This window comes from Bactrocera dorsalis, chromosome 1 (assembly GCF_023373825.1).
Source record: "Bactrocera dorsalis isolate Fly_Bdor chromosome 1, ASM2337382v1, whole genome shotgun sequence".
In the NCBI taxonomy this organism is placed as follows: Eukaryota; Metazoa; Arthropoda; class Insecta; order Diptera; family Tephritidae; genus Bactrocera; species Bactrocera dorsalis.
This window is the reverse complement of record NC_064303.1, coordinates 19,895,988-20,040,166: the sequence shown is the minus strand read 5'-3', so window position 1 is coordinate 20,040,166 and position 144,179 is coordinate 19,895,988. Positions and strand designations below refer to the sequence as shown.

Sequence of the window (144,179 nt, the reverse complement as noted above, 5' to 3'; positions counted from 1 at the left end):
TATGAATTCGCTGGTGAAACCGGGTCATTCGTATAGGAGATGATGCTCCAGTGAAAAGCTCCATCGATTTCAGACCCATAGGTGGACGACATAGGCCAGGTCTGCAGTTAGGATGCACAACTGGTTTGACCTCGTAAAGCATAGAGACCCTCTGTTGTATTTACTTTTGCCCACTCTGATTGAGATATCTTCAATCATGTTTTGAGTGCTCAAAAATGCAGTTGTTTCAGTCGATCTGTGCGAGCTAGTATTATCGTGAGAAAGAGTGATCCATCTTATGCGGTTAGTTATCCTGATTTCTTGAAATATAACTGGCAAACAAGTGATTGTGTACCACTCAAAAATTACTTTACCGAAATTCGGTTTCAAGTGATTTACTTCCTCGAATGAATTCACCATACCATCGATAAATCCTGGTAATTGATGGAGCTTCATCGTCGAAAATTAAACAGAAAAAACAAAAATCGTGAAAAGTGTTCGGAATTTAGTTTCATTTTTTAGCCGATAAGAATATGTTAAATTAGTTTAAACCATACAAATAGTGCTTGACTGTCAAAACTTTCTCAGTATGCATAATACCCAAAAAGTCAAACTTCCCACAAAAATTATGAGTTTCCAGATAGCAACACTAAGGTTGCCAAAAACCAATCCACGTATTTTAATCAGATAACCACGGCTGTCAAGAACACCAAAAATTGAACACATTTCTTTTTGGTATATAAAGTTTTTTTTCATTTATTTACACACTAGTGATTTTCACCTATCGCAGCGTACAATTTTCCAAATTTCTGTTCTGGGAATATCAAACACCCCATTTAGCGCTATGCCAGTCAACTTCTTGTGTAAGTGAAAACCCAAAGTAAGCAACAATTTACCTTCCGGATAAACTTAACATAGTAGCAAACGCCATTCTAACGCCTGTTGACCGTCATTTTCTGTTGCTTGCATTGGCTACCCACTGTGACTGGGTTGCCTTTCATTACTTATAATAATTACTGCTTGGGCTATAATAATTAGCAGTCTGCTTTAACTTGTTGTTGTTTGCTTACCCTGTTTGTGCACTTCTCGCTCGTGATTTAACAAATCACAACCTCAATGTGTTTTTACTAGAAACACAGATTTGTCAAGTTTAATGATTTAGCAAAAAGAATATTAATAGCAAGCAGACCACTCAGAGATTAACAGAAGAATAAAGGTTTATGAAAATGGTTCGTTTAATCTTTAACTATGCATGATTATTAAACGTAACCACTTGTATAGTCCAACGTAAAAGGACATCAAGTTTGGATAAGAAAGTGTGAATGTAGGAAAGTACTAAATTATAAGTATACAATATCCAAATGGTTCAATAAATTTACGGGCTTAGTGATAAGCGATTTTGCCGACCATTTCGAATTTTTGTTCTCAATATTAGGGTGTAAAAAAATTTTTAATGTCTCATTTTCAATTTTAGAAATTACCGTATGAAAAGCAAGCTTGATTATGTAATTGTTGCTTACAATTCATCTTACACTTTTAATAAGTTAAAAGTGCGTAGGACCGTACACTACAACTATCGGAAGCCGTATTGGTAGAATGAAATAGCTTGGAAAGCTCAGCAATTCTGATAGACGCCGCCTACAACGTAATTAATGTGGAAAAAATGCAAACAGTCTCTTTTTTAAAAGTCAGAAAATACTTATGAAGTTTGCCATGTGCCGCAGTAAAAAAAAATTATTTTTAAAAATTCTGTAAGGAAACAAACGGAGACCCTTGGCGCACGGCATATAAAATCTCTTTGTCATGTTTCAAAAATAAGGCACCCAAAAACATGACAAACCAAAAGCGCATCTTTTATGATGAATTTCGTCGAAATTTTGTTTCCAAAACATCACCTGCTTCTTATGCTAAGCCATGAACCGAAGTCGTAGAGCCGCCACTGCTAGTTAGGGAAGAATAAACAGTCATGACTTTGAAACCCAAACTATTCGCAGAAATGTACAATGTGAAAGTCCAGCAATTGGTTCTATTTGCCAAACTAAAAAAGCTTCTGTAGGAATTTTCATCATATCGAGCTCTGTGATTGCTTGACACAAACGGCAAAGTGCACGAAAGCATAGTAAGAAACCTGCTTGGAGTGTATCTTCTTCTTCTTTATGTAGACATTACGCGATGTATATGGAGAATGTTAAACACAGCCCGCTAAACAAGTCGTTTCTTCTATTTCGCTACGCAGTAAATGACGCCAATTGGAACAAAAAAATTATTCCAGCTTGAAATGTGAGGAAGCCAGGTCCTTCTCACTCAATTGGGCCCTTTCCCAAGGAGTGGAGGTCTTCCATCTGCTTCCCCCGACGGGTACCAGCGTCGAAGATATACTTTCAGAGCTGTGAGTGTTTTCGTCCATTCCAAACAAAATTAATATGACCTAGCCAGCGTAGCCGCTGTATTTTATTACGCCTGAACTATGTCAATGTCGTCTTATATCTCTATATCAAGATTCATCGTGTGCCATCGAATGCGGATATTCGCCGCGGCCAAAGCGCAAAGGACCATAAATCTTTCGCAGAACTTTTCTCTCAAAACTCGCAACATCGACGTCATCAGTTGTTGTCATCTACCAGGCCTCTGCACAATATAGCAGGACAGGAATTATGAGTGACTTATAGTAGTTGTTGGCTTTTGTTCGTCGGAGAGAGAGACTTTTCAATTGCTACTCAGTCCGAAGTAGCACCTCGGCGAGAGTAATCCTTTTGGGATTTCCAGGCTGAGATTTGTTGGTGGTGTTTATGCTGGTTCCTCAAATACGGAAACTATATACTAGTCTTGCTCATAAGTACTAGAAAATTGGAAGGAAAGTATATCTCTCACTATAGGGGAGTGTGATATTCATTCACAGCCCCAACTAAAGTATCTGGGAGTAATATAGAGGCAAGGCTGAAATCTAAGGATCACCAAATACACTGCAGGTAAAGCGAATTAATAAAATCCTTAACGCCTTATTAAGAATGATAGCAAATAAAGACTTCGATTTCTTTTTTACTCACAATGGTAATGAGATCCGTTGCGACTATATTCGGCTTCAATATGATCCCGCAGGCCATTAATGCATATGCCAGACAAATGGGATGCCAGGACTGTCGGCATTAAGATTTATTAGCGCTTTTCGAACAATTTCAAGTGACACTGCTGAAGTTAATAGCCAGTATGATGGCCCATTGAACATCTAAAGGTAATGAATACAGCGAGTATACAAGTTAATAGAGCCCGTCTATAAGATCCAAAAGAAAAGACACAATCAAAATCTTAACAATATGGCCGCAGCGGTGTGAAACCTTACTCAAAGGATGTCGAATCCACAGACGGATACCGAAAATCCATTAGTGAATAAATGGATGACATGGGGACTTGGATTTTCACCTATAACACAATAACAAATATTAGGTACAAATTCCAGCGCGACTTTAGTCCGAATTGTCCGACGTGTTCAGATTGCTTTGAAGACTCTGATTATGTATTTTTTATTCCCTTGTTTTATAGGTAGAAGGGAAAAACTTAAAACTACAGTCATTAGTGGTTTTACAGTCGAAAATTTGACGAAACTCATATGTCAGTCCACTGAGAACTGAAAAGCTCTCAGCGAAGCGGCAGCCTCAAACATGACAAAACTGGTCTGACTGAGCACAGATACATAAAAATTTGACAAAAAAGTACTCGGTTCATGGCTGGAACCGCGTAGGTTTAAGGGTTAACAAAAAGTTGCGAAAACCATTTTGAATATAATTAGGAAACCAAAGTATGCAGCTGTTTTCTCCGCAGTCTTCGAACTCGGTAGTTGATTTAGAAATGTACCTTTGACTTTGTAAAGTAAATATATTTGTCTACAAGAAACCTTTCAGTTATTTCATACTTTCATATTTCCTGCACAATCTCATTTTCTGTAAGGTATGCAGAGCGCGTATCTCATATTATAGTTCAAGTTGTCAGCAACATGATATTGTTTTGATAACCCAAAGTATTTGCCTAAATATACGAGGTTTGTTGCAATTATTTAATGGACTTGATCTTTATTGCCGCGCCTTGTGGTAAACCTGTGACCCTGAAATTTCTTCTTTTCTCCCCTCCCCTCTCCAATGACTGCTAATGTACTCGCCGCGTCTTGCTTGCAATTGCAAAGTTCACCTGCTGCGTCACATTAGTTGAGCAAAATACGGGTGTTTGCCAATATATCCGACACGAAAATCGGAACCAAAAACGAAATCAAGAGCAATGCGTCCTCGATAAAATTTTACGCGCAGATTTGGGCGAACCATGCTTCAAAAAACGTACGTTAGCAATGCGGTTGTCTACGCGCGCCTCCACCCGAAGTAGCAGGGAAAAAGTTCGCACTTCTTGAGCAAGAGTGTAGCCACGCTAGAAAAACATTTTAATAGCACCAACCGGTTTTTTATGGAAACAGTTCATTACTTAATTGTCATCGAAAACCTCGTATGCCCTGCTGGTTTAGTATGTTTATCTCAAGTACTTTGTGAGTTTTTCTGAGCGCTTACGAAAAAGTTTTAAAATGCCGAACGTTTTTCTACAACAGACAAAAAACTAGAATTTTATACTTCTTCAGTTATTCTCCATCCAAAATTTCTAATTCTTTATGTTAAAAATTTTAGCTCGTTCTTACCCGAAACAAGATATTCTGTACAAAGTATTTAATTTCCTCTTAGAACTGATTTAATTTTGAGAATAAAATTTTTTAATCTAAATCCTTAAAATGTTCTGTGTAAATTAAAAGATCTTTCAGTAGCCTGATGCATATGAATAATATGTTCGCTGTATTCACGATATCATAGAGATATATTTGACTTTCATTTAGCAAATACATAGATTTTTTTTATAAAATTGGCTAAATTAATTTGCATTTGATATAATGCCTACATTTATAAGTATACACATATATATCATTCCAGTACTATATTTTTTAGTAATTTTCTTAATTATTTTTCTTTTCCTTTGAGTGTAATTCTAAAAAATTTTAATGATACATCGAATTTTCAGGACTTTTACAAACACAGCGTAATTGCTTTTGAATTTGATTAAAACAAAGACTCTATTGAATTCGACAACATAATATCAACTGTGCTCATAACGTAGTGATTAAATAATTCAAAATATGAAAAATACAGGTTAATGTGTAACTAAGTGCATGTTTGATGGCGTGTCAACCTTAAGTGTTACCAACTCTCAAAAAATGTGTTTTATATCGAATGGCAAACTAATAAGTGCTATGCGAAGTTCCATTTTTTTTTTCCATAGATTTACAGACTTTTTGCTGCGCTCCTACTTTAAAATCCTTGGTTTTGTCATCTCATGTTAAAAAAAAGAAACATTTAATTGGAGAAATACTGAAATATTGCTAAAAGTGATTTTCTTCTCGCTGCTTACAATGCCGCGGAAAAGAAAACAACCTGACATAGGTCGTCGAAGTCGTGTAAATGTGCAACGAGCTACTTTACGCTCCAACCGCACTAATGACCAGCGAGAGGCTGATAATGATAACAGTCGTACAAGTATGGGAGAATTACATTCAAGAGTAAATAACTATGAAGTGGATAGGCAGAGAATGGAACGAGTTCGTGCACATTGATCACAACGGCAGCGAGCACGGGATAATGAATTTAATCGATTCCGCATACGCAATGCTCCTTTAAACCTCGAACGAGGTTTTATCAATTTTCCTAATTCAAATCAACTGTGACGATTGGATACCAGAATAGAAATAGACGCCTTCCTTAAATGTATAGATGGTATAGTTAGTTGCTGCTTATTATCTATGTATCAGCCACAAGGCAAAAATGCGTTGCACGTCAGGGTCCTCTTAGTATATAGATGAATTGATTTTTTTTCAAAAATTCGTTTGTACTATATTTAAGACCAATGATATAACCAATTCACAATATATAATATACTCACAATATGCTAAAAACGTAAGTATTTTTTTTAAACATAACAGTAAAATAATTTATACAGCAACGTTATTGCCATATGCAATTACCATCAAAATTCCACCCATAGCGTTTCGCCCCATGGGCGCGCAAGAAAATAAATTTATTTATGAAACTGCTGACTCTATTTGCTGATTCGCGTAAATATTGTTCACAGCCGATCAAAGAATAATAATATAAAAATACAACCCAGACAGGTGAGAACCTCACAGGGGGTAACTAAGTGTAGGGATACGTGCAAAAAGTCACACAAGCGTACATAATTTTGTAGAAAACAATGAGGCAGATGGTAAAAAATCGACTGTCGAGGGCAAACAATAAAGGCTATGCGGATATTTTTTGTGATTACTAATTTCTTAGCAACTTCGCGTTTGCCGGCTTTGTAGAAGTCGTGCTGCGAATTGTAAGTGAAACATATGAATTTTTAAAAGTATATGGCCAAGACGTTTTCTGTTTAAACACGAACTGGTTATGTGGTTAGTATCAACATATGTGTACAAAACGAGCTCGTGTGGTGATAATGAGGAACAAAACTGTTTATTGAAGTTTCTTTAAAAACAACTCTACGCTTTTGTTTGGAAATGTCCGACTTTCAACGTTAGTATTAGTCTGGATTTACACGCGAAGAATACGAAATTTAACGATGTTTTACAGAAATTATTAATTGTTTGACTATATGGATTGCTGAACAACGGAGCGTCTAAAGTTTTTGGAACAAAAACAGTATTACTAGTGAAATAACTTATCATTAGGACTTCAACATTTAAGAATACTTATCAAAGTTTCGTGAGACTACTAGTAGCAGAAGACTGATGCTCGTGACCAGGTGACTTTATAACTAATTCTTAATCAGTTTTATCAAGATGTTTATTTCAAAAAACGACTGAATGGTTTGCATACAAATTATCAATCAGAAATAGTCGCTCCCTAGTAACAGTGTATCGTCGTGCCTTAATTGAATAAAATCAAGGCGATACTTCCTCTAGTCTTTATATACTAAAAAATGTTCAATATGTTAAGAATATTAACACAAGTAAAAACACAAAATCAAATACATCTACTGCTTATAGTAAGTCCGAATATTCACTAAGAAAGTCCCAGCAATCAAAACTGATAAAAGTTGATATTGATAATAAATATGTGAGAATTTCAAACAAACGGTTAGCTTTATACCGTGTATATCGGTCAATATTTAAGATGACTTAACAAAATATAGTGATTTTGGATATACTATAGTCATAGCTTAATGCCGAAAAAAATCTGTGATAAATATGAGCGCGATCTGTCAATCTGTTTGTTTACTGCGGCGCGGTACACCTCAGTAGTGGACTGCGATTTTTACAAAAAGTTTAAATATCGACGAACAATCCTATGCGGAAGCGTTGAGAATTTTTGGAAAAGACTTACGGTGATTCAGTTTTATCGAAAATACAAGCCCACGAGTGGTATAAAGCTTTCAAAAACGGTCGTGTGAGCGAAAACACTGCGTGTCTTTCTAGACGACCTTCACCTCTTTATAATGATCAAGAAATATTAAAAAATTGAAGGAATGGTGTTTGGAATCATCATAAAAAGACCATTAGACAGAGGAGATGGTCAAGAGAGCTTGCCATTTTCGGCAGACCGTTCGAAAGATTTTGATGTATATTACGCGTGCACAATGCGTTCTTGCTCGACTAGTCGCCATAAAGCTGAACTTTTTTCAAGAAGAATGCCGTAAGCAGATCCCTTAGGACATTCTAAGGATATATGTTTGACATGCAAATAAGTCAACAGTTATTGGACGACTGTTTCGACGACTGTAAAAATCGTTCACTTAAGTTACGTCTGCATTTAATGGGGATTACTTTCAGGGCACAATACAAAAACATAAAATATTGATAACTAATTAAATATTTGTGTTAATTTTTTTTGTTTTTAAAATGATTTCGGGTTACTCTTTGTCACTTTGGCGACCGAAACACTCCACTTCGATCGTATCTGGGCAATACCCCCGGAGGAAAGCAGACGAAGAGGAAAAGCTACAAGGTCCGATGTTTTGGTATAAAAATGGCAAAATCATGCTTTCGTCAATGAGGCCTATGTCAAGTTTTAGAACTCTTTTAATTTAAGATACATTTACAGTTCAGCCATTGTGGCAGTGTACATATAAGGCACTCATCTTCGAGCAATACAAATTTTTGCTTTTCGATTAAAATCATATTTAATTCTGGATGTCCTGCCCGGCTTCTACAGCACAATTGGCTTTGTTACACGCTTTCTCTCAATTGTTTCATGTTTTTTGTGCTTGCCGTTCGTTTACCCGAACTTTGCTACCGATATTTCCAACTGTGGTCTGCCAAACGCCTGCATTGAAATAGATAGATTTCATACGCACTAGTCAACTACTGTCCTCTTGCCATTCTCGTGTGCGCGTTTGTTTCAGTAGATGTGCTGTTTTGTGTGCTTGTTTTGTGTCGAAATAGCTAGTTATTTCATTATTCAAAAATTTATAAACGAACTTTCTTCTTCATTGGGGGGGGGGGGGAATACGGGGGAAAAGGGGTTTTTTCACTAATGTGACAGACAGACAACACCAAAGCTGGATGCAATATAATCCTGTTATCCAGTCTTTCGAAGGGCAAGGAGAGACTAATAATGTCAACAAATTTAAAAACATTCTCAATACTAATTTAAATGTAGCAAACCCTTTTTGAGAAATACTGGTAATGAGTTGAAGAATTCTTAGTGATTTAGATGAATAAATGCGAAATAGGATTTGTATTGTGGATCCCTGACTAGATTTCAGATAATTTTGTCGCTATATGTACAATCCTCGAGAGAGACATGGTTAGTGTAGCATTTCTAAACTTTGCTGCCATAAATAGAATTTATTATTTCGTCAAATCGTCTGAAATAATACAGGGTGGTAGCAATGTACAAAAGTATATTTACAAACTCCTATCAGAAGATGCTATGAAATCATTTTCATTTACATATGGACCTCTAATGCAATCACGACCTCCGTTTTCCATTTGCGTAGTTAAACACATGCAAAATAACACGTAAGGCCAATCACAATGGTACGCTAGATAAAAGCTCCAGAACGCGGGTATTTTGGAACTATTTGTTTGACCAACTAACCGGTCGGGGTGACTTTGATACGACATCAAACGTTATTCAGGATTGATTTCTGTCGCATGCATTTCCTAGGCCGTCTACGGAAGTGCGCCTACTGGTGAAACACTGCGACGTTTAGCGCGGCAGGTAGCAGGTTCTTACGAAGGATATATTGCTGCTGTTGCCGAAAGATGTCATGAACCAGTACTCCCCCGTCGAACGATGTCAAAAATCATGCTTGGCGATTAACACCAGGGTGCGCATGAACGTCTCACGCAAATGGCTATCAGTCGACCGGTGGTTATATACGAATTAGTAAATAGATTAAAGATTTGAACGATATGGTTTCCCGTAAATGCAAAGTCGGACGGTGCATCAGCTGTAGCTGTCTGGACGGAAGAACGTCAATCGCGTCTAATATACGCTCAAGCCATCCTTAATCACCAGCCAAGAGTCGCACCCGCCTCTGTGCCAAGCAAGGAAGGTTCAATGGTGTAACAACATACCGCCCGAACGATTTTTTCATGAGTGATGAGGGTACGTAATTGAAAGCAAAATTCTACTGTTTTGCCCCAATGAAATCCACGTGCTACCCACGAGAGTAGCAATTCCACTCGACTCAAAGTCACGGTAAATGGGTAATCCATAGAATTTCACAGAAGGAGTCATCGACATTTTTTCTTCGAAGACGTTGCCGCCAACGGTTCCTGTGACTGGAGCGCTACAGAGCATGATAAACCTTTTGCATTTTATTTCAATTGCTGCAACTTGATGAATCGGGATTGGAAGCGCCTAACATCGAAATGGTTCCAACAGGAGGCGCCCCTAGGATAGTTGATAGCAAACGGGAAGCGGGGAGGAGGCAGATACCCCGACTGCCTTTTCGGGTGCGTTGAGGGTGGTTTTCGCGGTTGATTTGTTTTTTGTTAGCATAACACGAGGGGTCCAGTGGGGCAGAAAATGAGTTGTGTGTAGGAGATATTTGCTGCTGTTGTCACAGATGCAACGGAATGCCGCCACTTCCCAAGCTTCGCATCAGTCAAAGAATTTACGACGTGACTTTAACTCAGTCGCTTTCGATGTCTGTCCAACTTGACAATCAACGATCGTGTGATTTCATATAACAAAGTAGAAATGATATAAAGTATAAAGTCTTAGTGGACAATTCCCGCTTCGATTCAGATCTTCAAAAATAATCTGCTCACCAAATTTCGTGAATAATCCTTGTCAAATGTGATTCCCATCATAGTGACATTCCAATATTCACGATTACGGCTATATGTTATGTGTCCGATTATAGTTCGACAAATGAGAGCTTATCGAAACATTTGCAAGTTTTAAAACGCGATATCTTAAAACTGAGGGTTTAGAATTAGAACTCGTGACACTGATCATATATCTATATACTTTTAGGGTCTCCGACGCTTCTTCTGGGTTTTACAAAACTTTGGGACCAAACTAAATATACCCTATTCCGTATAAAAATGCAAAATCTTTGCTAGAACTCTTTTAATTTAACGATGACAGCGCCTCAAATTATAGGCACTCATCTTCGAGCAATACAAGTTTTTGCTTTTCGATTAAAATCATATTTAATTCTGGATGTCCTACCCGGCTTCTACATCACAATTGGCTTTGTTACACTGTTTCTCTCAATTGTTTCATGTTTTTTATGTTTGCCGTTCGTTTACCCGAACTTTGCTACCGTTTTTCACTGTGGCTGCACGCCTGCATTGAAAATATATTTTCATATTTACTGTCTCCTGCATTCTCGTTGCGCGTTGTTCAGTAGATGTGTTTTTGTGTGCGTGTTTTGAGAAAATTAGATAGTATGCATTATTATAAAAATTTATGAAGAACTTTCCACTTCATTAAATACAGCACTAAGTGACAGCAACAACAAAGCAGGCAATATAATCCTGTTCATCCAGTTCGAAGGGCAAGGAGAGCTAATAATGTCAACAAATTTAAAAACATTCTCAATACTTTAAATGTAGCAAATCCGTGAGAATAGTGGTAATTGAAAAGTTCTTAGGATTTAGATAGATATAAAGTGTAGGATTTGTATGTGGTCCCTGACTAGATTTAGTTTGTCGCATATGATACAAGCCCGAGAGGAATCGTGAATATTTAACATTAGAATTTATATGCGTCATCGTCTGAAAATAATCAGGGGAGCAAAAAATAATCCTCCCATCAGAAGTGTTATAATTTGCAATTGAATCTTAATGTCAGTTCTGTTTGGAACATTTGTAAACACGCTAAATCCAGAACACGGGTTAAAAAAAAAAAAATGGTGGATGTTTATTTGACCCATAATTGATCGGCGACATTTAATAGAGCGTTGAGGACCTCGGAGTAGCGTTCTGCAGAGAATATTGCTGGCTGGTTGCCGAAAATGTCATGAAAGCGCGTAACATATTTGACACCAATTGCGTCTAACATACGCTTAAGCCACTTATCACACCAAGAGGAAGAGATTTTTCACAAAAATAATCATGAGGATGAGGTCCAACGCTCCTTTTCAGCGCAACAACTTGAGTACCAATTTAATTAGAAATATGCTGACGCAGCAGAACTTAATATTTATCAATACATATAACCCACATACATACTTTAACAAAACGAATTAAAATGCACAGGAAGCGGTGTAATTAATATTTAAAATGTATATATTTATGATTCAGCTTTTTTGTATGAGAGTACATCATAACTAAACCAACACTTTCTCTCATCATTTTTACTATGTTACTCGGCCAGCAGTACTGCATTGGGTACGCCGATAAATCACTTATACGCATTGTATGCTATAAATAAGCCAGTAGACACATAGTTAGTGAGTTGTTGCCAGATATTTTTCCATTACCGTGTGTTTGTACAAGATGTTTCATATTATGTTGAAATATTTTATGGCTTATATGCATGATATTGAAATGGAAATTTACACCAAATATGAAAATTGAACATAGAAGTATTAGTATGTATAAACAAGTATAAGTAAAAAGCAACTACAATTTTAGTTTCAAAAACATAAAATTCTATTTTAAGTAAAATATGCCAATTATAAATTATGTTAGGCCGGTATTTTATCAATTTAGTCAAATTAAGGTTTCATGAATTCAGTTACAAATGCAATCAAATAATGTTTGAATAAATATGTATACGAGTCTAACAACTTCCAAATTATCACAACCTCTTGTGTATTTTATATTTCAAATATTTTATCTATAAATTAGTTTACAAGCTCATATGCACAAATGAAAACAAATTAGAGAAATATTTATTATTTAATTTATTTACGACGTAAAATAAATATTTCTAAACTATTGTATATTAGTTTCATGAATAAAATATATACATGTTCTGCTTATACTCAATGTTTTTTGATTTTTATGATTTTTAATGTATTCCCAAGGGAAGCTGTACCCAATATGAAAGTAATCAAATATTTACCCGTAGTTATTAGTTAGTAATTGGCTAGCTAGACAGCTTATATTCTATGGAAACACGCGGGCGTCGATATACATAACTAAAAAATGTGAGTGGTAGTTCGTTAGAACTATATTTTCTGTATATAAATGGATGACTTTTAAAAATAGTTAAATTAAATTAGTAAAAATAGTTATCTTTTATACTCTTGTTTATTAAAATTAATGATATCTTGTATATAGTCGACCAATTCTTCGAAGTATAGAAATTTGCTGGAAATATTGCACATATTTAGGTAGCAGCGTTACACAGATACTTATTTTAGGTTAATTCGTATGCTCTTCAAAAACTGTATTCTTAATTATCAGTGCCTAGTTGAGGATCAAACAAACTTATTTCTCATAACTCTACTAAACAAAAGATGAAAAATTATGTTCATCATACGCCGTGTGTTACTTTGCAGCGGTTTGCTGAGCATCGAGCTTCCACATACATATGTACCATTTGATGCAAATAGAATTCAGTTAATACAAGTATTTATATTAACAATGATCTTAAAAGTTCTAAAAACTGGAGAATGTCAGACGAAAACAATATTACTTAAAGATACTCTTGGGAAAAGGTTACATGGGTTAAGGTGTCTTACATACTACAAAACAAACAAACGTAAAAACCATTCACGAAATTTTTTTCTAGGTTTTTATAACTGTCAGAGTGTCAGTATAGTATATGAACGCTTGTATTTTTGAAGTAAATAAAATGCATTCGGCGATTTTTACGATGAGTGAAATTATTTAAGAAACAAGTTCTATTAAACTTTGTGTGCGGAATGAAATTTCTACTGCCGAAGCGCTCATAATGTTAAAAAAGGCCTCCGGCGATAATTATTTATCACGAGTAATTGTTTTTGATTGGTACAAATTATTCAAAAAGGGTCGAGACCGTGATGAACCACATCCAGGACTACCATCACCCACGACCTTATTAGCATCGTTGGAATATCGGAAGGATCAATAAAAACAATTTTGAAAAATCATTTGGGCCTAAGAAAAGTGAAAATACGCTGTGTTCCAAATTTGTTTAATTTTTTCCAAAAACAGCATCGTGTTAACGTCTGTGAAACAATGCTTTTCGACTACAAGGATGTCATGAAACGAATTATTACCGGCGATCGGAAACAAAAGATCAATCAGCAGAATATCGTGGCAAAGGTGACCGAAGTCTAAAGAACCACGTAAAAGCAGATAAAAAATCCAAGATTAGTTGACAGTTTTTTTCAATTATCAAGGTGTGGTGAACTCTGAATTCCTTCCGTATGGCCAAATGCAAAGCTATTCGTGAAAAGAGACCGGAATTATGGGCCGACAACTCTTGGTTATTGCTCCACGATAACATACCGTTGCATACTACTTTGATTCTTCGTAAGTTTTTCCCCAAATTTTCAACCGATGTCGTGTCGCAAGCACATTCCGAGCTGCATGTTGGTGACCTTTATTCCTTTAGGAGCATTGGACATTTTTTGGTTCTGCAAGATTTTTACTGGTGCGATTCAAAAGGTGATGGTGAAAGGTTCACATGTTCGTCTTTTATGTACGGAAAACCCAAACTTGTTATGCCAAAAAATCAGTTTGGTCAAAGGCAATGCTGCAGCAACAATATCAAAGCTTCATCATAATAACCCAATTAATGTTTAATTGGGAATAATTATTATTAAGGTGGCCGTTTTTTTCCAAGATGTTGGTGTTTTTGCAAACATCGACTGCATTTCTGTTTTTTGTTCTAAAACAAAGGATTTTTGTTTACCTGAGCATTTATATGCAATCTATGTTGATTATACGACATGGTATACCCTGTGAGTACCGCACATTTGAGGCACAGTTTTAAATGCGTATAATTTTTAAAGGAATGAAAAAAAAATCACTAACGCTTTTTTAACAGACCGAAAAATTTGGTGTTAAAGTATCAATTTTTTAAATAGCTGATTAATTATCTTCAATAAAGATTCCAAAAAATCAAAAAAACTAAGTGTAATCAATTTTTGACCAAAATTTCGGCATTAAAATGTTCAGAAAGAAATATTTATTGGTCAGAAAAAATCTTCGATTACTTGCTAAAAAAATATTCTAAGGAAGGTCATGTTAAAATTTTTGAGTAATGTTGGTCAACGACTTTCAAAACATCATATTGAGAAAAACCCGTTTATACCGGCACTGAGGTTCCCCATAATATTACCAGCGTAAGTGCAAATATTTATTTGAAATATATTATATATTTCGTCGCCATATATATGTACATAGGTAACGATATGCTAAGAAATATGGTGGAAAATTAGACCAAATAAAATACTTCTTCCAATGGTTATATTAAAATATGCATTGTATATGTTTTACTTTCGTTTATTACTACTTAGTTCCATCAATATCTTTAATATGAGCGGAAAAATAACTTTTAAGTACAAAATATTATTACTATATATTGAAGGTTGGAATACTGCATGAAATGACATATCCAGCAATTTCATTACCATACGTTTTAATGTTAAAATTTTACCTGTCGCGTTTTACACAGCAGGGGCGCTAGAAAAAAAATTTATTTACAAAATTGCTTATTTTTCTTTTTGCTGATTTTTACATTTTAAGGTTGTTTACGGACTACCAACGAATAATAATGAAAAATGCTACATAACCAGGTGAGCATTCAATGGGGAGAAACCTGCATATAGTCATGTACACAAGCAAAAAGGCATCCACTGTAACGCGAGCAGAGCCCACGAAAAATCACATTTCACTATTTACGGTCATAAGCAAGCAAACAAAGATGCGATGTACTTTGTGAATACTAATTTTCTGCCATTTTGCTTTCCGCAGACTTTTGCAGCGATGTAAAGTACACACATAAATAAAAAGTTAAGCGGCAAAAAAAAAAATATCTCAATTATCTCAAAAAGCTAACAAATGAAGTCGTGTGTCGTGGTGTTTATTTGACGCCTACATTCATTAAAAAATTTTAAGGCAACCTCGTACTGTCCTTTATATGCTAAGAAAGTTTATACATATTTTAAAAGTCATTGCGTATTTTACTCTAGCCTTTAATGCCACTCGGAAGTGAGCTATTATCGAATTGTTTGGAACCCGTCAAAGTCTTTGTGGAGAGCTGCCTATACTAGAGTTATATTTAGAAATAATTTGGCTCGCAAATGAATAATATTGTGCTTATAACCGGAATGAAGAACGTAAAAACCAGTACCCTGCAGGCTGCTGTTGCAATAAAACGATCTCAAGTTTATAAAGTGGCGACGACTGCACACATTTAATACATACATATATAAGAAGCACCCGGATATTATAATTAAATTCCGCTGTTTCCATTGGCGTCGCCAATCGTCATTTATATATACTCTCTCTCACGAGAGCTTACTTAAATTCCAAAATTTCAATCATGCGACTTCTCGATCTTCTTCTTTGCCTTCTATTTTCACTCTCTCCTCCTAGAATAGCTTCTTGCTCTGGTGATTTTGACTTCCTTAGCTGCCACAATTCGTCAAGCGAAGTTATGCTACGGCAATTAAGAAGCAACAGGCGACAAAACTGTCAAGCTTTATCGCTACGTCTACGACACATCAGTAAAAAAAAAAAACAAAACAGAGTAAGCAACATGTGCAGCCGAAGAGACTTTATTTTACTCCATGGTAAAGAGCAGCGTTTGGTAACGAAAAATAAAACAATTTTGCCTCATACGTAGTGCGTGTTTAGTTTTTCGCTGATATTTTCCTTTTTTCATTTTGTAGTGTAGTGACGAAGCTATGCACTTAAGTGAAAATATCTGTTATAAGAACTTTAAACAATTTTTTCACTATACATCATATATACAGCAGATGTTCCAACTGCTAACAATGTATTAAATACAACTGTTGCGGATGACACAGCTACAGTGAGCCGTAACAAATGCCACAGTTTAGCATCAAAAATATTAGCGGAGCATTTAAGTTCTGTCGAAGAATAGCTAGCGAACTGGCGAATAAATGTGAATGAACAGAAGTGTAAGCATATTACATTTTCGCAAAGACCAAAGATGTGCCCGGCAGTAAAAATAAATAATATTTTAGTACCCTAAGCGAACGAAGTAACATATCTTGGTATTCACCTACGTGTGCACCATGGTACATGCGTAATGAAAATATCCATAAAGACCTTGGTATTTCTATGGTAAGGAAAGAAGTAGAAGACAGCAGAATAAAATATATATCTGAACTCCGAGATCTCCCAAGCTCTTTGGCTAATGATTTGGTATATTCCAGCTTAAACACGACTTAAAAGTAGAGATATGCCTGCGTATTAAAGATCGACGTCTCACCAAAACAGCTCAATCACTTGCTTGAGCCTGTCTAGTTTTTTAATAGATTTCTGATTTTATTACTTATTGTTAAGCTTTAAGAAAAAGCAGATCCAATAAATAAAATAATTTTGAAAAAAAAAAATTTTCGGAGATTACACCATTATCTTAAATAATAACATACTCATAATTTCCTTTTCGGAATTGAAAAAGCTTTCTATACGAGCATTTTATCGCTCCGATTGCATCACAATTAGATGCTATAGTGGTACAATATCGACCGTTCGGACATATGAGCAACTATTTGGGGTATGAGTCTTAACACCCAATTTTTTTGCATGGCCGCCACGGACAGGCTTTGAGAAGTCCAAACGCAGAACCCAATTTTCGACGGTTTTCAAGCATAAATCGGCCGATACTACTGCAATTTCACAATCGATCTTCATATAAAATTTAGCTATCGTCGCTTGCTTTTTGGCATAGATAATAGATTGACGCAGCCACACATTAAATAATCTAACGGCGAGCCGAAAATATTCGGTTATCATTGAGTGGTAGCGATTCCTATTCACAATAACTTCGGCTTGATTATCACTGAAAAAGTACAGCCGGTACAATGACGCCGTCGTCACATAAACCGCACCAAACCATATTTTTTCGCTATCCAAGGGTGACTTGTGGAGTACGTGTGGATTGCTGCCTGACCAATAACGCATTCTTTGCTTATTGACAAAGCTATTCAGCCAGAAAGCGATGAAGCTATCGCTGAAGATGATTTTTCGTTGAATATCCGGATCGTTTTCAAGTTGTTGGTCAGCCTAATTCACGAACTTACGACGATTCTGGTGATCAGTTCTTGTGTTAATTTGATCTTGTAAGGATGTAGGCCAAGATCTTTTCGCAAAATTCTCCACAACGACTTTACAGCGATGCTCTATCCGCAGCGATGTTCTCGACACTACTGGCATTTCTTTGTCACACTGGCTCGGGAATATTTCGTACTGTGCCTGTAGATTAAAATTGATTCACTTGACGCTCAATTGTTGATCTGACAGAACCATTATGACGATTATAAATTGGGCATAGCGCTCTTAAAGTTGAGGCCGTTGACAACGAATTTCGTTAGTAAATTTTTATAATTTCGGCTGAATCATATATTCTTTGTATCTTATTGAAGAGAAATTTCAAATGAGCGGGAAAGAATAAAATAAAAATGTCTCTAACGGTCCGCTTTTGTGTCGTGCCTATTGAAAAACCTGATAGTTGTGTGCACTCATGTCTCCAAAACCACATTTCACAAATGTGTGTTTCAACGAAATCACTTAGCATAACCTTAGAAACATATTCGAAAGCAATGGGTGTGGTAAAAAGGTCAAACCAAAATGCATGTATAAAAAGTATAAACATTTTGCTGCGTGACCTTTTACAAAATATTTCTCTAAAATATCTTCGCTTCTATTATTACATCTAAACACATATGTATGCAAATGTATTGTATTATATATGTATGTGCCTTATATTTGTATACGTATGTGTGAGATATTTACTATTCGCCAATGAAGCTTCACTAAATTGTTGGCTTAAGTGACTTTACCAATAAATTTAGACGTGAGAATGTATTTTCTGCATGCTTTGCGTTTTTGCTGAACGAACACTGAATCTTTTTCTTCTTTCTTTACTGAGGTAGACAACGCTTACGCGGTTACAGCTGAGTTAACAACAACGCGCAAGTCGTTTCTTCTTTTTTACTGTTTGGCGTCAATTCTGGATACCAAGTGCAGCTAGCTCCTTCTTCACTTGATGTCTCCAGCAGTGCCTTCGCAGCATATAACAGAACGGGAATAATGATTGACTTATAAAGTTTGGTCTTTGTTCGTCGAGAGAAGACTTTACTACTCGTCAATTGCCTGCTCAGTCCGAAGTAGTAGTATTCTTTCCAGGCTAACAATGTCGGTGGTGTTGATACTGGTCTCAAGATAAACGAAATTATCTACGGCGTCAAAGATATGACTGTCAACAGTGACGTAAGAGCCAAGTGACGACTGTTTGTTTGATGACAGGGGAGTGACCACTATGTGTCTGAACTGGATCTTCTGAAATTAAAAACCCAAACAGATTTCGTTAAAGTAATGCCAACTCTAGTAAAGCACGTTTTCCATTAGAGCTGTCTCTCTTACCATTGCCATTTGCAATAATTTGCTTTCATTATACGGATACTAAAGAAGCAAAAAAAGAACTAGAATACCTAGAAAATGGTTCGCATTCCATTTCACATTCCGTTTCGCATTTTTCCCTTCATCGTTTACAACATTTTTGCGTGCTTTCCTTTCTCCACGCAGTTTGCAAAAGATAGTAGAGTATTTAGGTACTCTATTTTCTAATTTGCACCACTGAATAATTTAACTCAATGTTTTGCGTGCAAATGACATCGGACCTAAGTGTAGTACTATTTAAAGGCGCCCAGATGTAAAAAAGTATAAAGGAAATATAAATGTGTTAGTTAAGCAGCGGGATATTCATATTAACAACTTCAAGCAACTTCTATTAATACTTTTTTGTAAGTCACAAGTTATAGTTTATCGTCGGGTAAAACTGAGGTAATGCAGAGTTGCACGCCAGTGAATAGTTATTTAAAATATTTTATTTAATCAACAGTGTGACAGTATCAACTTAGTTTGACAGTTGGGAAGAACCTTTTAAATTTATTTGTAATTACTCCGATTTTAAAACTGACTAAAGAAGCATAAATACAATGGTCACCGGCATTTAAACGTTCTTGTTCGAAATAATAGGCGAGCAAGGAAATATTGTTTATATGTACTTACACATATATTCGTATTGTGATTAACTCTTTAATCCCTGAATCAATAACGAATATCGCCAGAGACGTTAAAAGTTATCTCCGAAATGATATGACAATGCTTTATAGGAGTTGATGTAAAAATTGAATGATGAGCTTGGCACTGCCCACTTATTCATGAAATCACATATCTCGGGACCTGACCAACCGTTTTCTACCACCAAATTTAGTACGTGACATTTTAATTACATTGCTATGTCCCAATGCAGAATCTGACTACAACTGCACCTACTTCCCATACAACAGAAATTTAAATTCTATTTGATTCTTTCACTTTCCAGTGTACAAATCAAGAAATAATTAAAATAACGCGATAAAAATTTGCACTAATAATTCTTTTAAAGTATTAAAACTGTTCAAGACCTCAAATACCGGAAATATGGAATCCAGTATCTATTGGTGATATTTGTCAGTATCTATTGTCGATATCGGACAACGTATGGGATATACAATTGAAATTCAGAGAGAATTCTTTCCAGGCAATAGTGTCTCTGTACATCAAAAATGGGTTGAAATGGATCAATATTTCCCTGAGCCGACATATACCTAATATAAATATTTTCGAAGTTCCAAGTGACTTTAAGCTGGGTATCTCGGCCAATATTTGAATTATATCAATGAAAATTAGAGAGCGTATTTTACTCATAAAAACTTGATCTTGCCCCTACATAACTATTATAAGGATTTTCGAACATTCCGTTGACTTTACTCCATGTGATAGGTGATAGTATTTAACGAACCTTAATGAAACCCAGGGAACTTATTTTTAGTATGTGGCATGATAATAATTAATAGATAATATCGAGTCAATACTGCCCCAACTCCCATATAATGCATATAATCATTTTTGTTTTTCTAACAAATCTTATGCCGAATATGTCGGCCAGCGTATGAGTTATATATGGTATATGTGTGTATATATTAAATTGTTTGTATTTCGATTCGACTATGTCTTAACATATTTTCTACAACTTCAAGCATTAATTAATTAATTAAAATGACTTTAAGCAAATCTATAAGTATGCCTACGATTCTAAGACTACATTTTAATGTTGCAAGTATTAATGACTCTGAATAAATGAGATTCTTTAAGAGGCTATATTTTTTTATTTGCTTTTTCGATAGCTTATATTTCCATAAATATCCTGTGAAGTCGGGAAGGTCGTATCTTGAATAGTTTTTGGATCGCAGCGTTCTAAAGAGCGACCGCTCGGAGGCGCAAGTGAAACTTTAAACTCATTTTTCTCGAAACGACATTTTTCAAAATTGCTGACATCATAACTCAACGAGAAATTGACCGATCGACTTCAAATTAAAACTGAGTATCGTTGAATACATTTGCAATACAATGGACTACGATCTTTTTGATTGATTGAAAATCGTAAATTTGGCATTAAAAAAAAAACCTTTTTTTTGTAAAAAAACGATTTTTTTTTTCAAAATTACGCCATTTTCTTTATTTTTGATATTTTTCAAAGTTCGTAATTCTTTTTATAGAAAATATATTGAAGTTTAATAAACATTTTGAATTTTTTTGTTTCAGCTACTCATTCCACCGGAATCTTTTTTTTCGGCACTTCCGTAGACAGCACATAATTCAATATTTTTGTAAAAAAAAAAAAATTTCATGCGTCACACTGTTATAGCCCCTTAAAAAATGATTTAAAAAATTTCCTGCAGTGTGTTTTCGAAAGCAATTTAGGTTATTTGCAAAAATTCACTTGGAAGGCAAGACGCTTTTTTAATACGGAATGCTAATATGAAAGCAGGCCGTGCAAAAATATAGTTACATAGATATTGAGGATATATTTATACTCTATCTAAGAACTGAATAGTGGTTTTAGGCGTATCAAGATAGTAGCAAACTTAATAATAATGACTTTTTCAATGTTATTGAATTTCTCAAGGAAAATATTTCTTAAAGAAATTCTTTAAAATTTCATGAGTTCTGAGAATTTACTATTTTTATAGACTTCTTTATAAAAGTTCCTTTGAATGCTTATTCATCATATTCTTTGAGCTTCAAGATCTACGACAGACTAGTACGATAATAATAAATTTTTGGTTACATTGTTGCCAACACGAAAACCAAACAACAAACTCCGCGCAAAAATGTGTCACCAGTGTCGACTTCACTTACTCAACTCAACTTAAGAGGTTAATAGCCTATTCATAGTGGCATTTCATACTTCATTTGTTGCAATTACATTGCGGCAAAAATGTTTTATTAGCCAATAAAATATATTATGTTATATGTTTATATGGTATATGGTACTTATTAATGGCACTTTTTTCACATTTTTTTCAAAAACGGCTTGGGATATTAATGATATTCTTTATCCCTGTGAAAGTACATTCAATGCCATTATGTATGCAACTCGATTTATTTTTCATAGCCACAACGGGCGCGCTTGCAGAAGTCCAGATACTGCTGCAATTTTGCGTTCGATATTCATACGAAGTTCATTAATCGGCGCTGGTTTGTTGGTACAGACCATAGACTTGACGTAGCCCCATAAGAAATAGTTTAGTGGCGTTTGAATCGCACGACTGAAGCGGCCAATCGAATGAGCCATTTCGTGAGATAACACGTTCATCAAACTTGGTTTTCAATAAATCGTTGTGTGGCTTGTGGCCTGATGGAACCACATATGGACATATTGTCCAAGTCCATATCATCCAATCCGGTCGGAAATTATTCTGTTATCATTGAGAGGCAGCGATTCACATTCACAGTAACGTGCCGGTCTAGGCCATCATGGAAGAAGTACGGCCCAATAACGCCGCACCAAACCATAATTTTTTCGGACTGCAATGGTTACTCATGGAATACGTGTGGTTTGCTGCCTGACCAATGACGTACATATATTTAGCTTATTGACGAAGCAATTCAGTCAGAAATGAGCCTCATCCCTGAAAGTGATTTTTCGATGAAAAACAGAATCATTTTCAAGTTATTACTCAGCCCAATTCATGAATATACGACCATTCTGGGTCTTTCTCAATTGATGCGCTAGCAGCAAAAAAAAATCTTGACACTATGGGCACTTCTTTATCTCACTGGCACGGGAACGTTTTGTATTGTGCTTGTGGATTCAAATGTTTCCACTACACGCTCAATTGTTGATCTGACAGGACGGTTGTGACAACCACAAATTGTACTTTGCGCTGTTAAAGTTGAGGTCACTGACTACTACTAACTTCGGTAGTATATTTTGATAAGTTTGGCCTGTTGTTGGATCGTATGTTTCTGCATTATAAAATGACAAACCTTACTGAAAAGAAATATCAAAAGAGCGGAAAAAGTATGGCGTCGTTTGCTATCCCTATCGATCTGCTTTGTAGCTCCCTATTGAAAAGCTTTGAGAATTCTATTTTATCTTACTGAAAAACATATATGTATATAGAAATGACAATTTCAGTAACTACATATCTGTGGGTAGTGTTTCGCATCATGCTTTTGCGAAATGTGAAATTTTCACAATCCTATTTTCAGAGGCAGACTAGCGAAAGTGGTTGTCTAGCTAATGGAACCGACGGAGGTGTTGCAAAGTTGCGTTTAAAGTTGTTAATGCATTTACACCGCAGTTTGGTGTTCGTTTTACTTCACTCGGTTCACTTCGAAGTGGTTACGGCGCAGCAAGTTTGTCGTACATCGACACTATATTTATAAATTTTGTTGTGCGCGTATATATGTGAGTTTTCATGCATACACATGTGCATATTTGCAAATGTTTTTGTTGAGTTTGTGTTTTAATGAGCGCAAAATTAGGTATTTTACACTCGTTGGTAATTTATTTGCCAACAGCGAGGAGGTGTGTTTATGTCGCTTGACAGTTTTAGCACTTTTCGACGTGCCACCAAATATGTATACATATGTGTTTTCGTAAACTCGTTTGTATCTTTTTTGTACATAAAACTCTAAAAAGTACGCTGGAAAATGTTCTTTCTTTCTTTTGTTTTGCTTTAAACTTATTCTCTAGCGCTGTCAGTTGTTTATCAATTTTAATGATTTTTGATGAAGTTATGCAATGGCAGCGTAGCCTAGCAGCAACAGCCTTTAAATCATGGTAATTATCACCACATCTGTACCAACCGCCACCGCAGTAACGAGTACAACTTGAGAGCATGTATTTTATTCGCTGGTATGGGAGAGGCGCTTGGCGATGACAAATTATAGAACCTTGCTCCATACGAGTACGTGGTGTTTTTTGCCTTGTCGCGGCTGTCTTCCGTTTGTCACATAGCATTTGATTAATTAAGTTACATGGAAGATTGTGTACCCGGTTTATATTTTAGGTATAACAGATATATATTTATCACGGCCAACTTAATTTTAATTTCTAGTAACCAGTGATCTTAAGCATGACAATGGGGAAAATTGGCTTGCTGAAAATAGTCAACATTACGCAAAGCGATAATATTAGCAATGGTAGCACATTACTCATACTTACTGGTAAACAAAACAAGTAAGGAAGGGCTAAGTTCGGGTGTCACCGAACATTTTATACTCTCGCATGATAAAGTGATAATCGAGATTTCATTATCCGTCATTTACATATTTTTTTATTTTGCTGTAAAATTAATTAGAATTAAATTCTGAGAGATTTACCGATATTTTCGGTGAAAAATTAGGTTAGGTTAGGTTAGGCACTGAGTTTTTCGTGTTCGATACCAGGGACCTCGAAAAGTTATAGTCCGATCACCACACTTTTACCACAAGGGACACCTCAGCTCAAATACCTTATTTGTGTAAAGTTTTATTCCGCTATCATCATTGGTTCCTAATGTATATATTATACAGAGAAGGCATCAGATGGAATTCAAAATAGCGTTATATTGGAAGAAGGCGTGGTTGTGAACCGATTTCACCCATATTTCGTTCATGTCATCAGTGTGTTAAGAAAATATTATATACCGAATTTCATTGAAATCGGTAGAGTTGTTCCTGAGATATGGTTTTTGGTCTACAAGTGGGCGGCGCCACACCCATTTTCAATTTTTAAAAAAAAAACCTGGGTGCAACTTCTTTCTGCCATTTCCTCCGTAAAATTTAGTGTTTCTGACGTTTTTTGTTAGTCGGTTAACGCACTTTTAGTGATTTTCAACATAACCTTTGTATGGGAGGTGGGCGTGGTTATTATCCGATTTCTTCCATTTTTGAACTGTATATGGAAATGCCTGAAGGAAACAACTCTATAGAGTTTGGTTGACATAGCTATAGTAGTTTCCGAGATATGTACAAAAAACTTAGTAGGAGGCGGGGCCACGCCCACTTTTCCAAACAAATTACGTCCAAATATGCCTCTCGCTAATGCGATCCTTTGTGCCAAATTCCACTTTAATATATATATTTATGGCTTAGTTATGACCCTTTTTATGTTTTCGGTTTCCGCCATTTTGTGGGCGTGGCAGTGGGCCGATTTTGCCCATCTTCGAACTTAATCTTCTTATGGAGCCAAGAACCACGTGTACATCATTATATCTCAATTTTTACTCAAGTTACAGCTTGCACGGACGGACGGACGGACAGACAGACATCCGGATTTCAACTCTACTCGTCACCCTGATCACTTTGGTATACCCTATATCTGACTCTTTTAGTTTTAGGACTTACAAACAACCGTTATGTGAACAAAACTATAATACTCTCCTTAGCAACTTTGTTCGAGAGTATAAAAATGGAGACATTTTTTTGGCCTACATATACCTGATAGAAATATTTTCGAACCTACAGCTGACTTTAGGAGGAAAAATTAATTAAGAATTTTAAAATTATGGAGAAAGTCTTAATATTGTTTGCTTGTGATAGTATAAGACATATAAGAAAAAGACAAATCTTAGACTAAGAATATACGCTACAGATTTGATTTGCTTCTGATTATCGAACGCAAAACTATTCCACTTCCTTCTTTCTTTTCTCTGACATTCATACTACCTGTTGACTTCAGCTTTGCGTAATGATTCCAGTCAAAACGCCACTCACGAATAGAGAATTTCATTTGTTTGATTTGAGTTATTAACATTTATGCAATATGACTGACAGTTCGCGAACAGCTGTCATTCAAAACTGCGTTGAAATGTTTGTGTATTATTCCAAGCAAACAAACTGCAGTGCGCGAAGATGTAAGTTAAAGCGAGTGGAGACGGGCTAGCAAGTTTGAGTAGCAACATGGTATAAGTTTTGCCAGAATGGAGAAAGCGAAATTTGGCATATAGGTTCATATTATGGTAAGAACTACCCCAGATTTAAGATTTTGGCATTTTTGATACTTGTTTCTGAAAACAAAAGTCTTAAATTTATGGTTTTGCTATGGCCAACTAAGGGTCCTAAAAAAAATTATAAAATTTTCCAAAACTATCTATATATTTTCCCTATATAGTGCTTTCGAAATCAATTTAGGCTATCTGTAGAAATTAAGCAGTTTTTTTTTAATACGGTATGCTACTAAGAAAGCAGTGTGTTAAAAAATATAGTTCCATAGACTATGAAAAGGAGTAAACTTATTTAATTTTTGGAAGCAAATCTTTTTCAAACAAATTTATTACAATTTCCTTGTGTTGTGAGAATTTACTCCTTTCTTAGACGAGTTTTCAAAAGTTCACTAAATGCATGTTTATTATTTGAACTTCAAGATCTATGACAGTCTATTATGAGCACACAAAGCTTTCGGTCAAAAAATAAGCCAACAAACGCCTCGCCACAATTTATCATCACTGCAATTTATTTCCTGCATTTCAACATTTACTTAGTTAAATTTCAGCCTTCAGCCATAAAATCGGCCAATGAGCTGTAATTGAAAAATGTTATGCCAATTCGTTGTGGCACTTAGTACTTACTTGATATCTAAAATTCCTTCAAGGGTTTGTCAGAATCTTTCTACGTCCACAAATGTTTGCAATAAATGCAGGAAATAACGGCATCGTAAATCGAAAATCCTCAATAAAATTGTTCATTTATACTCGTAGATATGTAAAATCAAATTAATGAAAGCAATAAGAGGAAAAATGCGTTCGATGGTTATATGTCTAGTCGGATGTGAGTTGGATGTGACTTTCAGATATTTTTATGCAAGGACAACCCTAACTTACTTTTTGAAAACATTTCTACTAAAAAGTATTAGTAGAAGAGATATAGCAATCGCATCTTTAGTTCTTTATTGCCTCATATTTTTACAGCTCACTTCTCTTTAGTGTATTTCACAGCTCCATCGAGCAAGAAATAAAACTCAAATATTTATTTGATTAACCTTTTTTTCTCAATCTCAATTTCTCACTCAGTTACTCATTTCTACTGATGAGGGTGTTAAGTGAAAGAGTACAAGTTATGCATTCAAGCTCTCAGCAACTGAATACCTAAAAGTACATGATTTACGCTGAGTGTGGCTTTCGAAATATAGCGCTCATCTCAGTTACGGCGAATTCATGCAGTCGTTCTCTCATTAAATATATTTCACTCAAACAATTTTTGTAAACAAAACTGACCTACATTAAGCTTATTTCATTAACTTTGTTGAGTCCATTTTATATAAACTTAACAGAGGCTTTGCAGAACCGGCATGTGTTAAATTTCTATTGCTTTATGTACACTTTTAGAAGCTTGTTTGATGGTAGATGCGATGCTCTTTGAAATTCGCTGTAATTTATCGAATTGAAGAGTCCAGTTACAACAGTAATGTACAAGTATTAATGGAGCTATTACAGTATAAATATTAGTTCATAACAGTAGCAATAGACGAGAGTTCCATATATGTACGACTATTAATCAACAGTGATAATTTTATGTTATACGGTAGACTTGGAAGTAGCGATTAAATTGCAAGATACTTTGTATGGGTACAAATTATAAGTCTTCCAAAGTTTGTTTAGTGAGTAACTATAAGTGGTACTTAGCTGATAGTTGAGATTATCCAACTAAAATTCTCTAAAGAATTATAAATATTACTAACCAAAATTATTAAAAAAAAGCATATTGAGCTTCTTAAGATGCAAGTACTGGACGCTGAAAGTAAAATCTCTAAAGTACAGAAGAATGTATTTTCTGGAGGTAGTCAGAAAATAATATCTTATAATTCGCAATTGTTTCGATTTGGAAAACTTTCACCTGTTGAACAATATTAATATTTTAGCAGAGAAGAGAAGAAATGCGGTTTAGGTTTATCCTCAGTTATGTTAAAAATATTTTTATGTTCGTGCACCTTACTTACAGTATGCGAGACCATTTCGAAAATACTCCTCATACATGTATTTACTGATAGTAACTTTTATACTCATACAGCACCAGTATAGGCTTATTATGAGTGCTGTTGATACTCTCTGCACGCTCATGCTGTTGAAGACTTTCGAAATAACGGTCTATATATTTAATATAGCAAGAAACATTCACTCTTCTACAAAACCGACTCATGTTTAATACACTTGTCCAAAAAATCTCTCCAAATTCTCTGTAAACATATGCTGTTAATTTACAAGATTTGAGTGACTTTCGAAATTACTCTCCAGACATTTATTTATTGCAAATAACATTTACTCTTAAACAGAATCGGTTCCAGTTTAACTCACTTCTGTTTAAAATGTGTACAAACTCTCTGCATGTTCATACTGTTAAAATTCAAAATTTTAGAATCTTTCGAAATTACTCGTATATATATTTATATATTGCAAGGGTCCAATATTCGAACATGTTTCGAAATTACTTCCTTTATATTTACATACGGAAGGTAACCCTTGCTCTTATACAAAATCGGTTAAAGCTTAATTCGTTTCTGTTAAAAATTTCTACAAACTCTCTGCACACTCATTATATTTACACTAAAAATGTTATCATCTTTCGCAATTACTCGTATACATTTATATATTGCAAATAATATTTACGCTGACACTGAAGCGGTTCAGGTTTAACTCACTTCTGTTTAGAGTATCTACAATGTTAAAAATCTCTCTAATGTTAAATATACATATGTACAAGTTCTCATATTTCGAAAATATTCCTATATATTTATATATTGATGGTACTCTTATACAGAATCGGTTCAAGTTTGACTCGCTTCTCTTATAAGTATCAATAATTCTCTCCAAGCTCATTCTGTTAGAATTTAACATGTTTCGAAATTATTTCCTATATATTTATATATTCGACGAAACATTTACTCTTATACAGACCGGTTTAAATAGAATACACTTATGTTAAAAATCTCTCCACACTCTCTGCCGGCTCATACTGTTAAAATTCCAATGTTAGCATCTTTCGAAATTACTCTAACCTTTACTCTTATACAGAGTCGGTTTAGGTATAATACACTTATGTGAAAAATCTCTACAATTTCTCCACACTTTCATTCTGTTAAAACTAAAAATATTAGCACGTTTCGAAATTACTTTCTATAAATTTATTTATTACAAGTAACATTTTATATTAGACAGAATCGGTTTAAGTTCAATTCACTTCTGTTAAAAGCCTTAAAAACTCTCTGCACGCTCACACTGCTAATATTAAAAATGTTAGCATCTTTAGAAATTACTCTTATACATTTATACATATATTGCAAGTAATATTTACTCTGACACAGAAGCGGTTCTAGTTTAACACGCATATGTTAAAATCTCTACACACTCTTCGTAAGCTCATGCTATTAAAATTAATACAGAATAGGTTCAAGTCTCACTACTCACTCACTAATGTTAAAAATCTGTACAAGTTCTCATCTTTCGAAATGATTCCTATGCAAATTTAACTCACTTTTGTTAAACTCTCTACACACTCATGCTGTTGAAACTAAAAAAGCTGGAATTTTTCGAAAACTCCTTGCTCGCTCATTTCATAACACAATTCGAAATTATTCGCTATATATTTATATAATGCTAGTAACATTCTCGCTTACATTACAACGGTTCATGCTGAACTCACTTCTGTTAAAATTTCTATAGAAACTCTCTACCCTCACATTGGTCTTAACATCAATGTTTAAGCATATTTCGAAATTAGTCTTTATACATTTATTTATTGCTTGAATCCTTAGCTCTTCATACATTCATTTACTACCAGTAAGCATTAGTTTTTGACTATATCGGAATAAATTTAATTCGCTGACGTTAAAAACAAGGTAATGTTATACATTTCTGCATACTGTCTAGTTTTTTGAAATATATCCTCTGATCTCAAACAATGACACTCACTGTAACTGCCATTAGCAAACCAACTAAACAAAATGTCATTGTTTTTAGTCCACTGAGCGGTTGCTAAATGCTGAGAAAGTGCCGACGTACAGCGCCGATTTCCTAATTCGGATTTGCTAAACGTTTTTCCGACAAATTTCATTCGCCGTTGGTTAGCTGCCGAAATAGAACTGTTATCGCACACATTTAACTGCACAGTTGTAAATACCGTTCAGACTTCGTACGCTCAAATTTATGCTTCGTTTAAGCTTTTCGGGTTTCGTTAAGCAGCGCCGTCGCTACTACATAGCTTCCGCACTTCGTTGGTTGGCCGATAGGACGACTTCGCCAATGCAATTTGGTCGTTTCATCAGTCGGTGTCGTTAGCAATTTAGTTTAGTTTCACTTTGGACTTCGGCGTTAAAGGTTGTATAACGGTGCTGAATTTTTAACCGAACGCGCGCTCAACTTTGTGTTAGTGTACTATATGTATATAAGACTTTTATTTGTAATACATACATATATGAAAGCATAAAGCCGGTGGCATTAACGCAGTTCAAAGTTGAAGGTGGAAATGAGTTTGTGGTGGAATTTAAAGCTGAATTCAATATTACTGCACGAATATGTACGCCTGAGCAGCTGTGCTGTAAGCGTGTTAGCTTGTTATTGTTAAGTTAAGTGAAGTAAGAAAGTAATATAAATAATTGTGATGTTATTTTTGTAAAAAATATGAAATGTTAAAAAATACAATTATAAACTGCAAAGGAATTGAAAAATATCTAAAGGTAATACGAAGGTGAATTGAAATTTGTGAAGTGTAAATAGCTTCAAGAAGTAGTATTAATGTAATTAGTAACTAAAAATTCGTATTATTTTAGGAAAAGCGAAATGAAATATGTTATAAAAAAATAAAATAAAAAGAAATAAAATAAATAATGCAATTAAATTAAAATGCGTAATATAATAATTAAAAATAAAAAAAATAAAAATTAAAAAATATATACAAAATAAAAAAATTGAATATATATAGTAAATAAAAAAAAAAATAAAAAACATATAAAAAACAAACAAAAATTTAATATTTATATTCGAAAGTTAAAAAAATTACTAACATATTATACAGTTAAATTAAAATGAGTAATATAAAAATGAAAAAAATAAGCAAAATAAAATAAAATAAAGATAAATTTAAAGTACAAAATTGTTAAACAGAAATAAAATTAAATTAAACAAACCAAAATAAATAAGTAAAAATAAAAATTAAAAATAACAAAGATAATTATTTATATATCCAATAAATAACCGCATAAAATTTTAATTTATTTATTAAAATGATGAAGAATTTGTTATATTTTAAGAATTGAAATAAAAATCCATGATATTAAAATTATATGTTAAATAAAAAGGCAAGAATTTAAAAAATCAAGTAAGACACTTTTTATTCCGAAAATAATTGAAAACATATAAGCAAATATTTTCGGAAGATAAAATAACGCAACTTAACTGATAGTATTTTTTATAAGACCAAAATACAATTTATGTCAATTTGCTAGTCAGAGCAAAAGACATTCTGTAGTCTTAACTAGCATAATGAAAATAAAAATATGTGGCATCGCTTAACAAACCCAACCTAATAATAAGTATTTTTCCTATTGAAATATAAAACTGAGCTGCTCAAAATACGACAACATAAGCGTTGGGGCCCCTATATAAACATTTTCATTAACAGTTAGCCAAAAATGAGTTTAACAAATTTAAAAAAATTATTTGCCCGAATAAATTTCTTTAACTAATTTATCATTTTTAAATGCAGTTTATCAAACTGATGACAACTGCTCAGCAGAGTGTGGCTTTTTAGCAACAAAAAAATATTTAAATTGTCAATATACTATAAATTTATATTTATAAACGTGAATATAACAACTGTGCGAATGCTACGCAAATAACGGGTGATTTTTTTGAGGTTAGGATTTTCATGCATTAGTATTTGACAGATCACGTGGGATTTCAGACATGGTGTCAAAGAGAAAGATGCTCAGTATGCTTTGACATTTCATCATGAATAGACTTACTAACGAGCAACGCTTGCAAATCATTGAATTTTATTACCAAAATCAGTGTTCGGTTCTTTTCTTTTTTATCGACAAATTTTGTTCAGCGATGAGGCTCATTTCTGGTTGAATGGCTACGTAAATAAGCAAAATTGCCGCATTTGGGGTGAAGAGCAACCAGAAGCCGTTCAAGAACTGCCCATGCATCCCGAAAAATGCACTGTTTTGGTGTGGTTTGTACGCTGGTGGAATCATTGGACCGTATTTTTTCAAAGATGCTGTTGGACGCAACGTTACGGTGAATGGCGATCGCTATCGTTCGATGCTAACAAACTTTTTGTTGCCAAAAATGGAAGAACTGAACTTGGTTGACATGTGGTTTCAACAAGATGGCGCTACATGCCACACAGCTCGCGATTCTATGGCCATTTTGAGGGAAAACTTCGGACAACAATTCATCTCAAGAAATGGACCCGTAAGTTGGCCACCAAGATCATGCGATTTAACGCCTTTAGACTATTTTTTGTGGGGCTACGTCAAGTCTAAAGTCTACAGAAATAAGCCAGCAACTATTCCAGCTTTGGAAGACAACATTTCCGAAGAAATTCGGGCTATTCCGGCCGAAATGCTCGAAAAAGTTGCCCAAAATTGGACTTTCCGAATGGACCACCTAAGACGCAGCCGCGGTCAACATTTAAATGAAATTATCTTCAAAAAGTAAATGTCATGAACCAATCTAACGTTTCAAATAAAGAACCGATGAGATTTTGCAAATTTTATGCGTTTTTTTTTTTAAAAAAAGTTATCAAGCTCTTAAAAAATCACCCTTTACTTTCATCAATGAAAATAAAAATTTTCTTAACAGAATAATATATTAATTAACTAACAATTCCATGTTGATATAAATAAAATTTTTTTATTCGACAAATTTAAAATACGTTATTAAAATTTAATCAATTAACTTGAAAGAGAATTGTGTTCTGAGCTCAAATATACTAGATGCATGTAGCACTGCCTTAATTCTGTGGGATAATCTTATACAAATATATTTGCGTACACAGTAAAGTGTGCTGTTTTTTCGTGATCAATATTTTTAATTAATTTAATACTGTTTTCAAATATTTCTCCACAATTAAAATAATAAATTGCTGAAAGTGAAGACTTACTAGAATGGAATGCGTACTTCTTATAAAAAATTAAATTGTGCTCAAATCCACGGATCAAAGTGAAAATGTTAGGAAAAGCAAAATGAAGTTAATCAAGAAGCCTACTATAAGTATATAAATTGCTAAAAAGGTAAATCAAAATAAAATAAAATAATAAGAAATAATAAACAAAAATTCAATAAAAAAATGAAGTAAAAAAATAATAATTTTAATTATTAAAAATAAATAAAATTCAATAAAAAAAGTATAGCAAAAAAATAGAAATTGCATTACCTTAAATGAAGTTTATTGAAATACGAGGTGTGTTCAAAAAGTATCGCGAATTTTAAACCTTCGCGGATTACGTATGTATATTCGAATTTTTTGTGGCGTTATGTTGGTACTCATGTCTCTCACTTATGCCGACAAGCTTGTAAATCTGATTCATTGACCACTAATTTGGGTAGACAGTCAATTTTGGTGCTGGCTTCCAAATAATCGGTACCGAGGCATTTGAACAGATTTGTTGGATTTGGACTATTTTTGGCCATAAGGTGGCAGATATAAAGGCGCAATTCGTGCAAAAGTTTAACCCATTATATTAATTGCTCCCAAAGTCGAAAAATTTATTAATTTATCAAAGTCCGAAGTTGCAAATAAATAAATTTCCGGTCATATTAAGCAGAAAAAAAGAACGAAGTTACATAAATTTACAACAAGCTGAAAGTTAGTTAGTGCATGTGTTCAAAAGAAATATTGTCCTAAATAACATATTATTGCCACTTATTTGCTAGACTGAGACTGAAATATCTCGATATTTGGCGAATGTAAGCAAATTGCTGGAATTAATATTTTTCATATTGTAAATAAAAATGCTCATTTAATTTGTACACATAAACTTGATTAAATTATTAAGTGCTAACTCTAAGTTTTAAATTAAATTATTAAAAAATAAAAATAAATGCGTTCGGAAAACGCAGTGGAAGCGTGAGTTTAGAAGTAGAATAAAGAACTTTCACGAAATCATCGTATAGTGCTATTGAATCTTATTGGATTGTGAAAAAAATACCCGTTATTAAAATTTAAATTCTCCGTGAAAATGATATTTGGCAAAAAAAAAAAATATTTTGTTAAGTTGGCAGGTCTGTAATTTCTATGCCAAATAAGAGCGCGATCTGTCACCAGTTTGTTTACGGCAGCTGCTTAAATCAGTACACCTCAGTAGTGCGTTGCGATTTTTACAATGGATAAAAATATCGTATAAAGAATTTGTCTCAAATTTTGTATTTATAACCAAATTTCGTGTGCGGAATCATTTCGAACGATAGAGAAAGCTTACGGGGATTTAAAAACTCATCCCTACAAGTTGTTCAAAGCCTTCAACGACGGTCGAAAGATCGTCTGGATAATCTTCGACCTCTTCAACTGATGAAAATTTAAAAAACTTAGGAAAACTATGTTTGAAAACCGACAGGAAAGTGTTAAAAAGGTAGTAAGAGAGCTTGACATATCTCGCAAGCCCGTTCAAATGATTTTGGTGGATATTTTGGGTATGAAACCTGTTCTTAGTGGACTCTTCCCGATAAAGTTGAATTTTTTTTTTTAAAATAGTACAGTAAACAGGTCTCTTCGGACATACTTGATGGTACGAATTGAGATTTCAAATGAATAGCATTATATGTAACTGCCAATGAGACATGTGTTTATGAGTTTGACATGCAAACAAGTAAGCAACCATCAGAATGGAGGGAAAAAAGCGAGCCGAAACCAAAAAAATCACGTCAAAGCCATTCAAAAATCAAAGTGATGCTCATTGTGTTGTTTTGATATCCGTGGTTTGGTGCATCACGAATTTGTGTCGGAGGGACAGACAGTCAAAAAGGAGATCTATTTGTCCGTATTGAGGCATTTTCGTGAAAACATCCGTCGAAAATGGCGGGAATTGTGAAAAAACAGTTCATTGATTTTACACGATGATAATGCACCACGACTTAAATTTGAAGCAAAAAATGCAACGAATACCATCGATCAAGCTCCGTGTTCACCAGATTTGGGTGCGTGCATTTTATTACTGTTTCAAAAAGTGAAATTGCCGGCATATGGAATATTGATAAATATCTAAATATTTTGCGTTTTATTTACAATTTCCGGCAACTTTATTGTCACAATATATGTATGTTGGAGTGTTGTGTGATTCAATTGAAAAGTATGTAGTGCAAAGCGCGAATATCTGTACAAGTGAGATATATCAAATTTGGTTCAATCCTAGGGTATGATCTTACCTAAAGTTTTGTTCAAAATCGCTGGAAAATTCCTTTACGTTTGACCTCGAATATTTCTTCCAGATATTGGCACGACCATGACTTTATGGCAAGTTCAGCTTGCTATAAATTTATATAGCTAATTCAATATATATAAAAAATAATGACATTGCTTACCATAGTGAGATATTTAAACCAAAAAAAAAACTAAAAATTGAATTGTATTGAATATTATTTACAAATCTCTATATGTATAAAGTGAGTGTATAATTCCATAAAAAAATAAAAATGTGCATTAAAAGTTGTCTAGCAGATTATATACTCCGTGATTAAATAGTAAATTGAATTATTTTATAAAAATTTTATATTTTACTAAATGTTAACTCTTTATTTATTCTTCAAAATCAACTATCAACGAGGTCTCTTCTCTTGGATTTTACATATGGTTCTCTTCGGTAGAGTTTCTTAGTCGGTTAGAGCGCACTTGGTTTTAACACGTTCTTGAACCACTTTGAACTCGTGGTTATAAACGTCTTTTTGAGCCATAGTTGGACTACCAATTGGCTTTCGCCCGATTTTCAACGTCTCCGCATAACAATATTCCTTATTTCCTTATCGAAAAGTTTACGAACGTGGTTTGCTCAACAAAACCAATCATTTAAAAAATCGAAAAATTCATTTTTGTTAGTGCAACTCAAAGATAATTAAACCGTTTCACAGAACCAGAAGCTTGGCACATATTATAGACAGTTCTAACAACCTAAGAAAAGGAAAATGTTAACTATGCTACTATTCTAATGCCCGGGAGTTTTAAATGACACTTTCACCTTTCAACACAATAGTATAAATTTAACAAAACAAAATCGTGCCCGCAATTAATAAGAAATTTATAATTAAAATTTAATGAACTAACTTCAAAGAATTGTGCTGTCAATTTAAAGAGATTCGATGTACGTAACTCTGAGCGCATTCAATCGCATAATCTTAGACAGCTGGGTGCTGGAAATTCCTGTTAATTAAGTTTAATTAATTTCATTGCTACTGGAACATTTTTCTTCCACGAAAATAACAATTTTTTGAAAATAATGACTGTCAAAAAGCAATAAATATCAAAGAACAAAAGAAATAAAACAATTAAATTGTGTGCAAACCCAAGGATCAAAGTGAATGTGCTTAAAAAACGACCAACAACAACATTAGATGAAGTGGCATATAATATTTAAGCCCGGCTTGTTCAATAATACGGTGTTTTAATGCGCCACATTAGCTATTAGCACTTGCGGAAGCACCATGGCGTATACGTAATCAACTGCATTCCAGTGTATAAAACGCACACCAATCCCAGTGGTGCAGTGTCTGTACTATCTGTCTCGCTACAATTTCCCTGTTTTGTTTACTCTTCCTATTCATTAGCAGAAAAAAAGCCTTGCGCGTTAGAAAAACAGTGTTCGCTTTAATATGCCTTGCAAGCTGAGTGTTTTGCTAACGCTAACTCTCAATTAGCTCGTTAAGCGTACTTCCGTTGCAAACTTACGTACCTACTTTGAAGTTACTATCTGTAGGAAGTAGTTTTCAGTGTTTTGTTGTTATTCTGCTTTTCTTGAGTTTACGTATGTGCTTGAGTTTCTTATGCGTTCACTATAAAGTCTAAGACTTCACTATCTATTGTAAACTATACTGTGAACGTGGATTTAACTATAGCCGAAATATAGTATATAGTGATTCACAGAGTGTCTTCTCCTTGAAAAAAATTACGCAAAAATCTATTTTGTGGAACCGCAGGCACGACCATATGTGTTTAAATAATTACTAATTAACCCGCTGATAACTGAAGAAGTTTTTAGCTCTAATATGCGTATCGTCCAGTTGTCACCCCGTAACCAGATATTCGCTCAAGATCTAGTCCTGTTTGCTTTCAACGATATCTAACGTATCTTGTCTGACAAGCTTGTTGCACTTTCTCTTACCCAGAAAAATTAAGTGTGCTTAATTGTGCTAACTTAAATACTGAATTAATTTTGAGCTATCCCGAGAGGTCAGGCACTTCTGCTCTGTATTAATTGTAGCTGCCTCTTAGTGCAAAGCAAAGACGGGAACAACTTACCATATGTGTTTGCAACACCAAGATGTATTAAACAAGTTTCGCTGAAATTGTGCAGTTAGCTCTCTTCCGACAAATCGTGAAACGTACAACTTTTCAAACTGAGAACTAACTTTGAAGTTGAAGCGAGTTTATTCGAATGAAAAATATTTTTCGCTCTTCGGTATATAGTACTATATAGTACATATGTATGTATGTATGTGCGTTTTAGCAGATCTTTCCATATAAATTCTTTCTTCTATATAAAAACAAGAAAAAAACGTAAACTTCGGTTGCAGCGAAGCTATTATATCCCTGACAAATTCAAAATATTTCTTAAAGAACATGAACTTTTCCGGTCAGTTTATATGCAGCTATATGCAATAATGATACAAACTGAACTATTTCTTCGAAGATTTCACAGCTGTCTTGGAAAATAACACATGCCAAAATTCTTGAAGGCATCTCGTCAAGCAAAAATTTGTTTATAACAGCTGTATGCTATAGTGATCTGATATAGGTGATTCCGAAAAATTAACAGCTTTTTGTGAAGAAAAGAACATTCGCAAAATATCGGATCGATAGCTCAAAACCTGAAACTAGTTTGCATGCAGACAGGCAGACAACAAACAGGCAGACAACAGACAGGCACACAGCCAAACATGGCTTGTTCGACTCAGCTTGTCATGGTGATCATTTATATACATGTCTTACTTGCATAAGGTCCTCGATTTTTCTTTCTGGGTTTTACTAACTTCGTGACAAACTTAAGGAACATGGCCAGTGTAATTAAAACTAGTACAAAAAAATATTTTGATTAATGCGAAATTTTTCGTTTAATTCCCTTCATCAAATTCTGCTCACCTTCTTCTTTTGTTAACGGCACGACTTGCTAAGCTCAAGCTAGTTTTTTTTTTAATCATCGACATTTTCGGTAACTCGATTGATAATTTTTCAAATTCAAATTGACGTTGTTGTCCTTTAACAAAGCCAATGTGGAATGATTGTTATGTAATGTGACTAAATCGAACCAAAATAATGTTGACGTGATGTGTTTCTAATAAAATGATATAAGGCGACAGTTTAAACACTCTTTCTTATAATTATCGGCCGATAAAGTACCCTTTGTGAAAAATAGAGTGGTCTTAAGGGCGCAAGAGCAAATAGCCTGCCAGATTAGTATTTTCTCACTAAATTTTACTGTTTCAATAGTTGACACTGACTGGTCGACAGTACCTTTAGTTTCGTATAAAATTGGGGACCTGGTAATGTTCTTGAGTCGATTTTTACATATGTTCATCGTTCATTATAATGCACTCAACAGAATCTTTACGTAGCCTTGTTTTCGCTATTGTTACTTGTCGTTCACTTCATTGGGAAAAACAAATGAAAGCTTGGCAGTGCTTCATGCGTGAAAAACTTTTGCTTGATTCGGCTCATTTTGAACGACTGATCTTAATTACAACACAAAAAATTTCCTAGCTTCAAATAAAATAAAACTTGTTTTTATTACTATAAAAGCTATATAAATCACAAAGGTTTTTTGAAAACTCTACAAATTCAAAAGTGACTATGCCTCCCAACATACTCCGTTCCTGGTATAATAATAAATGAGAATGAGTGAATGCCGTTTGAAGTTTTTGACGTTTCCGTTTAAACTTTTGCACCTGCCTCCTCGTATGTGGTATTGAAATCTCAATGGAAAACGCTGTCAAACTTCTAACAAACTAATTGCCAATTTCCATTTTGCTTGCCGCCACCAAAGTGTTGCATCATACTGACGTCTCGTCTGATGGAATTTGTGACTTCAATTTGGTTTTCATAAATTCGAGGTGACACTTTATTGTTAACAGTTGCTCAACTCATGGATTGAATAATTGATTAATGAATAGATCAATATTAATTTGCAATACTACTATGGACAGCAGTAACATTTTTTGATTTAAATTTTGCATTTGTTGAAATATTTTATTCCTAGCAAGCTGACATTGACATCAGTGCCAAATGTCACGTCATAATAATTATTATTGATTAGTATGCGCTTATCTTTCTGAAGCACGTAAAGTATATTCGGAGACTTTTCCGATGAGTGTAATCATCCAGAAAGAAGTTTCATTAAAATTGTGTGCAGAATTAAATTTCTGGTGCTAAAAATGTACAGAATGCTGGAAAAGGCCTTCGGTGATAACTGTTTGTCGCGAGCAAGTGTGTTTGATTAGTACAAGTTTATCACAAAGAGGTTACGAACCATGTCCACGACAGCCATGAACATCAACTGATGTTCAACATGTCAATAAAATAAAGAAATTGGTGCTTGAGAATCGATGTTTAACAGTTAGGGACCTTACTGGCATCATTAGAGTATTGCAAGGATCAGTGAAAACCACTTTGAAAGATCACTTGGACCTAAGAAAAGTGAAACCAAGATCGGCTCCAAAATCACAAGATTTTTTTCGAAAAACAGCGTCGCGCTAACGTCTGTGAAACAATGCTTTCCGAATACCAGAATGTTATAAAACGTATTATTACTGGATATGAGTCTTGGATCTATGCTAGCAACCCAGAAACAGCCGATTAATCGGCCGAATAGCGTAGCAAAGTTGAACTGAAGTCGAAAAAAACAGGTTAAATGACAAGGTATGTTGAAAGTTACCTTCGATTATCAGGTGTGGTGCACACAAACTCCGACCGGTTAATCTGTCAGCAAGGAGTACTACTCGAGTGTTATATTCGTAAAGAGAAGCCGGAATTATGAGCCGACAGCTCTTGACTTGCATTGATTCCTTAAGATTTTTTCGCCAAATTTTCAAACAATATCGTGTCACAACCACCGTATTCACCTGAGTTAGCTTCGTATGACTTCTGGCTATTCAGCAAGTTAAAACGACTGCTCCGGAAAAACGATTTTGAGTCAATTGAAGACATTAAACGCGAATTTCTCCAATTGAAGACAATTCCGGAAATTGACTTTAACAACTGTTTCGAGAATTGAAAAACAGCGTGCACAAGTGTATTGGAACCAAGAGGATTGTTTGAGGGGGACGACATAGATTTTGAATAATAAATTAGTAGCTTTAAAATTATGAACAAATTCTTACTATTTTTGCTCATAGTAGTATTTATGTAATAGGGCGCAAAGCTTTGTATATAACCGCAATTATCGCACGCGAGGGCCTTCTAAAGGCCTAGTTGCGTTGCCAGAACCTACCTACCTACCTAAAAGTTTGTAAAAAATAAATTTTGTTATACATTAATAATACAAAATTTTACTAATTATCCGATTCATAATTAAATGTACACCAAATATTTTATTATTTTATTAAAACAATAGTATTTGCTCCGCATTCATTTTATATATAAATTATATTAGTTCAGTGCAACAGGCAGGAAGGAAATAGCAACCAAAATAGTTGCAATTTTTATGACAGAAATGTTAAATGCACAGAGCGGAAGCAAACACATTTAATTAACGCTAAATGGCAGCGTTTAGTTCGAGAGGCAGACATACTATGTGCACAGGTATAAGTGCACCCACACATATATATAAGCAAATAGAGTAGAAGTTTAAATAGTGAAATGCTAATTTGCATAGCATTGTATGCGCTCAAATTCAGACCGCTAATAGGTACCGCAATCGAATGCGCTTTGATAGCATTAAATGCATGTGTGGTTTTGCATTCATAAAAACTTTCTATTCACGATATGTGCGCTTATGTGTGTGCAGAAAATCTGGTTGGAAGTTGGGAGCGTGTAGACGATGATCAGCGATGCGTATGAGTAACATTTTCGACGAAATTAACTAAACATTTGAGTTTTCATTCTAATTTGTCGCTAAATATTGCATTTTATAAGCATATACTTACTATATAATTTGAAGATAGTAATAAAGTGGATTCAGTGTTCTTATGTAACGAAATAGTATAAAGTTATAGAGCTTGTAGCTTTCAATAAAGCGCAACAAGTTCTCGATAGTCGTTGTTCCCAGCCGCCTTTTGCCTGTTCTTTTCTCTCTCTTGATTTGCAAGCCTATGGCAGTTAATAATTTTCCATCGTAAATACATATGTAGGTATTGTGCCCAAGTGCCTCAATAGTAGTTTTGGTTGAAGTCTTTTCGCATTGACTTTTATATCTTGAACCGCCTATATTAAGGTTTCCACGAAGTTTGTAGTCACCAAAGGAAAGTTTTGCACATTTATGTACTTTTTTGTTTAAAAAGCAGTTCATTTGTCGAAACCACTGATATTACAACACTATAGTGTATAGCTGCTATATATATATATTTTCCCGTAGTTCCTGGGTGGAATATAGGGCCACTTCGGTTTTGGTAATCAGAGGGTTTAAGATGGGTAGGTGATTAGCCTTCTGCATCCGAGCCTAGTTCCTGGTCTGCCGGTTTCGCCTCTAGGCAGGCAATGGCGTAGGAATTTCCTTCTCGCAGGTGCTAAGGCTATACCGTCATTACTCGGTCATCAGAGCCTCGTTCGTAGTGAACAGGAGGTACCGCACGAAGGTGAGGTTGACGTTTGGGAGGGATGCGCTACATATTCGCATCACCAACCCCATTTGCCTATTTTTGGTATTAGCTGAGGGGGGCCCATTCATTCATGCTATATAAACTGAAAAACTTTTTTGTTTGTAGAAAATTGGCATAGAAACTTGTTCAGATCAGATTACTATAGCATAGTTGCCATACAAAATCAAAACGTAGTTCTTCTTTCAGTGCAAGCGTAGTTAATATTGTTTTTCATATTTTAATTTCAATATAATTCTGTCACTAAAACAATTTTTCAAAATAATTCTGGTCATTATAATACCACTTTGTTATAAACAACATTTTATTCAATTACCAGTTTCTTCTCAAAAGTTTTCGTCCGTCTTTGAAAGCTGTGTCTTCGTTAAGTTTTTCAGAGCTTTCATAAAATGGCGCATCCGCTATGTATGGACTTTTTTCCACAGCTTCCACTTTCAGATACATATATCTCCCATAAAACCCCTCATTCAGGTTGTTTAACGTCGTCTTAAAGATCGCTGGATAGAGTCCGGATTCAGATCCATAGCGTCTTTGGCTAAGTTGTTGAGATTTATCCGTAGAACATTTCCTGCATAGACGATTTTATATAAAAACAAGTGAGGAAGGAAGTTTGGGTGCAACCGAACATATTATACTCTTGCAACTCACAAGAACCAAAGCTGGGGAAATACTTTAAGGTGTAAACACCACAGATGCCCTTGGCTACTGCGATCCTGTTTGTCAATCTATTTATTTTTATATCTTAATTTGATTCGTAGTTATGGCACTTGATTATAATTATATTTAACAGCATACAAAGTTTCATCAAAATATCTCAGTTTTTACTCAAGTTACAAATAATTGATTAAAGCGAAATTTCTAAGATTTATAGTTATATATTTAAACATCATTCAAAAATTTTTTGGAAACGAATCCTTTGAAATTCTGCCTTTGGGAAGCAATTGTCCGATGCATCTCGCATGTGCATTTGTCAGACGGCGGGCAGAATGCAGCTCGCAATTTCTATTGGAAACAAAAAATTCATATTTTCTAATAATTTATCTTCTAGTTGAATTAAAAAAAATAAAAAAAAGTGCAAAATTAAAAATTGAAAAACAAGTGACAAAGTGTTTTGGCCAAAAAAATGTAATCTAATGTTGTTTAAAAATATTTTCAAACTTGACTTCTCCTAGTTTTTTTTTAGTTAAAAAAATTCAAAGTTTTCGCTTTCTGCCCAACCGCTCACATACTATGTATATCCGCTAGACGCTCGGTCACTATTTCCCTTCTAGCTTCGCAAATACTTCGAATTCCACTTTAAAACTTTGGAGGCATATTCTTAGATTATTTTTAAAGAGATTTAAGCAAAAAAAATAATCGATTTTTTGAAAATTCTAAAGCAGGCTCCCCCCTTAAGCCATTACTTTCCTTATCTAATTTATTAGTTCATAAAAAGACAATACCACTCCATAGCTCATTATAAATGTCAGCAGCTCATGAGTTAAATTTATATTTGCATATGCAAATCTAATTTTAAAAACCCCAGTCTAATAAATTTTGTAATCTTAAAGGTGATAATATGACAAATTACCTAACTAATTCGGCAATCATTTATCATAAAAGCCGCACCCAGGCAACCTAAAAGTCACACAAGTAAGACAATTGGCATGTAGCCAAAGAATAGCTTCCGCAAAAAGTAGCGTTAATGAATTTAGCACAACATCGTCTCATACATGCATGCTTTGTGAATAAATTGTTGTAGAAATGGGTATTCGAGTGCCAACACCTGCGCAATAATGAATGCAACTAACAAAGTAGCGGATTAAGCGAAGAAGTGTTCGTGAAGGAAAATGACAAAGAATTGCGTGTCACACCACATTCCAAATGTCAGTCGGTTACCGTATCGCGTGTGATTTATTTCTTGTGGAAATTCGCTGAAATGAATTAGTTATCTTTGGCTGCCTGGTTTATTTACATATCAGTCGACAGCAAATCTGCTGTTTTTATTGTAATGTGTCAGTTTTATCTTTGTAGCAAAAAATTATTATTGAGTTATTTTCTTTCTTCACATTAAGTGACTGAAATTGTAAAGAGGAGTGTGATCATGATTTCATTTCCTGCATTTTCTGTATTTATATGCCCTTCAAAGTTTTAACGGATATTTCAAAGATTATCTAATTTCACTGATCTATTGGGTTTTTACATATTTGAAAGTCAAGTCAAGTCAATATTGAGAGAATATATTTAAGTTTTAAATTCATGACCTTAAAAAAGCAAGACCAAACTTTGATACATAAATATTGCTCGGAAAAGGCCAATCATCTGTTCATTTATATGACGAGTTTTTATAACTACACACACATTCTTTTCAGAATATGAAAAAATACCAAGCAAAAAATATAGTAATAACAAACGTCACGCAAACTACTACAAAAACTCTTAAACGATCCTTAAAGCGCCCACTATTACAACCATCACTTAGCAACAAAAATGTCACGCCAATAACTTCTCTGCACTAATGATGTTTCGTCAGGCAACAAGCCGCCTAGCCGATATGCTTTTATATGCGTTTCCAGTTTTCCCCATTTTTTGTGTATATAAACTACCGACTGTGAATACTTTAACATTTATTGCTCGCTGTGTGGGTCTTAAGCACCGTTTAAGTCGGAAAGTGAAGGTGTGAAATGCCAACACGCTGTCACACCCACCCACTGTTTTGTTTGAATGAATCAATCGTCTTACAAAGCTACGCCCAGACATTTGTATGCTTACGTTTTGTTTTGTAAATACATTTTATTCGTTTTGTTTACTTTATATTTTTCTGAATTCTGCATCAAATTGCATGACATAGATTTGGTAACTACCTGTCATGTAAAATTAATGATGCTTGGAATAGGACAGTTTGATCGCATTAGAAATAAAGGCATTGAAGAAAAATATAAAAGATATATAAACTTAGTTTTAACGTTGAATATTTTATAAACAAATGCACATATAAAGTCGATTTGGTTTGCGGAAACGACGAAGCAGAGTGTACGCTATAAGAGCTCTTACCAAAATTACTGAAAAAGCATTGGTGGCGTTGGGGTGACAAACAATACTGTGTAGTCATTATCCTGGACATTAAAAATGCCTTCAACTCAGCAAACGGGACTCTAACTATTAGAGCTGTGACAGAGTTAAAGGTTCCTGACTATCTTATTTGGATTGTGGCAAACTATTTCGAAAACAGAGTTCTAGTTTATGACAGAGAATTTGGACCTGAAATTACACAGTTACAGACGGTGTTCCACAAGGGTCAGTTCTCGGCCTTGTACTCTGGAACGTATTCTGAGAATCGCGATGCAGGAAGCGGTTAATATGGTAGAATATGCGGATGAATTTAGGATCGTAAGTACATCTCTTTACGAGATGGCGAAAAAGTGTAGTGAAAGCACCAGTGATGTTAAAAAATGTCTCGAAACTATTGGCTTACAACTAACTGTTCGCAAAACGAAAGCGGCATTAATGAGTATCGAGATGAGAGAAATGAAGCTATTGAGATTTTTATTGATGGCCATATCATAAAATCGAGCACTCATTTCAGATATCTAGGAGTAAACCTGAATCACAGACTTTCATTCATGCAGCCACACATAGCCACACATACCAAAGCAGTGAGGTCTGTATCGGACAACTACAGGGTCCGGCACACGAAGTGCTCACTGTTCGCGCAACTGTCGCACTGGAGTCAGCTGTTTATAAATTTGCCGAATGACAGTTCGGAGTATTGTTCACAAGTGTACAAAAGCGTTTTGCAAAAAGTGATCAGCGATGGAATTCAAACGTAATAGTGTGACTGCTTTATATTTAGCTGGAAAATCACAGCCAATAAACTTTTTGTTTATCGCACCATCACTCGTTACAATGATATTTGTGCTCGTAGCATCGCAAAACGCCATGGAGGTGGTCATCAAAGACTGCAAAGTCACGTGAGAGGGTTCGGAAAGTGAAGAAGCGACTTGAAGCGAAAGCCATTCATACGAGAATCTAAGTCATTGGTTGGCCACAAGTAGGTAGCACCCGCGACAAATAATGGTTTGGACCACTGTCTCCGCAGCTCAAGCTCAAAGTAAATGCGACATATTATCGGGTAAGTGTTCTGGAGGCTGCTTTGAAGCCGTGGGCAAACAAACATTTTGGTCGCAAGCCATGGACGTTTCAACAAGACAAAGCGCGACTGAACCAAGAATGGCTGAAAAAACAACGTTCTGAACTTCATTAAGACCACACAATGGTTCTCGAATTCACCAGATGCGAATCCAGTGGATTATTCCCTCTGGGCCATTTTGGAGAACAAGGTCTGAAGTAAAAAATAAACCAGTCTCGAGATGGTGAAGATAGCCATTGTCCGTGAGTAAGCCAAAATACCGGCAAGTCATATTCGGGCAGATTGCGATTCGATTCGATGGTCATATCGAGTGAAAGTGAATTGATCCTGAATTTATGATTATTGTCACACATCTTGTACTTTAAAATAAATGAAAATAATTTTCCAAACTGAATTTATGGCCTTTTTAATTGGTTACGCTCGAGTGTACTGCTATCGAGTGCTGGACCCTGCAACATATTACAACATCAACGCATCAGTGAACTAACTTAACGCTACTTTTTAACTCTCACAATAGTGCGAAGCGTAGTTAGAAGTAGAAGAGGAAGTATTTTTTAAAGTAACTAACTAATTGAGCGTCGATGCCTTTTTACCACTTTTACGCGCATGTCGCTCGCTGTGATGCTCGCTTGAATCTAAGACTAAGCATTCAGGCTTTAAATTAACTCTTTGAGCAAACCAGCAAAGCTGTTCTGAGAAACAGCTGGGAAAGTGGTGAAATATAAGTAGCCGCAAAGTTAGTCGCTAAGCAGCTTTCTCAACTTAAATTCCGCCTTTTAGTGAGTTAAAACACTAATGAATATGAAAATCTATTAACAAATATATATTGTAAGTTTGTAAAATGAGTTTCTTCTTTTTCTTCTCTTCTTGGAAGCTACTTAACTGCTTGTAATGTTTTTTCTAGTTAAATAAACCTTTCGCTGTTATCTCTCACTCTAATATTGCATTGAACTCAATCGTTAAACAGCTGAAAACTATCGATACACAAGCGAGGATATACTCGTATACTTTGTCAGGTATATACTAGAAGAAATAAAAAACTTATATAATCTTAATTTCCTTATTGATGTTTTTTGAGGGCGAGAAGATAATAATACTTCTTGGCTACTTACCAAGTATTTTTGTTTATGAAACTAAATTAGTATTAAGTTTTTAAGTCTAATGTCATGCTGATTGCTACAAATACGAGGTTTGACAATTAAGTGATGAGACTGATTTTATTCCCGCGCTTCTGATAAACGTGTGACCTTGAAACTCCCTTTCTCTTTTTTCGGCATCCCTCCCCTTTCCATTGATATATCTACCATCGCTCTAGCTTGTGTAGTTCGCCTGCTGCATCAAGTTGAGTAGACGTGTGTTTGTAGTGTCGTCACGAAAATGGAAAGACGAACGCGTCGGGATAAAATTTTGCGCCAGATTGGGCGAAACAGCTTCGGAAACGTACGTTAAAATTGGAAAACGCGCTGGAATCGCTGTATAGCTGCCCAAGGGGCCTACTTTAAAGGGAATGGCAGAGTTGTAGAATAATTTTCAAATATACGGTTTTTATGGAATCAGTCTCATTACTTAATTGTCATACCTCGTATTACCATTTACCATACCATTTTTCAATATGACTTGCCTTTGCTTGAAAACAGCTCTCAGTTTCGGCGACCATCGCTTCATTCGACGAAAATTTTTTTCCAGTGAGCGTTCGTTTGAGATCTGTGTAAGAAACATAATCGACGGGTACCAGATCTGGAGAATACGGTGGACGCGGAAGCAATTCGAAGCACCATTTATGGATTTTTGCCAACGTTTTCACTGACTTGTAACGTGGTGCATTCGCTTGGTGAAAGAGCACATTTTTTTTTTTTTTTTTTGAAATTTGGTTGTTTTTCGGCGATTTCGTCCTTCAAACGGCCTATTACGCTATGTAATAGCTGTTGTTTATGGTTTTCTATTTTCAAGGTGGTGAATAAAATTATTTCATGCCTATTTCAAAACACAGACACCATAATCTGGCCAGTCGGCTGTCGCGTTTTTCTCCGCTTGGGAGCGCGTTCATAGTGTACAGTCCACTCAGTTGACTTTCGAATGGACTTTGAAGTGAAATTATGGAGCCTTTACAAGGGGTTTGTTACTCTAGAAAACCTCCATATAATTCTTCAACTCGTCGTTCTTTTTGGTCAAAAGTAAGCGGCCCCCATTTTGCACAGAGCTTTCTCATGCTCAAATATTCATGAATGATATGATGTACATCTTTATTGATATCTATTGAGTGCCTACTATTTCTATCAACTTCACTTTAGAGTCATTCAAAATTATTTTGGGGACTTCTTTGATATTTTCGTCGGCATCAATCAGATTTGAGCGTCCACTATGTTAACCTTCTTCGGTGCTCATTTTACCCCGTCGAAAGTTCTTGGGACAGTGTCTGGTAACGCGTCATCAATGTAAGTTTTTGCCTCAACTGTATTTGTGCTCTTAAAAAAGCAACATTATACCAACAAGCGAGATTTCTTTTTATCCTTTTTTCATAATAACAAAAGTTGCTCCATTTAACATGTTATACCTCACAAACTAATAATCCGGCAGCAGCTAAATTCGTGCCCGCGTCTTTTGAAGTTGAGCGCTAACTAAAAATCATATGGATTTGATGCTAGTGGCGTCATCTTTTGCGACTTTTCAATTAGCCTCTTAATTTTCCCAAATCTTTTATCTTTAATTTAAATCTCTATAATTTTTTTGCATATCCACATTTTCCTGAAATTTAGTCTCCAAGATAACTTATCATTTGCTTCTTCTTCGTGTTGGAATTTATCTGACATTCTCACATTTTCCCGTTTATACTGATGAACATACATACTCGCTTTTTACTCTTTCATTGACATCAATTACCACTTTTAATGGTCCACTCTCGCACCTTCTTCGTCTTGCTTATACCTGTTCTTTCTCTATTGGATTCTACTTTCTCGTTAGCACCTGTGAAATGACGATAAAACGTAAATACCAAAACAATGTCATGCAATTTCACCTTTTCATGTCTTGTCAGGAATATTTTGCTTTCACTTTTTATCTTATTATACGCTAATTTTGTTTATGAGGTATATTTAAATATTTGTTAATGTGCTTGTCACGATTCTCTCATCGTGGTGTTTCTGTTTAGCAGCAACCAACTCTTTCCAAATTTAATACATTTTCTTTTGTCTACTTTTCATTTAACCATTGTAACTTTTGGCGTTGTACATTCCTTATCGCTATGACTTCTATTTATTTGTTCTTTTTGTCACTGTTTGGCTTTTGTAGCTTTTAGTTTGGAGTGGCATTCATTGTCCATTGTTAACTGTTCCACAGTTATATCGTCTGCTTAAATGTTCATTTCGTGTCCATTTGATTGTGGTTTTCTTTGTTCCTTTTTTGTGACGTGATTATATTATCTTGATTGTCCAAACTGAGCAGTGTAGTTTACTTAGGCAGAGACAGCAAAAAAGTGATGACAACTGTCGATATAACTGTTCGTTTTGGCTACATAAATTTAACTAGGACCACTGTCATGATTAGTAATATAGAAATAATTATTCACTTTTACCTGTCAAAATGCCTTGAAAATGAAATAGCAGAAATCAAAAAAATTAACCATATAACAGAGACAAAAGAATTCGTTACCGATTAAACTCTAAGTTACATAGAATGATCCAGTTTACAGTAGATAAGAATAACAATAGCTTTATTTACAACAAAGTGGAAAAAAGTCAAGCAAAGTTTGTGTTCCTTGGAACTAACTACTTTCAGAAAAGCTCTTCAGTGATATAAAACAACACACGTTTTTGAAGATTTTTCGTATAGATATTTTTGAAAAATAAAAAAGTGTGAACAGTTCTGTTTGCCACACAAGGTTACCACACGCTCGATATGCAAAACATCTGGCACAAAACAGCTCACGTTTTTCTCACAACAATACAGTCTTTGCAAGACTTTGGTTGAAACTCTCGGCAGTCTTAACCGTATTAACCTCGGCGAACCAGGAACATAGCCGACCTTGCATTTCTGATAACATTAAAGGACTTTGTTGTATTTTGAGAGTTTTATTGATCATAATATAATGCGAATTTTAGGAACCACAGCGGACCGGCGTTCTAAGCTGTCCAAGCGAGATCTCTGTTAGGAACTGTCTCTTAACCTAACGTGATAGCATAGATATTTGACACTTCTAGCTGCGCGTTGTATTGCTTTAATGACTTTTTTTTTGGAGTGCCTCTCAAACTGTTCAAATTGATAGTTTTGTCAGAGTGCCACTCAAATACATCTACTGGTGTTTCAGTGGCACTGCAAAAAGTTATATACACACAAACGTTTAGATGAAGCTAAAAAATATATATAATGATTACATAAGTCTACAGTGGTTTTGTTGCCGTCGATATACAAGGTGCTTTCCAAAGTACAGAGGACTTTTTGAATCTAGCGCCCCAGGTGGCGCCATCTATATATCGACTGGTGCGTTAGAATCTGTTATCTTTATCGATTGTCCAGTGATTGTCATGACATTTCATAGATTGGAAGTGAAGTTATTGCATTTTAATTGTCAGTATGTTTGTGTTATCGGTGCGAAAATGAGCTTCGAACAAAGAGCTAACATTAAATTTTGTTTTAAAATTGGTAAAACTTTTACCGAAACATTTCAATTGCTGAAACAAGTTTATAGCGATGATTGCCTATCCCTTAGCAGAATGCACGAGTGGTTTCAACGTTTTCAGAGTGATCGTGAGGACATAAATGACGATCAACATGTGGGCCAATCAAAATCCATGATTACCGAAAATTCCATCGAAACTGTGCGTAAATTATTCAAAAATCTTCCGAAATCATTTATGGAAATGGAATTGAAAATCTCCAAAACATCGATTTATCGTATTTTGGCGGAACATTCGGGCTTACGAAAGATGTGTGCACGGTTTGTTCCGCACAAATGGATTGACGACCACGAATTGCTCAGAACCCAATATTTGATCGACGCTTGTGACCGATTATTTGACCAAAAATCACATTTCAACCATTAACCACTCCCCATATTCACCTGATATGGCACCGGGCGACTTCTTCCTTTTCGGAAAAATGCATTTGCCAATGAAAGGAAAGCGTTATGCAGACGTAGAGGTCATTCAAAAGGCTTGCACCGGCATACTGGCGGCGATTAATATCTTATGACCAAAAATTGTTTAAATCCAATAAAAACTGTTTAAGCCTCTAGGTACCGATCATTTTGACCCCGGTACTTATAGTTGATTTTTGGTCAAAAAAAGTAGGTCAATGTGTATAAAACTGAAATAGGGGGTAAATCCTACTCTTATAATGGTATGTCAAAAATGGGTTGAATCGGAGCAATACCTCCCTTATTCCCCATATATTTTATATAAAGATTTTCGAAATTCCAGGTGACTTTATACTGGATATATCGGTTAATATTTAAGTTATCTCAATGAAAATTACACAGCGTATTTTACTAACAACGTTGTATCCTTGTGCCAAAAATAGATAAAATTTGGAGAAAACTTGATTTACGCCTATATGTATATCTAATATTAGGATTTTCGAACATCCGGCTGAATTTACTCCAAATGATTGGTGGTGTTGTATGTGGGGTACCTTAATGAGTCTCAAGAAACATTAAATTAGTATGTGGGATATTATTAGTATGTTATTGGAAAAAATAAATAAAATAGGCTCGATACTACCCAACCTCCGTATACCACATATATATGTATGTTATAATGATTTTCGTTTTTCTAAGAAACCATATGACGAATAGTGGGTCAGTGTGTGAGTTATAAGTAGTATAAATGTATATAGTACATAACTGTTTGGATTCCGATCCTTTGGTTGACGTTTGACACCTTAAGGTACTTTCCTGGCTTTGAATTCTGCAAGTTGCAAAAGTATAAAATGTTCGGTTGCACTCTACTTTACTTGTTATTTTTGTTGAAACAATTAAAATTTATTTTTAAAACTAATATTCTGTGAAACTTTCAGGTATATGTAGGTATTAAAAATGCACCAAATGCAACGAGTTTCTAGAGCCTTTTCAAAAAAAAAAAAATCAATTGCAGTGCGCATTATAAATTGGTGCTGGATCATATGAAATCAAGAAATGAAGTTTATATATTTAGCAAATAGCTTTGTATAGGTTTGTTCTAGGGGTTTTTCGAAATCTAATTTATTCACTTTTACGAAAAATAATCGGTTACCTGCAACTGAAAAAGTTAAGTGTTTGAAACGATGGAAATCATTCCGACTTGGGAACTTTAAATAAAAAAATTTTAACACTCTCATCATCCTTAATTCAAAAAATTTGTAACTGCTATGTATCGGCATGGCTTGAGTTCACTTACTGTTTAACAGCTACTGAAAGAAGCAGCAATTGGCGCCTGATTGTGAGCTTAATAAAAAACGTTCACACGGCGATGACAACTAAGATCTGAACCATAAAATTCTTTAAACGTTCAAACGCTTTCAAATTTTAATTATATAATTAATTACATAATGATTTTAATATAGTATAAAGTTTATATATGTAGTATACAAATATTTAGAATGTAATTATTAAACAAAATTTTTTGTACAAATTTTCATCATATTTTTCTCTATTCTCTTGCAGATTTTGAGAGATATCATCAAAAAGTTAAATAATATTCTTTAAATGTGAAAGTGAAAGATAACTTCTATAACAAATATGTAGTCCAAAAATTTTTGGAACAAAAGGCAACAAGGCAATGAAGCATAACAACAAATAAAAAAACGCCGCCGAATCCATTTACATAATAAATTTTTAACATTTCGTAAAAGTTTTGCAAAATCTAAAATTAAAATAGGATATTTGTCTATTAATTTCTAATGATTAGAAAATTAAACCCTAAAGTATACAAGCCAAGCAAACACCATAGATGCTTTACCATAACATCTTCGTCAACAACGAAGCTTTGGACAAGTGAGTTGCCATACGAGTACAATGGATGCAAATAAATGAATATAATTGTAACAATTGCGGCAAAAATAATATTAACGCGCCAAATATCATGAAAATATTTTAAAGTCGGCAAATGCGTAACGTAACAAACGCTAAAATGGTGCCTGCCACGCGAACAACAAAAGCGCGAACATGATTGCCTTTGCACAGCTTAGAAAACGAAAGATGCTTACTAAAGTGGCGAGAACGATAGTGAAAACAAGAATAACAATAACGACAAATACTACCAATATACAACCGCAGCAAACGTGTGTAATGAAAATGAAACGAAAAAGTAAAATACCAAAATTTTTGTTGTTTATTACCGCAATTTGTATTAACAACTTCCGGCCCTGGCATGGCGATGGCGGAGATGCAGGTGGTGGTTTACTGCCGCTTGTCTATGGCACACATATGACCGTCACAGCTGGTGATGCCATCGCACATACGTTCACCATCGAAATGCGTGGTCAAAATCACTATCACGATGGTGGTGGAGGAGGCGGAGGCGAGAGTAGTGGCAGTTTGGAAAATATGGATTTGGAGAATATGGATATGCATGCCTTTGATCATGATGCTGGCATTGGAGCTGAACCAGAGGAATCAGAGGAGCGCGATCATATCGCACATCATTTTGGTAAGTTAGTTTCTCCACAACTAAAATTATACATTTTTTACAAACTCTATTCATAAAGTTTTCCTTAATTTGATATTCAAATTAGCATACTCATACTTAGCTTCTACTATTTGTATGTAGTTATATAAGTCTGGATTGAGACCAATACAAATCTACTTAGACATTTAATTTCTATTACCACCAGCTCGTTGCGTTTCCTGAGTGACCTCACAAGAGTTGAAGACTTAATCTCGCAAAGGCTAGGCAATGAAGAAGTTAATGTTGAGATGTTTCTACCTCGTATTCCTCCTAATGGTTTCTACAGTTGAGATACCAAAATTGTCGACCATACAAGGTGGCCGCCTATAGGGGAATGATGTATTATGACGGCCAATACTAGGGAGAGAGAAAGGCTCACTGAAATTGCGACAAAGCAGGAACCGATTATAACAACTGGTTTCTAAGCGCAGCGCTGACAAGATCCCTCCTCCAGTAGATATACTACGTCTTTCTTGCATGTAAACGCGCAGAGAAAATGCCAGCAGCACTCGGTTTGGTAACTCCATAATGAGTTCCAATATGAAATCAAAGTGTGCTAAGATTACCGCCTATTCAAACTTGCAGAAACCCATATTCTCTGAATCTGACAGCAACTTTCATGTCTAAACACTTTTCGGATATATCTATGGACAGTAACTACTCTCGCGTTTTCAAGTGTGCTCTTTTTTATGGTCTCCAACCACTTAAAAATCCATAAAGCATAATGGGCTTGACTGTGGTGTCATAGTGGTAAAGAACTACTTTTGGTGATAGACCCCACTTTTTACCAAAGATTTTCTGCAATAGTACAAAATGACTATCATGATGGATAGTTATCAATCAATAGATTCCTAGCTTTGCCCTCGATATTGGAAATGAAAGACTGCAGACAAATGCTTCCGATCTATTCAGGAACATTCGCCTGACCTTAAGTGCAACAGCCTTTACAAAGCAGAACGGCAGTGAAAACCGTGAAATTTTTTCAGCATTGACGCTCCATACGAAAGGAGAAGGAACATCACCTTGAGTAGTAACCGCATTTCTTCAGTGGGTACGCTTATTGCTCGGGAGTAAACATTACGAATCTTCAGTAAACTTGCTGCTCAGGGCCTACTTTTCACTTGTGTCCTTAAGATAACGAATTTGAGTTCTTTCTGGGGATGTCCCTGAATCTAGAGGCTTCATAACTGCTCTGCAATTTTTGGTAGAAGCCCTTCCTTATCTAGCAATTGTATATTGCAAGTTTCGCTTTATATTAATTCATTTCAGCGGGCTTTACTGAACAACCTTCTGCAAGATGTCCTAAGTTTCGAAAGCACTATATAGACAAAAATGATTCGTCCAACACTTTTTTTATCGTATTCACTAAATAAATACTCTTTCACGTAACTCTTTCTAAATTTACATTATATTATTCCGGTTTTGCTATCTCCAAACGCCACTGTAACCTAATTACAATTAATCCACTTGACCGCACAGGCATGTGTTAGTTGACCAAAAGCAAAAAGTGTGATAATGAAATGATTACAATGATACAAATTATGCTACTCAGATGACACTGTGGTCTGCATACCTGTATTTATATACACATAGTGTTTTCTATACATACAGTCGTGTTCATGAATAGTGCAACAGCTTCTTATTCTTAAAGATCTTTTCTAAATATACTGGCTTGGCAAGCGTGATTCTTTTGCTAGAATAGACACCTCAAATATGTAGTAATACGGTTACTTTTACTCCAACGTATTCCTTCATGACGCATTTTTTTTTAGAGGTCGATAAATCTAAAAAGTACCAAATAGTTGAGATAACTATGTGTACTATTTAAGGAATTTAATATTTCCAGATGAATAAATCTCAGTGTTCTTTCCTTTTTAGTGGGTGAAAGAAGACATTGGCCTATCAAGAATCTTGGTAGTGAAGATAAGTAACAAAATTTTCATTTTACGTTAGAAAAATCAGAAAACACGATAGAAAGTAGTAGATATACAAGTATGTAACATTAATTTCGGTTTGGAAAACAGGAATGCATTGAAGTAAACAAAAATTAAAAGCCTCTTGCAAATTTCTCTTTCGTAATTTTCCAGTTGGCAATCTTATTTTTATTCCATCTACCTTGATACCTTCCTCTCTGTTTTAGATCCTAACGGAACTGTTTCTTACCATAATTATATAAATTATCCAAAAATGTAAAAAAGTTAGACTTTACGAGGTATGACAATTAAGTAATGAGACTGATTCCATAAAACCGTATATTTATCCGTAGTCGACTCAAAATAGGTTCCTTTGACCACCGATTTTGTTTTGGGAAACAAAAAAAAGTCACAGGGTGACATGTTGGGCGAATAAGGCGGCTGTTGCAACACGGCGATCCCTTTTGAGGCCAAATACTGGGACACGAGGGCAGTGTGGCATGGCGCGTTGTCGTGATGAAGGATCCAGTTGCGAGCGATGTCTGGGCGCACCCTGTTGACTCGTTTTCGCAATCTTTCGAGTACTTGGCAATAGTAGACTTGATTCACAGTTTTCCCCGGTGGAACGAATTCTTTGTAGACGATTCCACGGCTATTAAAACAGGCAATAATCATCGTTTTCACCTTCGACTTGCTGATGCGAGCTTTTTTTGGGCTGGGGGCGCGCGGAGACCACCATTGTCGAAATCGAAACACCTGGACACGACTAAGAGCACTATCACCATACACTCTTACAATTTTAGCGTACGTTTCCGAAGCTGTTTCGCCCAATCTGGCGCAAAATTTTATCGCGACACGTTGCTCTTGATTTCGTTTTTCCATTTTCGCGACGAGCACAATAAACACACGTCTACTCAACTTGACGCAGCAGGCGAACTAAACAAGCTAAAGTGATGGTACATTTATCAATGGAAAGGGGAGGAATGCTGGAAAAAGAGGTCACAGGTTTACCACAAGCGCGGCAATAAAATCAGTCTCATTACTGAATTGTCAAACCTCGTATACTTTAATTTTCAAAATTCAAATTTGGACTATCAACAAAAACTGTTCAAATTACACATTTCGAAATAGTCATAACTTTAAATAAAAGCTATATTAAGCGGAAAACTGCATTGGTGATGAATTGCCGTATTTATGGACCAACAAATAGATCATCTTTAAATTTTTCCATACAAAAATTCGGAAATGTTCTACAAATGCAACTAAAATAATATCCATCTACATTCAAGGTTTTGACAAATTTATATATTATATCATTTGCAAATGGATAACGTATAAAATTTGTTATTTAAATTTGACAAAAAAATCTTGGCTTAGCTGTTACATACTCCCTTTCACTTCCCCTTATAAATTGTTGAGATTTCCGGGAATTTGGTGACATTATTGCCTAATTTTGCAGACGAATTACTTTTGGAACATAAAGAGAGATTGCAATTGGTCATTCAGCAGACTGTAGATATTTGTTCGATTTTTATAAAGATTTTAAACTTTTTGCATAACTTTTCTCATATTTTCTGTAAAGAGTCTGGGAGTGGAGACAACGTAAAGTTTTTATACGTGAAAAGGGAGCGCGGAATTCTGGAACTGATTAGAAAACTTAATTTTTTAACTAATAAACTTGTTTAAAAATAAAAGAAACGCAAATATCAAAATAAAGAATAAATTCGTAATCTGGAAGCTTGAAATTTAATAATCTATTAAGGGCAATAAAAAAATATTTTTGTAGATCTTTAAGATAATTTAGACTGATCTATTACAACCCTAACAAATCGTATGAGACTATTTGAATATTTAAAGATAAGTAGCCAACGGAAAGTCCCTCTTTTGACGAAGAAACAAGTGGCTGCATGCAACAAGTTTCGCAAAAGAATAACATTCCAGGTACACTACGAAAACTGTTAGATCACCATGGTCTGAACACTATGGAATGGGTTTGGTTTTCGTACTAAGGTGGCTGTCCCTAAGACGAAGTTTGCATCAGTAAGAATCGACGTAATATTCTTGGCCAGCGCAAGTACGAACCTGAATTCAATTGAAAATTTATGGAAATATGCTTAGTGAGTTGTGGTGACATCAAATCCATCAAGTCAAATACTACTTTGTTTAGTGGTATTGAAGGTATAGACAACATCGTTGTATGTATATGAAAAAAATAACGACAAACAATTACTAGTTAATCGAAAAGATTTATTGTATGCAATTGTATTTTTTTTATCTGAGTATTTTTTCTGTTTTTCTTTGAACAAAATAAGAAAACTATTTTCGTGAACAGACTACTCTCTATATTTTTTTTTAAATAAATCCTATTGAATCCGTGTATGTACTTTTAACTTATTTTATTGTCGTATAGTTAAAACTCACCAACACTACTATTTTCATGAACATAGCTGTACATCTGTGTAGGTTTATACGCATTAAAGGATTGCTGCAAAAAAAATTTAACCGCGAAATATGCCAGTGTCTAACTGTTTGCATTTAGCTTTTGTCTGCGCGCGTGTAAACATTTACTGAGCGGCGGTTGAATAAAATTTAAATTTTTTTAATCGTTTGTTTTACATTGTTTCACAGCATTTTCAATGACCTGTAAAAACGGCTAGTCGGCTGGTCGCTTCACAATGGCATTAATGTAATCACCTGACCACAGTAATGTATTTATAGACGGGTGTTGGTATATGACGCTATATGTCACTGTAGTATTTCAAGGCTTAAAAAATGCAAATAAAGACATTATTTGTGTGTGGAACAATTCAAAATATAAAATTTTCAAAATTTATTCGAATATAAGGAATGTTCCATTTTTATGCCGCATAAGTCGATTTAGTCATGTCCATCCCTCTGCCCGTCTGTCTATATATACTCGACCTAGTCCCTTAGTTCTTAGTTTTTGATGGATGGATTTATGGAAATTTTATATACGTCCTTTTCTCCCCAAAAAGCTGCTGATTTGTTGGAACGCCGGTATCGGATCACTATAGCGTATAGTTGCCATACAAAAGGAATGATAAAACTCAAGTTCTTAGTAGGAATATTTTCTACGGGGTTTGTGCGGAAAGTAATAGGACTGAGTCGATTAAAAAAAAATTATTGAATCAATCGTTACAAATATTTAAAAGATTTCAAAATAGGCTCCACTCTGTCGTCTCAAAATGCTTGCCTTTCATCGGCATTATCAAGCAAGGAAACAAAAAGGTCCACGACTCGTCACCTGTGATTGTGTTATTCAAAACTTGGTCGTCGCGAATACTTAGTCGACGGTCTGAGTTCAAAACTTTGTCCGCATTTGTCAAAGTCGAAAGTGCATATTTTTCTAGCAAACACAGTTTCACAGTTCTAAAGTGAATGCAATAGCAAGTGTTAAGTGAAAATGCTTTATTTGGCTGAATATGGTACATAAGTGAATAAACAAGTGACTGCACAAGTGATATGTGGACATTGAAAACAAGTGATGAAAATAAACACATCATACATCATATCTTTATATATATAAATCTTCTGACCGTGTGTTTGCCTAGGAATTGCTCCTAAACGGATGGACCGATTTTGATGAAATTTTGTGTGTACGTTCAAGGAGATTCGGGAAAGGTTTATATTTACAATTTGGTCCACTGGAAAATGTTTTTTAAATTATTTTTTCATTTTTAATCAATTTTTAATTTTGGAATGTTTGATCGATAGATGGCGCTACCATCGCAGTATCCAATATTCAAACCTTAAATTGGCGTAAACGTGTATGAAACAAAACGATGCCAAAGTAAAAGGCGACATCTGTGGATCAAGTTTTTATCACATCGCTTAATATCTATAAAAGAAAGTGATGTTAGTTACTACGCTTATAACTAGAGAACGCCTGGACCGATTTCGGTGATTACCACCAATTCGGATAGGTCTCCGCCCAAACAAGGAGAATACTTTTTTTTTAGGAGAATACTTAAGAAAATTATGGAAATGTTTTTTTTTTTGGATAATTCCAAAAAGTATCTTTTTTCCATAAACATTTTTTTTCAATTTTTGTTTGTTTTGTTTTTCAATATTTTGATTTGTAAATTATTTGATTCGTTCAATTTCGGTCGCTTGCTTTTTTATTTCGTCTATTCAAAAGAAAAATTATTGAAAATTATTCAGTGAAAACTTTACATGTGTTTCACACAAAGAGGTCAATTGCAGATTGAAATTTGTTACGAAGCCACCAAGAGGTCGACCTAATATCGGTCGGTGTTCTTTTTGCCAACAAAGTATGGCAGGTCAAGGCAAGGCAAGGCAAGAAGTACTCCCAGGATGCGGAGACATACGTTCGGAATTATAATTCGCGGTCAATCAGCAAGTGATCGTCACGATGTTACAGCACGACTTTTCCTACAACAGTTACGATGTTTGATTGTCTTTATCTTGAAGCAACGTATATGTGGTGCTGTTAGATGAGATGTACTTTGTTGAGTGGCAAAAACCTCTATTTTGCATGCACACATTCTTCTTTGGATGATGGTTACACCAGATCAAATTGATGAAACAATTTCTGCGGAAATTCCTGATGTAGATAAAGATCCAGTATTATAGGAAGTAGTGGAAACCAATATGATTCATGGACCTTGCGGACATTACAATCCCACTTCGGTTTGTATGTCTGACAATAAATGCACGAAACACTATCCACGTGCTTTTCTTTCGGAAGCACAAACTAGAAATGGTAGATATCAACTCTATCGGCGTCGCTCACCAGATAACAGAACGTTCAGCATTCAACTTAGAAGAGTGAATATCGAAGTTGACAACACATGGATCGTACTGTATTCACCATTATTGTCTAATTCACATTCAAAACTCATATCAGTGTTTAGTATTGCAGTTTGGTGAAATCGATAAAATACTTTTGGAAGTACGTGACCAAAGGAAGCACAACTTTCGTCAGTGATCCATTTGCAAGGACATTCGGAAATACTTTGATATTATACATGGAATGCATCGTCGAAGAAATAGTTACGCAGAAAGCAAGGCCAACCAGTAGATTGACATCCAGGTGTCTTATTAACTAATGCATAAGGACGAATTTACACAATCCACCCGAAAAACGACGATTGTTTCTACCTTCGGTTGCTATTGATAAATGTACGCGGTTCAACTTCATTTGAGTCATTGCGTACTGTGAATGGTTCGGTGTGTGCAAGTTTTGGAGAAGTAAGCCAGCAATAACAATTGCTGGAACATATTAATCACTGGAATGAAAATGAAGTTCGCACACTTTTCGATATAAACATCGACATTGCTGAAGACGTTTTACATCGTCTTCGCTACAAATTAGAAATGGGTCAATTCTGGTTGATACTTCCGATGGTTTGATATCAATTCCATTCGCCGCTTATCAATTCACGAAAGATGAACTCATCACGAATGTTCGGACATTGGCCAAATTATCGTAACTACGATTCCTTAAGTGCACGCGCAATGTTAGCTGCCAAAAATACCGATGTTGATGACTTAAACTGGAAGATTCAAAGTCAAATTCCGGGAGACTTGCGTTCATACAAATCGATCGATCATCTTGACAATGACGACGACGCCGTCAATTATCCAGTGAAATTTCTAAATTCTTTGAAGAGGCTTGGTATGCCACCGCATCCTGTTCGTCTCAAAGTTGGACCTGTCATTATTATGTTTCGCAATCTTCATGCACCGAAACTGTGTAATGAAACCCGACTGATTGTGAAGCACCCATCGAAAACAAGGGCGCAGAATGCTTGATTGTACGAATTCCTTTGAGTTCTAACGATTTGCCATTTCAGCTCAAATGTATTCCGTTTCCAGTGAAAATTGAATTTGAGATGACGATCAACAGGATAGTCGCATAGTGGGTGGCATAAATTTGGAAATGCTATGTTTTTCACACGGCCAGATATAAGTGGTGTGCACACGAGTTGGAAAACCATCTTCTCTGTACATTAACGCACCGGGACAGAAACCAAAAAATGTTGTTTATCAAGCTGCGTTACATTGAAAAAAATGTAGAAAAATCTCAATTAAATGATTATCAACACAATATGAATTTTCATTTCAAATTTCTTTTCATTTCAAAACACATAATTTCACGCAGGACAACGGCTGCGGGGTCAGCTAGTGTACATATATTTATTCATACATTTTTTTTTTTTACAAAAGTGCAGTGTATTTAACAAATACCGCTCTAATAAGTATTGAACAACATCTCTGTAATATAAACGCAGTGACTACAACTGCGAGTTACGTATACGCCATGTATTACAACATCGTGAAAAATTTTGTATAGTTCATTTACAGTAGCTTTTTTGATTATTTGCTACATACTCCAATAGCATATGTATATATAAAATTGCTTGAATTCCTATCCCCTGGTTGGCGGTTTGTATCTTAAGGTATTTCCCTGGCTTTGATTCATGCAAGTTGCAAGAGTATAAAATGTTCGGTTGCACCACAACTTAGCCTTACCTTACATTTTATATTTGCAGTTTAATATAAACAATTTAAGCCACTTAACTGACCAAAATATTTGGTGAACATTTTATCTCCGTAACGTACACGCACACCGGCAAAGCAAATATTTATTCTTCATGCCTGAATTGCATCTAACCGATTATAAACCAACATGTGGACACAAATGAACACATTTATAGTGTATATAAACATATTTTGTGTTCGTTATTTCCCAAGTTTAATTTGTTTTTGCAAAACCTTCGGATATCTCTGTTTTTACTCTCTTAGCTTTCAATTTAAGCCATGTTCTAATATAAGCAAGTGAATGAAATATTGGAATTTAGAAGCATTCAGCACCTCTCGCATTCGTATATCTGTGTTAGTATAGGTATACTGGTATGCATTTAAATAAATGTATGCTTCTCTTCAATAAAATATGTGTTTATGTTTATAAGAGCACAGGATATTTCACTTCGCATATGTCGTGAGGAGATGCAGATATTTCAACTGGAAGCAAAATTCTATTAAAACTGACAAAGACGAATTACATTTGTGGGGGTAATATGTACAATGAATGCACAAAATAGATTTCTACAATTAATATATCTGCCATCATATGCATGGACTTAAATATTAACAGGGTTTTTCAATAAAAAGGGTGAGCCATCTAACCTTTTATATTTGAACTATCTAATTTCGATATTGGAAACGTCAAATACATTCGAAGTGACAGATCAGTAAAAGTCTAAAATTTACGAAATGCGTCGCTATTCACTATTCTACAGTTCGCAGATTGGGCAGAAGATCGTTTGACCGAGGATAGTCAATTTTACCGAAAAATCATCTTTTCGGACGAGGCTCATTTCCACCTCGATGGTTACGTTAACAAGCAGAATTGTCGCCTTTGGGGCACAGAAAACCCACACGTAATCGTCGAGAAGCCAATGCACCCAGCACGAATCACTGTATGTTGCGGATTTTGGTCTGGTGGAATCGTCGTCCCATTTCTTTTCGAAAATGAAGAAGGAACCGCCGTAACCATCAATGGTGAGCGATATCGCGCAATGTTAACTGAATTTTTCTTCAAGCAAATTGAAGAGGAAGACTTGGACAACATTTGGTTCCAGCAGGACGGCGCTACGTGCCATACAGCAAACGCTACACTCAATCTTTTACGCCCTATCTTCGAAAATCGCATAATCAGCAAAAGAGGTGATGTGAATTGACCTCCCAGAAGCTGCGATTTAACTCCGTTGGACTATTTTCTGTGGGGAGCTGTTAAAGATAAATGTTACGCCAACCATCCAGAAACAATTCAAGATCTAAAGTACGAGATTCAAGCTGCTGTAGCTGCCATAAGGCCTGAAACCATCGAGAAAGTACTCCAAGCCGTGGTGGTCATTTGTCCGAAATTGTTTTCCACTAATAAATTTCATAAAACAACTTTTTAAATAAATGTTGGTCCTTTGAAAAATATCAAGCCGATTTTTTATTGACTTTTTAAATTTAAAGCTTTATATGGCCCACCCGTTATATGATTTATTTGAAAACAAACAACTGGCAGTTAAGGAAGTTCAATTGCGTTGCATTCAATGTGAAGTGCAAGCGGTATAATTAAATTAAAAATATAACTTCATACAAATGATCTCCACTTCTCGAGTACATTTTCCATAATATAAAGTCGTATGCCTTGAATAGGACTTTCAATACTGATTTCTAAAGCTTGAAAAGAGTCTGGTTTATTGCTAAAATCAGTGACTTAAAAAAACACCAACAAAAGTAGTCTAATGGACTTCTTGGACCCCACTCAATGTCACAATTTCTAGATATAATCGCACCTCCAAACTTTTCTCGGAATAACCCGGTTTTTGCATGTGATGTATAACGCGTAGCCTTGACTTGTTGGAACCAGATGTTGTTAAGTTCAAATACTTCCAATTACGGCCAAGAAAAGTTGATTATCATCGACCTATGTCGCTCTCCATTGCCAGTAATGATGTCATCAGCTTCATTTCGTCCATCCACCAGACCAAAGATGGTCATAAAAAATTTGTGGATTAACTTCGCACCAGAATCGACAGTTTTCTCTATTTACCGCATCACTGAGAGGGAAGTGTGTCTCATCGAAAAAAATTATTTTCTTAAAAAAAAATCTTTCTTGTTTTCAAGTTGTTCGAAGGCAAAAGCAGCAGAAGCTCAACATTTACGATGGTTCATTGGCTTAAGCTCTTCAGTGGGAACAATTTTGTACGGATGCAAGCTAAAATCTTTTCTCAAAATCCATCAGGTTGTGCGACAAAATCACCGTAGACCATTGATATCATTGGCGGAAGTCGTTCTGTCGATGTGCTGAAATATTTTCCCACAGATACTTTAATGGGCAACACTAACCAAGTGTTTCTTTTTATATGTAACAAATTTTATCAGACATAATTCCATAACAGTTTAAGTTAATGTTTTCCCCAATTTTCATACCATTTTAACTTAGTGTTATCATTTCGTCTTAACGTAAGCAAACCATATTCATTCATTCTCAGCACACATATTTGCATTGCTCCTAAATGGTTGTCAATACTTACTCTTGCACAATTTCGACTGCAGAAGCTGTTGTGCCTTTTATGATTAAAGCGAGAGTGTGTATTTTAACGCCTTAAGGTATGCTATGATTCATCTATGTGTATGCAAACGATTTGTGCTGGATTTGATTACTGGAATGTAACTGAAGCTAAGCGCACCATGTGGACAGTATAGCGTCAAAAACGTTTATTTCCTGCTTCAACCTACAAAACAACAACAAGAATGAATGAAAATAGAGCAACGAGGATACTGAAAGCATCAGACTTTCGACAAACGAAAGGTTGGTTTTGGGCATAAGATTCATTTGTTTGTGCTTGATAAATTTGTTTTCTTTGTTCTCAAAACTACAACAATTGAGCTGCATTTTCTGTCTCCTAGCCACTTTGCTACTAGTGGTCGAACGGTGCAATGAAAAATATTGACGGACAGATGTATATATGAACGTCCATTTTTGCTTTATAAACAGACCAAGTTTTCTTTTCAAACTTGTAAAATTTCAACCAAATCCAGGTTCTGTCATTTATCGCAATAATGAGCTTGACAAATATGAGTGATGTGACCTGCAAATAACAGAACAGACTCATAATTGTGAATAAGTCTTAAGCTCCTTACTGAAGCCGTGATTCTGTTGCTGTTGTAGCGGAAAAACGTAATATCGAGGCATGGCACAGAGTAGACAATCCTTAACCTGATAGTTTTCCGCGTCTGTTCCGGCTACTTAAAACAGACCGTCATGGGAACGGGAATTGAATTGACTCTACCAAATGCATCGGTTAATTAGATATGGCCCAAATAAATGACTAAAACTCTAAAAGGCACTAAAATACTAGCTTGTGAGACATCCATACCACAGTTCACCATAATTAGCAATTATCTCTTAAATATTCCGAACAATATATTCTAAATAACAACAAGGTATTCATACAATGTCTCTGTTTGATTCTTAATCATATTAATTTATATTATAAATTATATATATAACCTCTGACCTGAAACAAGCAACTATGCGGAAAAATGTTGCTCATATAATGTCAAGGTCAATTAAACTTACTTCTTACGTAGCCACTTGCTGCGCGTTGATATTTCATGGGGAGTCATAGTCACAGTAAAATACAACGTAATACATGTAGACATTTTCAAAACTATAAGTGTCTACTCTAAGTAGCATATAAAACAAAACGGTTCATAAAAAGATATGAGTATGTAGTACATTATATTGTAAACAGAATTGTTTGCATAACTTGGCTTCCCCTCATACACGTGCTCGTATACTGTTTAAATGTGACCAGCCATTTGCTTACTTGTCTGACATTTTGCAAATAATTTTTGCTGCATTCTGCTGCATCGTCCGTATATGCAATGTTATGACTCGGCACAAATGTCCTTTGAAGCACAAAAAACCTACATACATACTTACGCTCACATGTATAGGTAGACACGAGCTAATCTACTTTTTGCTCTTGATGGAGAATCATTTGATTTTGCTGGTTGAACGCACTTGCCAAGAGACCAGTTTATCCTGCATAAAAGGCTGCAATCACCTCTATCTTCACTACTAACGGTATTTACGTTTGTGTTTATGTTGGACTTGTGGGCACTAAATTCTGTATATACCGGGTTTTCTAATAGGGATGATATGATTTCTAAGTGTCGTTTTGGCCAGTTTTAATATGTCATGATCTGTAGTTTTTTTCATTGTATGCAGTAGTGTTTACAATTTCATCATGGAAAGATATGCGCACCAGGGTTTACAAATTATGAAATTTTATTATCAAAATGATCGTTTCCCATTTGCTACTTTTCTTGTGTTTTGCCATTTTATGGTCGTAATAGTCGCCCACCTGTGCTACCTATTCGTCGAAAATTTGAAAATTTCAAGCATACATTTTCGTTATATTGTGTTCAAGTACAAATAAGGCAAAGAACCGCCAGAAATAATGACGATATTGCCGCCGTTCAGATAAGTTTTTCTGAAGACCACAATTTGTGGATTCTAATACGTTCACAAGAGTTGTGACTCTCTCACACCACAACCCGGTGGGCTTAGAAAAGGGACTTCGAACTGAATCTTGTTTTCACTTAAGACCTGAAGCTATTGGACCACCGGAAATGTCGTAAATTTGCTGATTTTGCCTTGGAACAACCTGACATCAATTTTTTTTTAAGGAAAATATCTTTCAAAGAAATTATCTGTACTGTCGATTCTGGTGCAAAGAAAATCCAAATATTTTTTCATAAATAAGCTTTACATTGACCTACATTGACATTTTGGTGTGATTTCTGGCTTGGTGGAATCGTCGCTCCGTACTTCTTCTTTCGAAATGCAGTTGGCGAGACCATTATTGTCAATGAACAGCCATATATATCGGTTATAGCCAACTTTTTATGGCCGTAATTGGAAGAAGTTGATGCTGATAACTACTGGTTCTAAAGAGACGCGGCTTCGTGCCACATATCACGTGCAACAATCGAGTTTTTTGCGAGTAAAATTTGGAGATGCGATTATTTCAAGAAATTGTGACACTGAACGGACTCCAAGAAGTCGTGATTTCATATAATTAGACTACTTCCTGTGGGGTTATTTTAAGTAGCAGGACCCTCTCAGTATGGAACGTGCTATTCATGACATATGTCTTGATTTGGTGGAAAAACTATTCAAGAAATGGGTTCATCGAATTGTTTCCTGCAAAAGTAGTCGTGGAGGGCATTTGAGTGATGTATTCAGAACTTGATTGTAGTATCATTGGTATTTCAAATTAAATGAAAAGCGTTTATGGATTTGAATCATTTACACATTCACATTTATAACAACTAAGAGAATCTATGAAATATAAATGAATGGGCTTGAGTCTATTTTACTTTATATATTTTAAAACTATACAATAATAATTTCAATAAGTTAAAATATGATTGTCCGGCTTTGACATTACTTCCAGTAAATGAAATGTTTGTATATAATTTATTATTACGGTTTGAGACATATATCTAAAGTGAGAAGCAGATCGTTTCTAATTAACTTGCACCAAAAATTCTTTTATATACATATATTCATATATCGAACAAGCATGTACTAAGTTAACTTATTTGTTTTTTTCTTATTATTATTCTATTTTCATTAATCTCCATTTTTATTAATTGATCCATCATCCACTTGAAACTCGTGTGCTTGCGACGACTAAACTATGGCATCTCAACTATGCTGCTGTCATTTCTTAATACGTGCGCTGGTTTTTCACTGATGCGCTTTTGGTGACATCGCCATCGACATGTTATTGCCATGACTTCACTGAACTCAATTTATCGCTACTTGCTTGCCTTATCGACTGTAGAGATGAAACATCACGAAGAGTTGCTAGAGGATATTAGAGATGATGCGTCAACGAATTTATTGCCTGACAAAGGTGAGTATGAAGAACAATATATAAAGAATAAGAGCGAAAACTACACTAAAAGTTTACTTCATGAAGCTTTATTATTATACAGCTGTAGGTAGTTTATATATGTCAAAAATATTTTGTGTACTATATGTGTATAGTAACCATAGCTAGCCTAGTTCATATTGTGGGTTCAGATCTTTTGGCTCTAACTGGTATATTGTTAATAAAAATTAGCATTTTAAAATAGTTTTAATTTTATTACCCAACAATTAACCACCTCTGGCTCAATCGACGAGAGCCTCGTAAGCCGAGTCATCAGAGGTAAGAGAGTTTGTAAGCGGCGAGATCTAAACCTGTTAAGTTACAGGAACAAAATTTTAAAATACTACTTCATAAACAATTGTTAGGATTGTATTTATTGAGTGAAAGAAAAATGCTTTTAATTCTGAAAAAGGGATCAGATAATACAAATGTGTAGAAATGAAAATTAAAATCATGACAATCATGCCTCGAAAAGCGAACCGGGATTTTAAATTTAACTTTAGATAGTAGAAAAGAATTTCTAACCATTCCTTTGAGTATTTTTACTAAGCATATAACAACAAGCATTTATCTACGACTCGTAAGTGTAGATAGATTTATAAGTTTTGAATGATTAGTGTATGGAAGAAGACTTAACATAGAATCCCATCGGAAATGATATAAGGTCAAAAGTAAAAATTAGACTCTAACTCGTCAGAATGGATTTGGTAACTAAGATTCCATAAAACAGATCCATATTCCAATAGGTCTAACCAAAGTTGTAAAAAGCGTTTTAGTAATATATGGATCTCTAAATTCTTTAGACCAACATCTAAGAATGTCTTTTGCGTTCAAGACTATGATATCAATATGAAGCCCAAATTAATCTTGAGATCCATAATAACTCTCAAATAAAAAAAGTTTAAAACTTGCTTTAGGAAATAGTATTTTATTTCATAAGGAAAGGGGAACCCAGTTCTACAAGAAAAGCTTATTGCCTTTAGTTCATTGAGATTCAATTCAAATAATTTCTATCATACCAAGAAACTCATTGAAGAAAACTTGGTTGAGAGCTCATAATTTCAAGTTAATGTGCGAGAATCGAACTATTTACTTTGCAGAAAGCTTTGCTAACGTCAGTGTTCATAACATCCGTATGATTGTATTCCATAAAACCTAATGATACATAGTTTAAAAATTCCAGTAATTTGTTGGAATAGTAATAATATTTAACATAATATTTCGAAACTGATAACTCTTTGCTAGACCCTTTGGAAAACTAAGCACATTTTGCATTAAGACTCACAGGATTCGATAAAACGTTTCCCAACTAAATCCAATTTTTTTCATTTTCTTGTATTTTGGATTCTATACCACAAAGCCGGCTTGGAGTCCAATAATGAATCACGCCAAGTTTTAATAATTTGACCCGTTGAGGACGTTCTGCGTCGACTGCAATAAATAGTAGAAGGAAAAGTCAAAGTTTGGTCTATAAAAAGGGTCCCAATCGCTGCTTCTTAAATAGCTTTTATTCCGTGTAGCAACATGAGGCCGATTGTTGTCATTGTAGAATATTCCTGCCTCGTGCATTTTTCGACAAAAGGTCGCTTCAATTTATTGAGTTGGTATTGTTAGCATTCTTCATTAATGGTTTCATCGGTTTTATAATTCATAATACCACACGCTCTTCTGATCCAAACAAATGCAGAGCATTTCCTTGATGTCCTGGATGTTTGGCTTTGCTGGTCTTTCAGGTTTTACATACGATTTTTGGTGTTTAATGTATTCATTTTTCATCAATAGTTACACTCCCATGCAAAGACCTGTTTGTAGCATTTTGTTGAATCGATATTTGTCACAATTTTCAATGCAAATCGAACTTTTCTGTTAAATAAACCTGAAAAATTGATAATACAGCATTCCTATCTGATACCATAACACACAGAGCATTACTTTGGCGTCGCGGTTATTCCTTTCCGACGAACGACAAAACGGCTGTCACTGAGTATACAAGTGTGTAGTTATCAGCATTTTCATAGCAAAGTTTATTGAAACTCTACCGCAATGCCAAATTAGATATATCGAAAATGGAGAGAAAACAACAACAATGCAAGCTGTTAGAGAAGAAAAGTTAACACAGTGTTTATTAACATTTCTGAAATGTCTGGTAAAAAAAAACCTTTGAAAAGAGGTCTGGTAAAAAAAAAATTTACACAAACTCACAAACATACGTACAGGCTTATGCGTGCATCAAATATCCATAGAACTACATAAATAATAAGCGAAATAAATCATTTGTATATACTTGTATGATTAAGGCTAATCACTTGAAATATGCACATTTTGATACACATGTAATAAATAAATACTTCTACGACTTGATACACCTACAAGTAAACTTCGGAACATACAGCTGACTCTGCACGTACGAGTATAAGCAGTTGTTAACTTGATGTCATGTCAGCAACAATACTCGTAACAGAGCCTGTTATATATATGTTATAGCATTAACATTTGACACGTGTGGCTTGAGTAGCTGATTTTGGTATTGTAAATAACTTTCTTGTTGATGATGACAACAATATCCGCGATTAAGTTGATAAAGTCTCAGATCTATCGCTTGGAAAAGTTGTGGTCTCACCAAAGACGATGCGATGTAATATAACATTGCCAAATGGAACTCATGCTTAATGTAGCAACAAGTGAGTAAACAAATATGCTCAGCGCAGTTTAACAGTAAGAAATGTTTCAGATATCAGAACTTATCAGCGATTTAATATAATGTTACTAATACTTATGGGCATGAAAATGGAAAAAATATTATTGAATCATTGTGGCTTCAAATAATAGATTGCGCTGATAATTTATACATATATGTATATATAACTAAATATAAAATGTATAATCATTCATATGTACGCTGTACAAAATATGAGTACGTCGGCATGCGTATATATGTATGTGTCTGCAACAGTTAATACCATATAAATGACTGAACTTAATCTTATCGCACATCTTTACGCTTTGGTAAATCGCTTTTCCCTTTTATGCTCAACTCTTACACTTCCAGCATTGCTTTTACAGAATCTCGTAGCACTGAGTGCCTGGCATTTCGATTGCAAGCTATATGCATATGTTAGAGAACGGAAAAGAATATATGTACATATGTACGTACGTGTTCGTATGGTATTGCTTTACGTTCACGCATTTTATCATTCACTTTTGTTGACAAATGCGTACTCATGTTTCTGTGGTGTTTTCACCGCGTGGGAGCACAAAAGCATGTGAGAGTGTGTGAAAAATAAATATAAAGTATCTCTGCTTACAAGAGTAAAGTAGTGCTCCGTAAAAAAGAGCACTAGTGTTCGATGAAATGCCGTATTGCTATACATATTCAGTTTCTTTTCAATCCTCACTCGAAAATAAACATTGTTTTTTTCAAGCAGTCGCGAGTAGGGAAACATTTTTTTCAACTCTTCTCTAGTTTCAGATATTTTGACATTATTCTAGACATTTGGTTTTTTTTTTGGTTTTTGTATCAGATTTCTATGAGATTTGAAATAGTGGGTACAGATAGAAAATAATTAGGATTTTCCATTGTGACCTAAGGTCTATTGTGCCCTCTTCTTTATCAAAAAATTTCACACAAGTCACTCTGAAGAAATCTTGGAGCTTGATGGGCGCGAATGAAGCGACGGGCTCACGTAGATAGGCTCAAAAGCTTTGAGCATTATTCTACAAATTGCTGAGCAATCCAGAGTCAGGTGTTCTTGACCCTCCGTTTCCATGCCGGAAAACCAGCAGTTTGTGCAAGAGACTATGTCCATGTTGAACAAGTGTTTCTTGAGCCGGCAGTGCTTAGTATAAAGCACGGCAAGTAGATGGAATTCGTTTCGGGGTAGGTTGATCATATCCCTAAGCCTTGCTAAGTGGAAGCTCCCATTAGTAATTTGACGTGACGCATTCCTGTTGTCTGCTGCCAGTACGGTTCTCTTCCCATTTTCTCCTCTGTGCGGGGTAACTTCTTTACAGTGTGGGAACCCAACACAATTCATAGTTCTGACCCCATTATTGTGGAAGCCGCTGCAGTGTGGGCTGGTTCATCGACCAGTTCATTGCCGGTTACCCCTTTATGCCACGAGACTCAGATCAGGTGTACACGGTTGCATACTGAGGGGCGGCTCAGCCAGCCTATACACTCGAACCCTAATAGCAATTTGACTTCATAACCCGAGATCGCTTTTAGTGCCGCTTGACTGTTGCTAAATATGGCGATACCCTGGTTACGATAGTTGCGGTGGTGATTGATTTCCACATACTGACTTATAGTAAATAAATACTTGTACTCGAAAGATGCTCGGAAAACGATCCATTGGTATGGATAGATTGATATGCGGTTCCGCAATATCTGCTCCAATGCCTTCCGGGGTTTTTGAGCCATCTGTGTTACACAAGATAGTGCTGCCTAGATAGTGCTGCCTTTCAGTAGTAGGTCGAGCGTGGAGAGCAACTTTAAACTTCTTTGTGAAGTTTACCATTTTTGTAACGTCGTCTCTTGGAAGAAGGGCCTATGGTGTGTTTTCACCTATGTCCTTCATTTCTTGAGACCATATTATTTTTCCTTTGCCAAACCTCTCTGCTCTCTGTTTTATCACTAAAGGTTGCGTTGTCTTTGATGAAATGCAGAACCGATCCATTATTGGCAATAGGCCTTACGATCATACCTGATGACACCTGGCTTGCAAACCCAGGATCTACCGGCTAGGCGTCTGCGTATTATGAGTGTCTTGCTGGCTCTGGGCAGTGTTGATTCCATATGCCTGTTTCAACCTAACGTTTGAGTCTAAGGAGAGGCCTAGGAATATGACCTGTTTAGACACCTCCAATCACCTGTCACCAAGCGTTAGGAGCCTCTAGCCGGAAAGGGATCTACGCTTTGTTAAGGGACGAACGTTGTTTTTGAAGGGTGGGTATATAAACCTATCGTATTGCACCATCCCTTTGCCAGACCCAAGCCCTTTTTGGACTATGTCGCAGAGAGTATTCTCAAATTTACTACTTGCCTTTATGACAATGTCATATAATCACATTATTTGGAAGCTCCATAGAAGGGGGATAGAACTTCACTCTGTAAGCAGCCTCTAGTAGTACCAATATCCTCCCCCACAGTGGTTTCAGCTATTCTAGTACGCAGAACAGCCTCTATCCATCGTTATACTAGAACCGCCACATTCCTTTTCTCTAGTGCCCTGATGACGTTTGCGTGGGACGCATTATTGAAAGCATCTTCGATGTCAAGAAAAACAAATATTGTAAATGTATGGGAGAGTGCCAAGCTTTTGAGACCCTGCATTTTATGAGCTGCTAACTTTAGAAATTTTTAACTTTTTTATTTTTTAATTTTTTCTGTATTATTGTAAGATCAATAAATAGCTACTAACAAAATTAAAGTTAAAAACATTAATTGCCTTGTTTTATGACACTTAAAATTTACCTGAAATATTTGCCTCAGGACTATTAAACCACCTTCTTAAAGAAGTCTTGATTTAACTAAGCTTCAGTAGCTATACTTTCAAGTAAGAAAATATTTTATTTCCTCTTCATCTTACAGATTTACCAAAATTTGGCGAGCCATTACAAAATGTCACAGTACCTGTGGGACGAGAGGCGGTACTGCAATGTGTTGTCGATAATCTGCAAACCTACAAAGTAAGTTGTTACAAAAAAGTAAATATGTTAGAATATATGTATATACAAAGAGATGTATGAATTAGTAGGCATGAAGTGGATAAAAAGGATTATAAAAGTTACTTACTTACAAACTAATGGACAATTATTCAAACGACAAGCCAAAACCAATAATTTTTCATTAGTTATGTAACTAGACAATATATAGGAAGTATAAAAGAGTCAGTGTAAAGAACATTTAAACCCAAAATTGCTAAGGATTTATTGGCACCACAAAACTACATATTTCACAGATTACACACTCAAATGCAAAATATTTACCACAACCTTCAGAATGGACATTCACGCACATTGAAAGAAAATTTTGTGTTCGTTGAGCGCACTCAACCATTTTACATGCAAATTGCTATGCGTCAAAACTATATGCAAACATGTGTGCACATTTTGTCTCAGTGGACAGATACCAACTTTGTCAGCACCTGACTTAGCACATGCCCAAAACTGAGCTTGTAGTGGTGACGTGCTTACTTTTGACAGTTCATTTCTCAGAAGGCGAATCGTTCTTTTGTTTTTTGGTTGTTTTTGCTTTCTTATACAGAATTTTAAGTGACAATCGTTATGTATATAGGTTATTATATAAAGGGTGATTTTTTAAGAGCTTGATAACTTTTTTTGTGACATTTACTTTTTGAAGATAATTTCATTTAAATGTTGACCGCGGCTGCGTCTTAGGTGGTCCATTCGGAAAGTCCAATTTTGGGCAACTTTTTCGAGCATTTCGGCCGGAATAGCCCGAATTTCTTCGGAAATGTTGTCTTCCAAAGCTGGAATAGTTGCTGGCTTATTTCTGTAGACTTTAGACTTGACGTAGCCCCACAAAAAATAGTCTAAAGGCGTTAAATCGCATGATCTTGGTGGCCAACTTACGGGTCCATTTCTTGAGATGAATTGTTGTCCGAAGTTTTCCCTCAAAATGGCCATAGAATTGCGAGCTGTGTGGCATGTAGCGCCATCTTGTTGAAACCACATGTCAACCAAGTTCAGTTCTTCCATTTTTTGGCAACAAAAAGTTTGTTAGCATCGAACGATAGCGATCGCCATTCCGTAACGTTGCGTCCAACAGCATCTTTGAAAAAATACGGTCAATGATTCCACCAGCGTACAAACCACACCAAACAGTGCATTTTTTTCGGGATGCATGGGCAGTTCTTGAACGGCTTCTGGTTGCTCTTCACCCAAATGCGGCAATTTTGCTTATTTACGTAGCCATTCAACCAGAAATGAGCCTCATCGCTGAACAAAATTTGTCGATAAAAAAGCGCGAAACACATTTCGAACCGAACACTGATTTTGGTAATAAAATTCAATGATTTGCAAGCGTTGCTCGTTAGTAAGTCTATTCATGATGAAATGTCAAAGCATACTGAGCATCTTTCTCTTTGACACCATGTCTGAAATCCCACGTGATCTGTCAAATACTAATGCATGAAAATCCTAACCTCAAAAAAATCACCCGTTATATATATGTACATATACATATACATAACCCCAATACTTCATTGGCATTTCTGACCCATACAGACTTCTAACAAATACCAGCGAAAATTTTCAATGAAGTTGTAGTCGACTTTCAAGCGTCCCAAAAAGTTAGATTATCATATTAATATATGTATCTAAGTTTTATTGAGTACCGAAATATATAAATATGCCTTGTCCATTAACAAATTTCTGTTCGTATTTGGTTTTAATCCACAGAAAGTGAAGTGAAATATATGTATCGATACATGACATCGATAAAGAATGCTTTGCCGAACTGACTAACGACTTATTTAAACTGTGCCTAAAAAGGTGACATTTGAATTTAAACTGCGCGCGTCGAAGGTTTTAGAGAATTACATTTTTTTATAGGTTGGTAGTACTGTCAGTCACATTTATGTCAAATTTCATGTCAAAATATTCATTAGTGTTTGAGATACGTGTCGTTTTGTGAGCTGCTAAAAGTGAGTTTTTCGTTGTTTGCGATGTCGAAATTTGTTGAGCAAAGAATTTGCATTAAATTTTGTTTATATATATATTTTCCCGTAGTTCCTAGGTGGAACATAGGAACAATTTTGTTTACGGAATCAATTTTCTGCTGCGGATACGTTGAGGATGGTGCAGAAAGCCTTTGGTGATGAGGCTATGTCTAAAAAAAAATGTTTACAAGTGGTATAGTGAGTTCCAAGCCGGCCGTGAACGTGTCGAAGACGAAGAGCGTCCAGGGCGACCATCAACCTCAACCGACGAAGCTCACGTTCAACAAATAAAATATTTGGTGTTGAAAAACCGTCGATTAATAATTAGAGACCTTGCTGATGAAGTTGGCATATCGAAAGGCTCAGCCAATACCATTTTGAAGGATGTTTTGGGCCACAAGCGCGTCAAATCTCGACTGGTACCGAAAACATTGAATTTTTTGGAAAAAATTCGTGATCATTTCGCCAAAAACTCAACCCATATCGTTCCACAACCACCGTATTCACCTGATCTGCCGCCGTGCGACTTCTGGTAGTTCACCAAAAAAGACCGCTCCGGGGACACCGTTTTATGCGATAAAGAAGATTCAAGACACAGCGAAGACGGAACTGAAGGCCATCCCGGAAAGTGACTACAACCAGTGTTTCGAAGATTGGAAAATCCGTTGGCAGAAGTGCATTGCATCGGGAGGGGATTACTTTGAAGGAGATGATACCGATTTGGAAGAATAAATAAAGAATTTTCAAAATAAATACAATGTCACCTTGTTTTTTGGACACAGTTATATGCACTTTTAAGCAACAACAACGGGCTCTACTTTCTAGTCGCAGTATTACCATGTATAGTATTTCATATCACTTCACTTCAACTTCATTGTACAAAGGCGCTCACGAAAGCACATTTTACTTTATTACTTTTCTTACTATGGCTCAGCTTTACGCTTAAGTGTACAAAGTCTTCAATCATGATGCTAAGAAGTCATCACATTTATTAGTATACAAATAATTCGTAATCACTATTATTATAATTATTACGAATATTTGGTCATGAGAATGGATCCTCGGCTACGCAAGTAAACTATAAAAAATTTCATCAACACAGTTTAAAAGCTATCTCATTCGTCTAGCAGTCAAAATTTTTAGTCGCATATTTTTGGGGATTTAAATGTTGGAAAACATGTTAAAAGGCACTTACGTATTTTTTTTATAGTAGGAGGAGCATCGAAAGCCGCAGAACTTTAATCCGCTAAACCTAACCTACTCATATATCATATCTCTACCACCGGACCACTGGACAAAGTATTACTTTATGGGAGAGAAGTAGACACATAAGTTTCCTCTATTGTATGGACTGACTTATGCCTTATCTGTTGTAGATATCTCAATCTTATCATAATTGGAGCATTCGCTTCTTTGAGAGCTTACTATTTTACAGAGGACCCGCACATAAATGCTGTCAAATTTTCCATCGTGAGACTACCTGCAAGTGTGGTTTTCAGCTTATCCCTTATACTTCAAATGGAAATGATAAAGTACTTACGTACGTTTTGTACGCTCTATACAAGCCGGACGGTGTGGACTAAAGACATGACGATATTTGTATAAGTGGCTTCTAAAGCAATCATGGCCACGTAGTATTTGAGTGAGGTGAAAACCTAGGTCCCCATGTTATCTATCTATACACGAATGTATGTGCGTAATCAGTATGTGGGTCCATCATCCTTTGCATTAAGTTTGCCACCGTTGCTGCCACATTGTGATGCTTTTGATTCACAGCTCTCTTTTTGCTGTTGTAGACGTGTCTGAAAAGCTGTATATTTGCTCAGATTCGTCTCCCTGGGTGTCAATCGGCGCCATACCGGCAAATACCTCAGCAGGGCCGTTTGATATGGTTCGGAAAGCACTTATTACGCTTATTGCAGAAAGATTTATGTCCAGCGCCTGTATCTATATTGGGGCCGCATACAGTAAAACTGATCTTATTATCTAGATAAGCTTTCCATCCTTGAATTTAAGCATGGAGTCCACTTTTACATCAATGTACTTAAACTGTGGCTGTGAAGTAATCTCTCAACCTCCTATGGTGCGCGATATCTTTTCTTCAGTTTTTCTGGAGCTTATGAGAAAGACTTCTGTTTTCTGCGCTGTCAGCTCTAGACTCATTGTAGCAAATCATCGGCGCACACAATTTATGTAGTCATTTCATTTGATCCGGATATCACTCAAAGCCTTCCGGTGCTCCGCTGGAGATAGTGTAGCTCTGAGTGCTGGTCGAATAACAATTTCCTTGCCCAGATAGTACCACGATTGCATATAGTTGCCACACAAACTGAAATATCAAACTCAAATCCCAGTAAGGAAAACTTTTTGTTTTTGACAAAGTATCTTCATGCAATTTTCCACGGATTATTTTCCAAAGCAAAGGAAAGAATTCGTTTCGGTCAAACCACTATAGCCATACAAAGATAGCTCAATAAATCAAGTTTTTGCAATGAACTTTCTTTAATTTTAACAACGGTGAAGCTGTACAGCTGCTGATGTGGAGGACTTTTTTAAGTCACTTAAGAAATAGCGAGTAAATTTAACTTAGTTTTTGTATATATACGTTTTATTAATTCGTTAATTATGTATAATTTTTTCTATGTGAGGATATAACATTTAAAAAGTTTCCTGCCATAATTTTCTCTTAAACAACTACCAAACACTTTTTGCTTTAAGCGGTCACTCTACATGTGTCCTTTAAATAAACAGTAAGCTTTTCTTGACCTATTAATTGGGTACAAATAATACCAAATAAATATACGTTTGTAAATCGATAGCAATATGTACACATATAGATATGCTTACATGTATAGAACACGAATTCATCCACCGAAATTGAGCCATTCATCTTAATGAACTTCCCTACGCCGTTATTACCTTTAATCCTAAAAAAAGGTACTCAAATTCTACTTTAGTGGATTCATTGAGAGACTCACAATAGCCGCACGCAATCAGGCAGATATTAAGATTTATAAATACACTTATGTATATATTCAACAGCATATGTCCTTAAGAAGCAAATATATTTATATATATATATATGTATACATGTCAGCAAAGCACGAACGTATATATGTACATGATAACTCTATGGAGTACTAACTAACAAAAAGTTCAACTACTAAACTAAAGGTAAACAAACAATTTTCTCATGAATTTTCTTCTCTCTTTACTTTTCCTTCCATACTGATATGAAACTACACATACAACGTCACATATGTGGAAATGTGTTCAAATACTGGGAACTCCGTGGAAAATTCAACATAACCACTTGCACGTCCAATGGATAAATAAACAAACCGGCACACGCGGCCCACCAATACAAATGAAAATACGCAAATGCAAATAAACAAAAACAAACTAATGACCGAACGTGCACATGAATGCGTGCGTCTTGCGGCCTATGCACTATCTGCTAATATGAAAATGAATGGGTTGCGTCGAATGGGTTGACACGTCTCGCATTATGCTTAACCAATACGTAAACACACACTCTCGCGTTCTTGTGCGTCATATGGTTATTTTGAGCCATCGCTTAGATTGCGTGGCTACGCGTCGACACACAAACAATACTGACGATACAAAATCACGTTATAACGAAAAATAACCGAATGAGCATAACTCATGCTGAGAAGCGTGCTTGGATATTGAGAATACGTGACGTTAAGGAAGCGGACAAAGGCTGGTATATGTGTCAGATCAATACGGATCCGATGAAAAGTCAAGTTGGTTACCTGGATGTTGTGGGTGAGTACGAACAGCTTAATTGAGACAAATTGTTTATATATTATAATATGAGCAGACTTAGCCAGAATAGTCAAAAATAATTAATATTCTTTTACTTGTATATAAGTATATATATTTATTCAAGTCGGTTGAAATATTTCACTCTCAGTCAGGCAAAAGCTCCATAGCCGATCAGCTGAGCACCGACTCGTACCTAATCTGATGAGATTAGCATGAGCCACTATGGTAGGGTATCTGAACTAATTTAAATCGAAGAAGCCTAATGCTCCATTGGAGGGATCAGGCATGGCTGCCTTTCGTAAATCGAATTGACGCCAAAACGTAAAAAGAAGAAAGGACTGGCGCGCTGTTCTTAACTCGGTTATAACCGCGTGAGCGGTCTCTTTGCCAGTGAATAGGAAGAAAAGGTATGTGCTAATTGGACAGCGTATATTCACCGTTGTTCTTAGTACAGGCCCGTAGCCAGCTTTTCATTTCGGGGGGGGCTGAAGTAAAAACATATATAAACTTTAAATTTTCTGTTTATTAAAAAAAAACAATATAAATTCATATACATATTACTTAAATGATTTGGTAGTTGTAACTTAAATAAGTAATATTTTTTTCTTTTCTTCTTGTTTACCATATCATTAATTACTTCATCTGGATCTACTTATTTTAATATCCCAGTGAACTGCAATAACAGCAAGTGCACTCAGCCGCTCATTGCCCATCACACTGCGTGGTAAAGTTTTTATTCTTTTTAAGGTTGAAAAAGTTCTTTCAACGGAAGCGGTCGTCACTGGAAGAGTTGCTAAAATTGTAAGCAGGTAGTGAATATTTTTAAAATACGTTGCATCGCAATGTTGCAGTAATTTCTACACTTCTATGGTTGGATCTATTGTTGATAAGCTGGCACATCACAATCGATACTCTGATTTTAATGCTGTCATTGATATTTGCTCCTCGAAGTAAATAGTTAAATTTTTTAATTCTTCGGCATTATCAATTGCAGCAAAACCTGGGAGTAGAATTTGAAATGACGAGAGTATATCCTCATTCACTAATAAACGTTCTGTCATGTTTTGAATCAGAGCATCAACGCATGGAATAAATATTGTAACTCTGAAGTGGCTTTCAGGGGTTGTGCAAGGTGGATTAGCACGAGTAGTTTGATGCGAAGTGTCAAAAAGATCTTTAGACATTTGTGATGCTGTTTGGAAATATCGTTGAAAAGCCATCCGCTGTTTCTCTTATCTGGTGCAGAGTTCTTATTAAGTCTTTGGCTCGGTTCATTGCTGATACAAAATCCATAGATTTTTCGTGGAGTTGCACAGACAGTGGCAGCGTTAAGCTGAACAATTGCCCACAGACGAATAGACTAAGCAAAAAATCGCTTTTCTCTACCGCTGCTAAGAAGGCTGATGCTTTAGACGAAATGGGCCATGTCTTACTCGAAATTATTTCCAAACTTAGTACAATGAATTTGAAAAGCTCCAAAAGCTTATAATGCTTTCATGCCTTTCTATAAACCTTGTTTCACAAAGGCGAACAAGTTGTCTTTTTTTGCTTTCTGGTGCGTGCTTCTGTATAACGTCCTGGAAAGTTGTGTTTGCATTTGAATGGTTTCTAAATAAATTTTCTATTTCATTGACAATACCAAGGCAGTTCCGTAATGAAGGTAATGACATAGTATTAGAAAGCGCAATGAACATATCGTGCTTTTGGATACAGTTGTCTTATCCTGGTTTGCACTCCACTTAAATGCCCTGACATGTTTGCTGCTCCGTCATATCCCTGTCCAACCAACTTCGCCATATCAAGATGGAGATCTGTACAACGCTTAAGTATGACTTTTGATAAGTTTTCAGTCACCGTCTAGTGTAGTTGCGTACGACTGTTATAGGTTTGAGCTGAGTTGTGTATAAGAGTTTCAAAAGATTCAGTCAGTGAAAAATCTTTTTATTTGCGATTTATTTAAAAAATTTCCTTATTTCGGGGGGGGCTTCAGCCCTCTATCCCCCCCCCCCCCCCCCTGGCTACGTGCCTGTCTTGGTAGTTCGCTGGTTGGCGATACTTGCAAAACTACACGTGATATATACTATAGTTGTGATATATATTCTAGCGGTACTACGAATATTTGCAAAGGTTACGTATACGACACGTATGTCACGTTCATGCCCTTTAATTTACCGCCACATGTTTCACATATTCTACGCATCGAGGGGTTGGACATGTACGTACGCATGCTCAACTATCTTATGCCGTACCGCTTATTGCTTTTGAAATAGTTGAAACCAACAATGTTGTAAGTAGCGCTAATTAAAGTAAAGTTTCCTTTCGGAACAATGATACTGTGTCCTTGCCCACCGTCTCGGGTTTGCTATATAAAAATTGTTATTTGTTTTTCTGTAGCACAATAATGAAAACAGAAACTTCAAATTTACAAGTTAGCTAGATATACTTAGAAGAAATGCACTTTGTTTTATTAGAGAAGATCGAAAATACATAAAGGAATTGTAATGGCGCGGTCGAATATAAGTTCTAGAATTTTCTTAAAATTTTTATTATTCCTTATAGAAAAATTAAATTGTCCTTCATTGGAAATAAAATTTAATATTAATTTAAGTGTTAATCTGAGAATTTTTTTCGATGGAACTTTTATTTTAGTATTGAAAAAAGTTATAATTTCATAACTATTTTCAGTAGCTACCCCCTTTCCCTAAGGCAATAGTTCTTCTTCTTCTTTACTGGCGTAGACACCGCTTACGCGATTATAGCCGAGTCAACAACAGCGCGCCAGTCGCTTCTTCTCTTCGCTACGTGGCCCCAATTGGATATTCCAAGCGAGGCCAGTCCTTCTCTACCTGGTCTTTCCAACGGAGTGGAGATCTTCCTCTTCCTCTGTTTCCCTCGGCGGATGCTGCGTCGAATACTCTCCGAGCTAGAGTGTTTTTATCCATTCGGACGACATGATCTAGCCAACGTAGCCGCTGTCTTTAATTCGCCGAACTATGTCGATGTCGTCGTTTATCTTGTAGAGCTCATCATTCCATCGACTGCGGTATTCGCCGAGACCAACGCGCAAAGAACCATAAATCTTTCGCAGAACTTTTTTTTCGAAAACTCGCAACGACGACTCATCGGTTGTTGTCATACCAATAGAAAGGAACCAATGAAAAGGAACAACTAGGCACTACTTATATATATAAAATATACGAGTAAATGCTTTATAAATAAATTTGTTGTGAAGTAATACTATCAAAACCTTGCCAGGCAGATGAAAATGAATGAAATCAGATGAGAACCCACTTACTTCCTATTTTAACGGTTATGTTGAAAACTACTGAAGTTGCAATAACTCATAAAAAAACACTCTTCAGAAGCATTAAAAGTCGAGAGAATATAGGTTAAGATCTTATCATATTGTTCGTGTTGTTATAGGGCAGAAGGCATTTCTGATATAATATTGAGCAATGGTACCGAGTTGACAGTACTTTGTCGGTTAAAAATCCGGGTCTTTCCGATTACTTAGATCCGACAGTGGGACTCACAGGTACCGCTTGATTGATTTTAAGCTTATTTGTTACATAATACCAGATATTCTTATGCGCATATATTGCTGAAATGGAAAAATTGCACCAAAACCCTTTCTACTTCATACACATTTTAATGCTTTTTAAAAATTTCCTTGTTTTTACAAATATTAGAATGAAACATAATTAAAATTGGGGAATAAGACGTTAAGGGGTTACATGGGTTTCCGCGGGCAAAAAACAGTATTTTTCAACAATTTTTTCTCATATCAAAAATTAGATAGTTTATTAAAATTTATTGTTGTTACAAACATACACTATTAACAAAGAATTTCTGAAATTTTTGGAAAAAAACTTTTTAAACTCAGCCATTGCGATGCCATTTCCGGTGACCCCTCTGAAAAAAGATGCGCCTGCGTTTACAGGATAACTCCTTACTTACGTCTTTAGTGAAGAAATACGCTTTTCATTACAAAACTTAGAGCTTGGACGAAGAAAAAAAACTGAAAATTGGCTTTTTGGCAGACACTTAAAAAAAATGAAAATTTTACCCAAAATTTCTCGTTTTCTTAAATAGTTCTAGTCTCCAAATATTGAATATGTGAACCTCACCTGACTCTACCTGACCAAAAATGTCATGAGATATGTTATATATCTTAGTGAAGGCCCAATAGAATATTTCTTGGTAATAATTAGGATTTGTGGTAAAAATGAATCAAATTATCTGTAGATTAATATTCCTCCTAACGCTATATGCCCAATATACGAAGTATGTCAATTAAGTAATGAGACTGAATCCATAAAAACCGTATATTTGAAAATGATTCTACAACTCTGTCATCCCCTTCAAAGTAGTCTTCTTGGGCAGCTATACAGCGCTTCCAGCGCGTTTTCCATGCTTTGTAACATTTCTGAAACGCTTCGACTTGGAATTCCGCGAGTACCCTCGTCACGGCCTCTTGGACGTCCGTAATCGACTCAAAATGGGTTCCTTTGACCACCGATTTTGTTTTAGGAAACAAAAAAAGTCACGGGGTGACATGTCGGGCGAATTAGGCGGCTGTTGCAACACGGCGATCCCTTTAGAGGCCAAATACTGGGTCACGCTGAGGGTGGTGTGGCACGGAGCGTTGGTTTTTTTTTTCATCCCAAAATCGTCGGTTAAAATTTGTCTGACTGTTTCACGGTTCATACTCAGTTCCGAGACCAACATTCGAACTGTGAAACGCCGATCTTCACGATGGTTTCAATTTAGAGGGGAGGGACGCCGGAAAAAGAGAAAGGGAATTTCAAGGTCACAGGTTTGCCACAAGCGTGGCAATAAAATCAGTCTCATTACTTAATTGTCAAACTTCGTATGTACTTATTTTCAAACTTCGAGTTGATTTTATATATACATAGACATCGGTTACCTTGTGAGTTGAGGTATCTTATTGAATGTCGCAATGTTATATCTGCGCGATATTTGGTAAAAACATATTGCATAAATATGTCGTTACCACGAGATTACATATTTTGGTACAAAAAACGCGGCATATTGGAAATACATGACTTGAAAGGACAAATGGCGGTGGAATTTTACGTTAAAACATATTAAAATGCCGAAGTGCTGTCCTGTACCAAAAAAGAGTATGCTTCTCACGAGCACCTTTATTTTTATTATCAGACAAATTTGTATATATTTTTTCAGTTATTTACGCCTATGCTGCTGAGAACAATAACAAGCAAATAAACAAATAACGATAGTGTTTTCCACAAAAATGTTCCTGCATTCATGGAAAACCCACTTTTTCAATAGCTTTTTTTTTTGACAGATCCGTGAGTCGCGTTAACAAATCGTTCAACTTTATTACGAATATTCATGTTCTTTAAAGAATGTGTTTCGCGCTTGGCTCAACTTATGGTCAACATAACCACCCATTTTGAGACCTAGCATTCATTACTGGATGATATTAGACCAAACAGACCAAGTCCAGTACGCAGTGAGGAAAATATAGCACCCATAACTGAGAGTCTACACGAAGACCGTGGATAATGGATTTGGCACCGTTCGCACAAATTCGGAATGACGAGTGGAACGACTTGGCATTTTTTTATACAGGGAACTTAAATTGAATTCAACGATGAGACCCCTTTCTGGCTCAATGGGTACGTAAAAAGGCAAAGTTGACGAGGAGCAACGTAAAGAGATTCTAGAGCTGTCATTTTATTCCAAAAAAAAAAACAACAGTTTGGTATGGTTTGTAGGCCGGTGGAATCATCGGTCATAATTTCTTAAAAAATTATACCGGTGAGAACGTAACCGTTATCGCGCCATGATAATGGTCTATGAGACATTTGGTTCCTACAAGATAGCTCCACTTCCCACATATCGCATCAGTCAAGGGATTTTTTGAGAGAACACTTCGGTGAGCAGATAATTTCATGTTTTGGGAATGTCGATCGGCCACCAAGATTTTGTGATATCACACCGTTTGATATACTATGAGGATATGCAAAGTCTAAAGTCTGTGCTGCCAATACCGCTTCGATTCAGGTCTTGGAGCATAACATCTCGCTTGTCGTTCCTCAGTTACTAGTGGAAATGCCCGAACTATTCATCAAAAATTAGACTCCATGGATGGATAATCTAAACATTAAATTTAAAGTTTCTATGTTTTTTTTCTTTAAAATAGTAGGGAATCTCAAAATAGATCTTGTTTTATGAATTGAAACTTTTAGGTAAAAGTTTTACCAATTTGGAAACAAAATTTAATGTTGGCTCTTTGTTCGAAGCTCGTCTTCGCACCGATAACACAAACATACTGACACTTAAACGCAATAACTTCACTTCCAATATATGAATTGTCATGCAATTCTCACTGGTCAATCGATACAGATAGCAGATTCTAACGCAATAGTCGACATATAGATGGCGCCACCAGGGGGCGCTAGATACAAAAAGTCGTTTTTACTTTGGAACCCACCTTGTATGTGGGTAAGGTTTTAATTGTTTCGCACTTCGATTGATTTGTATTTTATTTAATTTATTATTATTGAAAAGGTAATATGTTGGCAGGGTTATGAATATTAATTGATTGACTAAAACTTGTAGTAGAAATATGCTCTATCATTGAAGATTAGATTAGATTAGAGGACCAAATAACGAGCCGATTTAGCAATTGATAAAAAAAAACAATTAAAATTTATACTATTTATATTATTATTATTATATATTCATACTTAAAAAGTACATATAAAAAATAGATTCCAAAACTTATATAGTATTAATCCAATGTTAAGATATTATATAACATCAATACTGAGTTTAAGCATGATCCCATATATTTTGCAGTTAACTAAAACCACATTTCTGGCATATATACTATCTTAACTATATTTTTTATATAATTCTTCACCAATAAAACAAGTATTCCCTTCTTTTCTTTTTTACAATTTGTTTTCTGGCTGTTTGCAAAAAACAACTCATTCATTACATGTGATGGTTCTTATCTGCGTGGGAAATCCGAATATTATTAATATTTTCTTGCAATTCTACCTAATATATTAATAACAAACGCAAAATGAAAATCCTTTCAACTTTCGCTGACTAAAAACAACATCCCGACTTGACACGCCAATCTGCCCGCTGCCAAATTTTAACATTTCAACGCTGCTGATACTGCTACTGATGGTGCTACATACAAATCACGTGCCTTGTCTAAATCATCTGTTACATCATGATGTCGTCGAGCATGGTGACTTCGCTGGACAACATAACAATGATTGTGTAAATTATGTTACCGCCATGCAACGCTATACAATGCAACATCAACATCACAATTCTGACTGCTTGGACCATTACTGTTTTATTTGTTTCGGTGTTGTTACGGTATTCGCTTTTCCTGCTCTTCGCGAACACAGTTCCACCCGATATCCTTGATTATCCTACCAGTACGGATATGGTGATACGAGAGGGCGCTAACGTAACGCTGAAATGTGCAGCAGTTGGCTCTCCAACACCGACCATAACATGGCGACGTGAAGGTGGCGAACCCATACCGCTGCCCAACAATACCGAAGGTGAGTAAAGTAAACAAATATTTTTTTTGTGAATATATTTTCGAGTAACTTTCTACATCAAATATAAAGTTGTTGATAATAGTCATATCTTATGAAAACTTTAAGTTGTAATAACTGAGTAGTGTGTTGAGTTGTAAGGATTGAAATTTTGAACTAAAAAATAAAAACTTTTCTCTAACTATTATGAACATTTAAATCAATTATAACGAACTGGATGAAACGAAACGGTAGCTGCCTAAAATATTCTGTATCTAATAATGCATATATTAATCTAGGCTTAACGTGATCTGTACAAAATTGTTTCCTCTTCTAGTGTTTGACCTTGATGATCGACGGCTAACAGTCAGAGATCTTTTTGGAATCGTCGGAAGAATTAGTGAAACCGATTTTGAAAAATCATTTCGGCTTAAGAAAAGTGAAAGCACGTTTCGTTCCAAAATCGACAAATTCTTTCGAAAAACAGCGTCGCCTTAACGTCTGTGATTATCTTGAGGAGAACGATATAGATTTTGAAGAATAAATTAAGAATTTTAAAATTATGAACAAATACTATTTTTGCTCATGGTAGTGTGGCTCTTGTAATCTTATTTCGGGTTGTTGACTCGTCAAATGCTCTGAGAGCTTAGTTTGGAGATTTTTATGCATTAACCCTATAATCCAGACTTGGTAGTAGCTACCTGTTTCTGTCTAGTGTGAAGAAAAAATTCACCTCCAGAGAAGCTTGTTAAAATCGACTGTCCCACATATAGAACATAGATACACACATAAAATAAGATCTAGTTTTATCAAAATTCAAATAGACGTCAACATTGTGAGATACTTAGTTGGATTAACCACTAATTTGAGTGCCTGATGAAAGTGATTCCGACATCAAACATTAAAATAATATTGAAATATATAATATTGAAATATATATGTGTGTACTTATATGGTTTTTAAAAATGAAAATTGAAAGTGAAATAACAACAACATAATTCAATATTCTATTAAACACATTAGATTAAATTTTTTTAAATGGAAATGCGGACAACGAGAATGTGCATCGAAATCCAAAGTTATAAGTGTCAACTTGTCACTGGATTACAAAGCAAAATTCATATTGAAATTAGCGCTAATATCAGCGTTTTCCATTTCACTGACATCTGGTTTAAATTTCATCGTTTTTGGCATTAAAATAACGAAAATGTGGTCAAAAGGGTGTCATTGTGTAAATATTATTTTAGTTTTACTTGACGCGTACTCAGTGACAAGCTTACCACATTTAATTTTGACATATTTACGACTAATGGATTTAGTAGGTGTTCTAGTCTAAAAATTAAAATATAATAGCTATTTTCATATTCCAATGGTCTCAATATTCAAAAAATTATCTTTAAAGAATTTTTAAAATTTAAATTATTTTTAAAGTTTTATTCATTTTAGTGTCGTAGTGACTCGAAGGGCTTAGTCTTAACATCAAAATTTAAAAATAAAAATAAACCCTCAGCCATAAAATTAATCTACTTTTATAACATGATATTTTTTTTTACTTCCAATGTCTAACAAACTTCCATAAGAAATATTTTTATAATTTGCGTAACTTCGTTCGCTATACAAAGCTATTGAAAGTAGTTTCAGTCCCCAAAAAAAATAACTTCCTATAAAAGAGTGTTGCTGTTAAAAACCTTCAGGTCTGTAACTGATTTCTCAAACGGTGGATTATTCTGAGGGTATTAATAAAAAGAAAAAGATTAATAGAAACAAGATACAAAATAAACCGTAATATAATTGTTTTATAGAAATACTAGCCTGTACCCGAAGACCATTAGAAACAGATTTTATACAAATGCAAAAAAAAAAAACATTGCTGTTATCATAAGAGGTGATCCATTTCAAATTTCCTTACTTTTTTAAAAAACAAACAAACTTTAAGTTTATTATCATTTGAAAACACATTCTTTGGAGTTTATTTTTTGAAGGTTATCCTTTGAAATGTTGGCCGTAGCTACGACTCAGATGGTTCATCCGTTGATTCCAATTTTGGAATACTCATTCGAGCACTTCGACTGGTAACGGGAACACATGTGATGTTTTGCTCCAAGGCGTGAATTGAAGCAGGATTGTCCGCTTAGACTTTACGTATCTTCACAGGAAAATGTCTAACGGTGTGATATCACACAATCGTCCAATCGACCCGCCAAAGACGTGAAATTATCTGCGCACCGAAGTGTTCTGTCAGTAAATCTATTGAATGGTGCGATGTGTGGGAAGTGGTGTTGTCTTGTTGAAACTAAAATGTCGCCAAGATCACGGGCTTCACCTTCAGGCATCAAATAGTCGGATATCATGGCGCGATAAAGGTCATCACTGCCGGTCACATTCTTACAGGCATTATTTTTAAAGAAATATGGACCGATGAGTCCAACGGAACACAAACTACACGAAACCGTTGCTTTTTCAAGTTGTTTTTCGTCCCAAATTCCACAATTTTGCTTGTTTAAATACCCATTGAGTCAAAAATGGGCCTCATTGCTGAGCAAAATTTGTTTCGAAAACATCGGATCTTCTTTGAACCCTTTAAGAGCCCATAGACCGGCGCGATATCCCTTGGAAAGGTCGAACGGTTTCAATGCTTGTACAGTCTGTATTTTGTACGCTTTCAGTTTAGGATCTCGACGTAAATTGCTCCAAGTCATTCCATACGTCAGTCCGAGTTGCTGCGAACGGCGGCAAATCGACTCTTCACGGCCTTTGTGTTCAGTTTCAGCTACGGCTACTATATTTTCTGCCCTATGCGCTGAACGTGATCTATTGGGTTGAATATTATCCATTAATGAATGATGGGTCTCCAGATGCATGATGTTGTTGGGAATAGTACGCTCAGTAGGCCGATTATGTTGGCCATAAGTTGAGCGAAGCGCGCGAAACACATTCTTTACAGAACGTAAAATTTCGTAATAAATTTAAACGATTTGTAAACGTTGTTCAAGGGTAAGCCTTTCCATGATGAAATGCCAAACAATACGGAACAAAAATAACATGACAGCTTGATCTGTGAAGAAAGGATATTGAAGAAAGTCACCCGTTATTAAGAAAAAAGGGATATACGTATTCTGCATCAATGAGCGTGTCTATTGTAAAATTTCAGTAATTTAAGTATTACAAAACTCTAAATTGCAACAAAATTCGACAAAACCATGAAGCTATTTAATTCAAAACTATGTAAGTATGTTTATCTCAACAATAACAAGCGCACATCTAAAATGTCCACAGCACAATTGTTTCAGATAAATTCACTGCACGAAATTGCGAGTATTTCCATTGATTTCCACATGAAAACCATGTGACTGAATTGTTACGGCAAAAACTGAGTAGTTTGTTTACCAATGAAAGGGACATGAGTAATAATGAAATGATTTCAACTATTTTCAAATCGGGAATGTACAAAAAAGAAAACTATCAACGCCATTAGCAAAATGGCTTTGCATTTCGATTGGATGCAAATTTTATGACGTAAATTTTGCAATAGTATGCACCGCAATTGCATAGTAATTAGTCTTCGTATATTGTGATTGCAAACAACATGAATTTTTAGCTTTAGTTGAAAAATTTCTATGAATATGAAAACAGGTTGCGGTGGATTCAGCTGGCATTCAATTTCAAATGCATCTAGTGAAAGTATACTAAATTTAATTAAGCTCTAAAGTAACTTATTTGAAGCCAACGGGTTAATATTTTTTGTATTTCTATCAAATCAATTGAGGATTTAGAAGCAATCCATATTAAAACAGGAATGTACTTCATCTGTATCTGAAATCAATAGCCTAGTTAAAGAATGTGTACAAAAAATTAAACCTATGACCTAATTGTTATTTGAAACTCATCATAGTCTGGCAATGGAACATCTATTCCATCGTCATCAATTGTGGAATAGGCTTCGCAGTCTCCAAATATAACACCTTCTCTGGCGGTCAGCAGCCTGCAGAAATGTTTCCTCCATAGTTTTAGTAAACTCAGAACATCAGCCAATAGATTACCACTTTGGATCTTACAAGAGAATGCTCTGGTCTTGAAACTTTCCGTGAGTCGCCGTATCTTTTCGTAAAATTTTCGATCATAACCCCTGTCGGGAAGCTTGTCAAGCTCTTCATACACATCCATTTTGGACTCTTTCTTGTTTTGTCTGCATATACGTCGTGCTCCCCTCTTCAAATCTCGGTATTTATCGCACTACGCTCGTGTTGTGGTCGATCCTAATATTGCGAGGAAGGTAGTCTGTCTGATTTCTCTTCACTGCGTTGTGTCGTCCTTTTCGTTCCAGCTATTATTCGCTGATGAGTGCTCATAAAAGGCATTTTTGGTTATATCGTCCTTATTTTCCATCGGAGAGTGGATATATTCATATGGCTAGCCGCTTGTTTCAAGGTCAACGCCAGGTGACAGCCGCACTTCTGGTGAACAGACAGTGCAATTAGGCTTCAGCAAACTCTTAAACTGAATTTGCCAAAGTGGCTCCACTGAAGCTTCCTCTAGGCCTCTTAGTCGGGACCTCAGGCTCTACAATGTTAGCTATGGCACAGGGGTTACTCACTTTTCCAGGGTACACGGCGAGGATGCAAGAGTAAAAATTGGGTACAGTCCTACAACTGTAACTGCTTCACTAGAAGCATAACCATATCCCATTAATTTAATAAAAAATCGACGTAAAAATACTTCAAATTTTCTATCTCCACAAAACCTCACTAATTACTTGTTTTCTATAAACTTACATTTAATATCCTTGCTTTTGAACTTAAAAATAATTGATATTATGTTCTTAAAACACCTATTCTCTTCTTTTATCTTTCCAGTCATCGCCTACAATGGCTCCTACCTGACGATCACTAAAGTACAACGCCTTAATATGGGTGCATATTTATGCATCGCCTCGAATGGCATTCCGCCAACGGTCAGCAAGCGCGTAATGTTGATTGTGCACTGTAAGTATATCTACTAAATTAAATTAACATTTAAACTTGCTTAAGGAAAGATCATGAAATTATCGTTGTAGATATAATATGGTTACCAATTTTCATCTATGACTACCACTGTTTTTCTCAAGCAATTGCTTCATTAGGACCTAAATAGGTTATATCAAGTTTGTCACGAAGTTTGTAATACCGAGAAGAAACGAAAATCTCGAAAATTCTCTTAGTTGTTGAGATGTCTATCTAAAATTATGCACAAGTCTTTCAAGATTCAGTTATAACGGGTGATTTTTTTGTGGTTAGGAATTTCATGCATTAGTATTTGACAGATCACGTGGGATTTAGACATGGTGTCAAAGAGAAAGATGCTCAGTATGCTTTGACATTTCATCATGAATAGACTTACTAACGAGCAACGCTTGCAATCATTGAATTTTATTACCAAACTCAGGGTTCGGTTCTTTTTTATCGACAAATTTTGTTCAGCGATGAGGCTCATTTCTGGTTGAATGGCTACGTAAATAAGCAAAATTGCCGCATTTGGGGTGAAGAGCAACCAGAAGCCGTTCAAGAACTGCCCAATGAAAAAAATGCACTGTTTGGTGTGGTTTGTACGCTGGTGGAATCATGGACCGTATTTTTTCAAAGATGCTGTTGGACGCAACGTTACGGTGAATGGCGATCGCTATCGTTCGATGCTAACAAACTTTTTGTTGCCAAAAATGGAAGAACTGAACTTGGTTGACATGTGGTTTCAACAAGATGGCGCTACATGCCACACAGCTCGCGATTCTATGGCCATTTTGAGGGAAAACTTCGGACAACAATTCATCTCAAGAAATGGACCGTAAGTTGGCCACCAAGATCATGCGATTTAACGCCTTTAGACTATTTTTTGTGGGGCTACGTCAAGTCTAAAGTCTACAGAAATAAGCCAGCAACTATTCCAGCTTTGAGAAGACAACATAGTCCGAAGAAATTCGGGCTATTCCGACCGAAATGCTCGAAAAGTTGCCCAAAATTGGACTTTCCGAATGGACCACCTAAGACGCAGCCGCGGTCAACATTTAAATGAAATTATCTTCAAAAAGTAAATGTCATGAACCAATCTAACGTTTCAAATAAAGAACCGATGAGATTTTGCAAATTTTATGCGTTTTTTTTTTAAAAAAAGTATCAAGCTCTTAAAAAATCACCCTTTACATATAGACTATACAATCTCTCTGATTATTTTTTACCTTTCTTATAGTTCCTCCAATGGTTTGGATACAAAATCAGCTAGTCGGTGCTGCCACCGGCCAAAACATAGCACTTGAGTGTCAGTCAGAGGCGTATCCGAAGTCTATCAACTACTGGACGAAAAATGACACGATCATTGTGCCGGGTAAGTAAAAGGAAAACAATTTAAGCTTAATTATAAAATAACTCCATTTTAAAAGTTAAGTTTTTAATATTTAAACACAATCACTTTTTTTACTATTTTTTGATTTTCAACAAACTTAAACTAAATGAACAAAATTGTGGTTCTTTAAGCTAATTGCTCTGCAAAAACAAAAAATATTTTAGCATATATGTAGTAGTTAAATATAGAAAAAGAAAGTGCAACGGACGTTTAATTAACTTCTTGTCAGCCATTTTTCAACCGCAATCACACAAATGTCCAACAACACACACATATTTATGTACATATATGTAGATATATTCCAACAGACAATCATTGCTATGAAAGCGAGTAAATACTTGGACAAACAGTCAGTGAAAGTGTATGAAGAAGGAAGCAGTGTCACCAAAAAATAGCACACACATACAATGAATGAGAAGTGTATGTACGTGTGCTATAAAATAATTGCTAAGAGAGTTAACAAAACAGAAGCAGAACGTGGTATGGACACAGTCCATCAGTGAACGCTGTACGAATCGTAAAAGCATCCGCTCTGAACGCCTGCACATTGCACTGCCACCGAGTTCTTTCCGAAAATAAAAGTGTAATGTCCGAAAACGTATATATCGTATATAACTACTAATATACATACATATGTATATGCAAAAGAGATGACATATACATCAAATGACAAAACCGCTAGTGGTTGAATGAAACATACTTTTGAGGATTGAGTTAACTTCTCGTATACCCTAAGTGACAGTTAGATGACATAAAGGACTGAATGAGATAAAATTAAATTCGCAATATTTTATAGAAAAGGAAATATTTTAAAAGAACATACGGTTTACTATCTCATATAGTTGCCATCGAGGTTTGGACGTCATATATTACTATCCACCAACTTGCTGACTGTGCCCAAAAAATAAGGTGACATTGTATTTATTTTGAAAATTCTTTATTTATTCTTCCAAATCAATTTCGTCCCCTTCAAAGTAATCCTCTCCCGATGCAATGCACTTATGCCAACGGATTTTCCAATCTTCGAAACACTGGTTGTAGTCACTTTCCGGGATGGCCTTCAGTTCCGGCTTGAATCTCCTCTGTCGTATAAAAACGGTGTCCCCGGAGCGGTCTTTTGAGCTTGGTGAACAGCCAGAAGTCGCACGGCGCCAGATCAGATGAATACGGTGGTTGCGGAACGATATGGGTTGAGTTTTTGGCGAAATGATCACGAATTACGAGGGCACTATGGTATGGTGCATTATCGCGGTGTAAAAACCAAGAATTGTCTTTCCACAATTCCGGCCTTTTTAGGCGTTACGCAAACGACGCATAACGTTCAAATAATATTCCTTGTTGACTGTTTGACCGGTTGGAAGGAATTCATAATGCACAACACCACGATAATCGAAGAAAACAGTCAACATGATCTTGAGTTTTGAGCTACTTTGGCGCGATTTTTTGGTCTCGGCGCTCTTTTGGCACGATAATTGCTCGATTGATCAGTTGTTTCGGGGTCGTAAGCTCAGATCCAAGTCTCATCGCCAGTTATAATGCATTTCATGACACCCTGGTAGTCGGAAAGCATCGTTTCACACACTTCAACGCGACGCTTTTTTTCCAAAAAATTCAATGTTTTCGGTACCAGTCGAGATTTGACGCGCTTGAGGCCCAAAACATCTTTCAAAATGGTATTGGCTGAGCCTTTCGATATGCCAACTTCATCAGCATCAGGTCTCTAATCTAACGGTTTTTCAACACCAAATCTTTGATTTGTTGAACGTGAGCTTCGTCGGTTGAAGTTGATGGTCGCCCTGGACGCTCTTCGTCTTCGACACGTTCACGGCCGGCTTGGAACTCACTATACCACTTGTAAACATTTTTTTTAGACATAGCCTCATCACCAAAGGTTTTCTGCACCATCCTCAACGTATCCGCAGCAGAAAATTGATTCCGTAAACAAAATTTAATGCAAATTCTTTGCTTAACAAATTTCGACATCGCAAAAAACGAAAAACTCACTTTTAGCAGCTCACAAAACGACACGTATCTCAAACACTAATGAATATTTTGACATGAAATTTGACATAAATGTGACTGACAGTACTACCAACCTAAAAAAAAAATAATTCTCCAAATCCTTCGACGCGCGCAGTTTAAATTCAAATGTCACCTTATTTTTTGGGCACAAGGTTTGGCCAGAAAGTAATAGAACTGATTTTCCTCCCCCGTGATTGGTTAGTTGTCTCCAAGCAACTGGAGAGTCAGGACAGACATTTTCGTGCGACGTGTTTCTGTGAGTCGTGGAAGCCGAAAATGCAGCGTTTGTTGGAGCAGAGATACGGGATGAAATTCTGTGTGAAACTAGGTAAATCTGCGACAGAGACGTTTGATATAATCAAGTAGGCTTACCCAGATGTTGCTTTAGCAAGAAGTGGTGTGTTTCGGTGGCACCAGGCCGTTTTGGTGGTCCGGGAAGAGGTTGCTGATAATGATCGTGCTGGGAGACCTGCGACTTCGACAAACACCGACAATGTGACTGGAGCGCGCAAAACTTTTGAACTCAAACCGTCGACTAAGTATTCGTTTCATTGACCAGATGTTAAATTTATCAAAAACTGTGGTTCGTGATATTGTGATGGTCCCAAAACTGCTCACTGAAGACCAGAAATTGCGGCGGATACAGGATATACTGGAATAACGTAATTCTTTCCTTGTCTGAAAAGGCCGATGAAAGGCAAGCATTTTGAGACGACTCATGAGATCCATGAAGCAGGCACCTCGGCTATCAAGACTATTGCGGAGTATGCCATCCGTGACGCCTTCAATGCTTGGTATCACGGTGGCAGCGCTACTTCGACGAAGAAGGAGCCTATTTTGAAATCTTTTATAGAATTTTAAGGATCGGTTTAATACATTTTTTTAAGTCACTCAGTCCTATTATTTTCCGGACAAACCCTGTATATGAACTGAAATTAAATATAATGAAATTCGCACATAGTGGGAGTAAGTATGTTCTTAAATCTACATATAAATATATATGTATATATACATATCATGTTAATATTCGTACACACTAATGCAAATAAAGTCTGTCAGGCGATTGTCAACTTCCTCGTTTACTTTGCTATTTATGTTAGGGAGAGCCAAAAACTAAACTATCGAATTTATATAGCAAAATGTAGTACTGTGGACAAAAGACATCTTTATTTAAATTTCGCGAAAATTCATTTGACGAAATATTTTTTTTTTCTTTTTGGCTAGCATGATTGTCAGTGATATCCGTGCCAAATGTTGCATCAAACTAATCATTAGTTTTTAGTAGACTTGAAGTACATACAGTGCATTTGGCGATTTTTACGCTGAGTAAAATTATTTAACAAAGAAGTCATATTAAATTTTATCTGCAGAATCAAATTTCTAATTTCGAAATGTTCAAAATGTTGGAAAAGACCTTCACTGGTAAGTGATTGTCGCGAGTAAGGATTTTTGATTGGTTAAAATTATTTAAAGAGGGCCGTGAACGCGTTGACGACGAACCACGTCCAGGACGGCTATCAACATCAATAGTGCTTGAGAATCAATGATTAACAGTCAAAGATCTTATCGGCATCGTTGGAGTGTCGGTAGGATCGGTGAAAATCGTTTGAAAGATCATTTGGGCCCAAGTGCCAAAATCACTAAATTTTTTCAAAAAAGAGCGCGGCGTTAACGTCTGCGGAACAATGCTTTTCTATTACCGGTCGTGAAATATATTATATCTGACAATGAGTCTTGGATCAATGCTTAAGAGCCGAAAACAGATGATCAATGGGCCGAATATCGTGACAAAGGAGATCCGAAGCCGAAAAACTCACGTCAAAGCAGTTCAAAAAGCAATGTTATGTTGGCAGTTTTCTTCGATTATGGAGCTGTATTGGGGCTAAGGGGAATTACTTCGAGAAATTTCAAAGTTATGAACAAAATCGTACTATTTTTTGCTCATAGTAGTTTGGCTACAAAGCATTCAAAGTTTCCTATATTAATAGTAGCAAGTTCTATAAGTAGTGTATTTAAACCCATGAAGACGATATATTAGTTTTCTGGTTCACCCTAATGAATGTGCATGCGTATATTTTGTGGTGGTTTTGGAGTCATATGCAAATAAAGACGATAAGAATTCAAGAACGTAATGGATTTTTGTGGTTGAGCGACAAAGATGCATGCAAATAAATTAAAATTTCAAAACGAATTAAGTTCAGACAGTACGAAAGCATTTTTTTGTTTAATTTTTGACATTTTTGTTCTGAACAATTTTCTTGTACCTCAACAAATGAGAAAAAGTATAAAGTTAAAATATTTTTAATTTTCTAAGTCAGGGTATGCTCACAAAGAAAAAATTAATTTCGATATTTATATTCAGCTTAGAAAAAATTGCGTAAATAGTCGTAGATAGCCTCTTTAGTATATTACTTTTTCTAACAGCAAACTTGAAATGTCAAAACCTCCTAAATATTGACAGTTGAAAGAGTTCAGGTAGTTATTTTCTTGTTTCCTGACAATTGTTTTTACCAGAATTGAAGTCCTTGTCAATTTCAAATTAAAACTTTTCCAAACTTTCAGAAATTCCACGCATACATATATAGTATACTGCTAGAAAACACGTGTTATCGCTATACACTTTTATCCGTTTTCGTAAGCATAATCATAAACACATTATGTTGCTTACATATACATATGTATATATTTTTTAACACATCATGTTATGTTTTTATTTTGCAGGTGAGCACTTTGCATCCGAAACTTTTGAAAGTGGCTATAAAATAACTATGCGTTTAACCATAAAAGATGTTGACACATCAGACTTCGGTTCTTACCGTTGTGTGGCGAAGAATTCTCTTGGTGATACGGATGGCACAATCAAACTCTATCGTAAGTGAACGATGAATTTGAAAAACAAAAATATTTTTACACTAATAAATACTAACACAACAGCTAAACACTCTAAATGATGCACTAATATATGTATATGTAAAATATGAGCTTGCACATTGTAGAGAAGAGGCGTACTTTTTTGTTATGTTTACTGTAATCGGCAGTCAGGTCATTGAAAAGAGAAGGGCGGTGAAATAATAATATCCTTTTACTTCGACTATTCCCAACTCCAAACCCTACCATGGAACCACCTGATTAAATATTACTTCGTGGGAGTGATAAGACTGTTAAGTCTCATTATGGCACGGACTGACTGATGGTTGATCTGCTCTATATATCTCTCACTTTGTCACTTTGGTGAGAGCTTTCCAGTTCTCAGTAGACGGACACATGAGTGCTGTCAAATTCACCACCCTAAAACTAACTCCAAGCGTAGTTTTGAGTTTTTCGCTTGTGCTTAAAAAGCGAGGGCAAAAAAAGAATAAGGTCGGACAATTCAGATTAATGTATGTACAGGTAGGATCCAAAGCACCCATATCCATTTGGTATTTGGGTTAGGTGCAAATCCAAGACTTGCATGGTGTCAGTCGATCCACGAATAGATGCCCGCTATCACTGTGTGGGTCCACCGTCCTTTGCGTGGGTTTTACAACTGCTGTTGCCATATTGTAAAGCTATTGACTCTCTCTTTATTTGGCTCCTGTATACGCCTCTGATAACTTGTTTACCCGCTCGTATTCGTCACCCTGGATGTCAATGGACATCATACTGACTATTACTTCAGCAACGTCACTTGATATCGTTCGGAAAGCACTGGTAACTCTTACGGCCCACAGCCTGTGCACTATGTTTATCTTAGTATTCCAAGAGGAAGATGTGTAAAAGTTCAGTTAAGTGAGGAAAGTTTTCTGATCGCCATTGAATAGGCAGTGGCCAGAAGCGATAAATATATATATGGTTCAATCAGCACACTATATCCGAGCACCAATCTGAGTAGCCAAAAAATATCCATTTGAAAGCGAGCTAAATGAGAAGACAAACCATCCCTCCACAGGGTTGTGCACTGGGTTTCTGCACTGCCAGATTCCACCATAGAATATTCATCAAGCTACCTGACTGACTTCGGATTGAAAAGTCACCAATCAGATCGATTATATTGTCATAGACGGAAGACATCCACTACCTTGTTGCAGTGAAGATATCCATCTTCCTCTGTGGAGCAAAGAACTCACATCAACAATTGGAAGGAAGGTTCGACGTCGAGAAGCTGCAATCACAACAGACAGCCGAAAGATGTTTTCACCATAACACGAACGGAATGGGATAGATACCGAGAGTAAAAGAGAAAAAGGAGACGCATCTGCAAACAAAACCAGACAGGAGCCGAAAAGCGTGAGTACACAGAGTTTAACGAGCTGGGCGACAGGGGTAATGCCCGAAAATTCTTCGTCGACTAGCAGAAAGTTTCCTGGCCGCAGCATACTCTTGTAGAACCCCCAAAGGTGATCCCGTGAACCCGACTCCCCAATCGATGATGATGTAAAAGATGATCCATTGCCCGACCATGAAAAAGATCCCTACAGAGAGTACAAAGAAGTGAATCAAATGGGTTTGTTAGTGAAAATAACTCTTGTCATCAGACAAACAGTCGTTGCATTCGCGACTTGGCTTCCACGTCACTGTTAACAGTCATAACTTCGAAATCGTAAATAATTTTGTCTATCTTGGAACCAGTATGGAACAACAACTTCAGCTTCGAAGTCCAGCGCATCTAACTCTTGCCGACAGGTGTTACTTCGGACTGAGTAGGCAATGGGGAAGACAAAACACAAAATTCTATAAGTCATTCATCATCCCCGCCCTGGCGTATGGTGCAGAGGCATGGACAATGACAACATTTGATGAGTCGGCGCTATGAGTTTTCGAGAGAAAGGCTCTGCGTAAGATGTAATGACTAGATGGGGAAGGACCTGGCTGCAATTGGAATCTTCAATTGGTGCTAAATAGCGAAAAGGAAGGATGACTGGACTGACTCCGTTGGACTATTTTCTGTGGTGTTAAAGATAAATGTTACGCCAACCATCCAGAAACAATTCAAGATCTAAAGTACGAGATTCAAGCTGCTGTAGCTGCCATAAGGCCTGAAACCATCGAGAAAATACTCCAAAATTGGGTGGACCGGATAAGCTACTGTAAACTCAGCCGTGGTGGTCATTTGTCGAAATTGTTTTCCACAAATAAATTTCATAAAACAACCTTTTAAACAAATGTTAGACCTTTGAAAAATATCAAGCCGTTTTTTTTATTGACTCTTAAAATTTAAAATTTTATCTAGCGCACTCGTTACAAAGATGTTTTCAATGTAGATAGCTTAACCAAACACATGTAAATGTAGTATATATGCAAAAATAAAATATAGTCGTTGATTCTAGGGATGTACTGGCTCGTAAGCTAAACTTATAAACAATTATATTATTTAAGTATTTACTTACTTGTATACATCCAAATGCAATAGGCTTCTGTTGGTTTAGCAGAATTACAAACTGCATTTTCGTACTTAGATACATACAAAGTTGTAATTTTTGGTGAATTCCTTGGCTCCTTCATTCCTATGCCTACTTGACTGTATCTAAGCTGACAACCGAAGCGTATTGCATAATTAATGTGGCACTAATTGTAATGGAGTTGAACAAGGATACAATATAGTACATATGTACTATACAACCACACTCAAATCTAACCATAAGCAACAAAGCATTTGTGTAGGTGTTTAAGTACCATGTTAAAGATACTCGTATGTTGGCCAGGAGCCTTAAGCACTTAGGTCAATAGTCAAGTTGCTGCGTGGTCGGCCAGCTTTGAAGCAGGTGTTAATTATTAATGTGGGTGTTAGAAATTAAGTCTAAAGATTTCGGTTCGCAAATAATTGAATTGATTTATATGCCAGATTACAACATAAATATTTACTGATGCATAATGTTAGAAACCATATAAGGATAACTCATTATTTTTACTTAATTAACCAACATAGAGTTAAGAAGGACTACTAATTAAAATAGTTTTGCATGCAAGATTTTATGAGCGTTTGTTGGTTAATCAGTTAGCTAAATTGTATTTAAAATAATATGTACAGTAAGATGAGATTAAATACCACTTAATTTCAGAGGAAAAGAAAACTTCTAAAACTTTGTTGTAGATGTATTATAGGCAATAAAACAAAAACGGTTTGGGATATCAATGAAATTATTTATTTTTGTGAAAATACGTTCGATGCCATTATGTATGGAGCTAAATTTCTTTTGTCTGGTCACCACGGTAACGCTGGAAGAAGTGCAGACTCTGACCTCAATTTTCGACGGGTTTCAAGCATAAATTAGCCGATACTGTTGCAATTTCACGTTCGATATTCATTCAGTGTTCATCAATCGTCGCTGGCTTATTAGCATAGACCATAGGCTTGACGTAGTTCCACAGAAAATAATCTAACAGCGTCAAATCGCATGAGATAACACGTTCACCAATCTTGGTTTTCAATAAATATATTGTGACATTCGCTGTGTGTCTTGTGGCACCGTCCTGTTAGAACCACATATTGTCAAAGTTCATATCATCCAACTCGGGCCGCTGTCTTTTAATTCGCTGAGCTATGTCAATGTCGTCGTACATCTTATACAGCTGATCGTTCCATCGAATGCGATATTCGCCATGGCCAATGCACAAAGGACCACAGATTCTTCACAGAACTTTTCCCTCGAAAACTCGTAACGTCGACTTATCAGATTTTGTCATCGTCTATGCCTCTGCACCATATAGCAGGACGGTAATAATGATTGACTTATAGAGTTCGGTTTTTGTTCGTTGAGAGGGGACTTTACTTTTCAATTGCCTACTCAGTCCAAAGTAGCATTTGTTGGCAAGAGTTATTCTGCGCTTGATTTCCAGGCTGCCATTTCTAGTGGTGTTGAGACTGGTTCCAAGATAGACTAATTATCCAAGATCTAATTATGTTATGACTGGCAACAGTGATGTGGGAGCCAAGTCGCGAGTGCGACGACTGTTTGTTTGATGACAGGAGATATTTCGTCTTGCCCTCGTTCACCACCAGACCCATTTGCTTTGCTTCCTTATCCAGTCTGGAGAAAGCAGAACAAACGGCGCTGTTGTTGAGGTTGATGATATCAATATTATAGTGTCGCCTTGTCTGAAAAATTGTTTGGTATCGAACGGCTCGGATACGTTCTTCCCGATCTTCATGGAGCTTTAAGTGATGCTCAATGTCAGTTTACACAGCCGTATTAGTTTAGCGGAGATACCAAATTCAGACATCGCGGCATAAAGGCAGCTCCTTTTCGTGCTGTCGAAAGCAGCTTTGAAATTGACGAATAGGTGGTGTGTGGTGGTGTGTGTCGAGTAGAAAATCGTTCGGCGAATGTCTGTTGTGATTGCAATTTCTTAATGTCGAACTTTCCTTGTGTTTGTTGACGTGCGTTTTTTGCTGCACAGAGGCGGGTGCGTATCTTGCCTGCAACAAGAGTCGATGTTAGAACCTCGCATCGAACGCACGTCTAGAACACTAGAGACGTGTCTTCCGTTTGATGACAACATGATCTATTGGGTTGGTGGCTTTGTTGTGGCTGACCACAACACGTTCGGGGTGGGATAGATCCAAGAGTTAAAGAGAGCAAAGAAACGAATTTGCAGACAAAAACAGAGAGAGCCCGAAATGCATGAGTATGAAGAGCTTGGCAAGCTGCCCGACGGGAGAAAAGCTAGAAAATTCTACGAAAAGATGCTATGACTAATGGAAGGAGCATACTCTTCTAGACATCAAAAGGGGGTTGTTTTTTTCATTGGGTGCGTTTTTTTCGTCGGGTTCCAAACCCAGCGCACAATCCTGTGGAGGGGATATTCCGCCTTCTCACTTTAGCTCGCCTTCCAACGGAGGTTCTTTGGCTACCCAGAGGATACTTGGTCTAGGACCGGAAGTCGTGAGCTGCTTGAGTCATATGCAATAGAATCGTTTCTGGCACTCCCAAGTGAACGGCGATCAGAGAACTTTCCTCACTTGCGTGAACTTCTACACATGACTCCATCCTCTAAAAAATATTCTTGTAGAACCCAAAGTGGGGACTTAACAGCTGATATTCAGAGCATACTGAAGATATAAAGGGAACACTTCTTCGGTCTGCTGAACGTCGCTAAAAGTGTAACATCTGGAGATGGCTGTCTGTGGCAAATAACTCTGCTGATGGAATTAATAACCGCCACAAGAGAAGCTTTTCAAGACCGACGGTCCCAGTTTTTTTGCCAATATGAACGACGGTTTCTACTAAATTGGTATTATGAACTCGGCTAAAATGTAGCACAACTTATCGAACTAAGCGGCACTTATTTGATATAAATTTAGTCATTTTAACCGTGCTCTTGAAATAAATTACTACAAGGATATTGGATGCAAGGATAATGGATATTTTGGCCTTGGCCTAATATATCAAAACTCAAAGTTCCTACTAACAAAAAAATAATATTAATGAATTATTTTCCAACAAACCTTTCTGTGGTATTTTCCCTAGTATTTTTTCGTTATATCGAAGTAGCATGTGTTTCCCAATTGGCTCAGTTTTATTGTTGTGAGGAGGAATGCGAAACTTTAACTTTGGTTTAATACAAATAATTTCTCTGTTATGTTCTACTTATTTAATGCAAAAATTTTTATATTTCCCATTTTTTATATTTTTACTAAAAACTATTACAATTTAAGTTAAAAATATTTCTACGAATTTAACAGAATATCATAAAATCTTGTTATACATATGTAAGACTGATTAAATTCTTTCACTCTCTTAAATACTTTAAATAAAACTATGCAGCTTCCAACTCAAGTCATTTACTATACTACACTCTACTCTCTTTCACTCTCCTTGTCTTTGTTCTATATTTTCTCTTTATTCGTTGCAGATATTCCGCAAACAACGACAGTCACCACATTAGCACCTACGGTGGCTCTAAATACCGTGCCAGTGGTGGTTACGAAACACAACAACAAAGGTGTGTAAAAATACAAAAAACTGAAAAAATATAAATTTATTCAAATTTGTACTCAAACAGTATTCAAACAAACATTTTTTTGTATATTTAAGTTAATTTTGGTGCTCCTCGCATGTTCTCCTCCTCACAGCAAGCAATATATAGAACAATAACAGATTTAGTTAGGTCTATAGCATCATAAGTCCTTACGCTTCCCCTAACATTCATTATTTCACTTTGGCTGCCCTTAACTTACCTGAGCAAATCCCTCAACAACTTAATACATCCACTTGTCCTATTTCTGTCATTATTTCATACCAATACTTCCTGTTTTATCGTTTTTCTTGGGGTGTTCGTTAGTAGAGAATAAATGAGGTTTACACAGAAGACACTAGTTATCATATATACCAATATATCGATGCACACAGCCATTTTATTATATACATATATCTATCTAATTTCTTTTAAAATGACAACAACAACTCTAATGTGTGCTCTCGTCGACAAAATAGATCAACGATTCAGTAAAAAAATTCACCGCACAAAATCAAATGTTGCAGATATTTCATCGTCATCATCCTTGAACAATGTTTATATTGGTGCCACATCGAGCTTATGGAATTCACAAGACCACGGCACAGGGAGAGAGCATAATCAATGTAAGTACATAAGAGAGAGATGATACTATATTCGATAATTTAAATTTTTAGAAGAAAGCTTTAAATGAATGAAACTCAGAAAAATAAAAAAAACTGTTTATTATTCTAATTTAAAACTTCCACGGTGAACAGAATCTCATTGCATTGCTCAAGAACTAAGTGAAATATTAGGTTGTCAAATATCACCCTTGCGCTTTGTTGCTCTTTATTCAATGCTTTATAAAAAGTGTTATAGTGATCGGATTTAGTTCAACCCCCCTTAGAAGCCCTCCTCCATATTTGCGAAGAACTTGGACAGCCACTTTTCACAAGCCTCTTTTGAGTTCAAGTGTACATCAACAAGGGCGTTCGCCTTTGACAGGAACAGGTAGTAATCGCTTGGCGCTATGTCCGGGCTATATGGTGGATGCAATAAAACCTCCCATCCAAGCTCCCGTAGCTTCTTACGAGTCATCAACGAAGTGTGTAGTCTGACATTGTCCTGGTGGAACATTACACCCTTCTCGTTGACCAATTCTGGACGCTTCTGATCGATCGCTTGCCTCAAGCGGTCCAATTGTTCGCAGTAGATGGTAGAATTAAGCGTCTGGCCATGTCAGATCAGCTCATAGTGGATGATTCTCTTCCAATCCCACCAAAAACACAGTAAAATCTTCCTGGCCGTCAATTCCGGCTTGTCTACTGTTTGGGACGATTCAGCGGTCTTCGACCACGACCGTTTTCGCTCGATATTGCTCTCCGTGGTACCAGATTTAAGTCACCGGTTAGACCTTGTAACTTTTGCTACTACCAGTTGAGCAACCATTTAACTAAATGACTAATGACATTTGTCGCCTGAACTTCAAATGCCTCTTCATTAGAATGAATCTCATTCAAAGTGAATAATATCAGCTGAAGCTGAGTATTACAGCATTATTTCAGACAAGACAATGCTGAAGTTTCGAGGTAAGCCAAATAACAGACATAGTGCATGTTGGATTTTGGTTACCTCTTACGACCGTGGGCAAATTCTACCTCTAGCCCGCGGCTTCATTTCGCAATTGGGCAATTCCACGAAATAGAACACTTCAAAATTGATGCCATTGGAATTTTTAAATACTACTGTACAGTTTGGCATAATGTCCGTCAAGCATTTGACCAGGTCTGGTATTTAGCCCTATTATGCAAAATAAACTTCTAAAATATATGTGAGATCCACATGCGCTAGTATATTCAAAGCAGCGTACTCGTCCCTGATCAGATTCGACTTTAACTCATGACGTGTCTCTTTCCGGAAACTGTATTCGCCCTGCAGTAGGGGCTCGACAAATGGAGCATTAGCATTAATATTTTTTTCAATAGTTATTTCAGATTATCTGAGGCTACGATTGCCAAGAACAGTACTTGGACAGGCCACCTGAAAAACAAGCGAAACCTGGAAGAGTTATGTTTTACCCAAATGTAATGGTTCAAAATATCAATAATTAGGACTTTCAGAAAAGAGTTCTTATCACAATAGTGAGCGCACTTTTATATGCGAGAAACGAAATTGTCCACAGATACCCATAGGCGCCCACTGAAATAAGTGGTGAGCCAAGTAGAGTTACTTTTTTCAAAAGCATTCTTTTGACAGATTAAGCGTGAGCCGTGTCAAAGAGTCATGTAATTTATTTCAGTTTTGTTTGTCATCTTATCGTTGAAAGACTTACGCCTGAACAACTTTTACTAATCGTTTAACTTTTTTACGAAAACTCATTTTCTGTAATATTCGCAACACCATCAACCATCTGAGGACACAGCATTCATTATTGGATAACATTCGACATAATAGATCACGTTCAACACGCAAAGAAGAAAATATAGCAGCTGTAGCTGAAAGTGTATACAAAGACCTTGCAGAGTCGATTCGGCGCCGTTCGCAGTGACAGCGCACAAATACGGCTTGTGCAAGACCTTACTAAGCGACATCGCTTTGCACTACGGGCTTCTTCCGAGTTTCAAAAGCATCCGACGTTATAGAGCCTATTTTTTGTTCAGCGATAAGACCAAATTACGGCTCAATGTGTATGCAAACAAGCAAAATTTCCGCATTTGGGACGAAGGGTAAGCTGAAGAGATTGAAGAGCTGCCATTTAATTCGAAAAAACAACGGTTTGTTATGGTTATGCGCCGGAAAATCATCGGTCCATATTTCTTTAAAAATTACGCCGGTGAGAACGTAACCATCAATGGCGACCGTTATCGCGCCATGATAAACGACTATCTAATACCTCGCAATGGATCGCCCTTTCGAAGAAATTAGCAGTTGTTGGCGGTTCCTTTGTTTAAAGATTCTTAGTTGGCAAGGTAGATTAAAAGCATTCTACCCAATATACTTTCTGATTCAGTTAATCTCAAACTTTGAAAATTAATCTTCAAAATGTCTAAAAACCATTTGGTAAACAACTTGGGGATGCTTGGTTTATATTTCTTTAGAAAGACAATAAACGCATGTTCCTTTCGATTCCTGGTACCCAAAACTATTGTAAGAAGAAAACGCACAAGCAACATAAATATATTTTGCATTTATTTCAAGCATATTTTCCATATTTAGTTTCAATGTTTGTGCACACGATTTGCATTCAACAGCAGCGCCACACTTTCCACTATGACAATATGACAAACGATTATGCCACTTGAGGTGTCAGCACTTAAGTACTCTCGCTCGGGTGGCGGGTGACTGCTCTCTTTTTTCTTGACACACTCGACGCTATGAACCCACCAGCAAAAGATGTCAGTTACAATTGTGCCTGTCAATATCACTCACACCGCAAAGGGGAAGGAAAAAGTACAGGAAATGCATTTGCAGTCGGGCAATTGCAGCCGGCGCTTTGAGAATCAGACAAACCAGCAAGATACGCATAAAGTTATGTGTGGCACATAAATAAGTGGAATTATAAATTTCAATTGGATAAGGAAAGAGTATATATGCTGAGAGCTTGCTAACTCGCTTCGATTGCGTAAGTGAAAGGTATGTAGGGAGTTTCCTTTTTATACCCTGAACAGTACGGGGTATGTAAAGTTTACTATAAAGTTTGTAATACCCAGAACATAAGGCCGCAGGCGCAATAAAATATACAGTAAGGGCCATAAATGTTCAGGATAAAAGTTCCCGGTCTTTTATTTTTGAATTATATCATTTTGAGTGAGGGATAGTGATAGGAAATGATAACGAGTTGCCAATCACCAAGGATTTTTATGCTAAGCATTGGTATGGTCAGTTTAGAAGTGGTGAAATGAGCACCAAAGGCGATGCAGTGGAATTTTCGATGACTGTAAAATGTAGTTGTTCGAGATAGCAGGCACTCAAGATATCATATCATACACGAATATTTGGTTATGAGAAAACCCTGCGCACAGTGGGCTCATTTTTGACAAAAACACGAGTTAATGTCACTCCGAGTTCCAATCGCATTTCGATCAGAAGTGTCTTGGAAAGCAGGGCGGTAGAGGAAAGTGTTGCCAGAAGTAAGCAGCTTCACTTCTACTGGGTTCAGGTCACAAAGGCACCGAGGGCAAAGAAATAATAGACGAGATTGCAAAAAATTGTGTACGCTAACAGCCAAAAAAGTGGTTAACATCACTATCAGACTGTAGGAACGTGATTGGAATACTTATTGTCTGGTGGCGAAACATGCCCACAGGATTGGGCTATTAGAACGCAAAGAATGCAGTAAATGTCTAGAGCAGTGTACCAGAGAAACAATGGAACATCTCTTGGGCATTTGTTCCGCATCGGCAAGACTACGCTGTAAGCATCTGAGGTCCCTACGATACGATACTCTGAAGGAGGTATCGATAGTGAGGTCACAGGGTCTGTTAAAATTCATGTCAAGTGTAGGCATCCAAAGATAACTACTCCTTTGGGACCTAGTAATTGAAATCCATCTGCTATCGCAAAATACCAAAACTGTTCTATGCGTAGGTTATTGATTAATCTAACTTAACCAATTGACAGTACTCCGAGTGGACTGATCTAGCCTCAGAGACTATTTTCTGTTCTCACAGCTCAAAAGGGTACTCGCTGGGCAAAAATAGTCACCTTCATTAAATTTGGCACTGATTTTTTCCTAAGGCAGAAATAACTGTGATAGTTATTATAGCTTCGTTAGTAGTCGACGTTAACTTTTTCCTGAAGGGACTGCCTTCAGAAGCGTATGCCTGCTCAGATGATGAGGAAGTATTGGCTGTTAGCTGGCTTAGCATTAAGATGTCGGAAGCATCCAACTGTCAATGCAAGCTGGCATACGTATGTATGTGTACATAATTTGTCAATATTCTAATAATAAAGGATTGCTAGATAGACACATGCATTTTCCACTATTTATTTTCAATTTCTGTGCTTGCCTCTTTACGCTTCTCTTCGCAACTCTTTGTTTTAAGCTTTTCATCCAACCTTGACTTATTTACATATATTGTATTCGAATAAAGACAGAGCTTTGCTTTGACCTGTGTGACTTGAGCTCGTATGATATTTTCCCAGATTTTGAACTTTGCTGGTCTCAAATTTCTCTGAATTTTCTTAATGCTCCTTATCATTTGATTTAATCAAGGAAAGAGTTATCTCGAATTTTGAATGAATTAAATGACATCTTGCAAAATGCATTTACGAAAATCAACTTTTCTTTTGAGAAGATACAGAAAAAGTACTCTGACATAGATTTATAAAGAAAAATATATAATATTTCAGAAGGAAAATGTTTTTAATGATTCAAAGTTTTTATATTTTAAAAAAATTTCTTTGTTTTTGTATGTTAAAACGACATGTTTCGTCAACTCCAGTTCTTTGATTTCCTTGTCCAAAAAAGAAATATCATATTTTTTTGCAGAAATTTATTTCATATGTGTGCGTTGGTTTCATGCACTTGTAATACAAATATTGCTCTGTAAATTTTGCGTACCGCAGTAAGCCTTTTGTACCATTTAAGTTCAATTATTCGTTCGCCGAAATACTCACTTTAGATTTATAGGCATTGATATCTATAGATAGATGATACCTTTTGCTTTACATACAAGCGTTTGTTAATTGTTTTCATTCATGTAACCCAATGAACAAAATATACATTAAACCGATTTGAACAATATGTCCGGAAATGTAGAGCTAAAAAACAATATACTGTCAGACGAACAGACGGGATAGCAGACAGGATCTTCGATATTTCCTTATTGCATGTTTCCTTCTGGAAACATTTACATGGTGCGGAGACATTCGAGAGAAAGGTTTTGCGGTAGATTTATGGTCCTTTGCGCATTGGCAATGGCGAGTAGCGCAGTCGATATACGACTTATACGATAACATTGAAATAGTTCAGTAAATTAAGAGACAGCGGTAACGCGGGCACGACATGAACTCGGCCGTATGGATGAAAACACTCCAGTTCTGAAGGCATCGATATAGTACCCGCCGGTGGAAGCAGAGGAAGCGTTAGACATCCACTTCGTTGAAGAGAGCAGGTGGAGAACAACACCCTATATCTATGTTGAGGTAGTATAGATCCTCAACTATACTACATTCATTATACTACCCCGAAGTGATCCTTGCTTTTGTCTTTAATATGTTGGACATGTGTATTTATAGTGTTTATTGGGTTATTGAAATATGTTCATGAAAATTTATTGCCCACCCAAAATTTCTAAAAATTGAATTTTTTTTAGTAGTAAAAATTTGGTTCCGTTTATTTCTTTGTTGCGCAGGACATTTGCCTAGTACATATTTATTTCTTTTTTCGCGAGAAATTAGTACCTAGTACATATTGACATTGGGAAGCTATTTTCACTTAAAAACGAGCAATAACATTTCTGCAACACATTTTTTCAATTTTTCACCATTTTTTGCCTTTTCATTGCCCATATCTGGTGATTAGATTTCCAGCTGCCGGCTGAAATGTCGTCGTGTAGACGCATTAATCGGCGTATGGCACTGGTGTTACGGATTCACACGCTATACTCTGAGCAAACGAAAAACAATGGCAACATGTTGCCATAAAGCTATATACATATGTATGTATGTATGTATATATTTGTTTGCATTCCAATTTCCACGCTTATTCATGGTTGAGTATTCGGGGTACAATTCTTTTGTGTTTTGTTTTTATTTTGCACACTTTTTTGTTGCTCTGCTTGCCGGATTAGATTGCACTTCGCTGGCAATTCTTCGTCGCTTAGTGATGACAGCTTTGACTATTGCAGCGTAGCGGCACTTCCTGTGCACTGCGGCAGCCAATGAACCGCGGCGGCGCTTAGTTGCGCTTGAACACCGACCGCCAGCCGTTAGCAATCTGCCACTATGGTTGTCGATTGGGTTTTGGCGCACTTTGATTGCTGTTGCGCTTTTTTGTTGGCACTTTTTGGCATTCGTTTTGCTTTGAATTTTTTTGGCAGCCCGCAGTTTTGATATTTTATGCTTTGATTTTGGCGAGAGCAATTTTTGTTGCACATTCATTCAGCACACAAAAATTTGAATATGAAAATTTTTAGCGAAATTTTTTGCATGCACGGTATAATTTTTTTTGCATTTCTTTAAATGTTTGAGAATTTGAAAAAAGTTTTATGCTTTATTTTGTTTTAAGTTTAAGCCTAAAAATATGCTGTTATAATAATATTTTATCAAATATATGTAATATATAAGTGATGTGTTTCGGTGGCACCAGGCCTTTTTGGAGGGCCGGGAAGAGGTTGCTGATGAAGACTGAGCTGGGAAACCTTTGACTTTGATAAATGCGGACAATGTGTCTCGTGTACGCTAAATTTTGCACTCAGACCGTCGACTAAGTATTTTGGAAAAAACGTCAACCCCAAGTTTTACGTAGAAGTCCTCAAGAGACTCAAACGAAGAGTTAAACGGGTTCGGCAAAACATCGCAGCCGATTGGAAGTTGCATCACGACAACGCCCCGGCTCACACCGCCTTTCTTGCGAACAGCTGCTTAATCAAGGGCGGCATCCCAATGGTTCCGCAGCCCTACTGCCGACTTTTCTTGTTTCCTCGCCTGAAAAGGAATATGAAAGGAAAGTATTTTGACACGACAAGCTGCATGCACCTCGGGTCTCAAGACCATTCCGGAGAATGCCTACTCAGCCCTCAGACAGAGTTTACTATATGAACACTTGTTTAAAGACTCGGAAATCCTTACATACTTTGACTACATGCCAAATCTCTTCGTTCATGGAGTTGCCAAACTGATCTCTGTCGCTTTCTTCTCAGCCGTTGGAAGAGAGGCACAATGAACTTCTTTACGGAGGCGTCAAATCTTGAAGGGAAGATTGGAAGGGAGCTTTCCTATCAACTCTAGCTTCAGACTTCCTGACTATTGCAGTGTTTTCCAAGTCGCGGTTGCAGCCATTAAGGTAGCAGTCGTTTTTCTGATCCGGAGTGCAGTCTCCTTCTGAGAAGTGATCCGCAACTCAGATATCAGTGCTGCCATACTAGCCTTGAACACATTAACAGTGTATTCAGAGCTAGTGAAAGACTGCCTTACCACGCTATCAATAACATCGAGTGTCTTTGTGATATGACTGATATAGGTGTCAAGTCACAGCGGAATCGCAGAAAACTGTAAGGCTGATGAGCTAGCAGGGAAAGGCACCATTGAACCGGTAGTAGTAGCATGGTGGCAGGTTGGTGCTCTCGTATCCTCTTGTGTTTTAATACTAGATAGCATGGTTTCGCAGCGGCCCAATCGGTACATGCGCTGTCGCAAAATCCTTTTTGCTCAAGATCGATCCCAAGAGATCTAGTGATCTCTTCGTCCTCAGTAAGGCTAAACCAAAGTCAAAGCGCTACTGTTGTCCATGTTGTAAGGCTGAAAATCTCACCAGAGGCCATTTGCAGAAGCTGTTTGGAAAAAGACGAGGTCAAAGCATCTCTTGACTGTCCAGCGTTTGGGAGGTCCAGCCTTAAATATTTTTCAGCGCATGCCATCAGACATCCACCGAACTGGCGGGAGTGGAAAATAAACTGATGAGCCTGATTGCACTGAGCGGCTACACTTTAGGTTGTAAGTCGAGAACTATTTGAGGTGTCGATTAAACATTTCAGTATGTTATATCTTAAGATATAACCTATTGAAATGCGACAAAAAACTTTCAAAATTACCCTAGGTTGAGGCCCTTAAAGATTGGTCAAAGATTACTTAGTATGTGCTTTGCAAGACTTTTGAAAGACAAAATTCTGTGCCATTCTATTTTCCACTTTTGCAGGGACTTACTTAAGTGCCAACTCCTCCATGCGCATACCCAAGAATTGCTCATGATATCAAGCAAGTTTGGGTATAATTCGAAATTGAATTTAGCAACTGTAGTGTTGCTACATTCCAACCCGAACTAATAAAACAGAGCTAAACATAAATTGCCAGCGTAAAATGAAAGTTTTGCAACACAAGAAATAAATGGCCACCAAATAATTGATTGGTTTTTATAGAATACGCTGCAGTGATAGTTACCATTAGTTTGGAATTCAATACTTCTGGCGCAATTTGTTCTCTATGCCAAACCACACACAAACACATACACATGTACTATTCAATATAAAAGAAAGCAAAAACCGGTGCAAAATTTATTTGTTCGAAAGTGCGAAAGTGGTAAACATTTGATATCTTATCAAAATAAAAATAGTGCTAAAGGGTGACGGTGATTGGAAGTATTGCCAAATAGCAAACGAGTTGGATGAACGAGTGCTGGTGGCCATTCAAAAGGACCTTAGGGACACTTAAGCAATAAAAATTTGTAACAATTTGTCCCAAGAGGTTGAAGGAAAAGACCAAGAGACTAGTATCTAAATGGACGTAAAAGTGAATTGAGTAGGGTAAAATGCCATAAATATATATGTACATATATATGATCTGTGAAGCTCATAAAATGATAGTGATTGAAACGGGTTTTTGAATTATATTGTGTTATAAAATTGAAAAAAAAATAAGGATGTAATACTACAAGAAAAGTTTAAAAGAAAAGTTTTCGCTTATAAGTTTTAAACTTATTATAATAAACACTGGCTGATTAAAAGTTTGTGAGATATTGACAACCAATAGGGGCTACATTGGTACTAACCATAAATTTGGTTACAAAATTCACAAAGAATAGAACGAGGAAAAATTGTAGAAGAAAATGTACTAACTTTTTATTACAATTTGTTTGCAGTGTCTAACCATATGTAATACTCATTTCAGTTATTTTTTTGCTTATTATCAAGTGAGTGGCCAGGTAAAGAATGTGTCTTGCGATGATTGCTTTACAGAAATGTAAAAAAAAATTGTTAGTTAAATGTATAAGCTTATCAAAAAAGTCCTCAGCCTGACCGTAAATAGCTAAACTAGAACCAAATCCATATGCTTTATCTTTAACAGTTAGCCCCAATTTTCAAAACGAGCCCTGTCGAATCTTTAGTTTCTGAATTATATCTTTGAGTGAATTAATTTATTGTGAAAAAATGGATTCAAATGAATTTCGCCCTCATAAAATATTGTTTTTAAACGGAAAATTTTCAGTTGAAGCACAAATTTAGCTTGATGATGAGTTTCCGGCCAGTTTCCCAGGAAAATCAACCATCAAAGATTCGTATGCTGAGACGTTGAGACGTTGTGAAATGAGCACCGAAGATGGTGAACGAAAACATCAAAAAAGTCCACAAAATAATTTTGGATGACCGTGCAGTGAAGTTGTTGGAGATAGCAGACAGTTTAAGGATATCAATTGAACGTGTACATCATTGCATTCACGAATATTTGGGTCTGCGCAAAGTAAGTATCAAAAACCAGAAACAACGACGAGTTGATGAATCGGTGCAGTGCTTGGAAATGTTTAAGCGTAATACTTGTAAACCCAAGTTTTAGCGTCAATATGTTGCAATGGTTGAAACATTGCTCCATCATTTTACTTTGAAATCCAATCGACAGTCATCCGGTTGAACATCACACGATGAATTCGCTCCAAAGCGACGAAAAGGTTATGGCGTATGCATTTTGGATTGCGCAATAAATAATTTTTATTGACTACCTCGAAAAAGGAAGGACCGTCTATAGCTACTATCATATAACGATGATGATAAAGATGAAGTCACCAACAAACGGCCGCATTTGAAGAAAAGGAAAGTACTGTTTCACAAGTCAGTGAAAACGAAAAAAATCCACGAATATTTATCGAATTGCTTCCGCATTCACTCTATTCTTCAGAACTGGCTCTCAGCGATTAGTTCCTGTTCTCAGATCTCAAAAGAATGTTCGCTGGGAAAAAAGTTGCGTCGAACGAAGAGGTGATCGCCGAAACTGAGCTATTTTAAAGAAAATAACAAATTTCACTATGAAAATGGTGTCAAAGAGTTGAAAGTCTCTATAATCAGTGCATCGCCACTGAAGGAAACTTTGTTGAATAAAAAAAAACTAATTATGTTTAACTATGGTTAGCCAAGGACTTTGCAATTCACTTGTTATTTCGGATATGTTTGTTTACCGCACTATTGATCGTTGTTCCCAAACGACGAAGAATGAAGAAAGAGAAGAAGTTCAGCTATAAAAACTCTTCAAAGAAAATTACAACAAGAGAAAATGAGATATGCTTGCCGATTAGATTAGTGTTAATCCTTATTTGAAACTATCTCAATATGAAAGCCTGCCCTTGAATAACTGGTCTGGTATTTTGACCACGCGCTCCACAGATTTAATACAAACTCTTTTTTCAGTGGCACCCGGACAACAGTCATGACAATATCATCTTTACATACAAAAATTGTCATTTTTAATAAGCAAAGTGACAATATCTACGCAAAAACATCCAAGAGCCAAAGGAGAGCGCGGTTAGCAAATTACTTCTTTAAAAAAGTGTTTAAACTAGGACAAAATTATATTAGCAGAATATTTTTAAAGGCGCGATAAAGTAGCTAAGCAGTACTCTCTGCTATGGAGAATCTTTCAGAAAGATCCTCCACATAAGGCAAAAACCACCCTACAGTGGCTTAAGTAGTAGTTTGGTAACTTATGCCTATTTTCATGCCTTCTTTGGAGGGTGGCTTTTTATACAAAAATTAAAATGAATTATCTTGAATATATAAAGTGTTTTTATTTACATATTAAAAATATAAAATAAATTTATTTGAGAAAATTTAACACTTTGTTATTATTATTATTGTCACTCGAAGTTGGAACCTTAAAAAAAAATGAACGTGAGTGGCTCGGGTGATTTTGATTCTTGAAGTTATCTGAAATCAAATAATCTTGATTATATTATTCTATAGACATGTCATTCTGGTCGGAACTACCGAAGTTAAATTTCAAGGGTGAATAACAAAATGGCGGAATTTGAAAAAAAGTTCTTTTATTTTAGCAAAGAAAAGATTGTAAAATAAAAAGTTAGGGGTGAAAAAAACCGATAAGAACTATAAGTGTGTAGAACAGCCTGTTAAAATTTGAAAACTATCATCTGTTCAGTAGAAAATTAGTTTGGACCCGGGCCGTTCAGAAAAATAATGTTTTGAGAAAAACGCATTTATAGTTCAACAATTCCGAGAGAGAGGACTCCAAGGCGCTCTATCGTTATAACTTCCAAAATATTTCGAATTTCTGTCCAAAATTTTCACAGTATACTCTCAGGATATTATACTTTCAAATTAAGTAAAAAAAATTCCGATTTCTTGAACCCAAGTTACCAGACTACTTTCTTAAAGCAATATTCCTGCTTTCATAGCTATCTGTTCAGATTTGATTTCATTATACTACAATTTATGATTACACTGTCGAATACGTCATAGAAATTTGGAGAATCTGAAAAAAACTGTGGTTCCATCAGCGTCGTTGGAACAAATTAAGATATGCGTGTTGCCATTGAACAATTGTAACACCAAAACCTATATTTCCTTAAAACTTAAAAAACTCAGCTACGTTTAGACAAATTATTGCTCAATATAAAAAACTATTTATGATTTTCGTGGCTAATTGACTTTTGGAAGGTCTTTATTAAATCTCCCACAAAAATCTGCAAGTCCAGCGTTCCATTTCCTTTGATAGCGCTTCTAGTAAATATCCTAATGGAATCTCTGGCCTTCTTCGTCAATCACAGGAACAAATTTACCGGAAAGAAATCCAAAGAGACCCAGCATATATTCATTTATATTTGAGTAAATATTAAGCACCAAGTGAAGAGGTTAGCAATTATTTGAGGTTTTCACTGCGACTTAAGGTCAATTGTGCTTACTCCTCTTTCAGATAGGTATATTCACAAACGCCCAGCATTCTAACGAACTTCAGGAATTTGCTAGGCATAATTGAGCTGATGTGATCACTTTCCACATTAATAGATTCATGAGCCTTTATTTTACACCCCAAAACTTTATATGGCATTATAGGTTCATTTATGGAATCTTTGTAATAATAATTCTTCGATTTATGGTTTCTCGAAAATTTTAGGGAACGTTCAAAAAAATATCCAGCCGAGTTTTTCATTGGTCATTCAGTTTTCTTCTTAATTTTTGCCTCATTGAGTTCGGGGAATTTCTCTATCAGATATACAATTCTCTTTGGAAGCTTTGCCAAAGGCAGTTCGGCACAATGTAGGATGAGACACTTATAAAAGGACTGAAAAAAATATGTAACTGCCACAAAACTAGACGTGATTGAGACGAAATTATTATATATTGCTAATGAGGGTACACCAATACAAATAAATTTATCACAAAGTTCGTGTGACCTAAAGCGCATTTTTCTACTGTGTAACCAACGTATCTTTGAAGCAATCGATTGGCGGAAACCAATCACGCTCGTTGAAAATGTGAAAGTGAAAAGGTTATAAATAAAGTAAAATTCAACGTACCACATACACACATATATATTTATATATACGTGCATACATATATACAGTTGTGCATGCACGAACCTTTTTAAATGGCAAGTGCCAAGCAATCGAGTGGCGAAAACAAAGCTGCTGCACAAAAACTGTGGATACAAAAGCAACGCAAATAGCAACACGAAAAAAACTTAACTGTTGTTACAACGGTATAAGCTTTAATGCCCCTCTAAGGCGCATTTTTTTTAGCTTAAAAGGGTATTAAATGATTTAACTTGATTTAGTCGGTCAGATGTGATATATGTTCGATCGATCTGGACAATATATGTGGAGATTGTAACAATAAATCGGAATAAAAAGGGTGGCAAATATTGAGGCGGTATCTTTTCCAATACAAAAGGTCCCATACAAGGATGTAACTCTGTTCGAGCAACTTGTAAGGCAATTCTGTTATATCCTGAAGAATTTATTGGGAGATTATAACGTTGTTTTAGTCAATAACTCATGCCAAATTTCGTGAAGATATCTTATAAAATAATAAAAAAATTCTATACAAGAACTATATTTTGGTAAGTCGGCTTGTGTGACCATCAAAAGGGGGGTCTCTCAGGCTGTTTTGTTCTTTTCATTGCGGGTGTTTTTTTACTTGGCGGAAGGAGCTGGTTACACTTGGAATCTTCAATTGGCGCCAAAACAGCGAAAAGGTAGAAGGACTGGCGGGATTTTGTAAACTTGTAAACTCGCTCTTAACCGCGTAAGTGGTGTTTACGCCAATAAAGAAGAAGAAGTTCTTGAGGCAGCTAAGTATATATATAAATAGCAGACCAATCCTTTAAAAATTGAGGGACCAGTTCACGAATATTTAGCTAGACGGCCATGGCTATATCAACTCAGCTCATCACCGCCGATTATTTACGAGTATACATATTTTAAAGGACCACCGACGTTTCGTTCTGCGTGTTACAGATTTTGTGTCGGGTTTCAGGGTGTAAAAAGAATTGCATGAAATAACAATTTCAGCAATAAAAAGAACAACTACAAAAGCAACATATAATAATAGTACTTCAAAAAGCGCCACTTGCTGCTGTGTCTTGTCTGCGAAATGACCAACATGGTCAGAAGCAAAGTGAACAGTAAAACTTTTTCATTTGCAACGATAACAAGCGCACACTCGCACGCACGCACGCAGACATCCTCTGAAAACACATACGTACGCGGCGAAATAAAGTGGAAAGTCACGGAGGTTCGATGGAATGGAAAGTAGCGCATTTTCATTTATTTATTTATTTTATGTGTTTATTTGCTTTCATTGCAGTGAGTGTATACAGTGCATTTTCATTCATTCGCCTTGCCATCGTACGCAAGTTCGTGCTTACATGCGTGTGCATGCATTTTTATTTCACATATATTCACTCACCTCACCAACGTTCCCATGCATTCGCGCTTCCGCTGAAGTCACTCAATTATTGCTGCTCACTGCCGCTGGCAGCGGCCGTCGAGTGTTGCGTTGCTGCGGCATGATTGCTGCCTTCAACGTCGCCGCCACCTTCGTGTGGGAGGCAATCTTGCGAACGACTGATTGCATGTCATCTTCACTTGATCTTCTCAATCGGGCATTGGCTACTGGTATTCAATGAACTTTCGGCCATTTACTGCTATCTCATGGGGCAGCTGGGGTTTCTGTGGGATGCAATTTTATTGAATTGAAGAGACTCTTGAAAAGTACTGTAATACATGTGAGGTTATATGAGTAAGTTTAATTAGTCCAAATGAAGAACTTATACCGGAAATGATAACAGTATAAAGTAGTTTTATTTTAAATTAAACATTACTTTCTGATTGATATTGATAAAGTGATAAAAAAAAATACAATTCCACGTATTTTAATTTAAATACTTATATAGGGGTTTTTAATAAGAGCGCTTTTTAAATAAAACAAAATGGTTTCGGATATCAATGAAATTCGTTAATTCTGTGAAAGTACACTCGATGCCATTATATATGAAACTCGACTTCATTTGTATGGCCAGCACGGGCACGCTTGTTGAACCCAATTTTCGTCGGTTTTCAAACATAAATCGGCCGGTACTGTTGCAATTTCAAGTTCGATATTCGTACGCAGTTCATCCATCGTCGCTAGCTTGTGGGCATAGACCATAGACTTACGTAGTCCCACAGGAAATAATCTAAGGGCGTCAAATCGCACGACCGAGGCAGTCAATTGACTGGGCCATTTCGTGAACTAACACATTCACCAAACTTGGTTTTCAATAAATCGGTTGTGACATTCGGTGTGGCTTGTAGCGCTATCCCTTTGGAACCGCATATTGTCCTAGTCCATATCTTCCAATTCGGACCAAAAATATTTGGTTCTCATTGAGCGGTAGTGATTCTCATTCACAATAACGTGTTGATCTTCATTATTATGGAAGAAGTGCCGTCTAATGAGGCCGCCAACTCATAAACCACACCAAATCGTATTTTTTTCGGGATGAAATGGTGACTCGTGGCGTACTTGTGGATGGCTGCCTCATCAGTAACGTATATTTTGCTTATTGGCGAAGCCATTTAGCCAGAAATGAGCCTCATTGGTTAAGAGGATTTTTCGATAAAAATCCGAATCATTTTTATGTGGTTTTTTACCCCAATTCATGAACACACGACGGTCGAGTGCCTTCAGTTCTTGCGCTAATTTGATCTTGTAAGGATGTAAGCCAATATCTTTTTGCAAAATTTGACACAACGATGTCACAGGGACTCCGAACGCTTGAGAACGGCGTGTGAGAGACTGCTTTGGGTCTTCCACAATTGATGTGCCAGCAGTAGTAATATTTTCGACACTACGGGCACTTCTTTGTCTCACTGGCACGGAAACATTTCGTGCCTGTATATTAAAATTTTTCCGCTAAACGCCCAATTGTTGAACTGACAGGACGATTATGACGACCATAAATCGGACGTAGCGCTCTTAAGGTTGAGGCCACTGACTCGAAATTTCGGTACAAAATTTTAATAATGATGAAATGGCAAACCTTACTGAAGATAAATGTCAAAAGAGCATCATTTGCTCTCCACATCGGTCTACTTTTCTAGCGCCCCTATTGAAAACCCTAATCGTCTTTAAAATACTGCTCTTTGCAGTTAATGTCAACGATCAATCCAATTTTCCAAATACTTGTTATAAGCTTTGACTAGGATGGCTTTCGGTCCAGAAACTTTTGGAATTTTCCGTAGTTGGCTTCTTTTTAGATCAGCAATATTTTGAGACCCTATGACCCTATTTGTCTAGAAAAAGGCCCAGGACATACATATGTATCCCTTACGCTCTAGAGCTCTCTTTGTATTGTTAACGAGTGAGCTGGATCTAACGTAAAGTCGTGTTCAGTTTTTGTTAGATTAGCAGATGTAATATTGTCCGCAATGTAGGCTTCAAAAATATTTTCTAATGTCTTCAGAAGGAAGGTTAGACTCCTTATATATATTTATTTGAATAAAGTTGGACTCCCTTGCTCGCATTTAATATAAATACAGTTTGTCCGCAAAGTATTAGAACTGATTTTCTTCCGCCGCGAGTGTACTTCGGAGCGTGCGCGCATCGACTGAATTCAGTAGAGGGTGTTCCTAGCTAACGAACGAGCGGCCTTTTTGGAAAGCCGGGAAGAGGTCGCTGATGAAGACTGGAATAATGAGCAAATGTAAAACGAAAACGCTGTTCATTGTCTTTTTTGACATCATCATTCACCATGAATTTCTTCCTTCTGGACAAACCGTCTACGCCAAGTTTTACGTGGAAGGCCTTAAGAGACTCAAGCGAAGGGTCAATCGGGTCGGACAAGACATCGCAGCCGGTTGGAAGTTGCATCACGACAACGCTTCGGCTCACACCGCCTTTCTTGTGAACAGCTAGTTTACAAGGGCGGTGTCCCAACACTTCCGAAGCCGCCATACCGCCCAAATGTGGACACTCCAGATTTTTTTTGTTACCTTGGCTGAAAGGGCCGATGTAAGGCAAGCATTTTGAGACGAAGGAGAATGCCTTCCGTGACGCCTTCAATGCTTGAAAATCGCGCTGGCAGCGCTGCGTCGACGCAGAAGGAGCCTATTTTGAAAGTTTTTAAAGAATTGTTTACGATTGGTTCAATAAATTTTTTTAAATCGACTCAGTTCTAATACTTTCCAGACAAACAATGTAGGACCCTCCCCTCTCTCCTATGGATAGACACATAGACAAGCCTTAAACATCCCACGATATTGTGGTCCGGTATGGGACCAGCACTCTTGATGCATTCTGCATCATAGCTCGTACTTTTGAAGTTAGTAACGTTAGTAAATCCTGAAAAATGCGTGTTGACTAGAACTTGCAGTGTTTTCTCATTGCAAGCAGTGCATTCTCAGTATTTTTAGTACTTTTAGCCAGGGTTAGTCAAGTCGCCTAGAAGTAGTGCTTGAATAGTATTTAATTTGGCCTAGCTGCCGCAGTTAGTTTTCACTCAAAAGCTTCTTATTGAAGCCAAAGTTTATTCACATTAACAGCTTCCAGTTCAGGAACGAAAAAGTCATTAGTCATGGCTTCTAACTTACCCCATTGACTCTAGCATTATGACAGGCTTCAATAATGAAGAAATATCGACCAATGATTCCCTCTGCCCAAAGAGCATACAGCAGCAATTTTAGGACATTATGGAGTCTCATATTGATGACCTATTGAGGTTGTGGATTATCCAGAAACATCAATTTTGTTTACAAAAGTACTCATTCAACTCAAAGGAATACCTGAACAAAATTTTCTTATGAAAATCGGTATCGCTGGCCATCTCGTTATGGACCCATTCCAAATATGTGCGACGCGCTTGATGATCGTCTGTAACAGATATATGTATGTAATACCCACCACAGTAACTAGTTGTTGTTTTGTTGTTGTAACGGGCACCTAATTCTTCTTAGTATGATAAGGTTTGCATAAGTCTTTATCGGCCCCGAAAAGTGCTGTTTCGACGGGGTCGAACCATAGGGAAAAGGGTGTCAGATATAAATTTAGGGTTAGCTGGGCATGCAAAGAAGTGATTAGTGTCATGCGGTGATTCAATGCACGCTGAACATATGTATGTATGTTTAATTAGGCTTAACTTGCTACATTATCCAGAACGAAGCTGCGCAAGGGTGACTCTCGATTCTCGCGACAACTTCAACTCTTCGTCTGTAATGGATGTACGTCATTCACTGAGAGGGAGGCGGTGAAAGCGTAAATGGATCCACTGTTAATGGTGGTCAGTGCATGTCTGAAGTTTGTTTCGTCAGAAGTTTGGTCGGCGTATTGTTTTATGTCATCGTCGTAGTTGAGGAAGGAACTCTTGATGTTCCTACCTGGCGGTTCCGCTCCAAACAGTTGCATAGAAGGTTGATTTCTGCGAAAGCACCTCTGCTTGGAGAGGAGTTCATTATGCTTTTTAACTGGGAGCATACGGATTTAATTTTTCAAGTGTTCGATGGGACATATCAAGAGTCATCCTGTCGTAGTCCGGAGTGTAGTGTTCTGACATGTTTGTAGCTTCCTTGTCAGAGTTTCACTGCATACAGGCGACCATATTGATGCGGCGTGGTTAAGAACCCGCCGATCGATTGTCTTGTATGTTGCCAACAACCTTTCTATGTCTTTTCCCCTAACGCTGCCGGCTAGTGACTTGAGAAATTTGTTGCGGCTCTCTAGTTTAGCAATAATCGCGGTAGAGTGAAGAGTGTGGAGCACAGACTTTCAAATGGCACAGCTAAAATCTTAGAGGGTTATTGACAGTTGGAATTGTAACGCCATCGACTGCAATATTAAGTAAGGTCAAGTCTGTACTCCTTTGTTCAGCTTGTGAATTGGGTCAGTTACAGTATTTAGTAGAATTGACTGGTTAGCTACCAAAGGGATATATGTACAAATATTATATAGGTATTGGGAAAATAGTAGTAGCCTGAATATTTTCTTTTCATCAGAACTCGTGTGTAATAGCCTCATGTAAAATGCAGAAGTGGTTTGAGCGCTAAAAGCAAAATGATTAGTTGAAGTTTATTTTCTATGAACCGCAAATAAGGTTTTTGGTTATATTTAATACAAAAACAACTACTGAAAAATAATGCCAGATAAGAAAATTTCAACAGGGCTCCTATAATACTAAGCTCCATAATAAATTTAAATTATTCACAGCAGTCTTTTGCGTTTATCGTCGAGCCAGCTTACTGATCCTTACCGCATATTAAAAGACTACCGAAACAATTTACCAAAATTACTTTAAATTACGAAATAAAAACAATTATATTTCATAATTAATAAAACCATACACAGTGCCACAATGTTGCCAACCTCTGTAACTATCAAGGCCTTATCAGCCTTCTACCAGCCACAGGAAACTCGCATAATAATGTCGTATACTGAAATGTTTCACATAAATTTCCGCTCGCGTCAAAGCAATAAACTCATTTAAAGCCATGTACACACTGTCACAAATATATATTAAATACAAGCTGACAGCGCACAATACACTTGAATTTCAAAGAACTGTCAATGCCGCAGGAAGTTTTTGAATTGTGTCCAGCAATCACTCAAATCTGACATACCATTTACTTTGGAGCTGAGGGACACGACAGTGGCGGCATGTCAGTGTGTGTTTACTTGCATGTGCACTTGAGCATTTATGGTTAAATCCACTTGTGTGCACATTAAAAATTATTTACACAAGGGATGCCTGTGTGGCTGTTTATATCCTGTTTATTGACGCGAGGATATTATTAAGGGTTTCATTTCATAATATTTACATTGTGTTTGTGCTGTTTGACTGCTGGAAAAAATTGTCGACAGCAAGCCAAGCAAGTGTTGCTCAATGAAAAAAGTTAATATTTATTTAGTACATACATATAGTTATATATGTATATATAGGAATGTATGATTGTATTTGGCTGCCTGCCACTTTTTCCGGTTATTAAGAATGTGCGACAAGGTCGTACAGCCGAGTGTTTACTTGAAAGGGAGCGCTCGGTGTCTGTCAGTAAATATTTAAAGAGTCTGTGATTTTGAGTGAAAAGGCAACAGATTTTTTAGTAAATATTAAATTTCTTGATGGTGGTGAATTAATTGTGCTTATAAATTTATCTGTTCTGCAAGCTTTGATAGCATTCAGGCAGCATTACCGTAAATTTATTTGGACTATTATAACAATATAAATTCTGTAACTAAGTATAATTGGTAATTTCGCGATCTATTTTCAGTTCCTAGTAGCTTATCTACTCTCTGCTGAGCTTAGTTGTCGTTTTCATACATGTTTTCTATTTAGCGATTGATAGAACTAAAGGTCTGAAATTTTTTGATTCCTATCGCATTTCTAGCTTTTCTCTATATTCATTAATTTTATGTGATGAAGTTTTAAGAAATAATTTTCATCTAGTTATATACCAACTTTCCAAAGCATTCTTCATTAAAACAAAGGACCAACTTGTGTCTACGAACCCTAACTTCAGCTTGCCTTAGCCGTATCGTTACCTTTTCTGTGATACCTTTTCTGTAATACTAACTTGTAGACCCGTTGATTTATTACTCCTATATCGACTACTTTGCTAATAGAATAAACACACCATAAAAAATTATCCTCATAAATGGAACTCTTTTCTACTTTGTAACAATAATTTCCTCGAAAGGAATTCGCGTATATTTTTTCCGGCTACTCAAATTATTTACGGTTGATAAAAAATCAATTGAATGCTCTCCGGCCTACCATAGTTAAGTATACTCTTTTGAAAAAATTCGTTCTTTTTATGAAACACACTTCCCTTCAAGGGTAGTACAGTATTTATAGTAACCCTTCAACTTTTTGATACCATTTTTGTAGAACGATTTGTCTCTTGCTTAAAAATAGGCCTCGGTTTTGGCGATCAGCTCTTTATTCGATGGAAATTTCTTTCTAGCGATCTGAGAAGGGAAAATAATCACTGAGGGCCAGATCTGGAGAATACGGTGGACGCGGAAGCAATTGAAAACGCAATTCATGAAGTTTAACATAGTTTTTACTGACTCGTGACACGGGAAAACAGCGCTTGGTGAAACAGCACCTTCTTTTTCTTCAAATACGGTTGTTTTTCGGCGATCTCCTCCTTCAAATGGTCCAGTAATACTATATAATAGTCACTGTTGATGGTTTTGCCCTTTTCAAAGTTACACAGTGCAGAACTTTAGTCCGCTAAACCTAACCCTTTCCCAACTCAAAAATCTTCTACGGAACCACCGGTTAAGTATAACTTTGTGGAAGAGTCTTAGATTTTAAGTCTACTTTATTGTGCGGACTAACGGACGCCTAATCTATTGACAGATTACGGTTTTGTCAATATGATAGTTCACGCTACGCTGAGAGTTCTCCATTTCACAGCGGACTGACACATGAGTGTCGGCAAATGTTCCATCCATCGAGTATAGTTTTTAGTTTTTTCTTTGCATTTAAAATGCGAGGACAATAAAAGCATCCATTAGTTGAGGCTTACACCCGTTGGTCTTGCTTCTGTATTCTATGCCGATACTGAGGAGCTAATAACTTGCGTTCCTCTGCCTGGATATCATGGACTGGCTATTACTTCAGCAGCGTCTATTGATATAGCCTAGAAAGCACTAATTATTCGTAAAGTCGGTACTCTGTGATGACTGATCTTGCATAGAATTATATATTTTCTTTATTTATATTTAGTAATATACTTTATTTGTTTTTCCTAGCGTGCTGGCGTACCTGACTGCTTATTGACTTTAAGTTTTATGTCTAATGTTAAAATACTTCAGCTGCGGCTGTGAAGTAATCTAGCACTCCCAAATGAAGGAGGAGTTTCTTGTGGCTTTTTAAACCCTTCTCGTTTTTCGTTATAGCCACCTTGGTTACTCTATAGACGACGTCTAACTAAGTTATAGAGCTTTCTCAGAATAGCAATTTCTTCATTCCATCAACATACTAGCCGCCGCTTTTTCCAATTTGTTGTACTTCGCAGTTGTTTTTGCTCTGCCTGGTGCCTTTGATACACTCTAGGCTTGCTCAAACAGGTCTGTTTCAAACTCATGTTGGTTTCAGCTTTCCTTCTGAGTAGTGTTTCTTCTTAAGGGCTGTAGCCTTCGGATACGAAATTTGAGCTGTTATAGCCCTATAATCACTATTATGTATTGCTTTACACCTACCACTTAATGTGCCTGCTAAGCCAGTCGTTTGGGAACATAATGTCAATTGTTGACCTTTAATTTCCATTTTGGTAAGTGTTTTGCTTAACACTATTCAATATTGTGAGATTGGGCTCAGGAATTCTTTCATGATCCGTCCACGATTATTTGTTCACTTGCTCTCCACTGCAGTTTACGATGCATTAAAACCGCCCGCTTTTATCAACGTCGTTTTGCCCCTGGTCTCTAAAGACAGCTTTAAGAGGAAATCTTCGAATTATGTATTTTTGCCTTTGGAGGAGCATAGCAACTTACGAAATATTATATATCAGAGGCAAAGTTTTCCCTTGCAAGACCTTACTATCTTGCCGGTTTCGTGTGCGATCCATATGCTTTCCGGACGCAGGGCGTGAATCGCACTTAATATGACGACATTTATGTTGTCTTCCATAGTTGTCTTGTTTAGCAAATCGTGTGCTACGGCGCAATGATTTAAGTTTAACTGTAGTATTCTCTTTTTCTTAGTGATTCTACTACTTCAAGATACATATGACAAGTCGTTCTCAATACTCGTACTTAGTGTTCGCCTTCTAGAGCTCGCAGCTCGAAGAGTTGGTGTATGGCTAAGTGTCCTGTGGTTCTACAACGTGTGCAAAGCGAAGACCTATCTATATAACATCGGATAATAGGATAATATTCGCGAAGGCGAGATATTGACCACCCGATCTTTATCTTTGCCAGCTTAAGTGCGACCTTGGAATATGTGCAAGCAGGCTTAGTATCTGTGTTCTTATGCGGGTTTTCCGAAATGTATCATTTTATTTTTTTTTTGATGGCGATTGGGATAAGGGAACGCAATACTTTCTACTTTTAATTAAAAAAATTTATACAGAAATATACTTATCACTGTATTTGAGAGAGTATGAAATGTGCAGTTACACTTGAACTTAGCTCTTCCCTACTTCCTTTAAAATAAAAATCATATCAGTTCCACTATAATAAAAAATAATTAAAATTTGATCGCTACAATTGAATATGTGTTCTTCCCTCTTTTCAGCTCCCGATCACAGTAACTATCGCAGTGATGGGAAATCTCCAACCAACAAACACGATGCCGACTCACTGACCGATGATGTCATTCATGGTGCAGCGTGTAGAACTGCAAATGCGCATGCGCTACTGCGTTATGCAGCTGTGGCGATATTTATAGTACTTTGTGGGCGCGTGTAGCAGATAATAAGTTGATTTTAGTTGGTTAAGCAAGAATAAATGCTCTAAACTCTAAGCCAGATGCAGAAGAGAGAGCGCTGTAAATTAGTTTTTAATTTAAATTAAAGTGGAAATAAATAATATTAATGGAGATAGCTAGCAGTGTAATACAAAAATAAAAAATGTCAATAAAATTGATAGTTATTAAATATTAAACGCTTAGAAATTTAGACAATGCTTTTATAATAATATAATAAGAAGTAGTGCTAGCCGAAGCAGTATAAATAGTCTAAGCGAGCTTATGCTTTGCAAATCAGTTTCGTTACTTAATTTAGTACATAAATTATGCAAGGTATTTGTAAAATAATTAAATAAAAATTAATTCTTAATAGGCTTAATTAAACGTGGGTATTGCATATTTGTCAATAAAAGCAAAGGAACAAGAAAATCAGTGCAGTACTACTATGGGCAAAAAATAGTAAGACCTTTTAAGTTAAATTCCACGCGAAAATCCATTCGTCGAAATACTTTTTTCTAGATTGATATGACTGCCATTGATATCTATGCCAAATGCCATATCAAAATAATCAATAATTTTAGTAAAAGCTTATCTTTCTGAAGAAAATACAGCGAGAACGCGTTGACGACGATCCACGTCCAAGACGACCATCAACATCAACTTCTGAACACGCTAGAAAATAAAGGAAATCATGTTTTATAATTGACTATTAACAGTCAGAGGTCTTACTTGGACCATTGGAATGTCAGAAGAATTAGTAAAAATCATTTTGAAAGATCATTTGGCCTAAGAAAAGTGAAAGCACGATTGGTGCCAGAATCAACCAAATTTTTGAAGAAAACAGTGTCGTGGTAACGTCTGTGAAACAATGCTTTCCGAATACCAGGATGTCAGGAAACGTATTATTATTGGCGGTGAGTCTTGGGTTTATGCTTACAACCCGAAAACAGCCAATCAATCGGCCGAATATCGTGGTAATGTTGAGCCGAAGTCGAAGAAACCGCGTCGAAACAGGTCAAAAGTCAAGGTCAGTTTTCTTCGATTATCCAAATCTGGTGCACTACGAATTCTTTCCGACCAGCCAAACTGTCAACGAGGAATACTATTTGAGTGTTATGCGTCGTTGCGCGAAGCTATTCGTGAAAAGTGGCCGGAATTATGGGCCGACAACTCGGTTTTTTTTTACCACGATAATCTTTGCACTACATTGACTCTTTGTAAGTTTGCCGCCAAATTTTCAACCGATATCGTGCCCTGACAATCACATTCGCCTGATTTAGCTCTGTGTGACTTTTGGCTATTCAGCGAACTCAAACGACCGCTCCGAGGAATCCGTTCTGAGTCAATTGAAGATATCGAACGTGAGTCGCTACGCGCATTGAAGGCCATTCCGGAAATTGACTTTAACAACTGTTCCGAAGATTGGAAAAAACGGTGGCACAAGTGGAATTATTTTGAAGGAGATGACATAGAATTTAGAATTTTAAAATGATGAAGAAAATCTTGCTATCTTTCGCTCATGGTAGTATATTGTACTTAGTTGTAGGCTTTTTAAACGAACGCAAGCAAATAAGCCAACAAATATTAATGTTAAAGTGCATTTGTATTTTATAAATATATATATAATATATGTATATGATTACTGCATTTTGTATGTAGTTGTTGCTGTGCTGTGTTTCTCCGGGAAAATAACATAAAACATAATTGTTGCTGCTATGGCTGAGTTTATTGACAAAAAATAAAAAAAAAATAAATAAAAAAATTAAAAAAATAATAAGAAAATTTAGAAAGTGCATTAGAAATAATTTAAGTTAAGCTAAGGCTTAAGCTAAGCTCCGTTTATGAGAAATGCTGTCTGATCAAATTTGACCCGGACTGGATCATTTTCACTGCGCATGCAAGCGTGTCTACATTAAAAGCGAGGCGCAGGTTTATGAATATGTCGTCGAAACTATCAAAACATCTACACAAATGTGCAACGCATGACGCTTCAAAACTGAGCTGAAGTGTAAGAACTAGTGCTTGCTGAAGGCAAAGGTAAATGCAGCCCAGTCGATTCACATAATAAGTATATGGAAAACTAAAGTAAGCGTTGGCATCATTGTAGTGGTTCAGGAGCTTATTTTTAAGTTGATAATAAAGATTTGTACTTGTATTAAAATATGTAGAATATGTAGTCCGGGTCAAATTTGATCAGCAGATATATTAAAAATTTCATTTAATATATACTAGAGTATGTCTGACTAGAAGTCGAAAATATTATACGAGTATTAAGCATATAATACATGTGACTTGTAAGGTTGTCCACTAAGTTTAAAGAAATTGTTGCTTTAACTAACAACAAAATAATTACAACTGTCCAGCGACAAATCGCCAGAAGACCTGTAATTAGCACATAAATATGCTGATTCAATACATTCAGTTAATAATTTATGCATTTTGATATATTCAAATAAGTATGATTTATCAAAATGTCGAGTAGTTTTTCAAAAAGATCCGTTGGACCTTGTTTGATTCTACATGCGAGAGGCAGCGCAAACATCCACTTGAAAATTTAACTGTTAATTCAAAGTAATGTTCCCTAGTAAACTAGGTATAATTTTTTTCTTTATCAACAGCATTGCGAAATTCATAGTTCAAAAGATTTGGTTTTAAATTCAATTTTAATTTTTTCCTGCCGATCTTGAGTTTAAAAATTGAACAAAAAAGATAAATGCGACGAAATTTTAATTCTAAAATAATTTTTACATTTTTATTGACAATTATCTGAATTTTGAAATTGAAAAGACCCGACCCACCATATGTAGTAAAACAATTTTTTTTTTTTCAAAACTCAGTTCTTCTATTCAACATAGTTCTTTTCAAGGGCGATAAGTACACTGATTATAGCAACCCTCCAACTTTTCGATACCATTTTTGTAGCCCGATCTGTCCTTTACTTCCAAATAAACCCCAACTTGGACGATCGCATCTTCATTCGGCGAAAATATCTTCCGAACAAGCATTATTTTGAGATATGAAAACAGGAAATAGTCGCTGGAGGCCAGACCTGTTGAACATGGTGAAGGCGGAAGCAATTATAAGCCCAATTTATGGATAGTTTTCACTGACTTTTGACACGGTGCATTGCCTTTTGGAAACAGCACTTTTCTTTTCTTCAAAAGCGGCAGCTTTTCGACAATTTCGTCCTTGAAGGATGATTCAATAACGCTATGTAGTCGCTGTTGATAGGCCTTCCTTTTTTAAGGTAGCCAATATAAATTATTCCATTCCAATTATTCCAAATACAGCTGCCATAACCTTTGACTGTTGCGTTATTACACGCTTTGGAGCGGGTTCATCCTATGTAGTCCACTCGGATGACTGTCGATTCGACTTTGGAGTAAAATGATCAAGTCATGTGTCGCCTATTGTCACGTGTCGATGCAAAAATTCGAATTTAGTACGCTTGAGCATCTCCAAATAATGCTCCGAATTGTCAAATCGTCGTCGTTTTGTCACACATCAACGTTAAAACTCGGGTTTATTATGACCATTATTTCCATTATATGGAAAATATTTAAAAGAAGATCGCTTTTATTTCAAAATACTTTATGACGATGTTTTCTTTTGATAAATAAATATTAAGCGATGTTAATTCTTGAACGGCAAAAGCAGTTGTTTTTTCATCTTTCCAATGGCAGTGAGTACGAGGTGATTAGTGAAGAGCTTAAAGGTTATCTAATCCCTTCAAATTTTCGGTCTGAACATGGTATAAGGTTAGAACTAACAAAACATCATTCAATTCAGTCAGTTTTAATTCAAATAGCGCCACCTTTGTGTCAGGCCGGAGACTATTCGCCCCTTGACTTGTTATGCTTGGCATACAAATTTTTATTTTTTACTTTTCAATACTGAAGTTGAGATTAAAAACTATCAATATTATTAAACGCGTAGCTTTAGACTGGAGGAGAAAAATCCGACTTTGTTTTCCTTACTACCAGAAAAATTGTCTTATTTAATTATTACGTTTTTGGTTTTAGGCGGTTAGACCAGCATTAAACAGAAAAATATTAAATACTGTGAGATCTCCCATAAGTAGACACTGACAGGAACAGACTTTCGGATCGATTAATAGAGTTTCCCACTAACAAAGATCAAATAATGTTGATACCTGTCAATGTGCTTGGTTAATGGAGATATCCGCTTAATAGAGCGTCCGTTTAAAAGAGCTTTTACTGTATGTAAAAACATATTTAAAAACGCTGCAAAATTGTAATATTAATAAAAGCAAATAACAATTAAAATAAAGACAAAAGTTAGAAGCTAAAAAAAATTTTAAATCAAAAAGTCTAGTGTAAATAAAATGTTTTAATTTAATAAAATATATTTATTTAATTAACAAGTTTTACAATAAGCAGACACTGCTTCGCCTGCGCAGCGCATTTCGCCAAAGATACCATAAGTTTTTGAATACAACGAGAAAAATAATTAAAATGTATGTAAAATACTAGAATAAGTATTAATAAGTGTTGGGTTAATAATTTTAAGTAAACATTTAGAGACACACTAAAAAAAATATCAAATAAATACAATATAAAAATCAACTTAAAAGTTGCGAATAATCAAGGTAGGCTAAAAGAATTTGTTATGCAGTGACAAAGTGACAACATGATGTTCCAAGACACACTAGGTCCTTCTCGACCTGATCTTCCAAACAGAGTGGAGGTCTTCTTCTTCCTCTGCTTCCACCGGCGGGCACTGAATCAAAAACCCTAAAAGCTAGAGTGTTCTCTTCCATCCGGACAACCAATGCACCCACAGTCTCTTGGCTCACCGTTCCACCGCCAATGCATTCCATTTGCCAATGCATAAAATACCATAAATCTACGCAAAACATTTCTCCCGAAAACTCGTAACTTCGACTCATCTGATGATGTCATTAAACTACTCGGAGAGGTCTTTCCCAATCCTGACAGAGCCGTATAACCTTTGCAAGGATACCAAATTCAGACAAAGTGGCATAGAGGCAGTTCCTTATCGCGTTGTCGGAGGCGACTTTGACATCGATGTGAGGCGCTCTTCCTTTCACGATTTTTTTCTACGATTTGGCGCATTGTGAAAAACCGGTCGATAGTAGATTTCCAGTTGTAAAACCACACTGATAAGTTTTTTTAGATTCTGTCTTTCTTCCTCACTTAACTCTTCTCTTTCGCGCCACTGAAAAATTATAGTGGGTTATCGTAAAGCTCATACTCAAAACAAAGAAGCTTGATGGAAAGTCAGTGAAAGTTATTCGGATTTTGAATACTGTTTTGTTCCCTTTCAACGATCTTATTTATTGCGAGAGCTTGAAAAATTAAAAAAAAAAAAATTAATAAATACTGAAGAGTTAACGCCGAGATTGAAGCCTTTCCTGAAAGCAAAGAAGTACTACAAAAGTGGTAAAGAAAGCTCAATACTATCGGTGCACCGCTCCCGCTGACAGCTCGGTTAAACAAAAGTAGTATTATATTTTGTGCAAAAAATAGAGTTATACCTTATAATATATAAATACCTTTTTAAAGCTTATTTTAATGGTTTTAATTTATTTTTTTATTTTTTTCAAACAAGCAATTGCTTCTATCATGCAGTTGCTTGCGTTATGATTTGCAACAGCTTAGTGTCACATATACAGAAGATAAGTCAGCTCTGTAAATAGCATATACATACGTATATACACCCCTTATTTTATAAACAAACAATAAGTTTTTGTTATGATAAGCTAAACTGCATATAAAACCAAAAACAACTACAAACATGTGTAAATACCGGCAAAAGATTATTACCTACACAAATACTCGTCTTATTCAGCTAAGCAGCTGCGAGATAGCTAAAATAAAGTCAACATAATGTAAATAGAAGAAATGTTGAGCTGATAAATAGTTAAATGAGAGAACAACAACAAATTAAATTTGCAAAAAAACTTGTGTGTACTTATAGTTGTTGATGAAAGTGTAAAATAATAATGAAAATAAATTTACATCATATTATGAGATAAATGGAATATATCTGTAGTTATGTTATTATTTTCTTAGATGAAAAAGCTGACAGGTATGTAAAAATATAGATAAACTATACATATTTTTTTACTTTAAATCTTGTCTTGAGGCTTATCTAATACAACGCAAAACTGCTGCATATGTACAAGGTGGCACAAAAATAACTTTCCGATGTTTTTTGGCTGTAATTTTTTTAGAAAATGAAAAACTTTGGTTCTGCTTGTGTATTATTTTTATTTGGTCTTTTAAATTATTTTAGATCAACTGGAAAATATGACATCATGTAAATGACCGACGCCACAGTTGAATGTCATTTAAGCCCCTTTTATGGTACTTTCCATCACTTTGGCCAGAAAAAAGGTCTGATGACTCCTCCAGCGAAAACAGCTTTGAGCGGGTGTAATGACTCTTCGTGATTTATACGCGGATTTTCATTGCCCCAGAAGCGTAAATTTTGCTTATTTACGTACCCGCTAAGATGGAAATGGGTCTCATCACTCATGACTATTTTTGATGAAAAATCATCTTCCTCTTGGTGGTGATTAAGGATAGCTTGAGCGTATGTTAGACACGATTGGACGTCAGCAGTTAACAGCTGATGCACCGTCTGGACTTTGTACGGAAACATTTTCGAATCTTGTACCAAAACTCGCTGTAAACACTGTCGACTGATACCCATTAGCGTGGCATGTTGTCTGGTCGATGTCAACGGCGCTTCCATGACATCCTCGGCAACAGCAGCAATATTCTGTGTAGAACGGCTACTCCGGCGTCTGCCACGCCTGGCACCATTTCGTGTTGTGCCAGTCTCTTCAAGGCGAGCGGCTAAACTTAGCAGTGTTTCACCAGTACATATTGATAGTATGGCGCAGCGCTAGTCAGAAATTTTTCCATCTTTCTGGCTCGAACACCATTACGGAAAAAATGTTGATCTTGTGTTACTATCCAAGAATCAAGCCTTTTCGTTTCACTTGAGTGCAGTTTCCAATATGCTTCAGCCGCCGATTTATTTGCTTGAAAGAAGAAAATTAACACTCCCCGCAAATGACGATTATTTCTCACACATGTGGAAACACAGTTTCTTTTTCAAGTTTCGAAGTTAAGATCGTTCGTATTTTTTTTGATTACTTTTTTAAATAAAAAATGTTGTCTATCAACATTAGTATGTTTCACAACGAAAGGTATAATATCTTCCTCAGTGAAAGAGTTCTTAAAGGCAGACAAATGAATCCATTTTTCGGATATGACGACATCGAGACCATAATTGCCAACAACAATTGAACCAGCTGGAGATTTTTTGTTCCTAGTGCTCACTGCTGATTTCAAAGTATTATGAGCCTTAATTGAAGTTGAAAAGTTCGGATTAACAGAATCACCCACAGTATCATCAAACGCAGCAGATTGAGCAAAATTAACAGCGTTCTGACTGAGCAACAACAATTTGATTGTTTTCGGCACTGGCTTTCGAGCATTGATATTCCTAACAACGGCCTCATCAAATGTATTGGCATATTTAACATCATTAGTAGAGGCTGCAGGTAGAGCAACGGTAACGCAAGATAATGCACAATCACATTATCAGCAGAAACAGAAACAGCCGCGTTCCAAGGAGAAGTACGAGTATTTGTGGCAACATCAGTGGCAGTAGTGAGAGTGGAGTTGGCAGTAGATGGAGTGGCAGAGAAAGCTGTCTATACTGATGCAGAGAATTAGCTGTTGACGGATAATTTCTTCTGAACATTGCAGATCTCTGATTTCTATTCGTTAAGCTTTACGAACAAGGAATTTCGATTTTCATATAATTGTTGGAGTAATGAGAGCGCCTTCGGGGTTTGACTTCTCAGTGAAGTAACTTCAGCAACGAGAGAATTTAGCAACAACTTTACCTTATGCTTCAACAAAGGTTCCGCAGATTCCCGTTGTGACGGAATTATATTAAAACTTAATCTAGTTTAGTTGTTGGTTCGGCTGCTCGGATTCAGGTGAGGCGGGCTTTACCTCCAGCTGGTTATCCCGGAGAACATAACAATCCACATAAGAAGACACTGAGCGGTGCCAGTTTAAATTAGTACCTAAAGCAGGACTAGGAGTCGTCGAGGTAGCAAAAATGCAGCGACGACCCAAACCGTGAAACGCAAGAGCTACCAAACTCCAAAAGACTGTAAGAAAACTATGCACTGGTCACCAGAGGTCAGCATCCCGCCTCCATTTTCAAAGTAGTGGAGGAACAGCCCAGATATGCGGATGCTTTAAAAGGCATGAATTTATTCTCGGCTCATTAGAAATCCCGAGGCGAGAATTCCGTCTGAACTGTAGGTTATAAAACGATTACTGATAATAGAAAAAGTGAAAGATAGCTGATTGATAAGGAAGACACTCACTCCCGCGCTAGTATGGCCAAGCAGAGTGCTACTGCTGAGGATATGGTGGCAGTCAATAAAAAGATAAGTAAACCTGTAGTACACAGCGTCAGCCTTGGCTGTCATCATTAACAGATTCTTATAACCAGGGCAACTTGCTGATACAGGAATCATAGATCCACAAATGGGGAAGTCAAGGGCTTCAAAAAGAAAGTAATAGGACTGAGTCGATTTAAAAAAATTTATTAAACCATTTCTTTAAAAACTTTCACAATAGGCTCTTTCTGTGTCGATGCAGCTCTGACAGCGTGCCGTGAGAGCCGAGGTGCATGCTGCTTGGTTCCTCTCTGTCATCCCAAAATGTTTACCTTTAATCGGCCTTTTCAGGCAAAGAAACAAAGACCGGGGGCCACTCCTGGGCTGTAGAGCAACTGCTGAAGCGTTGGGATGCCGGCTTTGATTAGGTAGCTGTTCATAACAAAGGCGGTGTGAGCTGGCTCGTTGTAGTGGTGCAACTTCCAATCGGCTGCGTTGTCTTGTCGGACCCGAATGACTCTTCGTTTGAGTCTTTTGTGGCGCTGACGGTTTCTCCAGGAGGAACATTGTCGGTGTTTGTCGAAGTCGCAGATCTCCCAGAACGGTCAACACTTCTGGCTAAAGCAACATCTGGGTAAGCCGGCTTGATCATATCAAACGTCTCTGTCACAGATTTACCGAGTTTCACACAGTATTTAATAGCGTACTTCTGCTCCAACGAGCGCTGCATTTTCGCTTTGCACCAATTACAAAAACAAGTTGCGAAAATGCTTGTTCTGACTCTTCAGGTTTTCGGAGAGAACTGATCAGTTAGCTAGCAACTCCCTCTACCGCATCCAGTCGGTGCGCACACGCACCGTAGTACAGTCGCGGCGAAAAAAAGTCAGTCCTATCATTTTTCGTACTTAAGGTAAGCCAGCTCGTGTTTACGAGCTGTTTGCTTCAACGTTGGGAGTCATTCGTCTAGCCATTTCAAAATGACTACCTGCCTTGGGAATGATTCAGAAACAAGGAACTTAGGTTCCATATGACCTCAATACCAGAAGAGGCACGAAAGAGTGATTCTAATGGAGTGATTTCTCATGACAACGTTTGGCCTCATGTTGTCTAACTCGTTAAAAACTATTTGGAAATGCTTAAACTGGAAGTTCCACCCCACACACTGTATTCCTAAGTTCCTGCATTGTTCGATTTTATTATTATTATTTGCTGCATTTATTGGTATGTGGTCTGGCTCAGCAGCAGTTCCTCTTATAAGAAGACACTGTCAAATGGCTTGATTCTTAGATAGCATCACACGATCAACAGTTTTACTTTAATGGTATTCGATCTTGGCCAAAAAGATGGGATAAAGTAGTCACTAGCGATAGGCAATATTTCGAATAATTTCTCCTTGTACTAAAATTGCATATTTAATAAAAAAAGACAGTGAGAATTTAGCTGCGCATATAATATTTTTACAAAAAACTGTTAACTGAATAAAATAATTATACGCTGTTCAAAATTTTGCGACAGTATAAAGTTAATTAAAACAAGAAAAAACGTTAACTTTGGTTGCACCGAAGCTAAATACCCTACACAGGTGCATTTCTGTTAGTAACTATGTGTTCAGTATGTATGGAAGCTATATACTATAGTTAACTGATCTGAACAATTTCTTCGGAGATTTTATAGTTACCTTAAACAGTAATACCACGGCAAATGCGAAAATTTTCCATACAAGTTCTTGATTCCGATCGTTCGGTTTGTATGGCAGCTATATGCTACAGTGAGTCGACCTGAACCATTTCTTCAGGTATTATATTGTTGCCTTAGAAAATAATCTGTACCAAATTTCGTGAATATATCTTATAAAATGCAAAAGTTTTCCATACCAGAACTTGATTCCTATCGTTCAGTTTGTATGGCAGCTATAAGCTGTAGTGAACCGATCTGAACAATTTCTTCGGAGATTACATTATTATATTGGAAAATAACGTATTCCAACTTTCCTGAAGATACATTTTCAAATGTGAAAATTTTCCATACAAGAACTTGATTCCTATCATTCAGTTTGTATGGCAGCTATATGTCATAGTCGTCCGATATCGGCTGTTCCGACAAATGAGCAGCTTCTTGAAGAGAAAATGAGGTTTGCAAAATTTCAAAACGATATCTTAAAAATTGAGGGACTAGTTCGTATATATACAAACGGGCAGACAGACGGACTTGGCTAAATCGACTCAGCTCAACACACTGATCATTTATATATTGTATATACTTTATAGGGTCTCCGACGCTTCCTTTTGGGTGTTACAAACTTCGTGACAAACTTAGTATTCCCTGTTCAGGGTATAATAAGCAACTTAAAATGCATAAATTTATTAAGTTAAGCCACTTTTATTTATTTTATTTTAATAATACTTAATTACGGTCAATTTAGAGCAAACGCTTGAATCATTTTTTCTTTCAAAATAATATGAATTTATAAACGTTTTAAGCAGTTTTTTCTTCAATCTGTTGAAAGAAGGAAATATTTGCTTTTTAGTGAATTAATTTGAAAAAATATTTTAATTGAGCAGCGTTAACAGCTGAAATTATGAGTTAAGATATCATGGAATTATAAATAATTCCTAAAAATTTACGCAAAAACGGTGCACAAATATGTTTTAATTGCAACATTGTCACATTGTTAAGCAATTCAAATTAACTACACCCAAAAAAGTATATTTTTTAATACAGACATGGTTTTGCTCGTAATACATTTCTATGTATTAAGTATACTAACTATGTGAAATCTGCGATTAAAATAATTCTAAAGCAATTTAAAGTGTGTTTTATTTCACAAAATCGCGCTAAAATATGTTTAAGTTAATTAGCTATTCATTGGTTAATTGGAATAAATAAGAATCATTAAATTATGACCACTTAATTATTTTAAATATTGATATCGGTTATCGTAAGTTTCATGTTGTATGTAATATTACTTATACGCCCTACAGAGCTAGATACGTATATGCATATATGCACATACTGTGAGTATAAAAGAGTAAGAGTTTTCAATTTTAATATTTTTTTCTAAGTTGGTGTAACTATCAATGACATCAATGCCAAATGTCACAACAAAATAATCATTACTGTTTAGAATACGATTGTCTTTCTGAAGTACATAAGCATTCGACGCTTCTTACGATAAGTGAAAGTATTCAAGAAAGAATTTCCATTAAATTTTGTGCGCAGAATAAAATTTTCCGCAATGTTCAGTATGTATTGGAAAATGCCTTCGGTGACAACTATCTGTCACGAGCAAGTCTCTTTGATTGGTAAAAATTACTCAAAGAGGGTCGAGAACGCGTTACTACGAAGAACGTCAAAAACGGTTCTCAACATTAACTGATGATCAACATGTCAATAAAATAAAGTAATAGCTGCTTGAAAAACGACGACGAACAGTCAGACATCTTACTGGCGTCTTAACAATATCGGAAGAATCAATGAAAACCACTTTGAGAGATCATTTAGACCTAAAAAGTGAAAGCACAATTGGTTCCAAATTCACTAAATTTTTTCGAAAGACAGCGCTTTTTTCGCAACGTGGCGCCAATTGAAGATTCCAAGCGAAACCCGGTTCTTCTCATCGGACCACTATAACATATAGCTGCCATACAAACTGAACGATTGGAATCAAAAACTTGTATGGAAAAGCTTCGCATTTGACGTGGTATCTTCACGAAATCTGACATGGATTACAGCTAAAGGTAACAACATAACCTCCGAGAAAATTGTTCAGATCGGATTACCATAGCACATATAATAGATTTCATACAAACTGGACACATATTTACCAAAAGAAATGTTCCTGTGATTGTGAGTTTATTCCCTAAAGCCAAAGCACTTTTTTCCAAGAACACAAAGCCACAAAAAACTAATTATAAATTATGTGCTTTTATTAATTGCTGGCAATAATTTAAAACAGTTGAAAAGAAATTGCAGTTATTCTCAATTGAGGCAATTTTATACGTCAATTTTCCACATTTAATTTTAAAGAAAAAAAAGTTATGAATTTATGATTTACAGCAGCTGATATTTTTAATAATTATTATAATCACTACATTTATGGCATTTTTGTTTTTTGGAAGCTCGCTTATCACTCATACGCACTGCTGAACTTTTTACACGTTTTTCTTGTCAATAATTAAACTAAAGTAAATATTGTCGCTAAAACTATAACAACGTTTGCACAGTTTTAACAAAAAATAATTGCAGCATACGCTAATTTTTTAACTCTTGCAACATGTTGCTACAGAGTATAATAGTTTTGGTCACCTAACGATTGTATATATCAGCCAAAACTAAGTGAGAAAGATATAGGTTTGTATATACATATAAATATATTGTATATGTATATATAAATGATCAGAACAAAGTGATGATTTGAAATTCGAGCTGAAATCTGGGTAGCGGTCTGTCCGTCCGTCTGTCCATGCAAAGTGTATTTGAACTAAAAATTGAGATGTCTTGAAGAAGCTTGATATGCGCATTCCTCAGTAAAAGAAAAGTACGAGTAAGTTAAGCTATAAATCTCTAATTTGGCCCAGTAGATTGCAGTAGCAAAGGGCAACTTTGGACAAATAACTTTTAAAACGTGGACGTGGCTCCGCCCTCTAATAAGCTTAATGTATGTAGTTCCTAAACCAAATTTTTTCCTGGCAATAGTAACCCTGTGTATAAAAAATGGTTGGGTCTATACTTCTCCGTGCCCTCTTAATAACTACAAAGGTTTTGCGAAATTCCAGGTGATTTTTCTCTAATTGTTTGGTGATCATATGTGAAGTATCTTTTCGAAACCCAGGGAACAATTTTTTAGTATGTGGCATAATACTAGTTATCGATACTACTCCAGCTCCCATATGCAAGGATTTTCCAAAGTAAAGAGAATTTAAAAAAAAACAAAACAAATGGTCTTTTCAGCAAAATCAATGTACTTTATTCAAAATAGTCTCCTCTGCTTCAACACAGCTTTTTGCATGGTCCAAAAGCATATTGAACGAGTGTTTTAGCTCGTTGGCCGGTATGGCCGCCCGTATGCCGGTGCAAGCCTTTTGAATGATATCTATGGCTGCATAACGCTTTCCTTTCATAGGTAAATGCATTTTTCCGAAAAGGAAGAAGTCGCACGTTGCCATATCAGGTGAATTCGGGGAGTGGTTAATGGTTAAAATGTGATTTTTGGTCAAATAATCGTCCTTCGAATGTTTGATTTTCAGAGCAATTTTTTGTCGTTAGTCAATTTGTGCGGAACAAACCGTGCATATATCTTTCGCAAGCCCAAATTTTCCATCAAAATGCGATAAATCGATGTCTTGGAGATATTCAATTCCATTTCGGCTGGTTTTTGATGAATTCACGCACAGTTTCGATGGAATTTCCGGTGATCACGGATTTTGATTGGCCCACATGTTGATCGTCATTAATGTCGTTACCAGGGGGCGCTAGATTGAAAAAGTCCTGTTTACTTTGGATTTTCGTTATTCTAACAAACCTTATACCGAATATGTAGGTCAGTATATGAGTTATACTATATATATGTATAGTATATGTATATATAAAGTTGCTTGGATTCCGATCTTCTGGTTGACGTTTTACGCCTTGTGGTATTCCGCTGGCTTTGATTCCTGCAAGTTGCAAAAGTATGAAATGTTCGGTTCGACCCGAACTCAGGTCTTCTTTACTTGTTATTATTTCACATTGTTTACCATAATTAACTAAAACAGCTTGCATTTATATAATAAAGCTCATATTAACTGTGTGCTTAGCAAATGTTTGCGGTCAGAAAACAATATTTAAAAATATATTTTTTTTTTAGCTGTATTTTCAGTTAAAGCGCAGTCTTAAGCGGAATGTGATGGTAAATATTTTGTACAGGGTATATAATGCTTTTGTTCGCCGAAAAAATTTTAAGATAGATATGGACGGCTGATTGTCGTTATGACATCAATCGGTCGGTTCGTACAAGCGATAATTTGTGTAGAAATGAGATCTCTTCACGAAACTTGGAAGCTGGTATGGCAGGTGGCCGAATTTGACTATTGCCACGCCTACCAAATCCTTTTCAAAAATTTTTGAAGATTATCTCTTTCAAAAGTTGAGTCCAACTTTCGATGACTAGTTCGAGCATTTCATGTTTTGATAGACGGAAGACACGTCTCCAGTGTTGAAGACGTGCGTACGCTCCGAGGTCTTAACATCGACTCGTATCACTATCTTGTTGCAGCAAAGATTCCCACCCGCCTCTGTGCACAGCACGTCAACAAACACAAGGAAGGGTCGACGTCGAAAAGCTGGAATCACAACAGACAGCTGAACGGGTTTCTACTCGACTTCGCCTTCTGCTCTCTGCGAGCACACGTCAACAACTCGGTATAAAGGAACTGTGGAATTCAAGCTCCTTACGTACAGCTGCAACCGAAACCATTGATTTTCGGAAAATACAAAAGAACAGCTGGTACGACGAGGAGTGCCGTGTTGCAGCATAGAGTAAACAGACTGTAACATTGCAATTGACCACAACACGTGCGGAATGTGATAGATACCGAGAGTTGAAAAGGGAAGCGAGACGCATTTGTAGACAGAAAAATAAAGAGGGCGAAATGTGTGAGTACGAAGAGCTTGATAAGCTGGCCGACAGGGGTAATGCTCGAAAATTCTACGAAAAGATGCGGCGACTTACAGAAGGTTTCAAGACCGGCGAATACTCTTCCAGAACACCAAGATGTGATCTAGTGACTGATGCCCAGAACATACTAAAATCATGGAGGGAACACTGCTCCATCCTACTGAATGGCAGTGAAAGTATAACGCCAGAGGAAGGCGAACCCTTATCACTGTGGCTTTAGACGTGGCAAATAAACAACCGACCAGGCATTCATCATGCACCAAATCTTGGAAAAGAGCCGTGAAAAGAGACACACGCCACCTCATTGTCGATATTAAAGCTGGTTTTGATAGCAAGAAAAGGAGCTGCCTTTATGCCGCGATGTCTGAATTTGGTATCACCACAGTATATAGATTAGTTGATCCGAATCAAGTTGTGTAATGGAAAATTGTTTATTTGAGTGGTGTATTTCAGCTTCAGTGCAAGCCAAACTTAATATTTTATATTGTTCTCTATAGATTTGTCTACAATTTTTCCTCTTGTTAATATATTTGAGTTAATTAACCGATTGAAAATGAACCGAATTAAATTTAATTATTTTTAAGCACTAAGTGCTCTTAACACCGACGAAATTTTCAAAGTTCATTAAGATTATATATTCATTACTGCGATTAAATTGCTATGCATTGCCAGCAACTTGAAATTCACCTCCGTTTGCGAAAATTTATTGTTATCGAAAAAAATCGCAGCCACTTTGTGTATGTATGTATGCATCTGCATTTAACTTTGCTTTCATTTCTAAGTGTGTGCCACAAAACCACAAGGGAAAAGTGGCAAGCCAAATATAACAGCTGCAAACAGCGGCTAAAACGCC

General features: G+C 36.2%; 1 protein-coding gene across 2 annotated transcripts; it reads left to right on the top strand.

The window, feature by feature from the left end:
• The first annotated feature begins 52,997 nt into the window (after positions 1–52,997).
• Positions 52,998–132,867, top strand: LOC105224079 (cell adhesion molecule 2). 2 transcript variants are annotated; one of them, XM_049457758.1, is made up of 11 exons: positions 52,998–53,667; positions 68,006–68,077; positions 73,686–73,783; positions 79,359–79,566; positions 86,985–87,143; positions 91,973–92,101; positions 93,339–93,473; positions 98,235–98,384; positions 104,346–104,435; positions 104,927–105,073; positions 128,085–132,867. In XM_049457758.1, exons 1-11 carry the CDS (start codon positions 53,184–53,186, stop codon positions 128,255–128,257), a joined length of 1,845 nt encoding a protein of 614 aa, XP_049313715.1. In that variant the 5' UTR covers positions 52,998–53,183; the 3' UTR covers positions 128,258–132,867. The 2 variants fall into 2 exon arrangements, with proteins under 2 accessions (XP_049313715.1, XP_049313720.1); XM_049457763.1 differs by lacking the exon at positions 104,346–104,435.
• Positions 132,868–144,179: the final 11,312 nt, after the last annotated feature.

Coding starts and splice junctions, on each gene's coding strand:
- LOC105224079 (XM_049457758.1), top strand. CDS start 53,184: ATGATTGCCTTTGCACAGCTTAGAAAACGAAAGATGCTTACTAAAGTG. Junction 92,102..93,338: donor CGTAATGTTGATTGTGCACT/GTAAGTATATCT, acceptor CCTTTCTTATAG/TTCCTCCAATGGTTTGGATA. Junction 104,436..104,926: donor TACGAAACACAACAACAAAG/GTGTGTAAAAAT, acceptor TCGACAAAATAG/ATCAACGATTCAGTAAAAAA.